Raw genomic sequence first — 144,179 nt, 5'->3', positions numbered from 1 at the left:
TACATCTATTATCGAAATATGGTCCTTCGAGCGGAAAAAAGTTCTGTAAAAACCCTAATACCACGTTTAAGTAACAGCAATAATCCCTCCCGATGTGTACTTAATAGAATTATAGAAATGTGGTCCTTCGAACAAGGTGCCATAAATACCTAATTTTGGTTTGCATGTACTCTCGTATTTTGAAAATATGGTTCTTTGAGGACAAAATCCTTCAATAGTCCTTCGAGCAAATAAAAGGTGCCATAAATATTTCATTTATGTGCTCATCTAAATCATATCATTGAAATATGGTCCTTCGAGCACGATGAAACTTGCCAAAAAACCTTTTTGACATATTGAGCACCAACAATGACCTCTCTTGCTGTACTTTAATTCAAATTATTTAAATATTGTCCTTCGAGAAGACAAAAGTTGTCATAAATACTTCATTGAGGTCTACACCTACTAGTATTATTAAAATATGGTCCTTCGGGGTCAATAGATCTCCACAAATGACTCGTCTACAACGTTTGAATACCAGCAGTGATTCCTCTTGATGTGCCCTAACTGGAATTATTGAAATATGGTCCTTCGAGCAGATAAAAAGACACATAAATGATTCATTCAGGTCTGCGTATGCTCGTACTATTGAAATATGGTCCTTCGAGTGTAAAAACGTTTTGCAAATGGCCCATCTCTATGTTTGAGTACCAACAATGAACCCTATTTGTGTGCACTAACTCAAATTCTTGGAATATGGTCCTTCGAGCAGATAAAATGTGCCATAACTGCTTCATTTAGGTCTGCGTACTCTATTGAAATAGGGTCCTTCGAGTATAATATCGTTTTGCAAATGGGCCAACTACCACGATTGAATACCAACAATGATCGATATTGCGGTGCTCTCGCTCAAATGATTGAAAAATGGTCCTTCGAGCATACTAAAGGTGCGATAAATACATTACTTAGATCTGCATCTACTTGTGTCAGCAATGACCCTTCTTGTCATGTACTAAATCGAATTGTAGAAATATGGTCCTTCGACCGCCAATTGAAGTGTTGAAATGGTTCTTTTAATTACCAGTAAGTTGAGTTATTGAATTGTGGTATTTTTTACCACGTTTAAGTGGCAACAATGGGCCTCCTCTGTAGAAAACACGAATAATTCAAATATGGCCCTTCGAGCCCATAAAAGCTTTGCCAATGAGCGCCTAATAAAAAGGTGGAAATGGCCGTTCTAACTAACAGAAATTCGGGTTCTTAATATGTAGTATTTTTACCACGTACACGAATAACTGTAATATGGTCCCTTCAAGCCCAATTGAGCTTTCAAGCCCACGTTTAAGTGCCAGAAATGACCCCTGCCTGTTTTGCACTAACTTAACTAACTTATTATTAGAAAAGGGGAGGTGGCGTAGTGGATGAATGATACCAAGCAACGGTCTTGACCGGCTTTAACATAGCAAAGCCCAGGATTTATCTTGGTCCCTCTTTCATCTCAAGTGGACACTGATCTCCCCGTGGTGTCACCTGGGGAGCTACCTTTAACATCCGTTGAAGGAAGTGAGCTAACATGTGCCGCGCGTTCACCCATAAGAACGTTAAAAACTTGGGTTGGGCGTTGGGCTAGTAACTAACCCCGTCAAAACACCGCCTACTATGAAAAAACAAAGAAAAAGAAGAACAACAAACCCCTCTAAAGTTGACGAACCCCGCAAACGTTTTAAGGACCATGATCTGCGAATCTGCATCTGGAATGTCAGGACTCTCTACAGAGCAGGTGCAATTAGCGCACTGGCGGATGTACTTGACAAGTACAATGCTGATAATATCCCTGTAAGGCGAAGTGCGATGGAACCAGGCAGACGTAAAAATAACAAACGATTACGCACTGTATTATAGCTGCCATGAAACGAAAAATGAGCTAGGTGTTGGATTTATGGTAAATAGGAGGCTTAGAAATCTCATCTTCAGCTTCACTCCTGTTGATGAGAGAATTGCCACAATCCGAATAAAATCAAAGTTTTTTAATATCAGTCTCATCTGCGCTCATGCTCCGACCGAAGAGACAGATGAACAGACCAAGGATATATTCTACGAACGCCTAGAGAGAGCATATGACCGCTGCCCTGTCCATGACATTAACATTGTTCTAGGAGATTTTAATGCTAAAATTGGGAGAGAAAATATCTTTGATCGATCGGAAAGTTCAGCCTTCATGAGGTAACATCCGACAACGGAATGAGGCTGATCGACATGGTAGTGAGCAGTACCAGATTCCAACACCTCGACATACACAAGGCCACGTGGATATCCCCAGATAGGAAAACAAGAAACCAGATTGATCATGTCGTGATAGACGGAAGACACTCGTCCAGTGTGTTAGATGTCCGATCGATTCGAGGAGCGAACATCGATTCGGACCATTTCCTTGTAGCAGCAAAGGTACGCACTCGCCTTAATGTTGCGGCAAAAGTGCGACCTAACACAGGACGGAAGCTGGATGTCGAGAAGCTGCAAGCACAACAGATAGCACAAGCCTATTCCGCTCAACTGACTCACATGCTGGAAGACGGAACTGCTTGTCCCGATAATGTGGAAGCGCAGTGGCAAAGAATAGCCCACTCACTTCAAAATGCCGCAAAATCTGTGCTTGGGTACCAAAAACAACCACCTAAAAATCTATGGTACGATCAGGAGTGCCGTAAGGCTACTGAAGAAAAAACGCGGCATACAGAGCAACCCTGCATTCAGAAGCAACACGAAGCGCGAAAGAAAAATATCGGGAGAAGGGGAGAGAGGAGAAGCGTATTTTCAGAAGAAAAAGAAAGAGCAAGAACAACGTGAGCGTGAGAAACTCGAGATGTTCAGGAGTCAGAATGAAGTCCGCAAATTTTACCAGAGTGTAAAACACCAGACTGAAGGGTATGGTGCAGGCACATTCTCCTGCAAAGATCATGAAGGAAATCTGGTAACTCATACAGATAACGTACTGAGGATCTGGAAGGAGCATTTCATGAAGCTCTTAGTATCGAATATGGGCGGCGATGAAGATACACCAGAACCAATCGCAAACGAAGACGTTGAATGTCTTCCACCTAGCCAAAGCGAGGTCATGACAGCAATTAATCGGCTGAAAAACAATAAAGCAGAAGGAGCGAAATGCTGATAAGGAGTATGCATCAGTTAATTACCGAAATTTGGCAGGAAGAGAGCATACCCAACGATTGGAACCTCAGCCTCCTATGTCCCGTACACAAGAAAGGAGACAAGACGGTGTGTACAAACTACGGAGGCATAAGTATGCTCCCAATCGCATACATTAAAACCCATGGTCAATAACAGAATCGGGTCATACCAATGCGGTTTTAGATCTGGTAAATCGACAGTTAACCAAATCTTCACACTGCGCCAAATACTGGAGAAGACCCACGAAAGACAGATCGACACATACCACATGTTCGTCGACTATAAGGCCTCCTTCGACAGCCCAATTAGATCAAAGGTGTTTCAAGCCATGTCTGTGTTTGGTATCCCTGCAAAACTTATACGATTATGCAGGATGTCATTGGCTAATACAAGATCAGCTGTTAAAGTAGGAAAGAACCTCTCTGAACCTTTTGAAACGAAACGAGGTTTCAGGCAAGGTGACAGCCTATCGTGTGACCTATTTAACATTCTATTGGAAAAGGTAATACGAGAATCGAATGTATATACCGATAGAGATAAAAATAGCACTATATACAATAAGGATATAATGTTACTGGCATGCGCAGACGATATTGATATAATAGGTCGATCAACTCGATCCGTAACAGCCACCTTTGCGAAAATTGAAAAAGAGTCTGCCAAAGTCGGTCTGGCAGTCAACGGCGATAAGACAAAGTTTATGGTATCAACACGCAAGACGTCCAGTAGACTCGGACCAACTGTTGATATTCAGAACTACAATTTTGAGGTAGTAAATGACTTTATTTACCTCGGCACCGGAATAAATAAAATTAACAACATCAGTTTTGAAATCAAAAGAAGAATAATATTGGCCAACAGATGCTACTTTGGTCTAAGTAAACAGTTTAAAAGTAAAACCACATCTCGTCAAACAAAACTTACGCTCTACCAGACACTGATACTACCCGTACTTATGTATGGATCTGAAGCATGGGTACTTGCGAAAGCAGATGAGGCAGAACTTGGTGTGTTTGAGAGAAAAATTCTTCGAAAGATTTATGGACCAATATGCGTTGACGGTAAATAACGACGTCGTATGAACCACGAGCTATACCAGCCGACCGACATCGATATAGTAAAACGTATCAAACTACAACGATTGCGTTGGCTTGGCCATGTCAGCAGGATGGATAAAGATACCACTCGACGGTATACGCCCCAAGGGAAGGCCAAAACTCCGATGGAAAGACAAAGTTGAAGAAGATATCACAGAACATGGCATCCAAAATTGGAGAAGTAAAGTAAAAGATCGGTGCGTTTGGAAATCTATTCTTAGTTCGGCTTATGGAACAAGACGATCTGTTTAATACAAAAGCCATCTAAAAAAATTATTGGAAAATAGTCCTTCGAGCGCCAAATACTGTCCGAGAAATGACTCGCCAAATTTGGCAGTAGCTCGAATTGTTGAAATATGGCCTTTCTACCACGATGGAGTCCTAGGCAATGGCCTCGAAATGCGGTACTTTATCCACACGGAACATAAAATTCCATATAAAAAGCCAGATATTGACCTCCTTCGAACACAAATAAAGTGCCGGAAAAGGTTTTTTAATGAGTAGTAGCTTCAATTATTCAAATGAGGACTTTTTTCCACATTTCAACGACATAAATGTCAATTTTTGCTCTGCCACAAATCGAAACATTGTAATATGGTCCTTCGAGGGAATGTTAAGCGTCATAATAAGTGCTGGAAATCGTCCTTCTAGGAGAACAGTGACTGACATTTTTTAATTGGTCCCTTATTGCTGTCCAGTAGCTCATATTTTTGAAATATGGTCCATCGAGCAAACATATAGTGTAGGAAAAGGTTTTTCCTTAATGAGTAGTACTTCAATTATTTAAATGAGGACATTTTTGTCCATTCTTGCTTTGCAACAAATTTAAATATTGTAATATGACCCTTCGATCGAATATTAAGTTCCCTAATGGTCCTTCGACCATATACAAAGTGCTGGCAATGGTACTTGTAGATGAACAATGGCTGAAATTGTGTGTGTTCGTTTACTCAAAATTTGTACGAATTTTTACTGGATGTTGTTCGTTTACTCTACAGTACAATGCAAAAGGCCTTAGTCGATTACAAGAAGTTACTGGACTTTTACAAATTTGTACAAATTGTTGAGTAAAGGAACATACCTATTATATCAGTTAGTCTGTTATTGCAGTGCGGTAGCAGATATGTTTGCAATATGGTCCTTCGAGCACAAATAAAGTACCATAAAGGGTATTTCTACAGGAGCGGTAGCTTCAATTATTTAATAGACGGCGTTTTATCACATTTCAATGGCAAGAAAGTCCTTTCGTCCTGTGCAACAAATCGAAATATTGTGATATTGTCCTTCGAGAGAATATTAAGTGACATAATGGTCCTTCGAGCGTATATGAAGTGCTGGAAAGGTTCCTTCTGTGGCTAAAATAACTCAATAAGTCCCTTATTGTTGTGGAGTAGCATTTATGTTTGAAATATGGTCCTTCGAGCAAAAGTAAAGGGCTGGAAAGGGGCTTTCTAAATAAACAATAGCTTCAATTATTTTAATGTGGACTTTTTACCACGTTTTAATGGCAAGAATGTTTATTCGTGCTGTGTAACAAATCAAAATATTTTAATATGGTCCTTCGAGAGTGTATTAAGACCTGCGAGCGAATACAAAAGTGCAGAAAGTGAGCAGTATATTCAATTATTTGATTGATTAATTTTCTGCCAGGATTGAGTGCCAGGATAGAGTGCCAGGAATGACCCCTCCTATCTGATTTTCGATGACTTTTCTAACGACTTATTGAAATATGGTCCTTCGGGCAAAAAAAAAAATAACAGGAAATTAGACTTCTGAATGGGCAACCGCATTTAATTACCGATATATGGGCTTTTTCGCTACGAATCAGTGCAAGGAAATACCCCTCATGCTGTACAAACAGAAATATTGTAATAAGGTCCTTCAACTACTATTATTAGGACCCATAGTGGTTCTTTTAGGGTATAAAAAGTTCTGGAAATGGTCCTTCTAGGTGAACAGACACAGACAATTTGCAAAATAATTCCCTCTTGCTGTGCAGTAGTTCTGAAATATGGTCCTTCGAGCACAAATAAAGCGACAGAAAGAGTCTTTCTAAATGAACAATAGCTTCAATTGTTTAAATGAGGACTTTTTACCAAAGTTTCAATGGCGAGAATGTCTATTCGTGCTGCACAGCATATTGAAAAATTGTATTACGGTCCTTCGAGAGAATACTAAGAGTCATAATGGTGCTTCGAGCACATATAAAGTGCTGGAAATTTTCCTTCAAGGTGAGCAGTGGCTGAAATCATTGAATTAGTCTCTTATAACTGTGCAGTAGCACATATGTTTAAAATAGGGTCCTTCGAACACAAATAAAGTGCCAAAAAAGGTCCTTGGAGCGTATATAAAATACTGGAAATGGTTCTTCTAGCTGAATAGTGGATAAAATTATTGAAGTAGTCCCTTAATGCTGTGCAGTAGCATATACTATGTTTGAAATATGGTCCTTCGAGCACAAATTAAGTGACTGAAGAGGGACTTCAAATATTTAACGATGGCCCTAATGGTCCTTCTTCAAGCTTATATAAAGTGTAATATTCCTTCTAGGTAATTATTGAAGTAGTTCCTGTACCGTAGCAAATATGCCTGAAATATGGTCCTCATGGGAACAAGTTAAAAGGCCCGAAAAGGGGCTTTCCAAATGAGCAGTAGCTTGAAGGTTTTTTTGCCAAGATTGAGTACCAGGTATCGGGTGTTTTTTTAGTGGTATAGAACTTCGAATTGAAATAAAACACAAGAAAATCGTTTTAATGTCCATCATTTTGGCTTTATTGGAAGGATAATTTTATGCCATTAATGTTTAAATATGATTTCGGGCATGTTGCCGCCGCGGCTGGCTCGAATAAAGCCAATCTAGAGGTCAAATTTTCAACCACTTTTTCGAGCATATGCGGCCGTATGCCGGCAATAACGCCACGAATGTTGGCTTCCAATTCCCCTAACGTTTCTGGTTTGTTGGCGTAGACGAGCGACTTCACATATCCCCAAAGAAAATAATCCAATGGTGTCAAATCACACGATCTTGGTGGCCAATTGACAGGTCCATTCCGCGAATTATGCGCTCATCGAATGTTTCCTTTAATAAATCGATTGTGACGTGCGCTGTGTGGCATGTAGCGCCGTCTTGTTGGAACCACAACTCATCCACATTCATGCCATACAATTCGGGAACAAAATAGTCGGTTAGCATGGCTCTATACCGGTCTCCATTAACGGTAACTGCCTCTCCAGCATTATTTCGGAAGAAGTATGGCCCAATGACTCCACCAGCCAATAGAGCACACCAAACAGACAGTTTTTGTGGATGTAATGGTGTCTCAAGGGTCTAATGTGGATTCTCTTCACTCCAAATGCGACAATTTTGCTTGTTGACGTAGCCATTCAACCAAAAATAAGCCTCATCACTGAACAAAATTTTGGGATGAAAATCCGCATCGAGATCAATCTCATTTTCGGCCCATACACCAAAATCACGACGCATTGCATGGTCTCGCGGCTTTAATTCTTGCACAAGCTGGATCTTGTAAGGTCGCAAGGCAAGATCTTTGCGCAAAATCTTCCATAAAGTTGATGAACAAAGCACCAATTGCTGTGCACGGTGGCGAATCAATTCATTCAGGTCCTCTTCAACACTTTGCTCTACAGCGGCAATTGTTTCTTCGGTGCGCACTGTTCGACGTCTCTGCGGATGCGTATTATCACATAGAGTAAACGTAGTGCGAAAACGATCCATGGTTAACCGAATTAATTGCTCCGATGGACGATTATGTCGACCATAAAATGAACGGAGCTTGCGGTAAAAACTTCGCGTACTGAACCATTATTTTCGAAATAAATTTGCACGATTTGCAAGTGTTGTTCTTTTGTCAACCTGTTCATGATGAAATGGCAAACCAAACTGAACATAAATGACATTAGAGTTGCCAGATTTGACCAAAAAATGCCAGTTTTATCTCTATTCGAAAAACAAACCTGGAAAAAAAACGCACGTTAGTTCCTGTACCGTAGCACATATGCCTGAAATATGGTGCTTCGAGCACATGTTAAAGGGCCTGAAAAGGGTTTTTGCCAAATGAGCAGTAGCTTGAGAGGTTTTTTTTTTGTGCCAAGATTGAGTACCAGGAGTAAATCTTATATGCTTCGCAGTAACTTATCTGACAACTTATTGAAATATGGTCTTTCGGCCAAGAAATACATTGCAGGAAATTACACTTCTGAATGGGTACTACATAAAATTACTGAAATGTGGGTTTTTTTGTGGAAACAGCTGTTGTGATAGATGACGGATGTACTGTGAGAATGGAAAATATTTGTTTATGTCACTGCTGTAATCCCGGAATCGTAAACATTCAATTCAAATCTACAAGTGGAATGAATGACTGGCATAAGCAGGGAGACTCTACCTCGCCAATGTGTCACGTGAAATAAATCTTGTTTAATTGTAAAATTAATGATGCTGTTTTTGTTGTTGCACTTAATCACTTTCGCGCATACGGTCAGTAACATTTTATACAAAAGTTTTTATTGCAAATGGTTTTTGGCATGATGGTTTTTTTTTTTTTTTTTTTTTTTGTCAAATTTAAACACTCAAAAAAACATTTTGTATTTTATTATCAGTCGCACATTATAATACGTATGTAAAAAATACTGCAACAACTGTGATTGGATCAGCTGATACAAAAAAAAAATCAAAGGATTTTGAAATTGTGTGAAAGGCAAATCCCAACAAATCACCCGAATTTAAAGCTGAATGAGTGAGACAAAGTGACGTTGAGATCTACAACAATGACAGTGTTTTGTTGGCAAGCTAATCACCAAACAGTTGGTGCTGCTGCTGCTATAAGCGGTGCAGAACACAGACAACAAGAACAACAATAAGTCGACGTACATACATTACTGGGAAAGGCATTTATAAAAATAAATAAAACAAATTCTTTCACTTTTCGTTTTGTTTTGTTGGCAACCACTGCTACTGCAATGATTTGATATTTGGTAATATGGCCAAAAATAAGAAGTGTATTGGCAAGAGGAAGAACAACAATAACAATTTGATACAACAAACAAACAGTATGAGTAACCACCATACAATTCTTAGGGGAGGTTTGTTGCGCTGCTTTCAATAAGCTAGGAGAATAACATTGAAAATATTGTACTTCTTTTTTTTGTTTGCATAGTATAATTTTAGGCGCAGCAAATAAATCACTTTTACTTAAAAAAGAGGCCAAAGGCCATGGTAGTATGAACTTTGTTTGCTTTCTTTTATAGGTTTCAATTTCCTTTTCAAAAGCGTGGCAAATAATTCAATTGTATTACACAATGGCCAAAATGAAGAGAAAGGGAGCCCGTGAGTGGTTGAGGGCTTAAATGGAAATTTGCCACGCTAAATAGAAATATGGCAATATTTTGTAAATCACCACAACAATTTGTACATACATATTTATATAAGTTTGTTGTTAGTAATGTCAGCAAAGTTTATAGTATATTATTATTGTTGTTTTTATTTGTGGTGGGTGGGTGATATCTTATGCAGGTGTTAAAATTGGCAATTGATTTTTCTTTTTGCAATACAATGTCAAAAATCTCAAACGGGAGGTGTGTGACAAATGCTCATCATTATCAGATTGTTGGTCATTTAATTAATTCATTTCACTATGCGCCCCCACTCGATTTATTGAAATGTGGTCCTTCGAGCGTACACAAAAAAACCGGAAATGGGCCCTCTAAATGTGCAGTGGCTTAAATTATTTAAATTTAGGCTTTTTACCACAAGAAAGTCCATTCTTGATGTGCAACAAATCGAAATATTTTAATATGGTCCTTCGAGATCATATAAAGTCTCGTAATGGTCCGTCGAGAGTTTATTAAGTCCCATAATGGCCCTTTAAGCACAAATAAAGTGCTGGAAATAGGTTTTCCTGGTGATCAGTGCCTGAAATTATTAAATTAGTTCCTTATTGATGTGTCAATGCATATATATTTGAAATATGGTCCTTCGAGCCCAAATAAAATGCCAGAAAGTGACTTTCGAAATTACCAGTAACTTCAATTATTTAAAGGAGGGCTTTTTGCCACGATTGAGTGCCATTTTAACGGCAAGAATGTCCATACTTGATATGTAACAAATCGAAATATTTTAATATGGTCCTTCGAGATCATATAAAGTCTCGTAATGGTCCGTCGAGAGTTTATTAAGTCCCATAATGGCCCTTTAAGCACAAATAAAGTGCTGGAAATGGGTTTTCCTGGTGATCAGTGGCTGAAATTATTAAATTAGTTCATTATTGATATGTCAATGCATATATGTTTAAAATATGGTCCTTCGTGCCCAAATAAAATGCCAGAAAGTGACTTTCGAAATTACCAGTAACTTCACTTATTTAAAGTAGGGCTTTTTGTCACAATTGAATGCCATTTTAATGGCAAGAATGTCCATACTTGATATGCAACAAATCGATATATTGTAATATGGTCCTTGGAGAGAATATAAAGTCTCGTAATGGTCCTTCGAGAGTTTATTAAGTCTCATAATGGCCCTTTAAGCACAAATAAAGTGCTGGAAATAGGTTTTCCCGATTATCAGTGACTGAAATTATTAAATTAATTCCTTATTGATGTGTCAATGCATATATATTTGAAATATGGTCCTTCGAGCCCAAATAAAATGCCAGAAAGTGACTTTCGAAATTAGCAGTAACTTCAATTATTTAAAGGAGGGCTTTTTGTCACGATTGAGTGCCATTTGAATGGCAAGAATGTCCATACTTGATATGCAACAAATCGATATATGGTAATATGGTCCTTGGAGAGAATATAAAGTCGCATAATGGTCCTTCGAGAGTTTATAAATGGTTATTTAAGCACAAATGAAGTGCTAAAAATTGTTTTTCCCCGATGAAAAGTGGCTAAAATTATTAAATTAGTCCTTTATTGCTGTGCTACTGCACGTATGTTTGAAAAATGGTCCTTCGAGCACAAAAAATGTGCCAGAAAACGACTTCAATTATTTAAGTGAGGGCTTTTTTGTCACGATTAAGTGCCGGGAATGGCCCCTATTTAATTTGTGGTAGCTTATTTAGTAGTCACTCGCGCAAAATTTGCAATTAATAAAATTTAGTTTTTGGGTGAGAGCGGAGAGGAAAGATTAGAGAGGTGCTCTTTCCTATCCGCTCTCTCCATAATACTAAATTTTCTTTACTGCAAATTTTACGCGTATGACTACTGAATTATCTAACAACTTATTAAGAGGGTCCTTCGACCACCAAATAAAGTGGCTGAAATCTGAAAGGCCATCCCATTTAATTACTTAAATGTGGGCTTTTCAAGCACTTTTCGACATCGAAACACTGCAATATGGAGGTTCAAGATTATATTAAGACCTATAATGGTCCTTCGAGCGTATAGCCTTCTGAATGGCTTTTGCCACAAGGAAGTGCCAGGAAATATCCTGGACAAATAGGCTGGACAAATCGAAATATGGTAATAAGGTCTTTAACTAATATTATTAACAGCCATAATGGTTCTTTTAGGGTATAAAAAATTGTGGGAATGGTCCTTCTGGGTGAACAGACACTGAAACTTTGAAAATAATTCCTTCTTACTGTTCAGTAGTTTATATATCTGAAATATGGTCCTTCGAGCACAAATAAATAGAGTTGTGTCGTTCATGAACGAACCGGTTCCAAGAAACGATTCCGTGAAAAGAACGAACGGATCCGTATCCAGCACATTCGTTTATGTCGTTCATTTAGATCGCTGATGGCCAAGACATTGCTGCTTACACACAAAATCTACTTACACAAGCTGCGTTAGCGTAAGCATCACACATTTGCACACAAAACAATAAATGATTCAATTAGCTCATATCGTTCAGTAAATCATAGCGTTCATCTCATTCTTTTAGCTTTTTCGTTCATATTCAAAACCAACTCCATTGTTATGCACACAAACAAACTCACACACGCTGCGTTAGCGCAAGCATCACAAATTATCACACACAACACAATCAATGGTTCAGTTAGCCGATATAATTCAATAGGTCATATCGTTCAGTAGCTCATATCGTTGAACTCGTTATTTTAGCTTCTCTGGTTGTTTTTGCTTCTTTCGTTCATATTCAAAATCACCACCACGTTCAGAAAACCACCACAATTTTTTGCACACAAACAAACTGACACAAGCTGCGTTAACGCAAGCATCACAAACTGACACACACAAAACAATCAATGTAGAAAAGAGGAAACATGAACTATTTTTAAAAGAGAATGATGGACTAAAATGTGAATGAAAAAGAGCCAACGATCGAAGTGAAAGACCCGGATCTTTTTGGTGAACGGAATGAAAAAGATCGATCCGCTCAATGAACGAGATTGCCCAACACTACAAATAAAGTGCCAAAAAGGGTCTTTCTAAATGAGCAGAAGCTTTATTATTTAAATGAGGGTCATAGTGGACCTTGGAGCGTATATAAAATGCTGGAAATGGTTCTTCTAGGTTAATAGTGGATAAAATTATTGAAGTAGCCCCTTAATGCTATGCAGCAGCTCATAATATGTTTGAAATATGGTCAACCGAGGGCAAATTAAGTGACTGAAAGGGCCATTCTAAATAGACAGTGGCTTCAAATATTTGATGAGGGCCCTAATGCTTCTTCAAGCATATATAATGTGCTGGAAATGGCCTTCTCGGTGAACAGTGGCTGCAATTATTGAATTAGTTCATGTACCGTAGGACATATGCCGAAATATGGTCCTTCGAGCGCAATTAAGTGACCCGAAAGGGTCTTTCCAAATGAGCAGTAGCTTGTGGTCTCTTTTGCCAAGATTGAGTACCAGGAATAACTTTTATCTGATTCGCGATAACTTATCTGACAACTGATTGGCAAAAATACACTGCAGGAAATTAATGGGCACTACATTAAATTACTGAAATGTGGGCTTTTTGAAGAGACAACTGCTGTGATAGATGGCGGATGTATTCCGAGAACGCAAAACAGTTGTTAATATTACTGCTATAATCCCGCGTAAACATTCAACTTGAATCCCCATAATGTCTAAAAGTGGATTTTGGACACTTAAATGTGATCGAAGGACCATATTTCGAGCCATGATACATATTGAAGGACCATTTTTGCGATGTTATAGGCATACGTACGAAGGACGAAAGCAAAAAATCATTTCAGATACACAAATTTGATCGCAAATCTATATTCAATAAAGGCAAGTGTCGGTATACCTTAAAGAACCATTTTTGACACCCTTTCTATCACTTTCAGCTATCTCGAAGGACCATCTCTGGCATTTTATATGCGTTCGAAATAACGATTTCAATAATTCAAAGTACTCAAACTTATTGTGGACCCAAACCGCCATTTGAATAATCTAACCCACTACAATTACACTTTGTTGTGGACCTCGAAGGACCATATTTCAAAATATCAACACTTGCATTTGGTCTCGCGACTATAACTCGAGCCAGGATATATCTAACCTAACAATACCGCACCAATTTTTCAATTATTTCAGGCACTGCATAAATAAAAAGAGAACTTTTGGCACATTTAAGCATCTCGAAGGACCATTTCAATTCGTAAAGCCACTTTAGCCTTAAATGTACTCTTCCCATGGATCATTTCAGACACTTTTCAATAATTTGAGACAATGCAGGAATTACTGGCATTTAATGAGCTCTCGAACGACCATTTGGATAATTTTTATCGACTATAAGTCAAAAGTTATTATTTATAGTAGTATAGGAACCATTTCTGGAACAATTTTGCTATGATTCGCGACAATACACGACCAATTGAAGTCATTGAGTTTCAAAAATTAGCTTCTCTAGCACTTTGTGAACTCGAAGGACCATATTTCAATAAATCGAGTTACTGCCAAGCATGTGATTACTTCAGACACTAAAAATGTGGTCGCAAGATTATATTTCAATAACTCGAACCACGGCAAGTATTAAAATACCATTTCTGGCACTTCGAAGGACCAAATTTCAATAATTCTAGACACGCAGATATAGAAGAATCCTTCCAAACAATAATTTGGGCAATTTAAGCCATTGTGCGCCTAAAATTAACATTTCGACGTCACATAAAGACCTTGAAGGACGACATTTACATTTATAGGAACAATTTCTGGGTCAATTTTTCAATAATTCGAAAACTGCACACCTAAAAATAATTTTCTGTGATCTCGAGGGACCAGTTCAACACTTAAAGAACCTTTTCATCTGAAATTGGCATTTCTTACTCTTTATGCCTGTTCGAAGGACCATATGATAATGATAGGAGTAGTCAAAGGGAACAATTTTGGGCCTATTTTTTAATAATTCGTGAACTGCACAGCTAAACCTGACACTTTTTGTGATCTTGAGGGACCAGTTCAACACCTAAAAGCCCCTTTACATCTAAAATTGTCATTCCTTGCAATTTATGTGTACTCGAAGGACCATATATAAATAACTGGGAGTTGATAAGAACAATTTCTGGGCCAAATTTTCAATAATTTTAGACATTGCACACTTAAAAACGACTTTTTCTGCAACAATTTGTGATATCGTGTTACCATTTCAACACTTAAAGGCACCCTCTTCAAGTAAAATTGCCAATCCTTACACCTTATGCGGGCTCGAAGGACCATATATTAATAATTCGAGTTTATAAGAACAATTTCTGGATCAATTTTTCAATAATATCAGAACTGCACACCAAAAAAACTTTGTTTCTGACACATTCTGTTACCTCGATGGAGCAGTTTAGCACTTAAAGCAACTTTACATCTTTAGTTACACATTATGCTTGCTCGAAGGACCATACAATAATAATAGGAGTCAATAACAACAATTTTGGGCCAATATTTTTAATAATTCGAGGACTGTAAACTAGGAATTATTATTTCTTACACTTTTTCAGTGATCTCGAGGGACTGGTTGAACACCTAAAGCCCCTCTACGTCTAAAATTGTCAATCCTTGCAATTTATGTGTCCTCGAAGGACCATATATTAATAATTGGAATTAATAAGGACAATTTCCGGTCCAATTTGTCAAAAATTCGAGAACTGCACACCTAAACATGATTTATTCTAGCACATTCTGTGACCTCGAAGGAACAGTTCAGCACTTAAAGCTACTTTACATCTAAAAAATACCATTCCTTAACTTTATGCGGGCTCGAAGGACCCTATGTTAATAATTGGAATTGATAAGAACAATTTCCGGCCCAAATTTTCAATAATTCAAGGCACTGCCAAACTAAAAATGATTATTTATGGCACTTTCTGTGACTTCGAAGGACCAGATCAGAACTACTTACAGCAACTCTACATCTAAAAATAACGGTTGTTTTTTTTTTACAGGTTTGTTTTTCGAATAGAGATAAAACTGGCATTTTGTGGTTAAATCTGGCAACTCTAATGTCATTTATGTTCAGTTTGGTTTGCCATTTCATCATGAACAGGTTGACAAAAGAACAACGCTTGCAAATCGTGCAAATTTATTTCGAAAATAATGGTTCAGTTCGCGAAGTTTACCGCAAGCTCCGTCCATTTTATGGTCGACATAATCGTCCATCGGAGCAATTAATTCGGTTAACCATGGATCGTTTTCGCACTACGTTTACTCTATATGATAATACGCATCCGCAGAGACGTCGAACAGTGCGCACCGAAGAAACAATTGCCGCTGTAGAGCAAAGTGTTGAAGAGGACCCGAATGAATCGATTTGCCACCGTGCACAGCAATTGGAGCTTTGTCCATCAACTTTATGGAAGGTTTTGCGCAAAAATCTTGGCTTGCGACCTTACAAGATTCAGCTTGTGCAAGAATTAAAGCCGCGAGACCATGCAATGCGTCGTGATTTTGGTGTATGGGCCGAAAATGAGATGCTGATTTTCATCGCAAAATTTTGTTCAGTGATGAGGCTCATTTTTGGTTGAATGGCTACGTCAGCAAGCAAAATTGCCGCATTTGGAGTGAAGAGAATCCACATAAGACCCTTGAGACACCATTACATCCACAAAAACTGACTGTTTGGTGTGATCTATGGGCTGGTGGAGTCATTGGGCCATACTTCTTCCGAAATAATGCTGGAGAGGCAGTTACTGTTAATGGAGACCGGTGTAGAGCCATGATAACCGACTATTTTGTTCCTGAATTGGATGGCATGAATGTGGATGAGTTGTGGTTCCAACAAGACGACGCTACATGCCACACAGCGCACGTCACAATCGATTTATTGAAGGAAACATTCGATGAGCGCATAATTTCGCGGAATGGACCTGTCAATTGGCCACCAAGATCGTGTGATTTGACACCATTGGATTATTTTCTTTGGGGATATGTGAAGTCGCTCGTCTACGCCAACAAACCAGAAACGTTAGGGTAATTGGAAGCCAACATTCGTGGCGTTATTGCCAACATACGGCCTCATATGCTCGAAAAAGTGGTTGAAAATTGAAGCTCTAGAATTGGCTTTATTCGAGCCAGCCGCGGCGGCCACATGCCCGAAATCATATTTAAACATTAATGGCATAAAATTATCCTTCCAATAAAGCCAAAAGGATGGGCATTAAAACGATTTTCTTGTGTTTTATTTCAATTCGAAGTTCTATACCACTAAAAAAAAACACCCGATACCATTCCATACACTTTATGCGTGCTCTTATCTTAACCCATTGTACATCTAAATAAACCACTTTTTGACATCTTGTGTCAGAAGAAGATCTCATTAGACTCAAAGCAAGGTTTGCCAAAATATTTCAAACCCCCTCAAATAAATAAAGAACTCCTCGTTTTCAAAGCCATATATTTTTTATATAAAAATAGGCCAAAACATTCCATGCGAAGTGGCCCTTAAAGTTTAGAGGAAACATTTGTGAAACACACAACAGAAAATATTACAGGAAACAATAAAAAAGAAGAAACTATTGCAAAAAAACATGAACAAGCAAACCTATACCAAAAAGTGGAGGAATGTTCAGTACACAGGTACTGAAAAAGCAGGGTAGCCCCTGGGGGGCAAAAACTACGGATATTTTTTTTAGATATATGACAATGACACAATTTTCGTATTGAAAATTTTCGCACGACAAAAATGAAGTAGTTAATACAGCAACAACAACAAAAGAAAGGTTGAAGAAGGAGAAGAAGAAGCAGAGCAAGACGATGTCAGTCAGGTCTATGAGTGGCCAAAAGAGAGAAAATAAACTCCTGGCTAGATAGTGAGATTGAGAGCAAAAGTCCAATAAGATTCTTATTATAAGAATTATAAAAAGCGAGAGATGGATGGTAGAGAGAGACCGTTCAAAACAACTGTCAGTGCTGCTTGGGCTCATCACCAAATTCGTATTGCGCCTGCGCTTTACAAAAGAAAAGCCCAAGTCATAGAAAATTGAATTTTCTAATTAACAAATGCAGTATATGTGTGAAAAAAATTTATTATAGATTTTTTTTTTTTTGAATAAGGAAGTACCTTTTTATGCATGGAATTTTCTCTTTAAATATTTTGTAACACTCGCCACAATTTAAGGGACTTTTGATGAAATCAATGCACCTTTCATCCGTTGTCAAGCACTTGCTAAGTATTCTTTTTCACCACACACAAGAACTCCACTTGAAAAGTTTTATATAAAAACTTTTCTTCTTTTGAATTTTTTTTTGCAATACTAAAACACAATTGCTTTGAAGCTTTTCTTTTTTGGCCAAAAACTTAAATTGTAGAAAATTGATTTTTTTTTAAATAATTTTTGCTACACTTTTCAATTATTTTCTTTTACATTTTTAACGATTTTCTAATTTTTCTTTCGGCTTCAAACAAAAAAAACAGGAATTTTTGTATGTTATACCAGCAGTTTTTAGGAAAACCAAGACAGCTACTAAAGTGAAATTATGTGGAAAACCATTTCGATAAAGGAGAAAACGAACCGCACGCACACACACCCATGTGTAAAGCAACTCGAAAGGCATATAGAGCAGCAGTGGCAGCAGAGACACTCCTGCTGCTGATGATGGCTCTCGCCAAATGTCACCAACAAAAACCGTAGTGTGGACAACCTTTATTGTTTTCCAAACATTAGGCGATTTTTCAAAGATTTTTTTAACGAAAACTAGAGGTTTTAGGGTAAAAATCGAGATCTTTAAAGTTTAATTTTTCTGAAATTCTATATATAAATCCTCGGACCATATTGCAATGATTCGAGGCAATGTTGAAGTCACTGTATGCAAAAAATTAGCTTTACTTGTACTTTGTGACCTCGAAAGTACGATTCCTGACACTCTATATAAATATACTTGAACAATATTGCAACCATTCGAGGCAATGCACTGCTAATAAAAGTTTTTCAATGCCGAAAATAAGCTCTAGTGTCACTTTGTGACCTCGAAGGACCATATTTCATTGACATTGTACTGTAGAATCTCGATTTCTAGCACTTTTTATAAAATTCCTGGGATCATATTGCAATTATTCGAGCAGTGCACGCCGAATTGAAGTCATTGCATGCCAAAAATTAGCTTTACTCGCAATTTGTTAGCTCGAAGGACCATATTTTAATGACTGTACACTGTAGAAGTACAATTTTTTAATAATTCGAGGACTGCATACCTAAAAATGATTATCTCTGACACTTTTGTGATCTGGAGGGACCAGTTCAACGCTTAAAACCATTCTGCATTTAAATTTGTCATTCCTGGACCCATTTTTCAATAATGGGAGGACTACACACATTAAAAGTGATTATTTCTGAAACTTTCTGTGATCTCGAAGGACCAGTTCAACACCTTAAACAACTCTACATCTAAAGGGATCATTCCTTCCTTACACTTTATGCTTGCCCGAAGGACCATATATTAAATACTGGAGTTGTGAGAACAATTTGCGGGTCAATTTTTCAATAATTCAAGGCAATGAACACCTAAAATTGTTTTATTCTGGCGCGTTCTGTGACCTCGAAGGACCAGTTCAACACCTAAAGCCCCTCTACATCTGAAATTGTCATTCCTTGCAATTTATGAGTGCTCGAAGGACCAAATTTTTCAATAATTCAATAACTGACACATTCTGAGACCTCGAAGGACTACACACGTTAAATGGATATTTTCTGACACTTTCGGTGATCTCGAGAGTTCAGTTCAACACCTAAAGTCCCTCAACATCTAAAATTGCCTTTAGTTACACATTATGCTGTGATCTCGAGGGACTAGTTGAACACTTAAAGCCACTCTACACAATAATTCAAGACACTGCAACCCTAAAAAATATTTATTCTGGCTCGTTCTGTGACCTCGAAGGACCAGTTCAACACCTATAGCCCCTCTACTTCTAAATGTGGCCATGCACGCCGAATTGAAGTCATTGCATGCCAAAAATTAGCTTTACTCGCAATTTGTTAGCTCGAAGGACCATATTTTAATGACTGTACACTGTAGAAGTACGAATTCTGGCATTCCATATGTAAATGCTCAGACCCTATTGCAATGATACAAGGCAGTGCACGCCAAATTGAAGTCATTAAACGGCAAAAATTGTCTATCACCTCGAAAGACCATATTTCAATGACTGCAGAAGTACGAATTCCGGCACTCTATACATATATAAATCCTCGGAAAATATTGCACTGATACGAGACAATGCACGCCTAATTGAAGAAATTACATGCCAAAAATTAGCTTTATTTGCACTTTGTGACCTCGAAGGACCATATTTCATGGACTGAAAACTGTAGAAATACGTTTTCTGGCACTATATATAAAGCCCCAGGCCATATCGTAATGATTCGAGGCAATGCACGCCTAATTGAAGTATTTGCATGCCAAAAATAGCTCTACTGGCATTTTGTGACCTCGAAGGACCATATTTCAAAGACTGTACACTGTAGAAGTACGATGTCTGGCCCTCTATATAAATCCTCAGACCCTATTGCAATTATTCGAGGCAATGCACGCCTAATTAAAGTCTTTGCATGCCAAAAATAAATAGTTCGAGAACTGCACGTCTTAAAATGATTATTTCTGATACATTCTGCATCTAAAATTGTCATAATTTGAGTTAATAACAACTATTTCTGAACCAATTTTGCAATAATTCGAGGACTCCACTCCTTAAATGATTATTTCGGACACTTGCTGTGATCTCGAGGACTAGTTCATCACTTTAAGCCGCTCTACATCTAAAATTATCAGTTCTTACACTATACGCGTGCTCAAAGGACCACATGTTAATAATAGGAGTTAATAGGAACAATTTTTGGAGCAATTTTTTTAAAAAATTAATATTTAATTAATTTCTGTGGCCTCGAAGGATCAGTTGAACACAACATGATTATTTTTGACACTTTCTTTTACCTTGAAGTACCAGTTCAACACATAAAGCCACTGTACACACTAAAATTAAATTTCTTACACTTTATGCGGGCTCGAAGGACCATAAATTAATAATTGGAGTTAAAAAATTGAATTTTCGGCACAATTTTTCAATAATTCGAGGACTGTACACCTAAAAATTATTTATTTTTTTTGACACTTTCTGTGATCTCGAGGGACCATTTCTATGCTTTTTGACACTTTTTGTGATCTCGAGGGACCATTTCTACGCTTAAAGCCACCCTGTCTCTAAAATTGTCCTTCTTGAACACAACATGATTATTTTTGACACTTTCTTTTACCTTGAAGGACCAGTTTAACACATAAAGCCACTGTACACACTAAAATTAAATTTCTTACACTTTATGCGGGCTCGAGGAGGACTACACACCCTTCTTCTGATACTTTCTGTGTCCTAGAAGGACCAGTTCAATGCTAAATGCCCCTCTACATTTAAAATTGCCATTCCTTGCACTTTATGCGTGCTCGACCCACTATATATAATTAACTGGAGATAATAAAAACAATTTCTGGACCACATTTGGAATAATTTGGGGTATTGCAGACCTAAAAACAAAATTTTCTGGCACATTTTGTGATCTCGTGGGGCCAGTTCAACGTTTAAAGGCCCTCTACATCTAAAACTGTCAGTCCCTACATTCTAATTCGAATTTATAAAAACAATTTCTGGAGCAATTTTTCAATAATGTCAGGACTGCACACCTAACAAAGATTATTTCTGACACTTTCTGTGACAGCGAGATACCAATTCATCACTTAACGTCCCTCTACATCTAAAATGCCCATTCCTTACACTTTATGCGGACTCGAACGGCCATATATTAACAATTGGAGTTAACAAAAAACATTTCTAGGCGAATTTTTCAGTAATTCGGGACATTATTTGGACACTTCCTACGACCTCGAAGGAACAATTCAATACTTAAAGCCTCCCCACATCTAAAATTACCATTCCTTACACTTTAGACCTGCTCGAAGGACCATATATTAATAACAGGAAGTAATAAGAACAATTTCTAGACCAAGTTTTCAATAAGTCGATGACTGCACACCTAAAAATGATTATTTTCGACATGCAATGCAGCTCTATGTCTAAAATTACCATTCTTTACACTTTTTGTTGGACCATATTATAGTGATTGGAGTAAATAAAAACAATTTCTGGGCCAATTGTTAATAATTCGAAGACTCCACACCTGACACTTTCTGCGATCTCGAGCAATCAGTTCAACACTTTAAGCCTCTCTACATCAAAAATTGTAATTCGTGGCAAATTTTTTAATAGCTCTAGGACTGTACACCTTTAAATAATTATTTCTGATACTTTCTGTGATATAGAAGGTCCAGTTCAGCGCTTAGAGCCCCTCTATATCTAAAATTGCCATTCCTTACACTTTATGCTGGCTCGAAGGACCAGCTATTAACAATTTGAATTATTAACGTCAATTTCTGTGGCATTTCTTTAATAATTCGAGGACTGTACAACTTAAAATGATAATTTCTGGCATTTACAGTGTCATCGAAGGACCAGTCAACATTTGAAGAAGTCGGGTCAGGTGAATATTGTTCAGCCACAGTACGTACATCTAAGAGAAGCACTTTCCGTCTAATTTATCAATAATTCGAGACACTGATCTTTCTTTGATCTCGTAGGACCATTTCAAAAATCAAAAACCACTGCAGGCCTAAAATTGCCCCTGCTAAGAGTCAATATTTTTATAACTAGACTTAATACACCCTTTTAACGAAGGAAGAGACAATATTTTAATAATTGTAGTTAATATACATCAAGATGTACACTCAAATATCACACATTTTACATAAAGGAGTTTAAAGGAATAAATATATACAACTAGAAGGACTATTTTTTGAATTTTTTATACGACCGAAGAAGAAAGAATACAACAAAATGACTAGAACAGCAATTCCTGGCAACTTTTCTGTAAACAGGTAGACAGCGTAAATGATGTATCCAAAATAAAAAAGTTTCTATCGAAAACCCATACACAAACCGAGATCATGGTGAATGATATGGGAAATAAGATGGAAAAAATCGAGGACACGCTGGGGCTTTTGATGAATACACATTTCCCGCAGAACACTGCGACGCACGCAGGGGTGCCGGTAATGAGGGAATGTGTTACAGAGGAAGCACCAACAATTGATGCAGCGATGGTAAAGGATGCCATCAAGAGCTTCAAACCCTTCAAAGCAGCGGGGCCGGATGAGATATTTCCGGCCTTACTCCAGAAATAGATGGACTTCATTGCGCCCAAACTATCTGGAATTTTTAACGCATGCTTTAAACTTGCGTATACCCCTAAAGCCTGGCAGGAGGCGAGGGTAGTATTTATCCCCAAACCTGGGAAGGCAAGTTACGCAATTCCTAAGTCTTATCGTCCGATAAGCCTAACATCCTTCCTGCTTAAAACCATGGAACGAATAGTCGACACCATGATTAAGAGCAAGATTCCAAACGATATGCTAAAATACAAACAACATGCATACGTTAAAGGTAGATCAGTGGAAACCGCATTACATGAGGTTGTACACCACATCGAGAGAACCTTCGACCGGAAGATGTATACACTAGCGGTATGCATTGATATCGAGGGTGCTTTCAACAACGTCAGCACCGAAACCCTTATCCAATCCTTAGATAAGTTTCAGGTGAATCGGGCCCTTAGGGACTGGATAAGCCACATGCTAAGGAATAGATGGATAAGCTGTGGGCTACTTGACGTAAAAAGGGGGGGATTTTATCCCCACTCCTATGGGTCACTACCATAAATAGCCTATTAAGGACTTTAACCGATGAGGGATTTGACCCAGTCTGTTATGCAGACGACGTTATAATACTTCTGAGGGGTAAGAATCCAAACTTGCTATGCAGAAGAGCTGAATCAGCCCTAAAAGTAGCGTACAATTGGGCTAGACCAAGAGGTCTTAATGTAAACCCGGAAAAAACGGAAATATGTCTGTTTACTAGGAAAACAAAACTGGGACACTTTGAAGAACCAGTTTTCCTAAACAAGACGATCAATATTTCCAATAAAGTCAAATATCTGGGAGTAATTCTGGATAGGAAACTTAAATGGAAAGACCATATTCAGGAAAGAGCCAATAAAGCTCATAGATGTTGGTCAACCTGTAGAAGGGCTATAGGCGCCAAGTGGGGTCTTAATCCTAAGATGACACACTGGCTATACAAAAGCGTAGTTAGACCTATTCTAACATACGCTTCAGTAGTCTGGTGGACAGCTATGGATAAAAAGTGTAATATTAAAATACTACAGAAAGTCAAACGAATGTGCTGTCTAAGTGTAAGCAGCGCAATGAGGACAACATCAACGAGGGCATTAGAAACTATTCTATATATACACCCAATAGAAATCCAGATAAGGTATGAAGCGGCTGTCGTAGCTATTCGACTTAAAGCGATGGACGAGTGGATCAGTAAGGACCACGTAACATACCATCAAAACATTCTACAGGTAACAACGGGAGAGTCAATGGATAACATTGTATCGGACCGTATACCTGAAACATTTGTAGCTGCCTCATGCGAGGCATTAATTCCAGACAGAGACTCGTGGATCGGCGGAAATCTAGCACAAATGCCGACTGGAAACTGTTGTTATACAGACGGCTCCATGCTAGGTGGGAGAACGGGACTGGGTCTCTTTATTGAAGAACCAGAGACCGAAATATCTCTTCGTTTGCCGGATCACAATACGGTCCATCAAGCGGAGATCCGAGCGATCACAGAGTGTCTGAACTGGCTTAATGCCAACACGAGGCCAACTACAGTAAACGTCCTTACGGACAGTAAAACTGCAATCAAAGCAATAACATCCAAGACAGTAAAATCACAAACAGTCCTGGATTGTATAAATTCGATCAACAGCTATACTCAGCATGGTACGGTGCGTATAATATGGGTACCGGGAAATGCGGGGAATAGAGTTAATGAGATAGCAAATTCTCTGGCAAAAAAGGGAAGGGAATTAGCAACCGTAAACTTGGCGAACGCAAAGCCACTAAACGCGTCTCGGCTAGAGTTAAAAAATTGGGCATAAAATGCCCACTTATCCCTATGGAATAGAGAGGAATTAGGGAAAACCACAAAAATCCTATGGGGAGACCCAAATGAGGAAAAAACTAAAAACCTATTACTGCTAGGTAAAGCAGAGTTGAGTAGACTTACAGGTGTTCTTACAGGTCACCTGGGTTTACAAGCTCATCTGCAAAAAATTAAATGTGCAGATAACAGCGTATGCAGGGCATGCGGAGAGGATGATGAAACATTGGAGCATTTTCTCTGCCAATGCCCCGCTTTCGCAAACATAAGATCCCAGTTTTTAGGGAACGACACAATACCAGATCTTAATCAGGTAATTGAACACGACCTAAAACAATTACGGGATTTTGTTAAGGGAACAGAGTTCCTTAATTAATTTATAGAAGAGTTCCCTTCTTCAAAAAACTTAGACTAGAGCGCACAACAGGCCTACTTCATGGCTTATGTGTACGTCCACCAGGACATACCTAACCTAACCATATACGACCGACTATTTTTCAATAATTTCGAGCGCTGCACGCCTAGTAGATAATTCAAGTGTAAACGAAGGTGGGGTTGAGGGATAATTTCACTGCAGGCCTAGATTGATTCATTGTAACTCTTTTTATAGGCTCAAAGAATCACATTTCAAAAATTCAAGTTGTAGAGCGTAAAGAAGGTTTATTTCCGACAATCAATTGTGAATGCGAGACTATATTGCCATAACTACACCAAGTATCCAATAACAACAATAACATTTCAAATTAGCAAGAATTTTGTGTGTCCTATATAAAGGGCGTTGGGCATATTTGGGTTAAAGACACTGCACACATAATCTTAACCTTTCTTACACTTTATGCCGGCTCCAAGGACCATATATTTATAATCAGAGTTACTGCACAGCAATAAATATTATTTCCAACGACAACATGTTATCGCACGAAACCCGTTAAAATAATTCAAGCCCTATCCCTAACTAGAATGAACATTTCTGACACTTAGTACATGTTCGAAGGATCATTATTTAATAAATTTAATAGCTAGTCGTTTAAAGGAACTATTTTTGGCGTCTGCTATGTATATCAAGGACCATATCACACTTTATGTGACTTCGAAGGACCATATTTCACTGATTCTGGTTACTGAACAGCAAGAAGGATAATTTCCTACCATTTCGGGGTCAATTTTTAATAATTCGATGCATTTCACACTTAAGAAGTATCATTTCTAAACATTTTTCTGGCCTCGAAAAACCATTTCAACAAATTTAAGCCACTATACACCTTTTCTAGCTCTTTTTGATCCTCAAATGTGAGCTCAAGACCAGATTCGTAATAACTGAAGCCATTGTATAGCTAGAAGAACAATTTCTGATACTTTTTATGCGTCCAAAGGTCCAATTTTGAATAATACGATTTGTACACACCTAAATAAACTTATTATTTGCTCGAAGGACCATATTTCACGTTATGTGACCTGTCATGCGTTCGAAGGACCCTATTTTACATTATGTGACCTCGAAGAACAATATTTAAAAAAACTTGTTTAGAAGTATGTACATATATGAATGTCGACGTAACGAATGTCCTAAGGCTTAGACTTTGAAAACTTATTCGGGGCTATTCTGTGAATGAAAATTCCCCGAGAGTTTTCTCACTTTCCCCTTTATATTTAAATGGTATAGAGAGACACAAAATATCAGAAACTTCAAGTAACCCTCCTACAAACTACGTTTCAATATCCATTTTTGACTGAGTACTCAAATTAACAATTTTTACGATTTTCTTAAAGAAATTGGCGTTTTTACAATCTATTGTTAGCAACACTGCATACAACTGACATCTGTAGATGAGAGAGCAATAAAAAATACCCATACTTGAAGTACTCTTGTGATTATGAACTCTCTTCCTTAATCACTCTCTCTCCCTCTCTCTCTCACTTGTCAATTTCTCTCATTGGTCTCCCCATGTCCGTTGTTGTTGTAGTTACTGCTAATGGGCATTTCTGCATACAAAAGTGTATGTGTGTGTGCTGTGTGTGTGACTCTTGTGGTTGGTATTGGGGGGTTTTGTTGAAGTAACCTTAAAATGGGTTGCCTGAATAGCTGCCTGCTTGGCAGCTAGAATCCATCCTGCTACGTGCTTGTGTTGTACCGTGTGTCCTTTCTGACAACCTTATGTGTTTTTGCTATTTTAAAATGTTATACTCTGGAGGTATTCGTTTGCGTCTCACCATTTCATTTTGTTTTTTTGCTTTTTGTGGCCCACAAAGTTTGTTGCATATATTGTGGCGTTGTTATGCGGTGTTTCCCGTAACTTCAAATACTCTCCAACAATCACCACACAACAACCAACCAGAAGAAGACAACAAACGTACACAGTAGTGGTGTTTTACACACATCCATTACATATTGATGACGTAATTGACGTCATTGTTAAGGAGACTAAACGTCGTCATAATGACCTCCATTATAAAGTATTTGATGAGGAAGAGAGTACACCTAACAACAACATTATAGTGGAGTAATATTCCGAAATTATTTTTGGGAAAAAAATGCATTTCAAAGGCAGCAAAAATTGAAAAATATAATGGGGTTTGACGGTATTTAAAGGGATAAGGATAGAGTAGAGTAGGGAATAACAGACCACCGGCTTCATAACCTCGGACCGCCTTACTTTACGGAACCATTGAAAATCTGATTGACAAAGGTTTAGAAAATGTACCGGGATCTGCCCAGCCCACATCCCTTAGGTCCTCGGATGGCTGAGAAAATTTATGGGGACATCATCGCAGCTGCACCCGCTCGCTACAAACCTGCTGGTCGAAGGAGTGCTTCTAAAGACCCTTTCTATAAGAGAAGGTGCTTCTTAAGACCCTTTCTATAAGAAAGGGTGCTTCCTAGGAACCTTTCTAAGAGAAAGGGTGTTTCCTAAGGCCCTTTCTAGGAAAAAGGGTGCTTCCTAAGAACCTTTCTAAGAGATAGGGTGCTTCCTAAGACCCAAATGATGCTTTCTAAGACCGTTTCTAAGAGAAAGGGTGCTTCATAAGACCCTTTCTTCGGGAAAGGGTGCTTCCTAAGACCCCTTTTAAGAGAAAAGCTGATTCCTAAGACCCTTCTAAGAGAGGGGGTGCTTCCTAAGACCCTTTCTGAGAGAAAGGGTGTTTCCTAAGGCCCTTTCTAGGAAAAAGGGTTCCTAAGAACCTTTCTAAGAGATAGGGTGCTTCCTAAGACCCAAATGATGCTTTCTAAGACCGTTTCTAAGAGAAATGTGCTATCTAAGACCCTTTCTAAGAGAAAGGGTGCTTTCTAAGACCCAAATGATGCTTTCTAAGACCCTTTCTAAGATAAATTGTGCTATCTAAGACCCTTTCTAAGAGAAAGGGTGCTTCCTAAGACCCAAATAATGCTTTCTAAGAGAAACGGTGCTTTCTAAGACCCTTTCTAAGAGAAATGGTGCTATCTAAGACCCTTTCTAAGAGAAAGGGTGCTTCCTAAGACCCTTTCTAAGAGAAAGGGTGCTTCCTAAGACCCTTTCTAAGAGGAAGGGTGCTTCCTAAGACCCTTTCTAAGAGAAAGGGTGTTTCCTAAGACCCTTTCTAAGAGAAAGGGTGTTTCCTAAGACTAGGGCTGAGCAAAATGGAGAGAGAGAGAAATTTAAGAGAGAATAAATATTTAATTTTTCTTGGTGTTTCATTACTTATTTCAAAATTTTTTAAACATTAATGTTGTCTAAAATCGTCCACAATGCAAGTTATTAAAAAATATAAATAAAAAATTGCATAAACTTTTAATTGTTAATGGTTCACAAAAAACTAAGAGTACGTTTTCACAATTTGGCTGTGTGCTAGCACACAGGCGAGCTCACCCCTGCCTAAGACCCTTTCTAAGAGAAAGGGTGTTTCCTACGACCCTTTCTAAGAGAAAGGGTGTTTCCTAAGACCCTTTCTAAGAGAAAGGGTGATTCCTAAGACCCTTTCTAAGAGAAAGGGTGATTCCTAAGACACTTTCTAAGAGAAAGGGTGATTCCTAAGACACTTTCTAAGAGAAAGGGTGATTCCTAAGACCCTTTCTAAGAGAAAGGGTGATTCCTAAGACCCTTTCTAAGAGAAAGGGTGCTTCATAAGATCCAAATAGTGCTTTCTAAGACCCTTTCTATGAGAAATGGTGCTTTCTAAGACCCTTTCTAAGAGAAAGGGTGATTCCTAAGACACTTTCTAAGAGAAAGGGTGATTCCTAAGACACTTTCTAAGAGAAAGGGTGATTCCTAAGACACTTTCTAAGAGAAAGGGTGATTCCTAAGACCCTTTCTAAGAGAAAGGGTGATTCCTAAGACCCTTTCTAAGAGAAAGGGTGCTTCATAAGATCCAAATAGTGCTTTCTAAGACCCTTTCTATGAGAAATGGTGCTTTCTAAGACCCTTTCTAAGAGAAAGGGTGCTTCATAAGATCCAAATGGTGCTATCTAAGACCCTTTCTAAGAGAAAGGGTGCTATCTAAGACCCTTTCTAAGAGAAAGGGTGCTTCCTAAGACCCTTTATGTCTGTGAAAATAAATTCGTAAACAACTCCAGCGTCTCTGCCCATTTTGATTTAGACGCTTACCAACACTGAAAATCTTTTTACGGTAAAAAACACGAATTTAAGTATAAAATCACATTAAATTATAATAAAAATTAAACAAATTTAATGCAAAAATGCTTAATTAATAATATTACATAAAATATGCCAACATTTTATTAATATTTAAGCAGATATTTGAGTGTGAATTATTATTCCGCCTCAAGTATCCCACGTGCCATATAGCAACATACACCATACGATAGGTAATAAAAATACCTATTCGACAGTACCCGATATATATCCCAAAACGTTTTGGTTCCCGAGATATCGGCCAATTATATATATCTGCCGAAGGGCCCATATAGTAAATTGCCTGTTTCTCAGGAACGGTTCCGCGTGCCATATATCGACATATACCATACGATAGGTAATCAAAATACCTATTCGACAGTACCCGATATATATCCCTAAACGTTTTGGGACCCGAGATATCGGCTATTTTATATATACCGAAAGGCCCGTTTGGTAAATGGCCTATTTCTCCCGAACGGTTCCGCGTGCCATATAGCGACATATACCATACGATAGGTAATCGAAATACCTATCCGACAGTGCCCGATATATATCCCAAAACGTTTTGGAACCCGATATATCGGCCATTTTATATATATGCCGAAGGGCCCCATATAGTAAATGGCGTGTTTCTCAGGAACGGCTCCACGTGCCATATAGCCATATATACCATATCATAGGCAATCAAAATACCTATTCGACAGTACCCGATATATATCCCAAAACGTTTTCGGACCCGAGATATCGGCTATTTTATATATATGCCGAAGGGCCCCATATAGTAAATGGCGTGTTTCTCAGGAACGGTTCCACGTGCCATATAGCCATATATACCATACGATAGGTAATCAAAATACCTATCCGACAGTGCCCGATATATATCCAAAAACGTTTTGGAACCCGATATATCGGCCATTTTATATATATGACGAAGGGCCCCATATAGTAAATGACGTGTGTCTCAGGAACGGCTCCACGTGCCATATAGCCATATATACCATATCATAGGTAATCAAAATACCTATTCGACAGTACCCGATATATATCCCAAAACATTTTCGGACCCAATATATCGGCTATTTTATATATATGCCGAAGGGCCCCATATAGTAAATGGCGTGTTTCTCAGGAACGGTTCCACGTGCCATATAGCCATATATACCATATCATAGGTAATCAAAATACATATCCGACAGTGCCCGATATATATCCAAAAACGTTTTGGAACCCGATATATCGGCCATTTTATATATATGACGAAGGGCCCCATATAGAAAATGACGTGTGTCTCAGGAACGGCTCCACGTGCCATATAGCCATATATACCATATCATAGGTAATCAAAATACCTATTCGACAGTACCCGATATATATCCCAAAACATTTTCGGACCCAATATATCGGCTATTTTATATATATGCCGAAGGGCCCCATATAGTAAATGGCGTGTTTCTCAGGAACGGCTCCACGTGCCATATAGCCATATATACCATATCATAGGTAATCAAAATACCTATCCGACAGTGCCCGATATATATCCAAAAACGTTTTGGGACCCGAGATATCGGCTATTTTATATATACCGAAAGGCCCGTTTGGTAAATGGCCTATTTCTCCCGAACGGTTCCGCGTGCCATATAGCGACATATACCATACGATAGGTAATCAAAATACCTATCCGACAGTGCCCGATATATATCCGTTTTGTAACCCGAGATATCGGCTATTTTATAAAATCCCTTTGATATATGCCAAAGGGACCATATAGTAAATGACCCCCTTCATGAGTCATGAGTCGTCTATTTCAGCATAATAACATGCCTTAGTCCACTACAATATTATATGAAAGAAATAATATCTATATACATATAAAATTCTTCGAGTCTGCCATGATAATCGAAATTAAACTCCTCCGAAACGGCTGGACCGAATTCGATGAAATTTTGTATGTGGAGTTTTTAGGTCTGAGAATAGGTTTTTAGCTATTTTTTATACTGATCAGTGGAGTGACAGGGTACCTCCCCACAATTTTTTTATGAAAACGTGAAATCATCAAAATTACTTGCAATACTATGGTAAGTGAAATATCGCGGTCAGCCTAATTTTTCAAAAATGTATAATTATATGTTATATCCTTAATTTTAGTAAGCGTGACTACAAAAGCGCAATAAAGACTGGCTTCAATAAGTTAGATATCGCGATCAACTTTACAATTTGGAATATAATAAAATCCCGAAAATTTAAAATGGCACTTCCAAAACAATCGATTAGGAAATCAGGTCAGTTCTTCAAAATGTCTAAATAGCAGCTTTCAATGCAAATTCTCATAGAATAACACGAAGTAGTGATCAAGGGTGACCTCCCCCATAACGGTTCTTACAAAAACGCGAAATTTTAGAGATTATTAGACGTATTGGTATAAACGACATTGGTAATTGCGGTCTATATCATTAGTTAGTGTTTTGGTAGCAGAAAACCGCGATCGCGTCCTATTTTTAAAAATTTTACAATGTCACAAAAGATTTCTAAACTTAGAAGGGAGATTAAATACCAAACATTGTCATACTGTGGATATAACCTTGAAAATACCGAAAATCGGAATGTACCGTTCTTTGGAAGCTATATATAATACCTTGAGCTGTGCCAAATATTCCATGCGGGAAGATTTTCTAAGCACAAAGAAAAATAAATACCAAAATGTAGCCATTTCCTCAGTATAATGAAACTAAAGTCTCCAAAATATATATAATCGGGAGGTAATGTTCTACGGTAGTTATATTCAAACCAATAAATTCTCTGTAGGAATATGTTATGCCTCCAAGAGAGACTTGATATTATTATAGTCATTTCGGTTGATTAATTGAGATAAAACCCTTGAAATTGCCGAAAACCGGGAGGTACCCTGGATCTGTAACGACCATTCTATGCGAACATATCCCTAAATTTAAGCACTAAACACCAAATTTAAGCAACTTCGGATGTGTGTGAAGATAAATTGGATTTCAGATTGGAAAATTTAATTTTAGAAAAGACATGAACCAACATCAGCGTACTGTACAGAACACTTCTAGGGCCAAATTTAAATTTAATGACAAAATTTAATTTAAGAATGAAACTATTAATATATTTATAATATTTAAACAATATTTAACTGAATTAAAGGAAACTGTAAATATTTATTTAGCCTACAATTTTATTATATTAATGAGGTTTGTTTAAAGGTTTAAATAATTATATAGGTGTCAAAAAAATTGGAAAAAATTTATTTTATATACCCCCTACGAAGGCGGCTAAAGGGTAATTACTTTGGGCCCCCCTAAATAATGCGGAGGGGTTCGTCACGGAATATTTTTTCTGGATAGGGCATCGAATGTCCATCAAGCCCATGTCTTTCAATAAATTCTAAATATATTGAGATTTTGGAAAAAAAAAATAATATATTCCCACTACGAAAGCTGCTAAAGTGTAATTAATTTTGATGTTACAGAAATTTCTTTGTTAAGTGACTTTGTTCTCTGTGATTGGGTTCAAATCCCCGCGGAGGTGAAAGTTTTTTGTTCCTTTAAAAGTCATAAACATTTTTTTCACAAAAAATAACAATTTGCAAGAGTTGATAGTATTACTTACAGAGCACTGCTACAAAATAAGAGTGAGAAATTATTATTTACAGCATAATGTTATTTTTACATTAAATAAATAAATGAACAAAAAAAAATATAATTAACTTTTTCGTCGTCTTGGCACCGCCGCTTGTACGGGGACTTGAACCTGAACAGAGAACGATTATTATTTGGGTGGAAATTCATTTTTTTGTCACCTGAACAAATTCGTAATAAAGAATTATTATTTGTTTATTAACCCAGATAAAGCCACTGGTCGTTTAAACGCCACGAAAAATGGTTGCAAAAACTGACGTAAAACTCTGGGTTTTTCGAATATTTTTGTGGGGTTTTTTGCATATTTTGCTATAGTATTGTCTGTTATCTGTCCTTTCAAGCTTATAAAGCTTCATTTAACCTATGCATTTCCATGCAATTGGCCTAAAACCCAAGCTATTCAAAAAAATCGACTTTTTTGTAATTTTCGACTTTTGATGAAAAATTTAGATAAGCGATAAAAATTTAATCATAAATGTTAGAATCATATAAAGTCAGGGATTTGTTAGGAATATAGTAAGAGTATTTTCTCAATCAAAACCCAAGGGATTGGTATATAAGGATACACCTATATTACCCTCCAAAGTTTTTGGCACTTTTAAAAGAAAGCCCGATTACAGGAAAACTATACGTTTTAGAGAAAAAAGTTATTTATTAAAAAATGCTTAAAATGTCTCAAAAATAGAATTTCCATAAAAAGTTTTAAGTTTTCTCGCAAAAAAAATTCTCGGCGCTAAGTGGGTTAAAAATTACTTCAATGACAGACACTTAGCATCGAAAACTTTTTGCAAGAAAACATAACATTTTGTATGAAAATTATATTTTTGAGCATTTTTTATAAAATAACTTTTTTGTATTAAAAACGTATAATTTTCGTGCAATTGCCCCTTTTAAAAGTGCTGAAAACTTTGAAGGATTATATTCATATGTAGGTGTGTTCTTACATGTCAAACCCTTGGTTTTTGATTGAGAAAATTCTCTTACTACATTCAGGAATTTTGTGTATAAATGTAACATTTATGATAAAATACATATTTATCGCATATTTAATTTTTTTATCAAATATAGAAAATTACAAAAATCGATTTTTGAATTGCTTGCGTTTTGGGCCGATTGCGTGAAAATACATAGGCCGAATGAAACTTTGTAAACATGGACTGACAAATTACAGACAATACTATAACAAAATGCAAAAATTTGCGAAAATATCCGAGTTTTACGTTTATATTTGGAGCCATTTGGCATTATGTGGGTTAAAAACCGATTTTCGTAATTTTGGATGAAAAATTTAAATATGTGATACAAATTTAATCATTTATGTTACATCTACATACATATGTACATATATAAATTCAGGAATTTAGCACATTGAAAACATTTATACACATACATATTGTTTAGGTGATAGCTCAGAAAGGCCGCAGAGAATAGTTGTTGTTTGTGGATTTGAGAAATGGTGATACAAACCCGAGTGTTACCGATAAATATAAGAGGAGAAAATAAGACAAAGGTTTTTAGTTTTTGTAATAATAACAATGGTGTGTAGGTGATTTATTTAGGCGAAAAGTACTGATGACTTTACCTGGTGTGGGGTGAGACGCGTTACAATTCGCGAGTAAACCGAGAAGTACTTCCGTACTGGTGAAGAGATGACTTATAAGTGTTTTGTGTGTAAAAACCGAGAGTGAATCAAGGCTGAGGCAATCACTGCTTATTGGAAAGTTCTCACTACGATCCGAACTGAGCGAATACAGTTCCAGGGAGAAATTGCAGAGAAATTCCACTACCAAGAGAGTACTCTCTACGATCCGCGCTGAGCGAACATAGTCTCTGAGAAGATTTGTAGGGCAATGATTGGAAATATCACCCTACCGTCCGCCGTAAGCGAACATAGTTTCTCAGAGGGTTTGTAGAGAACACTTAAGGAAGGGAGGCCTCTCTGCGATCCGAACTAGACGAACAAAGGCTCCCTGGAAATTTGTAGTGAAAATACCAATAGAGCGTTTCTAACTTAAACATTAGCCGCCAGCCTTGAAACACATAGGGGTGTTTCAACATAAAATGGGTGAACTTAAAGTAACTTACAACTAGGAATCCAAGCATGGCAGAACTACCAGGTAGTGGTATCACACCAGCTGATCGAATATGAAAAGTCAAATCCCTTTATAAAAAAATTATTTTTGTTGTAATTTCCCCAACAACATAAAGAAAGTTTTGACATAACATATTCAAAATTTTACGATGCCACTACCTTGGTAATTGTGCCATGAATCCAAGTATGTAAATTCAGTTAGGTGAGCTTTTCCGACTTCAAATGTTCGATTTTTTTAATTCTGGACTGTAATAAAGCGATAGCCGTTACGTAGCTAATAAAAATGTCGAAGTTGAAAATAAATCTTATGCTAACGAGGAGAAACCGATAGAAAATGCATCCTGGTGAGAATAATAAAGTATTCACGGTTTTTGGTTGTCTGGTGGTGCAGTCGTTTGAACGTAATTAATTCGAATGATGGGGAGAAGAGGACATTGGGCCAGTTAGGATCCAACCAAATACAGTATTTTGTGCAAGAAGAGAACCGAGTATATTTTGGTGAGTTCCGTCTTTTAATATTTTTGGATATAAGCCAGCTCCGATCAATAGATCTACAGGTCTACTATCAAAGAAGTGTGGATCAGCTAACTGAATGTTTGGCAAACGATGTGTTATATCGGGATCCATTGAGACAGATGGAAGGTCATCCGATATCCGAGGGAGAACAAATGCTTCTGTTTGAAGTACTAAAGAAGAATTGATTTTTGAACCGATTTTCAGAGAACAACTCTTCTGAGTATTAGCTGATACCATTCCCGTGACTCCTGAAATACGAGCTAGAGCAGAGCAGGTGGGCAAATTTAACCTTTTCCTTATGGTGTCTGAGATAAAAGAACCCTCTGATGCTGGATCGATCAGAGCCCGAACTGTATATTCTTTATCATTATGGATTAGATTCACTATAGCAGTTCCCAGAAGAACATTACGATTCTGCAATGTATGGAAAACTTGCTGATTTGCTATAGTTGGGTTGGCGCCGGTGGATGTAGAAGCAATATTGTCATTGTGGTGAAGTACAGAATGGCGAGAAGAATAAGGTGTAGAATTTGATGAAGGAGTGGAGGGAGGTGAATTAGTAGAACGGTGGAGGAGGGTGTGATGTCTTCCACGACACATATTGCAATTATGGGCGCTAGTACAAGTTTTAATTGTATGACCCCGTGAAAGACAATTCCAACAACTGCCTTGTTTCTTCACCGTAGAAGATTTTTGGTCAAAAGGCAATTTTTTAAACTTTGGACAATATCGCAAAGAATGAATTTCCGTAGGACATAGAAGGCAAGTTAACTTGGAAGATGAATTTAATTTTCTAGAGACCGATTTAATGGTGATAGGTGATTTAAATTCTTTCGAAGAAGACGCAAAAAATAAGTCATCATCAAAACTCCGCCGTGATTTGAACCCAAGACCAAATGGCTGCAACGACAGACTCTTAACCAATTCAGCTACGCAAGCTCGTTACCGACCATGAATTAAATGTATACTATTGGCACTGCACTGGCATTCTTTTTATTACGTTTAGGGGTAGGTAGTATACACATGCACATAGTCTTAATAGTATTTTTTAATGCCAAATTTTTCGCGCGCTTTTATAAAAGCTTATATAATGCTTATAAGCATAATGTTTGGGTAGAGAGAAGGAGAAAAGATAATAAAAACACAAAAGCTAAAAATAGCTATGGAAACTTTTAAGTATAGAAAAAGGCAAATAAGAGAATTCTGGAGCAAACAGACATCACAGATCGTAACACAAAATATCTTTTAAAGGGGGGTACCACTACAGATCACTTTTGAATGACAGTCAACCCTTTTCAGTAAATAAAAACTATTGTTTAGCTAAAAAAATTGAAATGCAAGATGTAAAATATTATTTTGAGATTAAGAAAGTAATTACATATTCAGCTATGAATATGCAATAAAAGTTTAATCGTACATGTTAGAATCGTATAAAACCAGGGATTTATTAGGAATATAGTAAGAGTATTTTCTTAATCAAATACCAAGGAATTGGCATATAAGGATACACCTATATTACCCTTCAAAGTTTTTGACATTTTGCAGAAAAACTATACGTTTTAGAGAAAAAAATTATTTCATAAAAAATACTTAAAAAGTCTCAAAAAAAGTGGGTTAACTCACTTAACGCCGAGATTTTTTTTCGAGAAAACTTAAAACTTTATATGAAAATGATAATTTCGTGACTTTCTAAGCATTTTATATAAAACAGCATTTTTCTCTAGAACGCATAGTTTTCTTGGAATCTGGCGTTCTTTAAAAATGCGGACAAGTTTGGAGGATTTTATATGTTAGGCAAGAAATGTATTGCAAAAACCAAAATTGTAGAAAATTTCATATTAATTGTTCGTTTATGGCAACAGATCCAGGGTACCTCCCGGTTTTCGGCAATTTCAAGGGTTTTATCTCAATTAATCAACCGAAATGACTATAATAATATCAAGTCTCTCTTGGAGGCATAACATATTCCTACAGAGAATTTATTGGTTTGAATATAACTACCGTAGAACATTACCTCCCGATTATATATATTTTGGAGACTTTAGTTTCATTATACTGAGGAAATGGCTACATTTTGGTATTTATTTTTCTTTGTGCTTAGAAAATCTTCCCGCATGGAATATTTGGCACAGCTCAAGGTATTATATATAGCTTCCAAAGAACGGTACATTCCGATTTTCGGTATTTTCAAGGTTATATCCACAGTATGACAATGTTTGGTATTTAATCTCCCTTCTAAGTTTAGAAATCTTTTGTGACATTGTAAAATTTTTAAAAATAGGACGCGATCGCGGTTTTCTGCTACCAAAACACTAACTAATGATATAGACCGCAATTACCAATGTCGTTTATACCAATACGTCTAATAATCTCTAAAATTTCGCGTTTTTGTAAGAACCGTTATGGGGGAGGTCACCCTTGATCACTACTTCGTGTTATTCTATGAGAATTTGCATTGAAAGCTGCTATTTAGACATTTTGAAGAACTGACCTGATTTCCTAATCGATTGTTTTGGAATTTTGGTCAAGTGCCATTTTAAATTTTCGGGATTTTATTATATTCCAAATTGTAAAGTTGATCGCGATATCTAACTTATTGAAGCCAGTCTTTATTGCGCTTTTGTAGTCAAGCTTACTAAAATTAATGATACAACATATAATTATACATTTTTGAAAAATTAGGCTGACCGCGATATTTCACTTACCATAGTATTGCAAGTAATTTTGATGATTTCACGTTTCATATAATATTGTAATATTGCAGTGGACTAAGGCATGTTATTATGCTGAAATAGACGACTCATGACTCATGAAGGGGGTCATTTACTATATGGTCCCTTTGGCATATATCAAAGGGATTTTATAAAATAGCCGATATCTCGGGTTACAAAACGGATATATATCGGGCACTGTCGGATAGGTATTTTGATTACCTATCGTATGGTATATGTCGCTATATGGCACGCGGAACCGTTCGGGAGAAATAGGCCATTTACCAAACGGGCCTTTCGGTATATATAAAATAGCCGATATCTCGGGTCCCAAAACGTTTTTGGATATATATCGGGCACTGTCGGATAGGTATTTTGATTACCTATGATATGGTATATATGGCTATATGGCACGTGGAGCCGTTCCTGAGAAACACGCCATTTACTATATGGGGCCCTTCGGCATATATATAAAATAGCCGATATATTGGGTCCGAAAATGTTTTGGGATATATATCGGGTACTGTCGAATAGGTATTTTGATTACCTATGATATGGTATATATGGCTATATGGCACGTGGAGCCGTTCCTGAGACACACGTCATTTACTATATGGGGCCCTTCGTCATATATATAAAATGGCCGATATATCGGGTTCCAAAACGTTTTTGGATATATATCGGGCACTGTCGGATATGTATTTTGATTACCTATGATATGGTATATATGGCTATATGGCACGTGGAACCGTTCCTGAGAAACACGCCATTTACTATATGGGGCCCTTCGGCATATATATAAAATAGCCGATATATTGGGTCCGAAAATGTTTTGGGATATATATCGGGTACTGTCGAATAGGTATTTTGATTACCTATGATATGGTATATATGGCTATATGGCACGTGGAGCCGTTCCTGAGACACACGTCATTTACTATATGGGGCCCTTCGTCATATATATAAAATGGCCGATATATCGGGTTCCAAAACGTTTTTGGATATATATCGGGCACTGTCGGATAGGTATTTTGATTACCTATCGTATGGTATATATGGCTATATGGCACGTGGAACCGTTCCAGAGAAACACGCCATTTACTATATGGGGCCCTTCGGCATATATATAAAATAGCCGATATCTCGGGTCCGAAAACGTTTTGGGATATATATCGGGTACTGTCGAATAGGTATTTTGATTGCCTATGATATGGTATATATGGCTATATGGCACGTGGAGCCGTTCCTGAGAAACACGCCATTTACTATATGGGGCCCTTCGGCATATATATAAAATGGCCGATATATCGGGTTCCAAAACGTTTTGGGATATATATCGGGCACTGTCGGATAGGTATTTCGATTACCTATCGTATGGTATATGTCGCTATATGGCACGCGGAACCGTTCGGGAGAAATAGGCCATTTACCAAACGGGCCTTTCGGTATATATAAAATAGCCGATATCTCGGGTCCCAAAACGTTTAGGGATATATATCGGGTACTGTCGAATAGGTATTTTGATTACCTATCGTATGGTATATGTCGATATATGGCACGCGGAACCGTTCCTGAGAAACAGGCAATTTACTATATGGGCCCTTCGACAGATATATATAATTGGCCGATATCTCGGGAACCAAAACGTTTTGGGATATATATCGGGTACTGTCGAATAGGTATTTTTATTACCTATCGTATGGTGTATGTTGCTATATGGCACGTGGGATACTTGAGGCGGAATAATAATTCACACTCAAATATCTGCTTAAATATTAATAAAATGTTGGCATATTTTATGTAATATTATTAATTAAGCATTTTTGCATTAAATTTGTTTAATTTTTATTATAATTTAATGTGATTTTATACTTAAATTCGTGTTTTTTTACCGTAAAAAGATTTTTAGTGTTGGTAAGCGTCTAAATCAAAATGGGCAGAGACGCTGGAGTTGTTTACGAATTTATTTTCACAGACATAGACCCTTTCTAAGAGAAATGGTGCTTCCTAAGACCCATTCTAAGAGAAATTGTGCTTTCTAAGACCCTTGCTAGGAGAAATGGTGCTTTCTAAGATCCATTCTAAGAGAAATTATGCTTTCTAAAACCCTTTCTAAGAGAAAGGGTGCTTCCTAAGACCCTTTCTAAGAGAAAGGGTGCTTCCTAAGACCCTTTCTAAGAGGAAGGGTGCTTCCTAAGACCCTTTCTAAGAGAAAGGGTGCTTCCTAAGACCCTTTCTAAGAGGAAGGGTGCTTCCTAAGACCCTTTCTCAGAGAAAGGGTGCTTCCTAAGACCCTTTCTAAGAGAAAGGGTGCTTCCTAAGACCGAAATGGTGCTTTGTGAGACCCTTTCTAAGAGAATGTGTGCTTCTTAAGACCCTTTCTAAGAGAAAGCGAGCTTCCTAAGAACCTTTCTAAGAGAAATTGTGCTTTCTAAGATCCTTTCTAAGAGAAATGGTGCTTTCTACGACCCTTTCTAAGAGAAACGGGTGCTTCTTAAGACCCTTTCTAAGAGAAAGGGTATTTCTTAAGACCATTTCTATAAGAAAGAGTGCTTCTTCAGACCCCTTCTATATGAAAGGGTGCTTCTTAAGACCCTTTCTATAAGAAAGTGTGCTTCCTAAGACACTTTCTAGGAGAAAGGTTGCTTCCTAAGGCCCTTTCTAAGAGAAAAGGTGCTTCATAAGACCCTTTCTAAGGGAAAGGGTACTTCTTAAGGCCCTTTCTAAAAGAAAGGTGCTTCCTAAGACCATTTCTAAGAGAAAGGGTTCTTCCTAAGACCCTTTTTAAGAGAAAGGGTACTTCCTAAGACCCTTTTTAAGAGAAAGGGTGCTTCCTAAGAACCCTTCTAGGAGAAAGGGCGCTTCCTAGGACCCTTTCTATTAGAAAGGGTGTTTCGTAAGATCCTTTCTATTAGAAAGGGTGTTTCGTAAGACCCTTTCTATTAGAAAGGGTGCTTCCTAAGACTCTTTTTAAGAGAAAGACCCTTTTAAGAAAAGACCCTTTTTAAGAAAAATTGTGCTTTCTAAGACCCTTTCTATTAAAAAGGGTACTTTCTAAGGTCCTTGTTATAAGAAAGGGTGCTTCTTTACACCCTTTCTATAAGAAAGGATGTTTCTTAAGGCCCATTCTATAAGAAAGACCCTTTGTATATGAAAGGGTGCTTCTGAAGACCCTTTGTATAAGAAAGGGTTCTTCTTAAGGCCCTGTCTATAAGAAAGTGTGCCTCTTAAGACCCTTTGTATATGAAAGGGTGCTTCTTAAAACATGTTTTAAAATAATAAAGAAAATTATTCATCCTAAAAGTATGTAATCTACAATCTTATAATTGTCGCCCAAAATTGTGCTACAAAAATATAATTTTTCATGAATAGGTAGCTAGGTTTAAAATAAAAAGGCATGGTTTAACAATATTTCATCAAAAGCCTATTTTTTAACAAACAATTTAGTAAAGCCTTAAAGTATACATAAAAAATAAATCTGATAATTCCTCCTTAAAGACTTGCACTCATAAAAATTAACAAAAACAACGAACTTCAGTCATAAATATTTAACGAGCCTTATAATGGAAGATGGATGGATGGTTGGTTGTATGGATGGATGCATGACCTGTTTAACAAAATCAAAAAAAAAAAAATAAATAAAGAAAAACAAAGCACCAGAAAAGATTCATGAAACACGAGTTCAAATGAAAATGATTCACATTTTGGATAAGCACAACTCATCATCATCACCATCAAAGGAAATGTAAGAAATGTGTGTGTATGAAAGAGGAAGAAAAACATCAAAAAAATATACATTAAAATCTTGTCAAGACTCAAAGCAATCATGGCTGCCTGCACAACTTACATGAAGAAACACAGCCGCTCCAGAAAGTATGCTTCAAAGTAAAAGTAGTTTCTTTTTGAAACGAAAAGTGTGTACAACTGTTTTTCGCTGGCTGAATGAAGTAGGAAATGGAAAAACATGCGAATTATAAGGCGTAGTAACACTGTCAAAGAATATGTATATCGAATGTAAAGAATGATTATCCACCAGGCAGCTTATGGAGAGAAAAATTGGAAAATTTGGAAGAATACATTTTCAAAATGATCCAAGTTCGTGCTATAAACATGGTTTTTAATCGCATATGTTTAGATATTTCTGAGTGAGACATTAGAGAAAGTTGCCAAATTATTCCCCTGACATATCCAATCAACAAGTATGCTCGAATAAAATCCTCAATTATTTATATGTATGTTTATGTATGTATATTATAATCAGAATCACAAGAACTTACGGCCTAGACGTGATGAACTTTTGCGTGGAATATACCCGTTGGAATAGACCGATACAGTTCATCTTCGATGCTTTGGACCATTAACCCACTAAGTATAGACGTACTCACTAAGAAATGTGTATCATTGTAACCAGGGCTACAAGAACTACCTTCTCTAAAAATTTAAAAACCATCCTCGAACAGAGCTTATACTACACGTAATCCAAAATCTGAACCCTTGTGGTAAATCGATGTAGTCCATCTGCGAATTTGATTGAAGTTTGAAGGAAATATTGGTAAATTGGCATTGCAGATCTTGTAAATCTTTTCAATATTGTAGATCTACAACATAGAGTTGTACAATCTAGTTCATTTGAAAGATCTAGTTCAGTTTTTTTAACTGAACTAGTTCAGTAATCTAGTTCATAGTTCAATCATTCTCATCAGAATGATGAAAACACATACATACACCGAATAGGAACAAACATTAGAATAGTATAATTAAACTATAAAAATATTACATTTAGATATTTTTATTCCCTTAATAAAGAAAGATTTAGTTTGCATTGAGTTTAGAAAAAAACGTCCTTTGGAAAAAATTGTAATCAGAATTTCATTTAAGTGGCTGGCAAAAATGTCTTTTGCTGTGTGTGTAGAAATTATCACCGCGAAAAAAGCTTTGTGTATGTACGTTTCTATTTATTTTTCCTTTTTTCTATCCAAAACAAGGCACATTGAAGGTAATGGATTCGATATATTGGGATATGTTATGTCAAAAATGTTCTTTATGTAGAAATTACTTCTATTACAGTGGTGGTTGACACTTCACATAGATCCAAAACATAAACAAAACTCATTACATTACGAAGGCACCAATTATTAGCACATAAGACGGCGTCACTTTATTCATATTTGAATTACATGCTGAACTAGATTGTGAATCGTTCGTTCGTTGATCGTTCTTCGTGGATCTTTCGGTCGGCGCTCAGTGAGCTATTGAACTATATCTACTGATCTAGTTCATATGCTCTTTTCAATGAATCGTTCAATTGAACTAGTTCATGAACTATACAACTCTACTACAACAGTTTACAATACCACAAGATCTATTTATTATTTCATCATGCAATACCACAACAACAAAATACATGAACGTTTAATTTACCACAGGGTTGTATTTACTCGACCTAAAAGTCTTGTCATCATTGCACTGTACTTTACACGCCCTTGTAGAACAGCTGATTGTTTTGCCGCCACTTTGTTGTGATTTTTATTTTATGTCCGAGTTTTATTTTATGGCAGAAAAAAAGAAAACAAATTTATATGAAAAAAAGTGTATTAAACTGAAACTAAAAGATAGACTGACGACGATGTTAACATGTTTTGATTTGTTTACAATATTCACAAAAAAGACGTTCAGTTCATTCACACTTCATTGTAAAAAACTCTAGTACAAGAGTTTTAAATCTACCATGAGAGAATTCCGCTATTGAAATGTGCAAAGTTTGGATCACTGTCGGTGTGTGTCCACCCCAGCAGTCATTTTACTGGTCATCGTAGGATTTTAAGAGCTTTCGGCCAATTACGTCATGAAACATGGACTTGCCAAAAATTGTTAATAAACTTTTGTTACGGTTGCGGTACCGAAAGGAATAAACCAGTACAGACTATCTTGGATTTTTGGTAAACATATTAAATGTGTTCGTTTACTCAACAATTTGTACAAACTTGTACTAGTCCAGTAACTTCTTGTGGAGTAAACGAACGACTTCCAGTAACAATTCGCACACATTTTGAGTAAACGAACAGACATATTGAATTGTAAGAAGTTTGGTTGTTGTTGTAGAAACACAGCTATGTTCGTTCGTATATATTTTTCAGTTATCAGGTTCTGGTTTCCTCTATCCAATCCCAAAAATTCTGAAACTTGCACTGGTTGCGTCCATAAAGAATCAGAAGACAGATGAGAGAGGTTAGCTGGGCCGCTAAACAAATGCAGCATGTCGTGTGGTCCCAATCCAAATGTCAGGCATGTGTTAGGTATCGTTGCATTTATTCGTGCCCAATACGAAATGAGGCGGTTGCATCGTCCGGATCTTAACTGGGCTAGAACCACTCGTGTTTTCCTTGGCCGCTGGCGTTCTTCTGCTACGATGGACGGCATTCACCCTGTATCTCTGTATTGCCTGCGCGACTGTATATGTGTGAAGCGAAGCCTGTTTATGGGATAGTTGGACTAGAGGTTCTCACTTATACCTTTGGACCTTTCTAGTTGTTGTTGTTGTAGCAGCATTTAAACCTACCTCGGATAGCATTATATGCCATATCCACACATATCAGTCGAGGAGTGAAACAGAACAGGCCGTGTGACCGAACAGTGATGGTGGCCATTGACCCATTCCAAGACCCTTTCTAGGAGAATGTGTGGTTCCTAAAGTCCTTTTTAAGAGATAGGTTTCTCCCTAAGACCCTCTTTAAGAGAAAGGGTGCTTCCTAAAAGGGAACTGGGAAACTGCTTTTCATCGTGGAGAGGAGTAGTGCCTCAAGGATCTTCGCTATTGGCGATAGGAGGGAAATCAGCTTGTACGATTCGACTCTGCTGGCATCCTTGTCTGTCTGTAGTAGCGGGAATAACCTGTAAACTATCCAGGCTTCTGGTAGAACATGGGTGGCTAACAGTAAAATGAGGACACTTGTCAAATACTCAACTCCGGCTTCATCCGTTTGCTTAAGCATTACCATTGAGGCCTATTTTACGGCGTAGCACAATCCAATCACTCTCGCTCAGTTTAAAGTTACAGCCGTTCTTATCATCGTTCTTTCCCGTATTCCACTGCGATTTAACTGTTGCCCATCATTTAGTTAATCCTGTACCAATGTTTTGCATTGCCTAAGGAGGTCTAGCCACTTTTTCCGCCTATGCTCGCCCTGTTGATTTCAAGAGTAAGTTCCCAACTCTTTGGTTTGGTCTTCAGGGTTCCTACGACGAAGCTCATTACGCTCATTTGCAAGCCACGTAGCCTCTACTGGGAATACTGTTTTAATTTCGGGTAATCGCTAGGAGATGTTCTGGGGCAGCAAACAGCTACAAAACTCCTGTGGCAATAGTTATGGAGGCGGCTAAGACCAAAACAGCCTCGGAGTTGCATCCACCATTCCCTACATCCATTACACATCTCACTGATGTTGACATGTGGTGGTTGCGAATCTGGCAAAAGTAACAAATCCATGGCCCGAGATTCTTCCTGATTCCGACACGGAGACCAAAAGAGATCGAAGCAGGCATTTCGGGGTATATTGCCGTTTAAATGATAAAAAATATACAAACCCATCTCTTCTGATGTTTGGGTGGCAGAAACATCGTTTCGAGACATATACCTGCTGGTCGAATACCCGAAGTGAGACCAAATTTCCCAGCAGAGGCTGCGCGATTAGTAAATGGCCGTAATGAGCTTCGTCGTGCCAAACCTAGTGACCGCAGACTTAGGGAGCTGACACTGGGAACTTAACAGGTTGGTCGGCGAGCATAAGCGGAACAAATAGTTAAATCATCTGAAGAGTTGCAACATTTGCGAACTCTGGAAAGAATGAAGATAGGACTTCAGTCACATTTGGCGACGTTACACGCTCACTGATCCGAAAAGGTGGGCTAGTTATTTCAATCGATAGTTTGTCGAGCATCTCGGTACACGGTGCGCCTTAACTAATTTTAAATAGAAGGTGCTTACACCTGGGAAGTTTTTGCAGATTCTGAAAGTACAATGCGCATAGATGAGAAATATCAAGAAACAAAAAAATCGCCAGAGGGATTTTCAAATAAATCGCGATTTAAGTTCACATTTTTAGGGGTTCTTTAGGCTTTCACAATTTTGCTTGGAAACCACGAGTCCTATGTAAATGGACCTAAAGAAAATGTTGTAGCTGTGAAAATTCTCCACAAGATTGACCTTTATGATATTTTCGTAGGTTTTACCGTTTTTGAGATACAGAAGTTCAAATTGAGACAATGTACTGACTGTATCGCCTCCTTACAAAACAATATCAAGCTCAGTGCGCCTTAACTAACTTTTGATGAAAACCGCTTACACATGGGAAGATTTCGCGGATTCTGAAACAGCAATGTTCATAGATAAGAAAAATAAAAAAAAAAAAAAAACAGAAAAAAATCGCCGGAGGGATTTTTAAATAAATCGCGATCAAAATTCACAATTTTAGGGGTTTTTAGGTTTTCACGATTTTGCTTGGAAACCGCAAGTCGTATCGAAATGAGTCTAAAGAAAATGTTGTAGCTGTGAAAATTCTCTACAAGACTGACATTTAGGTTTTTTTTTAGGTTTTACCATTTTTGAGATATAGAGGTTCAGTTCAAATTTTTAGGTTTTTATCTTAAGTCTTCAAGATTTTGCTTGGAAACCGAAAGTCATATCAAAATGGGACTAAAGAAAATGTTGAAGCTGTGAAAATTCTCTACAAGACTGGATGATTTATTTTCCTAGGTTGTACCATTTTCAAGATATATAAGTTTAATTTATGAAATTGCAGTTATGACATTGTTTTATAAGGAGGCCACACAGTGCATTGTCTCAATTTGAACATCTATATCTCAAAACCGGTAAAAGCTACGAAAATATCATAGAGGTCAATCTTACGGAGAATTTTCACAGCTACAACATTTTCTTTAAGCCCATTTACATAGGACACGCTGTTTCCAAGCAAAATCGTGAAAATATAAAGAACCCCTTAAAATGTCAACTTAAATCGCGATTTATTTAAAAATCCCTCCGGCGATTTTTTTGGTTTCTTGACATTTCTCATCTATGAGCATTGCAGTTTCAGAATCTGCAAAAACTTCCCTGGTGTAAGCACCTTCCATTTATATTTGGTTAAGGCACACCGTGGGTACTGGCATGGCGAAAAGAAAAGTATTACGTCGCATTAAATCTCTTCCTGTCGAGGATAAACCACCACAATTTTGCAATGATGGATGATGTTGCGAATGTCATCAGAAACGATAAATCATGCAAAGCGTTGGGCCCCCATGGAATCTACATTACCATGGAATGCTGAAACAGCTGGATGCGCCAGGAGTGGCGTGAGTATCTTATTAAAGTTCTCAACCTGTCGCAGGATTCGAAAACCGTCATGATTCATATCTCGGAAGTATAGACCTCCTCCTTCCTACTTTACTCACTATAACATCATATGTCCTCCTCATGTCCAACATTCAGCCATTCATATCCCCCAAATCTTAGATTGGTGCTAAAATAAATGTTTGTGTGCCTACTTTTAGCTGATTTTGTCCTATTGATTACCATTATGGCCTTTGAAGTTCTAAGAAAAGAAAAACCATGTCAATAATAAAGAAATTTTAGAAATTCTTTCATGCAAAGCCCCCTCCTCTCAGCACCTTCCCCCTTGTTGAGCACTCTTCAGAATATCGGATTTTCCATTGACACAGTGTAGAAAAAAAAAAAATAACCGAAACGAACCCTTAGTTACAAAATTCATAATAACCCAATGAAACCAATAGTAAAAGAACTAAATGATAGTTTTAGCGCATGCTCCTACAAAACACATGGAAAAGAGGAGGAATGGCAAGAAAAAACGAATGGCAATAAAATTTTGAAGCACTTTGTTGAGGTCTAGGGAGAAATTTAAAGAACATTTGTGTAAAATGTAACACTTTAATAGAAGAAACACAATCTCAAATACATGGTGGGGACACAAATTGCAAATAATGTATGGGAATGATACGTAGCTATTACAATCTATGGTTTCCCATACAATAGCTGGTAGTTTCAATATTATTAAATAACAATAATCCACTAATGAGAACAATCATAATGGTGCTGAATATGGTACTGATGATGATAATGACAGGTTACTGAGTGACAAGAAAATTACAAAATTACAAAACACTTGTCAAGCGCGTTTGATTTGAGTTGACTAACATCTGTTATTATGTATTTTCCAATTTCTGTCTTGGTAATCTTTTTCCTTAGAATCTACCAGACGACATTTCCAAATACACTTGAGCTATTTCAATGTCTAATAGGTTTTTTTTGGCCATAGGTGATGTGGTGTCCATAGACCAGCAAAACCAAAACCTAGCAATTTTGCTACGTCATGTAGACAATTTTTTTTTTCTTCTCTTACTATTCTTTCCATTTTATAGTGTTGTGTGGTGGTGTGTCCCACAAACAGTTTGTCAGACGATACAATAAAGGTGAATTGACAAAGAGAACAAAGTTTCAAAAAAAAAAAAAAAAATAAGTTAAACAACAACAAACACAAAACCCATTAGAAATTCTAATTTAATAGGGTTTGTTGCTGAGTGTTGTTTTTTATTTTTTGTAGTGTTTGCCTATTGTTTGATGGCGATAATGACGACGGTGCAGGCTTGCTACCTCGTCAACACCAAATTCCGACTGAACACCATCACCATTGCAATATGCAAATGTTATTAAATAACAGAAAACTTTTTATTAAAAAAGGGCAAAACGGAAATGCAATACAAAGTTGAAATAGTACATGTGTTTGTATTTGTTTCGTTTTTCTGTGTTGGGAGCAGCATATCCCGGACCGTCTGCTCCGATTTCTTTTAGTCCCTGCCGGGATGGAGGAAAACCCAGGACCAATATATTTGTGCTCAGTTTGTCACATCCGCATCTTTACCCATATACAACCTTCGGTGAGATGCAATACATGTCAAGATTGGGTGCATCTAAGGGATTGCTCTGGACTTGTCCACGTGAGGGATTACGACAGGGACTATGTTGCTGCATGCTGCGTGAATGAAGTCCCCAGTGAGTCGTCATCGGATTACGAAACTCCCTCGTCGTCTGATTATGAGACTCCCCCGCAGTCCCCTCGACAACAACCGCACATGCAGCCTTTAACAACAGCCGTTGTTGTCCCATTCCCAGAAATGCATCCTTTTTGCAATTTAATTGCAATGGACTCCGAGGTAAGATCGAGGAAATAGTAAATTTAATAGTCGCTGCGGTGCAAGAAACCAAGCTCAACAACAACTGTAGCATACAACGTTGCGATGGTTACAACGTGCTAAGGAAGGATCGCACCAGAAGTGAAGGTGGGGGATTAGCTTTCCTATTGCAACAGTCTGTCCAATACAGATCTATCTCGCTTGAGCCTGTCTCTAATGACCCGTACATGGAATGTATGGGGGTAGCAGTCAGGTGTGGAAATGCCGAGATAGAGTATACATCCCGCCGAGAAATAGCTGTATCTCAGATTACGTGCTTAACATTAGCCCGCTTTTGGAAGGTCATAATCGTCTGGTCCGGGGGAACTTTAATGCGCATCATGAGATGTGGCATTCGGCCCTCGGAAACGACCAGAGAGGTACAGCGCTGGCTGAGCAGATTGACAGTTCTACGTTTTGCACGGTCAATGAGGACGACCCTACCAGAATTAGAGGAGAGTGTCACAGTTCGCCTGACATAAACATCGTGTCACCTGGTCTGACAAATGACGTTACCTGGCAACCTGTCATTTCCTTTGGATCAGACCATCTCCCCATAATTGTCTCCATTAGCAGACCACCCGATTTCATCACCTCTGAACGCCGCACGTTCGTCAATCATAAAAAAGCTGATTGGCCGAGTTTCAGAGAGTTCACCAATCACCGCTTCAGAGAATTGCCCAATCCTTCTAATGTTCGGGTAGAGGAAAGGACGTTCCGGGACATCATCACTGCTGCAGCCGCTCGCCATATCCCTGCTGGTCGAATACCCGAAGTAAGACAAAATTTCCCAGCAGAGGCGACGGGATTAGCAAATGAGCGTGATGGGCTTCGTCGTATCAACCCCAATGACACCAGAGTCAGGGAGCTGACACTGGAAGTTAACAGGCTGGTCGGCGAACGTAAGCGGAACAAGTGGTTAAATCATCTGAAGAATTGCGACATTGGAGCCGGTATAGGTGAATTGTGGGCAACGGTTAAGTCACTCTCGAACCCTGGAAGAAGGGAAGATAGGACCTCAGTCACGTTTGGCGACGTTACGTTGACTGACCCAAAGAGGTGCGCAAGTTATTTCAATCGACAGTTTATCGAGCACCCCGAGAATGACAGGGCAAAGAGGAGAGTATTACTTCACATCAGATATCTTCCTGCCGAGGATGAAGCACCACAGTTTACAATGGATGATGTTGCCAATGCCATCAGGAACCTTAAATCAGCTGGATGAGCCGGGAGTGGGGTATCTCACTAAATTTCTCAACTTGTCGCTATCCACACTCATTGTTCCCGAAGTCTGGAAAATGGTCAGAGTGGTCCCGCTACGAAAGCCAGGCAAGGATGCCAGCAAAAGTGACCTCAGTCACGTTTGGCGACGTTACGTTGACTGACCCAAAGAGGTGCGCAAGTTATTTCAATCGACAGTTTATCGAGCACCCCGAGAATGACAGGGCAAAGAGGAGAGTATTACTTCACATCAGATATCTTCCTGCCGAGGATGAAGCACCACAGTTTACAATGGATGATGTTGCCAATGCCATCAGGAACCTTAAATCAGCTGGATGAGCCGGGAGTGGGGTATCTCACTAAATTTCTCAACTTGTCGCTATCCACACTCATTGTTCCCGAAGTCTGGAAAATGGTCAGAGTGGTCCCGCTACGAAAGCCAGGCAAGGATGCCAGCAAAAGTGAATCGTACAGGCCGATTGCGCTTTTGTCGCCCGTAGCAAAGACCCTTGAGGCCTTAGTGCTTCCCAGAGTCAAAAATAGCTATCCAGTTGCCGATCATCAGCATGGATTCCGTAAGCAGCAGAGCACGTCAGAAGCGCTGCACGCCATTACCACATATATCTGTAAAGGACTCAACCAGAGACGGCCGTGCGATACAACAATGATGGTGGCGCTTGACTTATCAAAAGCCTTTGATACAGTCAGGCACTCCACGCTGTTCGAGGACATTGAGCAGACAACCCTCCGGCCAAGCTTGAAACGTTGGATAGTCAACTATATGTGTGGATGCCAGTCGTACGTGGAATTCAGGAATAAGAAGTCCAAACCCCGTAGAGTGAAACAGGCAGTTCCCCAAGGTGGGGTGATATCTCCGGAACTGTTTAACCTCTACCTCTCCTGTATTCCACCCCCTCCAGACGGCATTAAGATCGTGACGTATGCGGATGATTGCACTATCCTGGCGTCGGGTACCTATCCTGATGACATCTGTGAGAGACTGAACAACTATTTAACCGATCTTACCACCTTTTTCCATTCGAGGAATATGCAGATTTCCCCCACAAAATCTACAGCCACTCTGTTCACCACATGGACAGCGCAGTTTGGACGTGAGTTGAATGTCGTGGTCGACGGTAGCAGAGTTCCGACCACAAACTGCCCTAAAATGTTAGGGGTCACATTCGACACTACATTCACGTCGTGCGCACACGCCACAGCTATCTGAGACAGGTTGAAAAGTAGGAACAAGGTCCTCAAGTCCCTGGCCGGCAGCACTTGGGGTGCAGATAAAGAAACCTTGTTGGCCACGTATAACGCGATAGTTCGGTCTGTGGTAAGCTATGCGGCTCCAGTCTGGTCCCCGAGATTGTGTGATTCGAACTGGAAAAAGATTCAAACTTGCCAGAATGCCGCCCTGAGAACAGCGACAGGGTGCCTCCTCAAATCTTCAGTGGACCATCTACATGAGGAGGCAAAAATTCTTCCTGTAAAGCAACAAAATGAGATGCTTTCGTTGCAGTACCTGCTTGGATGTTATCGTGTGAGCCATCCCAATCACCATCTTGTGGGTAGGCCCGGCCCATTAAGGGAGATCAGGAAGGATATCCATGCTCTAGAGGGAGAGGTCCGACGATACAGGAGAGAACCCCTAGATCAACAAGCATATCAAGCAGGAATGAATAGCATTCACACGGACGCAGTTGCCAAGGCCTTAAGCAATTGTGTGAATAAAGTACTCTGAGTACATCCTCCATCTATCGCAGCTCAGGAGCGTCAGCTGCCACGACAAACCAGAGTAGTTTTGGCTCAACTACGCTCGGGATATTGCAGTCGCCTAAATTCGTATTGGGCGGAAATCGATCACGCCGTGCAAGACATATGCCCAGTATGCGGCATGGGCCCTCACGACACACAACACCTTTTTAACTGCCCCGCTAAACCTACCCATCTAACTCCAGTGGATCTGTGGCATCCCATCGAAGCAGCCATTTTTTCTGGGACTGGAGATAGACCCAGAGCCAGATTGAACAGAGGAACGAACATATAAACATAATAAAAAAACTGTTACAACAACAACAACTACAGGTACATGCCGGACTTAGGAGCACTTACCCTATTATTACACTGAGCACGAAAATGTATAATTTTCTTGGGGGACGGACCCGTTTATTGCACCCAAAAGTCCGGGTTAGACCCGACTCTACTGAACCGATTGCTACAAAATCATATCATTGGAAAGCTTATTGAAATATCTATCCAAAAAAGTGGTCATGTGATATGATTTTCAAGTGTTCAGGTGATACCTATAGTCCAAAAACTGATTTTTGGGCCCGGGGTTTTCCATAAAACCCTCAAAAAGTTGAAAATGGGCCCATTATGGGGGCTCATTTAGTGTAAGTCGCACTTTAACCGGTCCAAACTAGTCCTATATGTTGTAACATATTCTCTGGATCTAGAGATATGACCCTTAGAATCTTGACAACCCGGTTTTTCTAAGTGGCTATTTAGAGAAAAAAATATAAATTAAAAGAACATTTTGTTCCCGTTCCCGAGATTTGCAACTGACCAATTGTTGGATTGGATTTCCATAAGCTTTCCAATGATACGTTTTATAGCAATCGGTTCAGTAGAGCCGGGTCTAATCCGGGTTTTATACCCGAACTTTCGGGTCAACTAACGGTCCAATAACCGGGTCCGTCCCCCAAGAAAATTATACGATCCCATGATCAGAGCAACAATATCTACCTCTGGAAAAATTTGTCAAGGAAATTGGAGGGTTTTACTAGAGTTAATCCCCATTTGGGTTTTTTTTTCATTTCAACCCAAAAATAGTTTGCCATTGTTCGCTGAACTCTTTCCAAAAAAAAACCTTACACGATAGTTTGGTTGACATCCTCCATTCCATAGGTATACCAAGGAAATAATTACCACGAGTTTGTAATACGATATTCCATTAAATTCGATTATTTGTCCAAGACACGCAAATATAATTGGTTGTTGTTGTTTTTCATTTCTTGGAAATTAGAAATTTCCCTGGATGTATGGATGGATGATGTCAAAGCAATGAAATTAATTGCAAGTTTTTCTAGCGACACAAAATGATGTGTAATTAGTTACATTGGCAGTGCTTCAGATAGAGAATGGCTAGGCTATAAGGTCGGCATGGCAACACAGTTAGTCATAATTCCAATTTAAGATAAGGTTAAGCTAGTTATGGAGATGCCGACAATAGTCTTCTGTATTGGGATTCTCTAACGCATGTTTTGGTTTCGACAAAAATCGTTAAAATTAAAATGCTTATAATTTCGGCAGTTAACGATATTATTCGTTAAGTTAGCGACCAATAAAAAGTAGTCGCAAAGTTCTACCGATAGCAACAGTGATGTCAACTTTTATTTGAACTTTTCATTCATAATTTTGCGTTTTAATTTGACCGATTTTTGTCGGTAACCAAAAAATGCCCTAGAGAATCCCACTACTGGTGCCCAAATACAAAGCTTATATACAATTTGCACATAGCATTTAAGGGTTTTTCTCACTATTGCAGTGTGCAAAATTTTCAAAATCCAGTTGCAGATGATTCTCTTTGATCGTATTGAAAATTTTTTTGCAGCTAGATCTTAAATGTTGAATAGATTCAATAACACATATTCACAGCTGACCTTATTCCTACGCCAACATGATTTTAGATTTATTTCCTTTAGACTACAAATTCGGTACTCGAATTCTTTAAGCCTTTACCTAATTAACTGCGTGTTGCGTGTGCGTTCAAAAAAACAAAAACAAAATACATGTATTTGTTTTTGTTGTCAATTTGAAATACATGTATTTTGTTTTTGTATTTTTGAACGCACACGCAACACGCAGTTAATTAGGTAAAGGCTTCAGGTATTTAGTTTTTTTTTATCAAGACTAGCTTTATTTGCCTTAAAGTTTTCCTTTCGTCTCCTTCTTGTTCGCCCTCTTCTGTCTTTATTTGTTAATTCTGAAATATATTCATGCAATTAATTTTAAATTTTAAAGAAAACAATAAAATACCTACTTAGGCTTTTGCTTCAAGTAGTCTATCTCCTCATTTCTTCTATTATGTTCTCTATAGGTGGTCCTTCGGATTTCACTTTAAATAAATTGATTTCTAAGGATACAACAGTGCAGCCAATTTTTTATCAATTCCAAGCAAGCCTTAAACTGTATCACTTTCCAAAATTAATCACTTTGCTACTGCTTTAACTGCTTTTTCACATTTTTTTCTATTTGGGAATCTTAGAAAATGTCCATTATATCCTAATTAGCTTTACCAACTGAAATAAGAAGAAGCATATTTCTATCCAAGAATTATTGCCACAAATGAAAGACAACGCCTTTTTTATGTCCAAAGTTTTTTTAGAAGTAGTTTAACACAACTACATATTATCAAATAAAGAATAAAATTTTGTGGTTTGAAACCACAACATGGTTATATGATTTCATGTCACAAAACATCATGTCTAATTTTAATATCACTCATTTACTTCTTATCCTTTTTTCAAGGCGTCTTGATACGTACACCTTGCGGTAATGGACAAATACAGTACCATTACGTTATGTATGCCTGTGTCGTCCCTGTATCGTGTGCACTCATATTAGAATAGTTATAACAGTTTTATAACAACTCTGTTCTATTTGGCAGAATTGGCAACCATAAACATTTTGTGTTTCGTTTTTGTTGTTATGGAAAGAACGAAAATTCAAATTGGGCAGCTAATATTCATATTCATTGTTTCTTTTTAGGTGAATATCTTAAATTAATTATCTTTAGCTCTACTAACAAAAAAACTAAAACGCAATAGTTTTTTTGACAAAGCAAAAGATAATTGGGAAAACGACGTAGCACTCTCTCCCTCTCGCGGTGCGCTAGCCAACAACAATTGAAGTACGCAGTGTTGGCACCACAAGAAAAAAAGACGACATTTCCAAAGACACTCAGATACATCACCTTCCTTCACCTGTGTGCAATGACAGATCAACTTATATATTTTATTAAATCTTATTGCATTAAAATTCATTCATAATTAAACTTTAAAATTGATTTCTTATTTGTCATTTGTAGTTATTTCTTCCTGGTTGCTAAATCGTTGCATTTTGCTTTATTCCCTTCTTTCTTATTTTTCAATATATATTTTTGGTGACAAACACTTGCTAAATTTGCTTGTTCTCACTCACACTTCTCTCATACACACAGAAATCTCAGGCACTCAGTCGTCACTCACTCACATCCATCGCCGTTTGTATTTGTACGCGGCGCTAGGCAAAGTCTACATGTTCAGGGTTGTATTTTTGTGTCATACTGGCTCTCAACTCTCATTTCGCTAGTTATGACACTTCACTGTGCAATCACTTGCCATCTCGTTTTTTCTTTGAACTTTTAAAAGGGCTGAAATATTTCGTCACATTTAGTGGTGCCACTTTTCCAACTACTCTTTTTAATCTTTTTTGGAGGAAGAAAGGTTTGTCCACCACTTAACATGAGAAAAAATCTACCATCTCTTGTCCACAAGTCGTCTACTTGCCTGTGTATGTAAAATGGTTTTTTCAAGGATATGTAGGCAAGAAAATTCTTATACATTCTATCATCTGTAATGTTTAAAAGCTTTGCTTTCAATTTGCACAAATTTATACTTAGCCATTCATTCGTTTCGTTTTTCGTTTCTATACAAAATATTTTTCTTTCAGTTGCCAACCAAAATAATATCATATTTCTTTCTTTTTTCCTTAACAATTTATATCATTTTTCCATTTTCTTCTCATCTCACACTTAAACATTTTTTCTTCTGTGCTATAGGCTTTCACATTCACATATACACCACGAAAAGAACCCCGTTTTATTCTTTCATTCCAATTTTGCAAAAAAAAACATATGAAGTTTAATTGGTTAATTATTATTTTCATGTTAGGGGTGTTGCACACAACCAATTTTATTACTTTTTAGGATTTTTCGATTTTTACACAGGCTTTAAACTCCGCAATTTGCTACTTTGCTTGCTTCACGATTTCATATTTTTTCACTGAATAAATGTCGCTGCTTCTTCTTCCTACTTGGTTTTTTTATATTCTTTCTTTTTTGCTTTTTTACTCTCTATCGATTTTCTTTTCCTTCCTTCAACTCTTTCACGCACACACACTGACTCAAATGCAGCACAGCACTCTATATAGCCCCAAAGCCGAAGAAAAAATTGAGACAAAACTCGAGTTTTTATGTTTAAATTGCAAAGATTTGTTTAAAAAATTACCGTTTCCTCGATCGTGTATTATTAACGCTTTTTCTATTAACTTTTGAGTTTCCTTTCTCTGTTCAGATAACTTGTATTTTTTCGTACGGTTCGACTTATTTCTGACTGTAATTTCCTCAATTTGTTCAGAAAACAATGCCAAATGTTTCCAGAGTTAACGGCGTTCAAATTGTGACTGCTATTATATTGAGCGAGCGGCTATGTATTTATACCGGTTACTTAATTTAATGTAAATAAATGTTATAATGGCTTGTTTTTTGTTTATTACTCTCATTTAATATCATTTAATTATAAATATAGTTTATTTTATGGGTCCAGTAAAATATATTTATAATTGATGGATTCATGAAATATACAATGGCGTTGAGGACGCCGTCATCGTAAGCGGGCTTTGTGTCAAGTTTTCTTATGTTCCCCTTTGTCCGAATATTTGTTCAAGGGAATAATAGAAGGTAGAGGTGTTAAAATCTAGTTCATTCGAACAACTTAGTTCACTATATAGTTCAGTGGACCCCGGTCATTTGTATGAAAGAACTGCGAATGAGTAATTTTCATTCATATTTTCATGAAATAACTCATTCGCAAACGAACTATGGTACTGAACTAGTTCACTAGATTTAACAACTCTAACCCTGCGTTTACACATGACAGGACAGTTGAGTTCATGTATTGATTGTCAAAACTCCAAAACTTGTCTGTGTGACGTAGGCGTCCAGACAATTGCAAAAAGAGTTGTAAAATTATGACTGAAAATCATCGATTTCTTTTTGTTTTCCGTTCACATATTTTGTTTTTGTTCATATTCTTTTATTTTCAACACATTTCAATTCTCGTGTCACTTCTTTTTTACAAAAATGTCAAAAATTTGTTAACCCTACTGTCTCTGAAAAAATGATGGACAGCTGGAAGACAAAAGACAAATGTATGTATGTGTTAGTAAATCAGAGTTGTATTTGGAGACAAACTGTCTGGTGTAAACGCCTAGTTATGAGAACTACCGAAATACGTCGAGCGCATGGCAGAACTACCAGGTAGTGGTATCACACCAGCTGATCGAATATGAAAAGTCAAATCCCTTTATAAAAAAACTATTTTTGTTGTAATTTCCCCAACAACATAAAGAAAGTTTTGACATAACATATTCAAAATTTTACGATGCCACTACCTGGGTAATTGTGCCATGGTCGAGCGTGAACTTTTTGTAAGTTGAAAAAGTTTAACTTTGACTGAACGTTATTGTTTGTATGTGTGTGTGTGTTTTGTATTTTAAAAACAAAAGCCCAACAAAACGTGAAACACAATTCATTGCAAAGGAAAATAATTAGTTTTACGAATGAAAACATTAAAGTAAGTTTCGGTGGCGGATTTTGTGTTTTAAATGTGATTTGGGACTCAACGTATTTGGGTAATACGGACGCTCAGAGAGCGTTGTTTTGGTTGGTTGGTGAAATATGTGTGTACGTCCCGTCGTTATTTAGACAGGGCTGATCCCAATGGGCGTATCAGTGACTGTCATTGGTTGCTAGTTGAGGGTCGTCTTCGGGACATCCTCATCTCGGACGTGGTTGAACAGGCAAATGTGCGGCTGGGCCAGTCTTCTCTTTACAAGGGAGCCAAGGTAATTAGCTGTGAAAACAAGGAATCGGTAGATTTCCTTGTTAAAATAGATAATGACATTGGCTCTCTCTGGGAAGGTGGCAATCTGGAGGTTGTACCTTTGTCTGAGATACCATGTGGGATGATAACCTCAATATGGGTCCCTCCTCCTTCAATGGAGCTAGGACGAATACTGAAGTTGGTTGAGAAGCAGAACGTCGGTCTTCAGACGGGAAATTAGAGGATTCTCGGTTTCTTTAAGAAGAACGACGGACTTGTCATAAAATTCGCCACTGACAAGTCCGGAGAGGACTTTTTAAGGAGTCGAGGAGGTGCTGAACTTTAGATTAGAACGAGTATGTTTCCGAATCCACCAAAGCACCAGTAGGTAGGAAGCGGCAAATGCTTAGCTTTGTGCAGATAAACCTGCATCATTGCAAAGCTTAAAGAATTTGTAATAGGGGTAACACCCCCACGTTTCAAAATAGATTAAGGGGGGAAGTCATTGACATAACCCTTAAGGCCTGCGTACATAAGCTGCTTTGCCTGAGTGCCTTGCTTTGCTGCTTCAATAAAAAAATAAAAGAACAAAGAAGGCCGACCCAATTTCCAAACTGATGGCAACCCAGTTCGAAATTTCGTCTTTATTCTATTATTTTTATTACGTCAGAAATGAAGCAGGTAAGCAAGGCAATCAGGCAAAGCAGCTTATGTACGCAGGCCTTTACAAACATGGACGACTCCGATGTAGAGAATTGGAAAGTATCAGAAAAGTGCTCCTTTTCGGATCACAGGATGATACTATTTCAAATCTCTATACTTGGGGTAACAATCACCTATCCGGGGAAGAAATCCCAACCGGTGTGGTGGACCAAACAATTAGCCAAGCTGCGTAAAGCAGCAAGGCAATCCTACAATAAAGCCAGTAAGACGAAACTCAGTACGGATTGGGATGCCTACAAGGTCAATATCAATAAGTACAAGAGTGAAATTAAGAAAGCTAAGCGAAATTCTTGGGTTAGTTTCAGTGAGTCGATAGAAGGAGTTAGTGAAGCTCAGGTTCCGTAAGATACTATCTAAGGACCCAAAATCTATAGGTAGTATCAAACGATGGTTCCTGGACTAACTCCTTCTCCTAACTCAATTTCCCGGTTGTGCTGACTTCGACGGAGCCTTGCCAACAGCAAGTCACATTCGAGTCCGAACTGTCGAAGATGAACAGCTGATTGACAGAAAAACTAATCACACAAGAATTCGTTAGACGATCAACAGTTTCCAGCCTTATAAATCACCGGGACCGGATGGTATAATACCGGCAATGCTACAGAATGTGGCTGAGCCGGCGCTATCAATCCTGGTAGAAATGTCCAAGGCTTGTTTATTGTTATCGTACATACCTGGTCTGTGGAAGGAGGTTCAATAACGTGAAGCTTGAATCAATCCACAATGCTCTCAGCAACACAGGCATTTCCTCCATCCTTGTGGAATGGATTGTTAAGATGCTGAAGTGCAGAATCATCAACTCATGCATTGGAGAGAGTTCCGTGAGGAAATCTGTTAACAGAGGCACTCCGCAGGGAGGAGTTCTCTCACCCCTGCTATGGCTTCTGGTAATAAATGAAATACTTGTGTGCTTCGACCGGCTGAAGATCAAGGTGGTTGCTTATGCTGATGATGTGGTTGTGCTGATAATTGTCAAATTCCTGCCAACCCTGTCTGAGCTCATGCAAAGAGCCTTAGTACAACTTGCAAACTGGGCCCAGAACAACGGTCTGGGAGTAAACCCGGAAAAAACAGAGCTTGTACTATTCACTAAGAAACGCAAAATTCGCACGGAAGCTAAATACCTCGGCACTATTCTGGACCATCGCTTGTCATGGAAAAGAAATGTAGAGGAGCAAACGAAGAAAGGACTCATGGCACTCTATTCCTGTAAGAACTCCATTGGAAAAAGCTGAGGATTGAGACCACAGATCATACACTGGCTGTATGTAACCGTGGTCCTGCCCATACTTATCTATGGTGGACTGGTCTGGTGGCAAGCTCTTGGGAACAAAGCGTTACTTTCCAAATTACAAAGTGCACAAAAAACCACGTCACTGCTGATTACCGGATCGATTAAAAGCACTCCTTAAGCTGCTTTAGAAGCCATCCTGGATCTCCAACCTCTGGATATTCTAATCCAGTTTCAGGCGGCGAGAACTGCTTTTAGACTCCGGCAGTCAGGGTGTTGGCGTGGTTCACACTTTGGGCACACGAATGTCCTAAAACTAATTGATAGTCGACTTGAGTTAGGTGACAATGGTTGCGTAAGCGATTATATGCCTACCTCATTCAAGTTTGACTCCTTAAGGAAGATAACATCCCAAGCGGAGGCGCATGGGCTGAGTGCATATCTCCTCTGGACGGTCTGGAAATTTACACAGACGGGTCCAAGATGGAAGAAGGTACTGGCGTCTACTGCGAGAATCCACTAATTAAAAACTCATATAAGCTTGACGATAATTGTAGTGTTTTTCAGGCGGAGATTCTTGCTATCAGGAAAGGGCTTGAAGGCAGTCTTACAGGACCGGTGAATATATGTCGATAGTCAAGCGGCCCTAAAGGCTCTCCAGTCACGGACCATAAATTCAATAGCTATTCTTGATTGTAGGAGATATCTGCAGGATATACACGATATCGTAAAGCTATGTTGGGTTCCGGGTCACAGCAACATCATGGGAAACGAGGTAGCAGATGAACTGGCTCGAGGTGGCTCTAGGTCTATCGACTTATCAGTTGATGAAACCGTCCGGCCACCGATGTGCCACTACATCGGCAAACTTCGGGAGATCTTCAACGAGAAAGAACATCAAAGATGGCTATTGGAACCTGGTTGTAGGGTATCCAAGGCAATCTTCTCGTCGAAGAACGTTCTTCTCGTCAAAGAAGGGCTTCCCTCCTCTCACTTGATAAGTTATGGATGAAAATCACTGCAGAGTGAAGTCCCTAACTTCGAAATGGGACGACAGTGGCATTGACTACTGCAGACTATGTGAAGATGCGGAGAAGATAGAGACTGACTTTGTAGGTGCCCCATGTTGCAAACAAGGAGATACCGTACACTAGACAGATATGAGATAGACACTCCGACCTTCCTGTCTAACATAGATCCCATAGTCCTACTCAACTTTGCCAGACATCTAGTATGGTTTGGCAAAGGTCCTTAACAACCCTTAATAATCAGACTCTTTTTACCCTTCCAGATAATTCCTTTGGCGTCAATCTCTACATCTCCTACACTCACCATCATCTCTATCCTATCATCCTCATCTCATCAAGCTGCATCAACACTCTATCATCTCCTTCATCTTTAATCGTCTCAACAACACACCTCCATCATGTTTAAATCATCACCTCCATCATCTTTAAATAGCTTACACAGGATGAACACAATGGACCAACAGTCTCCGAGTGAAGCAGTCACCTATTCTAAGTCCCGGTCCACACTAGCGTGAATTTCATCAAAAATTTTCATGAAATTAGGAGTTCTTAACTCAAATTCCACACTACATCAATTTTATGATTTTACTCTACTATGGAATAGAGGGCTGCGCATCCTTAAGTCCCTGTTTATACAGGGAAAGTTGATGGGAAAGAAAATTGAGTTTATGGGCGAGGGAGAAGAGAGGAATAAGAGGGGGTACACACACCTCTGTACTAGCAAATTCGTTTTTCTTCGTATACAACCTGAAGTTGGCTGCAGATTTGTTTTTGCATTTTCTTTCATTTTATTTTCTCTGTCGAGAAACAAACAACAGCGGAGACTATTAAAAAAACATTTGGAGGAAAAACTATTTTTTAAGCAAAAACAATTCGAAATAAGTGGAAATGTCAAAATTAAAATGCAATTCAAGGGTTCCTTTCATAATTAATTGTTTATCACACACGTCCTTTTTTACTTTTGATTACAAGTTTGTCTTGGCTTTGTTTTTGAACGGCGCAATGAGAAAATGAGTGTGAAGAAGGATAAGAAAAATTATAAAATTGACACAAATATGATTTCCGTGTCTAAACAACAAGGAAATTTTAAAAGAAATTGAGAAGAAAAATTTTCTTTCCAATTTGAATGTCTAAACACGGTCTAAACTTAACCTAACATAAGTGGTAAAACTTGAAGATTCTTGCACGTTAAGGAACAGAGCTATTGAGAATTCCATAATATTTTTCGATCTACAGATCCATCTGGCCGTTTATTTTTCGATCTACAGATCCATCGTCTGTTTTTTTTCAAAGATGTCAATATTATAAGATAGGAAAAGTCAATTGTGAAAAATTAACTGTAGGTGGAGTTAACCTCTGTTGCTACGACATCATAGCAACATTCTGTTAAACGAAAACTGTTATTCATTGGAATATTGACAAGAAAAACATTAAAACTCAAGTTTGACGGCATTCGCTTTTGATTTTTTCATTGAATGAACAATAAAAAAAGAAAAGAAATAAATTTCAGCCACAAAACACGACGTTAATGTTTTCTGCCGCGAGAAATGGGAATCAAAAACGATTGGCATTGCTGTTATCAATTCCAGTGAGTTGTGTAGCCATCCAAAGACATAAAATATAACAAGATGGGACATTTCCATTACTACTATACATAGGCAGATGGCGCCGGAGGTCTAACATAATGTTATGTTCCAATATGGTGACATAAAATTATGTTATACTTGTTTTGTTGCCGCCGTGTTCTGTTAGTTGTCTGTTATACACAAACACCATCTATGGTTTAATAGTAAAATTGAACTGCATTATGTACTATGTCCAATCTTTACAGTTCTATGTCTTTGAGCCATCTGAAACCAAAATGTGGAACTATTATCATATGTTTTTGGAAAATGCATTTGTTCGAGTCTTTATTGCTATACGTCTTTGTTTTTTTTCGAATGTGAATAAACGAATAAAGCATCGACAACGTCCATACAAAAACATGACAAATTATTATTTGTTGTAATCAGCATAAAACTACGAGATAACGCCAGTCTATACTACAGACGGCGGACAGACACGCACGTGTAATCTCTATTTTTATTTCGAGATACATCATCATTCAGTGTCCAACCATTGCCAAGTATGGAGGAGAACCAACATTATTTCGAGGGCGTAGAGAAATTGGTAGAAGTTTGGTTCGCGGATCCACCCTTGAATGCAGATGATGCTGATCTAAGGAAAATAACCAAGGAGACCTGGGATGGTCTTTTGCGTGCAGTTAAATGTGAAATTATTAGCTTCACTAAGAACGACGAAGTGGATGCCTATGTCCTTAGTGAGTCCAGTATGTTTGTTTCAAAGAGAAGATGGATCTTGAAGACTTGTGGAACCACAACACCGCTGAACTGTTTGAAACCAATGATGAAATTGGCCGCCGAAATGGGTTTCGTTGAAATAACTGACTTCTTTTACTCGAGAAAGAATTTTGCCAGACCGGAATTGCAACTCTTGCCCCATAGATTGTTTTGTGAAGAGGTGAAATTCTTGGATACCATATTCGATGGAGGCCATACCTATTGCTTGGGGCAAATCAACAAAGATTGTTGGTATCTCTATACCCTAAGTCATCCAGAAAGGGAGAGGGATGATCGGCCTCTTATTGAAATACCAAAAATTGAAATGAAGGGTCTGTCGGAACCGGATCAAACTATTGAAATCCTTATGGAAAAACTCGATCCTCGTATTATGAAAATATTTACCAAAGAAATGTGTACAGATGGTAAGGATGCCACTGTAAAGAGTAAAATTAATGAAATTCTTCCCGATATGATTATCGATGATTTCCTCTTTGAGCCATGCGGTTACTCAATGAATGGCATTAACAATCGTGGCGAGTATATGACCATACACATAACTCCCGAACAGGAATTCTCATATGTAAGCTTTGAAAGTAATGTCTCCATGAATAATTACACCGAATTAATAAATCGTGTCATACAAACCTTTTTGCCATCGAAATTCATTATAACCATATTTGCCAATAAGTCTTCCGAGGCTTATGCCACTATACGTGATTTGGAGGATAACAATTATGGAGTCCAGTGGCAGAGGTGTGAAATGCAATGCTGTAATTTCCCTTCCTATAATCTGTTGTTTGCCACTTATTCGGCCTGTCGAAATGTTGGTGGCGAAGATGGTGATGGCGATGATGATGCGGGAGGAAATAAATGTTAACGGTTTTATTGTTAATTGCAAATGACATAAAAAAGATGCTACAGCCGATAGTTGTAGTAACTAACCTTCTTCTAATGTATGTGTAATTTTATTTTGTTTTTATTTTTAAGTTAATTTTAATGAAAGAAAAAAAAATCAAATTATAATTTTAATTAAACAAAAAGTAAAAAAACTATGCAGAATAAATGTGACAAAATTAAAGTCAAACTTTAGCGCAAAAACACCGAGCTATTTTTTAAATTTCATTGGGTTTCTGGAATATGCTAATAACCCAGACTTAGAAATATTAAAACAAACTCAATGGGGGTCATTAAAGGTTATCTTCTGTTACTCTTTAGTTGAGCAATTTTTTGTAAGTTTATCAATATTCTGCTTTATTCAACTCATGAGTGGCATTGAAAATTGTAGAAATAACAAGGAGCTTGAAGACAATAAGAAAAAAAAACGTGAGTAGATTATTTTCAAGGGCCATCAGGCCAAGACTAGGCAAGTTACAGTCTTAGAAATATACTGTGTAACTAGTGGTCTTTGCACCTCCTTTTCTGAAATAAAGGGTGCCTTTTAGACCCTTTTTGAAAGAAGAGTTAAATCTGTAGACCCTTTCCGAAAAAAAGGGTGCTTCTATAGGCCCTCTCTGAAAGAAAGGCTGCTGCTATAGACTTTTTCTGAAATTTGGCGTTTCTATAGACCCTTTATTAAGGATAGGGTGCTTCTGTAAACCCTTTCTGAAACAAAGAATCCTTCTATAGACCATTTCTGAAAGAAAGGGTGCTTTTATAGACCCTTTCATAAGGATAGGGTGATTCTGTAGACTCAATCTTAAAGAAAGGGTCCTTCTATAGACCCTTTCTGAAAGAGAGGGTGCTTTATAGAATCTTTCATAAGGATAGGGTGCTTCTGTAGACCCTTTCTGAAAGAAAGAATGCTTCTATAGACCTTTTCTGAAAGAAAGGGTGCTTTATAGAATCTTTCATAAGGATAGGGTGCTTCTGTAGACCCTTTCTGAAAGAAAGAATGCTTCTATAGACCTTTTCTGAAAGAAAGGGTGATTTAATAGAACCTTTGTGAAAGAAAGGTTGCTTCTATAGACCCTCTCTGAAAGAAAGTGTGCTTCTATAGACCCTTTATGAAAGAAAGGCTGCTGCTATAGACCTTTTCTGAAAGTTGGTGTTTCTATATACCCTTTCTGAAAGAAAGGCTGCTGCTATAGACCTTTTCTGAAAGTTGATGTTTCTGTATACCCTTTATTAAGGATAGTGTGCTTCTGTAAACCCTTTCTGAAAGAAAGAATGCTTCTATAGACCATTTCTAAAGGAAAGGGTGCTTTTGTAGACCCTTTCATAAGGATAGGGTGCTTCTGTAGACTTAATCTTAAAGAAAGGGTGCTTCTGTAGACTTAATCTTAAAGAAAGGGTGCTTCTATAGACCCTTTCTGAAAGAGAGTATATTTTATAGACCCTTTCGTAAGGATTGGGTGCTTCTGTAGACCCTTCCTGAAAGAAAGGTTCATTCTATAGATCCTCACTGAAAGAAAGGGTGCTTCTATAGACCCTCTCTGAAAGAAAGTTTGCTTCTATAGACCCTTTCTGAAAGAAAGGCTGCTGCTATAGACCTTTTCTGAAAGTTGATGTTTCTGTATACCCTTTATTAATGATAGTGTGCTTCTGTAAACCCTTTCTGAAAGAAAGAATGCTTCTATAGACCATTTCTAAAGGAAAGGGTGCTTTTGTAGACCCTTTCATAAGGATAGGGTGCTTCTGTAGACTCAATCTTAAAGAAAGGGTGCTTCTATAGACCCTTTCTGAAAGAGAGGGTATTTTATAGACCCTTTCGTAAGGATTGGGTGCTTCTGTAGACCCTTCCTGAAAGAAAGGTTCATTCTATAGATCCTCACTGAAAGAAAGGGTGCTTCTATAGACCCTTTGTGAAAGAAAGGTTGCTTCTCTAGACTCAATCTTAAAGAAAGGGTACTTCTATAAACCCTTTCTGAAAGAGAGGGTATTTTATAGACCCTTTCGTAAGGATTGGGTGCTTCTGTAGATCCTTCCTGAAAGAAAGGTTCATTCTATAGATCCTCACTGAAAGAAAGGGTGCTTCTATAGACCCTTTGTGAAAGAAAGTTTGCTTCTATAGACCCTCTATGAAAAAAGGGTGATTCTATAGACACTTTCTGAAAGAAAGGGTGATTCTATAGACACTTTCTGAAAAAAGGGTGCTTCTATAGACACTTTCTGAAAAAGGTGTTTCTATAGACCCTTTCTGAAAGAAGGGGTGCTTCTACAGACCATTTCTTAAAGAAAGTGTGACTCTATAGACAATTTCTGAAAGAATGATTCCATAGACACTACCTGATTGAAAGGGCGATTCCATAGACACTACCTGAAAGAAAGGGCGATTCCATAGACACTACCTGAAAGAAAGGGCGATTCCATAGACACCTTCTGAAAAAGACTCTCTTTGAAAGAAAGGGTGCTTCTAAAGACCCCTTTTGGGAAAAGTGTGCTTCTATAGCGCCTTTCTGAAAAAGCGTACTTCTATATACACTTTCTGAAAGAGAGGTTGATTATATGTACCCTCTCTGAAAGAAAGCGTGGTTCTATAGACCCTTTTTTAGGGAAGTGCGCTTCCATAGCGCCTTTCTGAAAGAAAGGGGTGCTTCTATAGATCCTTTCTAAAAGAAAGGTTGCTTCAGCAGAACCTTTCTGGAAGAAAGGTTGATTCTATAAACCCTTTCTAAAAGAAAGGGTACTTCTATAGACCCTTTTCGATAAAAGTGTGCTTCTATAGCATCCTTCTGAAAGAACGTGTGCGTCTAAGGACCCTTTCTGAAAAAAGATGCTTCCATAGAACCTTTGTTAAAGAAAGAATGCTTCCGTAGGTCCTTTCTGAAAGGTAAGGTGCTTCCAAAGACCCTTTCTGAAAGGAAGGGTTGACTCTATAAACCCTTTCTAAAAGAAAGGGTGCTTCTATAGACCCTTTTTGAGAAAAGTGTGCTTCTATATTGCCTTCCTCAATTATAGGGTGCTTCTATAGATTATTTCTTAAAGAAAGTGTGCTTCTATACACCCTTTCTGAAAGAAAGAATGCTTCTGTAGACCCTTTCTGAAATATAGGGTGCTTCTATAGACACTTTCTTTAAACTAGGGTGCATCTAAAGACACTTTCTCTTAACTAGGGTGAAATAAAGGGTGCTTCTATAGACACCTTCTGAAGGATATGGTACTTCTACAATAATACATTTATTAATTATTAAAAATATATTTTTATTTATTTATAAACAATATACATACATACATACATATTTTACGTCTTTGATTACTTCAGTTATTGCTCTGTTCCAGAACCTGCAAAAAGCTACTATTTTTACTACGATAACAATTTCTCCTTTAAGCATGGCATAGACTATCAAATTTGATTGCCAAGCCGATGAACCCCTTACGTACGTGTGTGCTTGATAAGTGTGTAGCAAAGCATTCAATCAGCCTTCAATCTGCAATCGAAATCTTCATATTTTCCTCTAAAAATTAATTAACTTAAATTTTTTTTATTTCTTCACGAGCACAATGTTCTTTTTTACCAGAATTGCTTTTTGACAATTTGAAAATAAACCATATTCATCAGATTGACTGGGTTTCATTTTGAAAATCAAAACTATTTTGATTTTCCTCAATCCATAAAATTCACACACACATTCTCATATTTTGAAAAATTTACACATACTACCATGGTATAAGTAAAGAGGTAGATTTAAATGGAAAAATCTATAGAACCCTTGTTTTCCCTGAATTCCTAAAACATCAAAATTAGTAAACAAAAAAGCAACAAGTGGGTTTGTTTATAATACCTTATTTTGAGCATTTTATAAAAAACGCGAAAAATGAATGAAGTGTCAAGGTTTCTCCACATAATCGAATTGTGGATATTATGAAATGATTGTTTCAATGCAAAGCTGAAGAATTTCTTCCATACAAATATTCTAAAAACAATTTTAAAAATCATTGAATTCGATTGTTTTTAAAATTGTTTGGCATATTTTTCAAACAATACACACACATACACAGATTGTGTACTTTGTTTTGACATTTTAGGAATACTCGAATGAAAAAAAAATTAAATTGACTGAAAGCTTTAGCTAACCTTTCTTATTAAACCATGCATACTACTACAAATGTTGACATCAAAATTTGATAGTGTATGGGGCGCTTAATGTTATCGAAAAAATAGTAAAGGGGAGTACACACTATCAATCAAAAACGACAGCCAACGTACTTTTAGGACATTTTTCCTGCAAATAACAACTTTTATTTAGCGAAAAACTTTTTAAATACAATATATACGGTATTATTTAGAGATTACAAAAGAAATTTTTCAGTTAGGCTTTTATATTTACGAAATAGACCTCGATGACTGTCAGTTTTGCTTGCCAATGTGTACTATACTTAAAAATTAGTAGATTCTTGCAGTTCTGGAAAAAGACCAAATATATTTATTTCACTTTACTCTCAGCGCCATCTATGATATTTTTTCGTGAGTCATGACTGGGTGTGTTTAGTTTGCATAACTTGATAACTGTCATACCATACCACATGAATACCAAATACCCACTACAAGTTAATGTCAAAAATGACACTACGATTTTGGGTTCTTTTACTTCGTAACGTCGTTCGTTGAACATGGCACCAACTGTGAGTGTCTTTTAATTTTATAAAATTTTAGTATTTTTAGTGAAATTTTAAAAATAATTTATAAAGAAAATAGAATTTGAAACCCTTATGGATAATATATAACGAAAATTTCGGAGAAATCTCCAAAGATTGCTATGAAATCCATGGATTAAAATAGTGAATTTGTGCCGAATGTGTGACTAATGAAAATGTTTACTTTTCGCTTCTTCTTCATAGGCTAAGACCAACAAGGGCGACAAATCCGCCGCTACTGCCAAGAAGGCCGAGCCAGCAAAGACTGCTGCTGCTCCCGCCAAGGGTAAAGTTGAAAAGCCAAAAGCTGAAGCTAAACCTGCTGCTGCTGCCAAAAATGTAGCCGCCAAGGAAGTCAAGGCTGCCGCTAAGGACGTTAAGGCTCCTGCCCCCGCCAAGAAAGACACCAAGGCTGCCGCCCCCGCTAAGAAGGAAGCTAAGGCCGCTGCTCCCGCCAAGGAAGCACCCAAGAAAGATGTCAAGGCTGCCGCCAAACCCGCTGCTGCTGCCGCTCCTGCCAAGAAGGCTGAACCCGCCAAGACCGACAAGCCTGTCGCTGAGAAACCCCACAAGGCTGTTGTTGCCAAGCCAGCTGCCGCTAAACCCAAGAAGTCTGTAACAGCTGCTGCTGCCGCCGCCACTGGCAAGGTTGGCAAGAAGGCCGTTTTGCGTGGCAAGGGCCTCAAGAAGAAGAAGGTCTCTTTGCGTTATGCTATTGACTGCACCAACATCGCCGAAGATAACATTTTGGATGTTGTTGACTTCGTAAGTAAATTCAAACCAAGTCTGCTATGCCTAAAAACGCTAAACAACAACAACAATAGGCAAATGTTGCAATCAACATCACCGTCATCATCATTGATTGCCTTACAATGTAATGTGTCGAGGCCTTTACGGCCCATATCTACTTTGCTTTCCCCAATTGACCTTGAAGGTAAGGTCTACCCTCTCCGGTTCTTAACGAACAGATGAAGTTTTTGAATGTTTGGCCATTGATTTGACCTGGCATTGAATATTGTTACTCTATGAAGAGGGGCTCTGGATGTAGCACAACGGGGTAGCCCTTGACTGCCAGAACAGGGTCTGGCCAGGGGTGCAACCGTCTGTGAACTATGTCAAGTCGTGCTATGTGTACCGCCAAGTGGTGGGCCCTGGGTTGGGTACACTTGCACCCGCAAGTGCCTAAGCCAAGACACATAGTGCGCCCTGCCAAAACGTGTTTCCAAGTTGGGCGTTGCAGGATTCCCATTCAAGCAAAGTTCTTTCTGTCTTCATGAACAAACCTACTTCACAAGCACAATTGCTGTGCAGAGATCTAAGTTTTCCAACCAGAGATGTCGTAGAATAAGACAAGGCAACACAGGTAAACATTTTTTTTTTAAATATTATGTCATTTTTTTCTGGTCTAAGTTTAAAAATCGTTTTCTTTCTGCATACATTTTAAAAATTCGCCTCTGTTTTGGAATCATTTTCCATAGGCCACGACCTGATTTGTTTTCAGAGAGTGATTACCCTCGCTCTGAGGACAGTGTACTCTGTGGCAGAGTAAAAACTTGAAACTCTTTCAATATTTGGTTTTTAAATTATTGCCCAGATTTAATAGCTTAACAATGGAAGAGATAATCTCGAATCAATTCATCCAAATCTTTTATCACAGAGGCGAGTTTTGAATTTGTATATTTTTGTTTGTTAGACGAGATCATTTTTTATTCTTTTACAATTTTTCATTTTCCTCCTAATTTAGGAAAAGTACATCAAGGCCCGCCTCAAGGTTAACGACAAAGTCAACAACTTGGGCAACAATGTCACCTTTGAACGTGTCAAGATGAAGTTGTATGTCAACTCTGATGTCCACTTCTCCAAGGCCTACTTGAAGTATTTGACCAAGAAATACTTGAAGAAGAACAGTTTGCGTGATTGGATCCGTGTCGTTGCCAATGATAAGGACTCTTATGAACTCCGTTACTTCAGAATCAACTCCAATGATGATGAAGATGAAGACGCCGAGTAAGAAGTTAATTTTTTTACACAATAATGAGAAGATGGAAACTTTTTGATAAAGTTTTTAATAAAAAGATGGTGGTTAACTTTATTTTTAAAAGTTAATAGATGTTTGTTTTTCTTTTAGAGGGTTGTGTTTTGGGGGGGGGGGGGGGTGTTTGGGAAATGAAAGGCCCTTGGTGGGCACCCTTTCTCTGAGAAAGAATAATAAAGAGCAAAGGGTCAATAGAAGCACCCTTTTTTAGAAGGGGTTTATAGAAGCACCCTTTTTTAGAAAGGGTCTATAGAAGCACCTAGTCTTTCAGAAAAGGTCTGTAGAAGCACCTAGTCTTTCAGAAAGATTTTATAGAAGCACTCTTTCACAAAGGGTCCACAGAAGCACCCTTTCTTTCACAAAGGGTAAATAGAAGCGCCCTTTCTTTCACAAAGGGTGTATAGAAGCTCCGTTTCTTTCACAAACGGTTTTTGAGAAGCACCCTTTAATTCAGAAAGGGCACATAGAAGCACCATTTCAAAATGGGTCCATAGAAGCACCCATTCAGCATAAAAGCACCCTTTCATGATGGATGCATAAGAGCACCCTTTCATGATGGATGCATAAGAGCACCCTTTCATGATGGATGCATAAGAGCACCCTTTCATGATGGATGCATAAGAGCACCCTTTCAGAAAGGATGCATAAGAGCACCCTTTCAGAAAGGAAGCATAAAAGCACCCTTTCAGAAAGGATGCATAAAAGCACCCTTTAACGTGAAAATGGGTTTATAGGTAAGAGGTGTAAAGGGGGGGGGGGGGGGGGTGAACTCTGTACACAAGGTTCTGTAATCTGAAATTATTCTTGTGTTTAAATTCGTAACTCTCAAACCAATGCAAAGCAATGAAAATATCAAATTTTTTAATATAATTTCATATACAGTATCGGACAGAACATTTGCAACTGACACATACAATTTAGTTTTAGCGCTATAATATTTGTAAAAACCAGCATTATTCTGCATTATTCATTCTCTTTTTGAGCATTATTCATACTCTGAGCAAAACATCCAATAGGAGGATTTATTTGTATATGGGAAATCTGGTAGATTTTGGCTGGATTTATCAAATAAAACCTGATAATGGGCTAAATCCGGCTAATGAAGTCATATCTAAATGGGCTATTATTTTTGTATGGGAAATCTAATGTGCTAAATCCGGCTAATTAAGTCATATCTAAATGGGATATTCCTCTTCTTCTTCCCTAGTAGACTTAGTCCGGGACTGGATTCTTGTTCTATGAAAATCTGAAATGAAAAATATTTTCTTTATAATTTTTTTCATTTGACATTTATTTCCTTTATAAAAGTTTTCATTTCACATTCACCGGTTTACACCATTGTTGTCATTAGTGGTCGCCGTTGCGTCATCATTCCTATCATTAGGTGTGTCTTTTTACGTGATAATTTGTAATAATTATTACGAAATGTTACTAAATGCTGTCTTTTTACACAAAAGTTCAGTAAAAGAGAGCGAAGTGAGAGAACGAGTTTGACAGTTGTTTGCTGAGAAATTGCTAAAAGTTGCTGAAAGAATTTTTCCCAGCAACATTTAGCAAGTTCGATCAGCTGTTTTTTAATTATCTGCAAATGGTCAGCTGCTCAATGTTTATCTTATTTTTGTGGAAAAATACTATAAATATTACAAATCAGCTATATTTATTGATTATTTTATTAATATATTAATTATTTTTTATTTATTTCGCTTAAAATTGAAGAACTTTTTCATTGCTTTGGAGTTAGTTTTTCTTTCATGCATTGGCGCCAATGTTTTTGTTTCGGTCATCAACTGTTATCTTGCTAAAGGGTTGTTTACACCATCTATCAATGTCGTATGAGATGCCAAATTTTCTACCTGCGAATGCTGTACACATAGTGTAACCACTATGGAAATTTTCATCTATCAAAATGATTTGGCAACTCATATGTAAATTTTTCATTTAGGGAGCGCTCTATTTGATACGGCATTCTCGTATGTAAACATAAATTTATCAGCTGTTTTCTGACATTCTCAAACAAAAAATGAAAAACAAAATCTTTTAAAAAAGAAAACGGAAAGGTATGTATATTTAAATATTTAGTAAAGTAAATAAATGGCGTTTATAATGTTATTTTCAGATCGATTGGTCGAAAGAAGCAGTCTTTGAAATTATTGTTTGGTGGCAAAAATATGAATGCCTCTATAACTCCAAACACCAATTCTACCAATTCAGTTTTCTTCAACCAAAATTAAAATTTGCGCAAAATTGCAACTCAACATAAAATGTAAATAATGACAAAAACAGCTGTTTTTATATTTTAGGTTATGTCATACAAAAATAACACTTGCAGGTATGAACGCACAAATTGAAAGTTGTATGGATGACGTCAATTTTGACAAACATAGAGAATGTCGAATGGGTGAAAGAAATGGCAGCTCATATGACATTGATAGATGGTGTAAACAGCCCTTAAAGTTTACTAAATGCTGTCTTTTTACTTTTTTCTCTATTTTCGCATCAAAGAGTAAAATCTCTCTTGCTCTCTGAAAACAAGTTACTGAATAATTATTACTGAAAAAGTAAAAAGACACAACTATTATTTATTGCATAAGTCCCAATTTACATTAGGCGAGTTTACTTGCGGCAATTGTCAGTTTGTAGGTGAGAGAGGGTGCTGAGAGGCAAAGGGTTACCATATGCCTCACCTCTCTCTCCTACAAAATGACAATTGCCGCAAGTAAACTCGCCTAATGTAAATTGGGACTAACCTAACCTAGGGCTCAATTCCATTTCTATGAAAATGTGAAATGAACAATTTTATAAATGAAATAAAAAAAAAATAAATAAATGTCAAATGAAAAAAATTATAAAGAACATATTTATCATTTCAAATTTTCATAGAACAAGAATCCAGCCCCTATATTTGTTTATGATACTATACCGGTGATAAAATCATAAAATAAAATGTTTAACTCAAAGATTTGATAGTCATAGTTGGAGGCACGCTTCTCTACGTCTTTATTACCACAAACCCCTTTTATCATTTTATGCCAATCCAAAATTGGTCTATATACTTATTTTATTAGTGTGTTTATCAAACAGACCTAATATAGACACTTTTTTTCAGTGCTTTGAAATAAATAAAAATCAGCTGTTAGTAGACTTATTTGATTAGTGTTGTGGAGAGTGTAAATATATCCTTCGGAATGCTGAAATTTTTAAGGCAAAGTCGGACATTTCTAAACGCCAAGGTGAGATATGCTTCTTTTTTAAATTCCTCTTCCACTCCTTCAATAAATTTTACCCCTCTCCTCTAGGAACCATGTTGCCTTGTTTTGGGTAATGAATCTTGTGATTTGGATTCAGCGGTATCGGCAGTTACTCTAGCATATTTCTATCACAAAAGTAAAACAGCACCCAAAAATACCAAAAATGTTTGCAACTTTTTGCCCATTTTGAATATTCCCCGAAGAGATTATCCCCTCAAAACCGAAGTGACTTATCTCTTTAAGCAATACTCCATAACCGATGATTTACTCACATTCAGAGATGAATTGAGTGATGAGTTTTTGCAATCCAACAATTTGGTGCTTGTTGATCATCATGTAAGTCCTTTGTGGAAGAATACTGTGGCCATTTATGATCATCGACCCAAAGATGACGCGGCAAATGTGGCAGAAAACTGCGATATAAACATACAAATTGTGGGTTCTTGTGCAACTCTTATGGCGGAGATGTTCTTGCAACAGAATCTACTCGGCGAAGAAGAACAAATTGCCTTGGAAATGTTACGCAGCACCATTGTTTTAGATACTGTCAACTTCTCGAAAGAAGCAGCAAGGGCAACACCAAAAGATGTGGAGATTTGTAAGAAACTGGAAGATATTCTACAATCCAAAGAAGTTCCCTTAAATACGAGACTGGAATTATTTAATAATTTGGTACAAGCTAGATCGGATGTAAGTGCCTTGACTGCAGGCCAACTTTTGAGAAAAGATCTTAAAATACTAACAAGTACTAAGGAGGGAAGGAGTCTTAAAATAGCCTTACCCGGATTTCCATTACCAGTTCAAAAATGTATTGCAAAACCAAATGCCCATGAGGAGCTGTTGGAATTTGCAAAACACAATGAATGTCAAGTTATACTGCTTATGGGCATGTTTGTTAATCCGGAGGATAATAGTGTTCATCGAGATTTGGGTGTGATTAATATTGGAAATGAAAAACTTTTCACAGCCATAAAGGAGAAACTGGATGAATCGGAGGATCCTAAATTATCACTACATTTGTATGAGGATTGCAAATTCATGAATGGTATATTTTATAAGCAAGGTAACATAAAAGCAACGCGGAAGCATATTTTACCAATTGTAAAAAATGTTTTAGATAATTTTGAGAATTAAATAAGAAAATCGAATTTAAACTTGTGGAATTCTTTGTGAAATAATTATGTTTCTGAAAGAAAGCGAGATTTTATAGACTCTTTCTTAAAGAAGAGGTGCTTCTATAGACCCTTTCTGAAAAAACAGTGATTCTATAGAACCTTTCTAAAAGACAGGGTGTTTCTATAGACACATTCTCAAAGAAGGTAGCGTCTATAGACCCCATATGAAAGAAAGGGTGCTTCTATAGACCATTTCTGAAAGAAAAGGTGCCTCTAAAGACACTTTCTGAAAGAAAGGGTGCCTCTAAAGACACTTTCTGAAAGAAAGGGTGCTTCTGTAGACTCTTTCATAGGTACTTCTATAGACCTTTAATTAAAGGCCTCTGTAGACCCTTTTATGAAAGAAAAGGTGTTTCTGTAGACCATTTCTAAAAGAAAGGGTGCTTCTATAGACCATTTCTGAAAGAAAGGGTGCTTCTATAGACCCCTTCTGAAAGAAAGGTTGCTTCTATAGACCCTTTATGAAAGAAAGGGTCCTTCTATAGACCTTTTATGACAGAAAGGGTGCTTCTATAGAACTTTTATGAAAGAAAGGGTGCTGCTGTAGACCATTTCTAAAACAAAGTGTGCCTCTATAGATCCTTTCTGAAAGAAACGGTGTTTCTATGGACTGTTTTTGAAAGAAAGGGTGCTTCTATAGACCTTTTATGAAAGAAAGGGTGCTTCTATAGACCTTTTATGAAAGAAAGGGTGCTTCTATAGACCTTTTATGAAAGAAAGGGTGCTTCTATAGACATTTTATGAAAGAAAGGGTACTTCTATAGACCTTTTCTGGAAAAAGGGTGGTTTAATAGACCATTTCTGAAAGAAAGGTTGCTTTTATAGATTTTTGGTACTCTTCCTCAAAGAAAGGGTGCCTTTTTGGTAACCTTCCTCAAGGAAAGTGTGCTCTTTGGTACCCTTCCTCAAAGTAAGCGTGCTCTTTGGTACACTTCCTCAAAGAAAGCGTGCACTTTGGTACCCTTCCTCAAAGAAAGGGTGCTCCTTAGTATCCATTTTCAATGAAAGTGTGCCCCTTATTAAATTTTTTCAAAGAACTTAGTACCCATTTTCATAGAAATTGTGCTCCTTGGTATACGTTTTCAACGAAATTGTGGTCCTTTGTATTTTTTTTTTTCAAAGTAAGGGACCTGTTTAGTATTATCCTATTATCCTTATGATTAATAAAAACTATACTTTTTTTATTAGTACTTCTTTTAATTATTAAAATATTTAGCTTCATATTTCATTTAGGTATGTATATATTACAGTTATATAATTTTTACAATAAAAATTAAAAAAATCTATAGAAATTAATTTTCTATAATCATAAATTAAAACAGCACATTACCTACAATTGAGGTTCTGCTCCTGCCATATCTTCACTCTCACCCATTTCATCGTCGGCACACTCCAATGTTAAATCTTCCAACATTTCAGCTAGCGTAATACGTGGTACATTATCTTTAAAACCCAATGTATCGCCATCATCGACAGGCATTTGTTTCTTGGAATCACGATAGATATTCACTTGTTTACGATAGTCTGGATCCTCCTCCAAATCTTCCAAAAATTCGTGATAATCTGGTTTGCTACGTTCATCTGTTGCCTCTTCAGCCAAATGGCGTAGCTTCCATAGACGTTGATTGCTGCGTGTATTACGATCCGTGTAGCATTTTTTAACCAAAACTATATCGGGTATTTGTTCAGCATTTAGCTTATCATATTCAGCATCATTGATATTGGCCTCTCCCAAATTATAACCCATAACGGAGTCGCCAACTTTTAGCAAATGACCCAAATGGCTTTTCGTATGTATGGGATTGTCGTTGATACCCAATTCAGAGGCCCGCACCACCCAGATATCACACAAAACATGACGGAAAGACAGCTGTCCTTGTCCTGGATAATATTTACGATCTTTATCCAATATAATTTCCACATCCATAACTATATACTCCACCAATTGTTTGGGGTTACAAATGGCTTCAAACGGCGAACGGAAGTATGCTTGGCCAGAAACTTCAGCAATTTGTGCCGTCATCGGATCGATTAAGTGTATGCCACTTGTGACTTTGTTGATCAAACAAATTGGTGACAAATTACCCAGCTGTTGGCGTAACTTTTTGCTAAGACACACAGCACTGTCTTTGGACAAGGGTACAATTTCCACAGACCATGTATATTTATAGTTGAAATTGTTACTGTGTATATCATGTGAAATTAGACGTTTGGAGGAGGTCACCTTGACGGGTACCATTGTTTGCAGGAAATCAACCATTTTGCGGGCATGATTTTCACTGGCATAATAGAAATCCAAACCACCATGCATAGGCTTTATACCCAAGGTATTTTCATGGGCCTTGTGTTTCAGAATCAACTGTTCCAAATAGAAGAAAGTTTTCTTGTTTTCAGCCCTTTGGCGTACCTGCACCATGCAACGCCAAAAATCTTTAGCTTCAGTACGATGACAGTCATCGCACATTTGATTTTGTACAGTAAATTCCACAATGAAGACTTGCTGCAACACAGTTCCGCCGGATACCTCTCCATGAACCGTTAATTTAACCTTAATACGCTTGGAATGAGCCTCGGTCCACACAAAGCCGGCATCTACAAGCTTCACTTCCTTAAGACCCTTCAATTTCTTCAAACACAATGCCAACAATTCCCTGGATTCCAAGGCAGCCTGTATCCATTCGCCAGGAGGCTGCAAATACCGCTCACAATTACGGCAAAAGTGAAGTACAGCCTGTTTGGGTATTCCTTCGGTGATGTCGACATGATTGCGAAGGCAAGTGACGCACATATTAGACGGATTCGGTTGAATAGCTACACCACATTCACAACATAACACCATGGAAGTTGGTGCACTGTTGACGGTGGTGCCGGCAGCATTAGCTCCAGCAGTAAAATCAACGTATTCCATAATTTACACTAATTAATTGGTACTTTTTCGTAAATTATTTACTTCATCAATTAAATCCAATGAAACTCGAAAGATCAACGGGAATGAAAACAAAACACGTGTAAAAATGTAAATAAATGATTTGACAGCTCAATAAGCTCATGGGCGGTTTTATGACGCCGTTAATATAATAACTTAAATATGAGTGCAACTTATATGCAGACGAAAATTGTTTGACTAATGTCAAGTTTACACTTACGCTCCAAAATCCACTGGATTTCACGAAATCCTGAAATACACCCCGGTGTTTATACTTATTTTTTTTGTTGATTTCAAACATATCACAATTATCAAGGTAGATTCATATGTATGTGCAGCTGATCGAACATGAATTTTCAAAACAAGCTGTTGTAAATTGAATTAGTCATCAAAAAATACGACAATATAGAACTTTAAAGCTTTATTTCGAAAATTATCAATATATCGTATTAATTGTGTATTATACTAACAAATGAAAAAATAAAAAATGATTTTATCGTTGAGACACCATAATAATAAATTTTTTGGATAAAAGTTGTGTTCAGAACCTGCAAAATATTACTACTTGCTGTAGTTTTCCCGTTTAGTGCTACTAATGCGTTCCTGTACTCCGAAATTTATGCTATGTTTACAATTACGAAATCCACTCGATTTCATCTGTCAAATCCATAGGTTAAACGTCAAATGAAATCCAATGGATTTCAGATGAGATTTCATTTGACGTTTGAGCTATGGAATTGACAGATGAAATCGAGTGGATTTCGTAAATGTAAACTTAGCATTAGCAAGACTTGCACTTATCTTTAAACGAAAATGGCGCTGAATAACAAACACCATCTGCTCCTGTTACGCAAATTTGGCATAGTAGAAAGCAGCAGCATGTTTATTAGCTCCAGAATATGATAGCTGAGTATTTTTTAAGAAATTTGTATGGGAAAGCAATTTTTGACAATTCGCTCCTCCTGCTACGCAAATTTGGCATAGTAGAAAGCAGCAGCATGTTTATTAGCTCCAGAATATGATAGCTGAGTATTTTTTAAGAAATTTGTATGGGAAAGCAATTTTTGACAATTCGCTCTTTTTTCTAACATTACCGTTAAAAAAGTACTGGAACACAATGGAAAATATCATTGTAACAAAGTAACTTAATATTTTTTACATTGTTTACACATTTTTATAATAACATTTTTTGTTACAGCAATTGACCATCTACCTTGTTTATTGTGATACGTGAAAAGTGTTGCAACTTTTGGTACTTTTTTAAGCAAAGACAGGGTTGTATATCATGAGTACTGTGATTTCGATGTTGATTTCGCTGAAATTACGAAATGATTTCATTTTTGTATGCGAAATCATGATAAATTTTGCTTGATTCCACTCGAAATCACGAAACGCTTTCGAAATCACGAAACGACGTTGAATGTAATGCTAAGTTTACATTTACGAAATCCACTCGATTTCATCTGTCAATTCCATAGCTCAAACGTCAAATGAAATCTCATCTGAAATCCATTGGATTTCATTTGACGTTTAACCTATGAATTTGACAGTTGAAATCGAGTGGATTTCGTAAATGTAAACATAGCATAATGCTTGGTTTACATTTACGAAATCCACTCGATTTCAACTGTCAATGTCATTGATTAAACGTCAAATAAAATCAACTGGATTTCAGAAGAGTTTTCATTTGACGTATACGCGAAGGAATTGACAGTTGAAATCGAGTGGATTTCGTAAATGTAAACCAAGCATAAACCAAACATAAATGTCAGTAGATGTGTTTATTTGTCTTCATGGTAGAACAAGAAAAGGTAACAGCAATACTCAGCTGACTGAACGGGGCTGTAATGTTAAGGGGTGTTTACACTATCTATCAATGTCATATGAGCTGTCACTTCTTTTATCCATTCGACAACCTTTATGTTTGTCAAAGTCCATACCACTTTTAGTTTTTGCGTTCACACTAGCATACATTTTCATATGACCACAAAATATGAATCACGCAAAAAACACAATTTATATTGTTAAAAACTTTAATCGGACTCACATTTTCATTTTCTTTGCCTATTTCCTTCATTTTTTGGTAAAATTGTTTTCTTCTAACAATTAATTTCTCCACTGCATACGAAAATACATGGCCGAATAGAGCGCTCCCTAAATGAAAAATGTACATATGAGCTGCCACATCATTTTGATAGATGCAAATTTTCATAGTGGTCACACTATGTGTACAACATTCACAGGTAGCAAATTTGACATCTCATATGACATTTATAGATAGTGTAAAAACCCCTTTAAGCTGAAAACAGATACAACGTTTGATTAAAGTTTTGCGTTGGGCGTCGAGAAAGAAACAACAACAACAGGGCGACGACGACACCAAAGTCCAGCGTTTATCTGTTTATCGGCATATATTTCAAATGAATTTGAATTTTTCGGCATCATGCCCAACAGTGTAAAAACGGCCAAAACGACACAAAACTTTAAGCTGAAAACAGATACAACGTTTGATTAAAGTTTTGCGTTGGGCATCGAGAAAAAAAACAACAACAACAGGGCGACGACGATACCAAAGTCCAGCGTTTATCTGTTTGCCGGCATATATTTCAAATGAATTTGAATTTTTCGGCATCATGCCCAACAGTGTAAAAACGGCCAAAACGACACAAAACTTTACCCAAACGTTGTATCTGTTTACAGCTTTACCCAAACGTTGTATGTGTTTCCAGCTTAAAGCTGAAAACAGATACAACGTTTGATTAAAGTTTTGCGTTGGGCGTCGAGAAAAAAAACAACAACAACAGGGCGACGACGATACCAAAGTCCAGCGTTTATCTGTTTGCCGGCATATATTTCAAATGAATTTGAATTTTTCGGCATCATGCCCAACAGTGTAAAAACGGCCAAAACGACACAAAACTTTACCCAAACGTTGTATCTGTTTACAGCTTTACCCAAACGTTGTATGTGTTTCCAGCTTAAAGCTGAAAACAGATACAACGTTTGATTAAAGTTTTGCGTTGGGCGTCGAGAAAAAAACAACAACAACAGGGCGGCGACGATACCAAAGTCCAGCGTTTATCTGTTTGCCGGCATATATTTCAAATGAATTTGAATTTTTCGGCATCATGCCCAACGGCCAAAACGACACAAAACTTTACCCAAACGTTGTATCTGTTTACAGCTTTATGGGGTTTCTACACGGTATGTTTTTTACATATTCATGCATAGCAACTGTCACTTTTTTCGCCTATATGTAATTCCTTCTGCACGGCAAAATTTTGTTTTTCATTCGTTTTCTGTTGTTTTCTTTATTTATATCGCTTACAAACAAAACAGCAGTTTACCTTTGGTTGTACAGACGAGAATAGAGCGCGTTCTATTCGAAAAATATACATATGCATGCACATAACACTTTGATGCATTGAAATTTCTGTATGGTTCACACCATGTGTACAAAATTCAGATTTGTAAAAAGTGACAGTTGGTATGCAAAAAACATACCGTGTAGAAACCCCATAAGCAATTTAAAAACAAAGCCAAATCTCGTCAAACAAAAATAACACTATACAAAACGCTGATACTACCCGTGCTAATGTATGGCTCCGAAGCATGGGTACTTGCGCAAGCAGATAAGGCAGTACTTGGTGTGTTTGAGAGAAAAATTCTTTGATAGATCTACGGTTGATAGTTGAAATCGAAGTGCACAAAGATTGTAACTAGTAAGCAAAATGGCAGTTACTAAAAATGTAGCGAATAGTTAATTAGTACAATGCATAGATACTTTGATAGAAAGAAGAAAGAGGAATTATAACATAGAAACAGTGTTGCCATGTGTATGAAATGTAATAATGAAATACACTACACAAACATAAGCAAAACTTGAAGTTTGTCACCACAATCAATTTTGAAAGGAAGCGGCATACATGTAGGGTTTATTTTCTATGCTTTTTTCGAACCAGGCCCACTATTCTGAAACTTTTCAACAACTTCACTCATTGTTTATTTTACAGCAATTTCGTTTGTTTGTTCTGTAGTTGTTACAAAAACAAAAGAAATTTTAACTACTTTTCAATCGATAAAAGTTAGAGAATAGGTCTACAGCTATGGAATTCTGTAACTCATTTTTTGAGTTACCGACAAAAAACGGTAAAATTAAAACGCAAAATTATGAGTGAAAAGTATCAATAAAAATTGACAACACCGTTGCTATCGGTAAAACTTAGCGACGACTTTAGTTGGTTGGACTTTGTTTGGTTGTTAACTTATCGAAGAATTTCGTTAATTACCTAAATTATAAGCATTTTAATTTTACCGATTTTTGTCGATAACTCCAAAAACTTGTTACAGAATTCCACTAGTGTTCTACCTTCCTTATTGTAACATGAACAAAACTATTTCGTATAACGAAAAGGACGAAAGGAATTGATTAAACATTGAGAAAATTGAAATTCAGATTTATAAAAATACAATTTCATTCATAATTTTAAAACTGTTTTTGCAGTTGTCGGGAAGCCTACGTCACACAAGCAAGTTTTGGGTTTTTGACAATCAACTCAACTGTCCTGTCATGTGTAAACGCAGGTTTAGGATCAGTATCACGAAATCGTTGTATTTGGGAACTCGATCTATAGATTCCTAATGTAACAATGAAACCACTCTAGTGTGACCTTCGGCTTTGGGTATTTTTCCGTTCCCGTACTTTTTGAAAAAATTTAAATGGGAAAGAAATTTGTGACAGAAGGTACTCACAAATTTAAAAATATTGTTTTTTCGAGTATCAAAATTTAATATACATACATACATATGTATTTAATTTCCAAAAAGAAGACTAACTTAATATGCGACAGCTTAAATAAAACCTCCAGGCACCCAAACAAGGAAACGCAATCGGTGGATCAACAACCATCAGCAACCTAGGTATCGATGTTGTAAAGTTGGAAGTACAGACCTACCTCTGCCGCAATGTAAGTACCACTCTTTTTTCATAAATAAGAAAGCTTATGTCTTTCAGCAAAAGTACCCCACATCTGAATAAGAACAAATTGCCGCTGTAACAAAGTATTTTATAGATCCTTTCATTCCATTCGCAAAAAAATATGTACGATCTATAAAATTATTTATATATATTTAGTAATGAGGAAATACAAAGAAAAATTGTACTGATGAAAACAATATTGCACAGATAAAAACATATATAAATTCATAAACTTAAGTCAAAAAGGACTAAAATAAAATTATATATGACATCTATATGTATCCATATAACTACTATTTGGTAACAATCACCTTATGATGTCATCTCTGATCTTCAATTTCTTTGTTCGTTTCCGTCGTTTCCATGTTGACACTTCCGTTTAACATTTCGGACAAAACTTCAGCTTCTTTTCTATCTTCCTCAAAATCCTCCTTCTTATCTCCATAAATATTTACTGTTTTACGTAACTCTGCATCTTCTTCCAGATCCTCAATAAAGTCAAGTTTATCTTTGACTAGACTCTCATCAACAGCACCATAGGTCAAGTGTTTCAGTTTCCATGAACGCTTCTTGCTACCCGTTTGCCGATCATGACATTTTCTCACCAGAATAATGTCTGGTATTTGATCACTTTTTAACTTTTCAAACTCCTGTTCATTTATATTAGCCTCTGTCATACTATAGCCCATCACCGAATCGCCAACATTGAGTATATGTCCTAAATGAGATCTAGCGTGTGTTGTATTTTCATTTGTACCCAACTGGGAAGCACGTACCAACCAAACATCACAGAGTAAATGACGATCGGAAGACAGTTGTTGTCCCCCCTTGGCTGGTGTAGAGTTCTTGTTTGATTTTCCCCTTTGTTGGACTGGTTCAATATCCATGACGACATATTCAACTAGCTGCCGAGGATTGCATATGGCCTCGAATGGTGAACGAAAATAGTTGAGACCATTTAATTCGGAAATTTGTCCCGACACTGGATCAATCAAGTGCATACCGTGTGTGACACGATGTACTAAACACAATGGAGGTATATTTCCCAATAAATGCCGAAACTTTGGTGATAAACACACCAAGCTGTCTTTGGATAGAGGAGCTATTTCCACTGACCATGTATATTTATAATGATGGATGTTACTATTCTTATCGTGCGATATCAGACGCCTTGAGGCGGTCACCTTTACCGGTACCACACTTTCCAAAAAATTCACCAGTTTGCGGGCATGATTTTCAGAGGCAAAATAAAAATCTAGACCACCATGCATTGGTTTTATCCCCAGAGTATTTTCATGTGCCTTATGCTTAAGTATTAGCTGCTCCAAATATAAATAGGTCTTCTTATTCTCAGCATGCTGGCGAACTTGTACCACACACCGCCAATAGTCCTTGGCTTCAACACGATGACATTCATGACACATTTGATTTTGTATGGTATATTCCACAATGGCACCTTGTCTCAACGATGAATGGTCCACTTCATTACCTTCCACAACCAATTTAACTTTGATACGTCTCGAATGTCTCTCTGTCCACACAAAACAGGCATCAATTAAATGCAGATCCTTCAGGCCTCTTATCTTTTTCAGGCATAAGCCCAGCAATTCCCGAGACTCCCATCGTGCATTAATCCATTCGCCAGGTGGCTGCAAATATCTCTCGCAGTTCTTACAATATTGCAGTTCCACTTGTTTTGATATATTGGCCGTAATGTCGAGATGATCACGCAAACAACTCAAACACATATTGTGAGAATTAGATTCAATGATTACTCCACATTCACAACAGAGAATTGTGTTACGTTTTATCTGCACTGTTGTCGTCTGTCCGCTTGCATCTTTATTCGGGGACCCCTTTGCATTAAAGTCAACGTACTCCATTCTCGCCTTTTCTCAAGCACCAAAGATACACTCTTCGCTGTGTTGTAGATAAAATGAGTGAGTTGGAAAGTGATTAATGTTAAAAATTGTTTGGTAATTTCACAAAATTGGTCAATTGACAGTTGGGTTAGTTGTGTTCCGGAACGTCTTTTGTGAGTTTACTTTGGTGAATTGGAGTTCAATGAAAAATACGAATAAAAAGATAAAAGCGAAAGTTGTTAAAATTGAGTATCCAAAACAAAAACGATGGTTGGCAATGAGGCATGGGAAAAATCAGCTGATGATGCGTTTACAACTATGGGAACAAATTATTTTTTTTTTTTTCAAATTGTAAATTTTTTCTATGTAGTCGGCCTTTGGCCGGGCATTTAAGACTTTCTCCTATGGACAGGTGCAAATCTCGGGCACGGAAACGAAATTTTCTTTTCAAATCCCTTTGTACAAAAATTATTTTTGTCTTATGCCAGACTATGAACATTTTCATGTACGTGAAAATGAGTTTATAGGCAAGAGGTGTGAAGGGGGTGAAATTCTTTGTGTTTAAATTCGTAACTCTCAAACCAATGCAAAGCAATGAAAAATATCAAAATTTTCATATGATTTGGAAGAAAATGGCAAAACGTTTTCAATGAAAATGTTCATAGTCTAGCATAAGGCATACCACTATAGAGCTGGCAAAAAATCTGTGAATCTATCGATAATATCGATTATTTTTTTATTTACTTGGCGTTTAAACCAGACAATTTGTCTTCAAATACAACTCGAATTGACTAACGCAGACATTTGTCGGCTGTCCAGCTGTCCATTATTTTTTCATAGTTATTTTATGACATTTGACATTTTTCGTAAAAAAGTGTGAGATTTTAGGTCTGTCTGGTTACGCTAAAACTTCTTTTAGTGAGAGTTTGCAAATTCTTGCTGGACAAATTTCTTCTAGCAAGCACTTGTAAACTATTCTTCTTCCTAAAAACAATCAGCTGTTTTTAATTGTTCGGTGATTTATGTTTGTGAAAATGAAAAACAATTTTACTGTGGAAATAGCAAGCCTAATAGTATTGTTTTTTTTTATACCCTCAGCCTTTAGGCTAAAGAGGGTATTTACACTTTGATACGGCCAAAAATGTGCCTCATCGAAATAATGGTTTTAGACCCCAAGTATGTTTGTACGATATCCGTTTCAGACAATTTTGAGTCGATCTAGCAATGTCCGTCCGTCTGTCTGTCTGGCTGGCTCTTGCGCACGATAACTCTCGAACGGATCAATCGATTCGGTTCAAATTTGGGGTATCGAAATATTTTGTCCAGATTTGATTTAAGTTCGAAGATGGGCCATATCGGTCCACTCCTTCAGGTACCTGCCCCACAAAAGTTAAAAAATTTTCGGAAAAATTGTCCGCACGATAACTCTTGAAGGGAGTAACCGAATTAGTCCATACTTTGCACATCGTGACATTTCTACCAGACATAGATGAGGTTCCAATATGGACCCTATTGGTTCACTCTTTCGGGTACCTCCCAGACAAAATTTTGCTTAAGTGCAGTTTAAGGTCTGCTCTCGAATCGCTTTGATTTTTGTTGCAGCCACTTGTATTCACTACCCCCATTACGACGATATATATTTTTTCAGGAGCAAGTCCATATATCCTCAGAAATCAGCACGAAAACTGCAAACAACCCATATAATACCATGTGTCGTAGTTGGAGTGCACGATAACTCTCGAACGGATCAACATATTTGGTTAAAATTTTGGGTCTTTCAATATTTTGTCCAAACTTAGTTTAAATTCGAAGATAGACCTTCCGGTACCCCCCCCCCACAAAGTTTCAAAATTGTTCGCCAAGATTGTGGGCATGATAACTCTAGGAGGGAATAACCGAATTGAGCCAAACTTTGCTATTGATAATATTACTTTCAGGCATAGATCGATTTCTAATATGGACTATATCGGTCCACTCATTTGAGTACCTCCCACACACAATTTGTAAAAAGTATAGTTTAACAACTCCTCTCTTCCTCTTATTAATTTGTGACGCAGCAGGTTGCACTTGCGGCCCCTGTTACGACGTTGTAATTTTTTTCGTGGGAAGTCCATACTTCGTAAGATAATGACCCAAAAAGGCCCAGAAAATCCTACCGGCACCATCTAAACTGGCTTATGTGTAAAATAACCCTTTAAGAGAGAAATCGATTTAGCTCAAACTTTGTAAATTGAAAAGTAAAGTTGTAATATATTTAAATTCAGAAAATTAAGTACAATATATTTAATTATATAGTCTGTAAGGAAAATATCCATAGACTAATAAAGAAAAAAATATTTCCTACAGATTAGTATTAGGTCCGAATATGTACTACATCGGATCACTCCTGCGGCCCTTTCCATCCTGGAAAATTTTCCCAACAGCTAAAAAACCTACAGAAGTATTGTGTTAACTTTTTTTCTTCGGGTACGTGGCTGAGGGTATATCTCTGTCGGCTCAGCTGACTGATACTTTCTTACTTGTTTTTTTCTGAGAACAAAGTTGCAAAGTTGAAAAATTTATTTTTTGAGCCATTTTCTTTTCTATTTTAAATAAAGTACAAAATTTTTGCTTCCTTTGGTTCCTTTATTGGCGGACAAACTGTTCTGTTTTGGCAAGCCAGCTGAATGCTTGCTGGTTTCTGCTGGGAAGGTGTCTGTTTACTTTTTACAATTTTCTTGCAAAACAGAATAAAAACTCCTAAAGCTGTAAACAGATACAACGTTTGGGTAAAGTTTTGTGTCGTTTTGGCCGTTTTTACACTGTTGGGCATGATGCCGAAAAATTCAAATTCATTTGAAATATATGCCGACAAACAGATAAACGCTGGACTTTGGCATCGTCGTCGCCCTGTTGTTGTTTTTTTTCTCGACACCCAACGCAAAACTTTAATCAAACGTTGTATCTGTTTTCAGCTTAACTCTCTGAGAAAGTTCTTGCTGGGAAAGTAACCAGATAATTAAAATGTGTTTAAAAGAAAAGAACAAGAACAGAAACAAAATATATGAATGGAAAACAAAAAGAAATTATGATTTTCATTCATAATTTTGCAACTGTTTTTGCGGTTTTCACAATCAATTCATGAAGTCCACTGTCCTTTCATGTGTAAATGCAGGGTTAGGCCATGTTTATATTAGCTTTGTTCCTTTACTTTTTTTAATGGTAAAAGAGAAAAGTGTCAAAATTGCTCTCTCATGAACATTTTTACCAGAAAAGTAAAGGAACGGAAAATGGTAGATCTGGCTGCAATGTCAAAACATAAATATAAAAAAATCAAATTTCGTCTTTTATTTTTAGTTTAGTTTTATCAGCTTTCGACTTTTTCTTCTGTTTTTCGTCCATTTTCTTCTTCATTGCGAAATAATCGTCAAACAGAAGTCGAAAAATTAGTTCCGCCATTTTTTACCTGCAGAAATTTTGCTGGTAGCCTGTGGTAGAAGAGGAAGCCATTTTCGCTCTCTCTCTCCGCTCTCACTCTCTTAAAAATTGCTTCCAGTTTTGCCACTTTTCGGGGTTAAGAAACGCTTTGCAGGTTAAAAATTGTAACAAATGGTAAAAATGGTAACCTCAGGTAAGTAAAGGAACACAGCTATTGTTATTATGTCAGAAATGAAGCAGGAAAGCAAGGCAACCATGCGAGGCAGCTTATGTACGCAGGCCTTAAGTACATAAGTGCCGATCCACACTAGCGTGAATTTCATTAAAAAGGTTGCATGAAATTAGGAGTTTCTAGATCGAGTTCCATAGTAGGGTAAAATCATGAAACTGCTGTAGTGGGGAATTCGACCTAAGAACGCCTAATTTTATGGAATTTTTTAATGAAATTCACGCTAGTGTGGACGGGGACTAACATGGTACAATAAAGCTCTGTTCCAGAACTAAAAAGTTTTTACAATTTTTACCACTTTTACACATTTTGCGTTCCCGTACACAAAATTTATATGAAAATCGTTTACGACTTTTACAACTTTTACGACTTTTACAACTTTATAAAGTACGGGAACAGGCCATAATACAGGTAGCATTATCATGCCAGCTGATGGTAACATAATTGGTCTGTTCCTTTACTTTTGAAAGTGGTATAACCGGCAAAAGTAGCAAAAGTTGTAATCTGCTTCCATATGAATTGTATGGTGTCTGAAGTAAAGGAACGCTTTTCGAGTAAAAAGTTGTAAAACTTGAAGATTCTTGCACGTAAAGGAACAGAGCTAATATGTCAATTGCATTGAATTGATGTCAAATTTTTACAACTAAAGCTGAAAACAGATACAACGTTTGATTAAAGTTTTGCGTTGGGCGTCGAGAAAAAAACAACAACAACAGGGCGACGACGACACCAAAGTCCAGCGTTTATCTGTTTGTCGGCATATATTTCAAATGAATTTGCATTTTTCGGCATCATGCCCAACAGTGTAAAAACGGCCAAAACGACACAAAACTTTACCCAAACGTTGTATCTGTTTACAGCTTTATGTTGCCAACAATTGCCGATGCGGCTACCTGTGTATTTGTACCATGCCTACTTGTCTTGCTTGCTTCTGATAAAAGAATATAAAAGAAAAGGGCAACCCAGTTCGAAATTTGCTCGGCCTTCTTTATTCTTTTATTTTTTTTTTGCATGTTCCCGTACTTAATAGAGTGTAAAGCTGAAAACAGATACAACGTTTGATTAAAGTTTTGCGTTGGGCGCCGAGAAAAAAACAACAACAACAGTGCGACGACGATACCAAATCCCAGCGTTTATCTGTTTGTCGGCATATATTTCAAATGAATTTGAATTTTTCGGTGTAAAAACGGCCAAAAGCGACACAAAACTTTACCCAAACGTTGTATGTGTTTCCAGGAACGTTTTCAGACGATAGGGTTTGACTGCTCAAAAACGCGTTGTCCGTTTTGGTTCTCATTCGCAAACTGTGCCAGTGTTGAAACAAAATGTGGAAGTAAGTGAACGAAAACGTAGATAAAGTACTTTTTTCGTTCATGAAATATTTTTTATTTATTTGGTATTATACAAACATTACTTCAAGAACATGTTATGATTTTTTAATTAATTTCTTTTATAGTTTTCGTAATTGAGATTATTTTAAATGTTTTGAAATAAAAAAATGTTCGAACAGAATTGTTTGTATAAAAGGGGACGAAAAAATCCGTCAAAGAAAATTGCCTAATGTAAATCTGATCATGGTATAAGTGGTAACTGTTTCCTCACATATTTTTATAAAATTAAGAATGTGTGCGTGCGAAATGTGTAAGAATAAACATGTAAACAAATAATCATTTTTGTGTTAAATGTTGTAAGAAGTGACAATACACACATAAACCTTTTTGGTACATTTATGTAAAACCGTACTTCTTTTTGTTCAAAAAGTACGCTTGTATAAAATGACTTCAAAAACGCAACACTAGATGTGAAAATTACGAATGAGAGTCAAAACGGAAACCACGTTTTTGAGCAGTCAAACCCTATCGTCTGAAAACACACCAGCTTAAGTTTTCGCCATTAACACTTAATAGAGTGTAACTACGGCTTTTCATCTCCATTCTACGATGTGTCAACCTATAGATCCATCTGCCTACCCCCATTTTCCCGATCTATAGATCCATCTGTCTACCACCTTAATTTTCCGATCTATAGATCCATCGTGTGAAAAAATACAATGCAGCTGAAAAAAACGATTTATGATCCATAAACTCTGACATAAAAATAGCAAAATGTGGATTTGATTAAAATTAAAATTCTACACAAAGTGGCAGTGGAAATTATTAAAATTGACTAACCTAACGAAAAAAACAACTCTTCTATAGCAAGGATATGTGTTGAGAAAAAAAGGAAATGTGAGGAGGAAAATAAAAAAGAGAAAAAATTCAAAATTCCATACTGAAAAGTGAATAAAATTGTGAAAATCTTGAATAAAAATCGAGGATTCCTTAAAAATAACTACAAATACAACAACTTCTAATCAAATTATGTATTAATAAAAAAATACTAACGAAAAATAAAAAGGAAAAAAATTGCCGTCTTTAATGTGGTGTAATGTGGTGTTTTCAGTGGAGCAAAAGCAAAACGAAAAAAAATGTAAGCCACTTCTAATGTGAAAGAATTAATAATGACGTGTTTTCGGTGGTTGTTAGAGTGTGACAGCATTATTTTCTGTGTGTTGACCAATATAAAAAAGAAGAAATGAGTGTGTTTTATTAATAAAAATAAATATTTGATTAATATCTATCGATAAAAATAGATGAAGTATAAATTTCGATTTGGAACCTCCTATTATCGTTGTGTATCTGTTGTTTTTTGCATTGTGCAAGCAAGTTATTAAAATTAATAGTATGTATTGTTGTATGTTTACAATATATTGTGTGATTTTTGTAAAAAGAAGAAAAATAGAAGAAACACATTTTTCTTTACTTCATCCCCAAAAAAATTTGTGTGCCTTCTGTAATATGATATGATAGTCAGCGGTGGCAGGAAGGCAGGCAGTTGGCATGAATTGAAGTTGTTTTGTTAGTTGATATAATGAAGAAATTGAAAGAAAAAATAGTAATTGGGACAGACATGTAGCAACAGGGTCGCCTAAAATTCAGTGATTTTTTTATCAATGCGCTCAGTGAAGTGTGAACATCTGCGATTAGTTCAATTAAAATACAATTTAATAAAAAAACAATTTATACATTTTTGTTCAGAGATTATTATTTTGTTAAAATGGTTATTGCAATGGAAAGAAGTATTTTTTGTTATTATTAGTAAAATATCAAGAACATATTTACTACCTTTATTTTCCACTAAAAACAACAACAATTTCACATTTTATTAGGTATTGTATCATCTCATGACGTTGTTGTACAACCCTGCAAATATTTGCACAAACAAACAATGCTGCCCACTAAATGAGTGAAAAAATCGCAATTATTATTTGTCAATTAGTTTTGATTTACTCTACACCTTGAAACTTTCAGATGCAAATATTTCGTCTTTTAAATATGTCTCGAGAGGTTTCAATGAAGTTATTTCATGAAATTTGGCGTTTTTAGATCGAGTTCCATACAAAGTAACGTTATGAAATAGCTGTAGTGGGGAACTCGATCTGAAATAAAATCGCTATAGTATGGACAGGGACTATACGAATATGAGCAAAGAGGAGACGATTTATCGTACAAGCAATCGTGAAAATGTTTCCCGAGATATGATTCCATGTTTCCTGAGATATGAGTCTTGATTTTCAAAAATGCCCTACTTCAACACCATTATGTTGCTTAAGGGCCACCCTAGGATCGGGCTGAAATGATAAATGTGGTTTTCCAGGGAGAAGTTCCATACTTTCCGATATACGAGTCTTGAATTTTTCCGAATAGTTTCACTTTATCGCCATTATTACGTTGTAGGGCACCCCTCGGAACGGTCTTGAAATTTTGCATGGGCTGATCTTTGCAGATGACAATGATCGTCCGATCTGAAATTGAGACGAGCATCAATAATACATGTCGTATATTGGGCGAATACTTTTTTAGAATAGTCCTTAAAGCGAAGAGACATAAAGAATCTCTGTGAGCATATTAGGTAACCTCAAGTTTACTAAATTTAAAAGGTGGTATGGAAGGTCGATGTATTTCCTAGGCAATTTTATTGGAGGGAATCATATTCCACAAAAAAAAAAAAAAAAATGGTCAGCATTAACCTGAAGTGAAGCTATGTGCATTTTCAAAGAGAAAAATTAGCCCTTTCAATTTGGGACTCTGGATTCATACAAGTATTTAACATTGATATTATCTACATGTACTTTGAATAGAAAAGTGCTGTGTTATTTCCTGGGCTGGAGGGCTCTTATAGACTTATAAAAAACTGTTCTCTCCGAACTGTCGCACTCAGATTGCTTTTAAACAGCTGGCTAAGGTAGAAAACAAATTTTTGGTATAAATTAATTTTAATATTAGAGTTTTGTCATCATTGCAGGGAAATTCGTTCTTTCTTTAACTATTCCATGGCATTCAGAGAATATGGGTTGTTATGTTCTGTTGAAGGATATGATGCAAAGGGCTTTCAGTCAATGAAAATGACGGGTCGTCGGGAAAGGACATTTATCAGATCGACCAAAAGCCAAAATTCTCAAGAATGTGCGTAAAATATATAGAGGTACCATTTGATCTTTCAGTCATTAGTTGCTATATAATTCTCCCAATTTTTGTTTGTCTATAACTCAAAAAACGAGATATGTACATAATTGGACTTTCGTTTTTTATTGCTTTCAAGGTACATTAAAAGAGATAGAAGTGACAATCAGGGGGCCAATTCTGTAACTTTTTAACAACTTTAGTCATTGTTTATTTTACAATTTCATTTGTTTGTTTTGTTTTTGTTACAATAACAAAAAAAAAATTTTAAACAATATCGATAGTTGTTAAATGTTACACAATAGGCCTACAGTTGTATTTTTCCTTCTTGGTAAATAAGATTTTTAAAATATGCTAGGATCAACGCAAACAATTTAAAACTCCGAAATTGTCTACCTACACTCCACGTCAGTAGAATAGAACACCTAAATTTCTGTTAATGTTAGCTTATTTATCCCGAAGCGAATGAATCTAAGTTTACAATCTTGTTGGGATCTATAGTCGATAATGTTCCATATCAAACACAGAAAAAATTATGTTTCTAGCTATTTGCGAAATGATTTCCTAATCATTTTTCCGATAGAACTATGAAAAATAGGTATTTATTTTTGGTCATCAGGATAGAACAGTCATTTTATTTTCGCGAATTTTTGATATATTAACGCCGAATTTTCTTTCTGTCGATAAAGCAAGGTTTTCTAATCATTTTTCACTAACGAAAACCTATAAATAATTCCGCGAACACCGAAATAACAGCGTAAAAGTGTTTAACTTGACAGATAATTGAAAAATCTCGGAATATCAATAGGAGCCGCGCAGTTATGTCATATTTCTTCACAATAAAATAGAATATGACACAGAAAACAATCGAGTGGGGGGATACAATCGAGTGCTTCGGATGCTGATAACATTGAACATTTTCAAAATAATAATGAAAAACGCCAAAATATCTTATAGAAACCTTGATGTTTTGTTCAATAAAATGATTTTCCGGGGAGCGGGACGTACACAAATATTTCAACAACCTACCAAAACAACGCTCTCTGAGCGTCCGTATTACCCAAATATGTTGAGCCCCAAATCACATTTAAAACACAAAATCCGCGACCGAAACTTAGTTAAATGTTTTCATTCGTAAAACAAATAATTTTCCTTTGCAATGAATTGTATTTCATGTTTAGTTGGGCTTTTGTTTTTAAAATACAAAACACACACACATACAAACAATAACGTTCTGTCAATGTTAAACTTTTTCAACTTACAAAAAGTATACGCTCGACGTATTTCGGTAGTTCTCATAAGAATACATGTGTTCTTACTGAATACTTTCTTTAACATTTTATGTAATACAGTTTTTGTAACATTTTGTTGTAATACATGCAACTACCTTCTCTAAATATACCTTGAGATGATCATGTCAAAACACACTTGGGATTCAGTTTTTTTTGTTCAAGGATAACAAATATACAATACATATCAAAATAAGGAGCAAAATTCAACTAAGGCGTCTCAAAAGCGCCAATTTTTAACATTGCGTGGAAAAAATAACGCTCGAATCCTTTAAACTCCCGAAAAGTTGGCATCACTGCGAAATGGACACAATACATTTGTCTCACTCTAACTAGTGGAGACAAATCTTTAGAGTTGTAAAAAATGTTAGTAGAGTAGAAATGGCAATTTTTTGACATCCCATCCGAATTACTGAATTACTCGAAGTGAAGAAAAATGGAATAAAAAAGTAAAACATTTGTGTTCTTCATGTGCAAAATATTGACAAAATCGAATAAACGGGAATTGGAATATGTATCGAATCACTTCATTCATTAATTTATGCAGCAGTTGTACATTGAAAATGTGTTCGTGTATTTCCAGTTGCCAGCCAAAGTGAAAATGACAAAATGAAAACGAGAAAATGAAAAAGGCATTGAAGCTATGTAATAAATGAATAAATGTGTATAGACAAAACCCACAAAAAAACGGAAAAAGAAAAGACGTCTGTGTGGAGGAACAATACTGTTCGAGGAAAAAAAAACTAAAAAAATGTTTATAAAACATTGCTAAAACGTTAATTGTGAAAAGAAAACAAAATTAAGAAATTAAAATAAAGATAACTAAGTTGCAATTTTGTTCGTCGGCCAGGCACAAAGCTAAATGTGACTTTACAAGGAATTACTTTTTTTGTCCAAGACAGAGAAGAAGAAGAATTTAAAGGCAAGCAAATTGTATGTGTGTGTGTGGCTGAGCAGCAGAACAACAAAACCAATTCAGTCAAATCGTGTTGAAGGCAGTAGAATACGTTTTTTCTGCAGCGTCTGTTATGAAAACGTAATTTTTGCAAAACTCCTCTAGTTGCCGGTGTGAAAAAGAAGTAATTTTCTTGTCTGTTGGAGTTGTTGTTGCTGGTAGCTGCTGCTTAACTAACCAATCGTTTGGATTGTCTGTCTGATTTGGGTCGTGTTTTGTGTATGTTTTATTGAAATTAATAAGAAATCATATTTAATGGCATTTGTTGTTGTAATACCACACGAAAAGACTGCTGCTGTCGCGTCAACGCTGCCACCCGCTGCTGTTGACCGTTGTCGTCATTATTTTGTCGTTGCAGCGTTTGTATCCTGTTCACAAAGATGAACAATGAAAGTATTAAGTCGACCACATCTAATGCATTATTGTCGTCTACAACCACCACCGCCACCAGCATCGTCGTATCATCGTCATCATCAACATCTTTGCAACCGGCATTACCACTCTCATCCACATTGTTGTCAACAACAAATTCTTCATACACTTCGTCGTCATCGTCCAATTTTGACGCAACTGTTAACGCCATCACTGCTGCAGTCAATGCCAGTAGCCACCTACCAGCTACCACGCCCCCAAACGCTGCTGTAGTTGTTGCTGTTGCCGTTTCCTCGTTAGCAGCAGCTATTATACCAGATACTCCCATTGTTTCTATTGCCGGTTCGACATTAAGTGAAATAACCACAACAACAACCTCGACTAGAACCACACCTACACCGGTGCCCACCAGCAAGGAATCATCATCAGCTTCTACGGCAAATACACATAATAAAAACGCTAAAAATAGTAATCAGAATAACAAGGACATTTATAAAAAATCGGACGACTCATTGTCGCAACCACAACAACAACAACAGTTATCTGCAGCAACAACTTCAAGTGCCACCGTTAAGGGGTCAAATCCAATGTCGGTTGCCAATGCATCAGCTGTTTCAGGCGCTGTAACTAACGCCGCCACAACATCATCATTGGCAGCGACCAGTAATGCTGCTGGTGCTTCTGCAACAGCTGATAAAGACAGTTCCATACAGAAAGCCACCAATAATACAGCAATAGGATCTTCATCAGGTGTCGAAATAACAGCAACAGCAGCCAAAGAGGAAACTACTAAAGCCGTCTCCGCTGCAGCAGCTGAAGTTGCTTCGTCAACGCCATCATCATCATCAACTTCTCAGGCAGTTTGTAATGCAAACTCTGTTAGCAAAACCGATGATAACAACACCAGCACGACCAACACAAATGAAACAAAAACAAAGGTAAGTTGAATCAAAAAATATTATTTAACCCAGTTTATACAATTTCAAAATGCATTTATAGAAAAGTTTTGATTTCAAAAATGATATTTACTCATACATTGTGGTATATCAGACACGAAGTAGACGACGTAGTATTGTGTTGTGTTGCAAATAAGTCAAGAAACATGTTTGTGGTGGCTTAGTTTTTTTCTTCTAACCTTGCGTGTATTAAGTCGACTACTCTGTCTGTTGTGTATTCCACCAATCCATGCTGTTTCTGAGTTTCATTACAACTATAAAAGGTCATCACACCAAAATAGTAATTGCAATGTCAAAATAAAGTTTCGCTATTTGTTTTTTTTTATCATTTTCTACGAATACTGATTTTTTTATCGACACATGGCGTGGCAAGCATATTCTTTGGGTGATACAGACAGATATTGTGAAGCTAAAATATTAACTCCATAGTAAAAGTTGTTATACTTGAAAAATTTGACTTGGAAAACATAGGAGCACTTTGTTTTAAATTTTTTGTAATTACAAAATAGAAAGCCTCCTAAATCTTTTGAATTTGCTACACGTAATGACGTCATACACGTTCAAATTTTAACAAGAATGAACCGCTCATTATTGATAACAGGAATATAAATAGCCTTCATCAAAATCAAATTGTTATTTTTATCTTCTTAGTCTATGGTAACTGCCGTTTGTGACGTGTTGAATCAGAACTGCCAGAGGGGCTGCCCTGACAGTGCTGATTCAACATGTCTCGTTGACATTGAGGATATCTTAGACCCTTGGTTTGCTGTGGTTAGGAAAGTGATATCTCAGGTCCTCGACTGACAGTAACCAAACCTCCAAATGGTCTTATATCGGCACCTGTCAGTAAAAGCTTAAAAGTCGAATGCCACAGAGACATTGAACCATAAAGAACATTTCATTTTCACTTAATCGATTTCTTCGAACTTGATCTAAGTTTGAAAGAAACATTACGATGTAGAAAGTTTGGTCTAAGGTCATAATTGGTGGTCGCAGAAATTGGGCACCTACAGAATTATATCGCTGAGAACATTTTCATAACTTCAAGTATTTTTGGACGCAACCACTTTTCGATAATTTGGAGTTGATTAAGTAATAGCCCGTTTCCACGGTACGTCGTTCGTTCTCTATTCGTTGTTCGACCCATAACTACGAATAAATTACTTATTTCCCCACACAAAATTCTATGAACGAACGACGATTTTTCTACGTTGTTCGATTAGAAATACTCTCTGAACGACGAATAAGTATGTCCCATCCCTAACAAAGGAGAGAATTTATCGAAAAAATTAATTACGACATGTCTAAATTCAAAATTGAAAAATTTGTTGAAAACACAAAAATTTTTAGAAAAAAGGAAAAAGATGAATGAAAATTAATGAACTAAACATTTTATATAGATGCAGAAGGAAGATGGTTGTGTTTCCTTCTTAATTCCACACACATTTCTTGTCCATAAGTTAAAAATCGCGTAAAAAATCAGAAACAAAAAGGAAACAAATAACTGAAAGTCTGTATACCCAAATATTGTCTTGACATGTCTCTCTCTCTTTAATTTTGAAAATAGAAACATATAAAAATATATTGAAAATACAAAATTATTCTGAATTTATGGAAAAAAATGAATGAAATGTGTATAGTTAAATATAGAAGATACATTTGAAGGAAAGTATATTGCTTTTCCTGTTCATTTAATGTATATTTTATGTGTGTTTCGGTTCAAATTTTCGTGAAAACAAGGAAACAAAAATGAAGGAAATTTTGTTTATGTTTCTGTTAATTACGAATGGTGTCGTGGAAACGAGTTAATTCGTTTACGTCGTTCGACAGGCGAACAACGTAATTGAAACGCTCGTGTGAACATGACATAAGCCATGTCCGTTCGTCTCTCTGGCTGGTTGGTTGGTGCCCACGATATTCTGGCTATTTTTTCCAAACATAATTAAAGTTCCAGAGGCCATATCGGTCCACTTCTTCAGGTACCTCCCCACAACAGCTAAAAAATTTTCGCTAATATGGTGCGCAGGATAACTCTCAAAGGCAGGAACTGAATTTGCGTATGGTAGATCAGGTTTGTACCTCCCCCCAAAATTTGAAAAAGTACACTTTAACCGATAGTCTTAGGGCGTTCTGAATTTTTTTTTTGCAACAATTTTTTTGCGCAATTTTTTCGAAAGCAAGTCCATACTTCCTGTGAAAATGGCCTAAAAGCTCAAAAAAGTCTGCTGTCACCATCTATTCTATGCTATGTAGTACGTAAGATAACCCTCGGGTTTTCACTACGATTTGGTCAAAATGTTGTACATCGTATTAGTTCTTAAAGACTCGGATTATGCCATTTCCCATACAAAAGTTCACCGGAGATGACTTTCCCAATACAAAAGTTCACCGGAGATGACTTTGCCAATACAAAAGTTCACCGGAGATGACTTTTCCAATACAAAAGTTCACCGGAGATGACTTTGCCAATACAAAAGTTCACCGGAGATGACTTTTCCCATACAAAAGTTCACCGGAGATGACTTTCCCAATACAAAAGTTCACCGGAGATGACTTTCCCAATACAAAAGTTCACCGGGCATGACTTTCCCAATACAAAAGTTCACCGGAGATGGCTTTTCCCATACAAAAGTTCACCGGAAATGACTTTGCCAATACAAAAGTTCACCGGAGATGACTTTTCCAATACAAAATTTCACCGGAGATGACTTTTCCCATACAAAAGTTCACCGGAGATGACTTTGTATGGGAAACTTTGAAAAGAATGCATTTTATAAGGACTCGTCTGGTATACTTTTTTATTTAATTTTTGGCAAAATGTTGTGTATGGGCCTGAGAAATTGGCCCAAGAACTCAAAAAACCCTTATAGACGTTAGAAGTATTGTGTTTACTTCTAGGTCCGAGGCTAAGCGTATATGTCTGTCGGCACAACTGACTGATACTTTCTTACTTGTTATTTTATTGATTATGCTCTGCTTCCAACTCCAAATTCAGAAATTACGGTTTGGCTGACCGTTAAACAGGTGCAGCGTATTATGGGGACCGTGGGGATTACCTATCTATCCATTAGATGGTGATTTTGATAGTTTTGCCTGTATCACCCAATCAGGTAATGCATGAAAAACATCCCTTTTTAGCGTCTTCAGGGCTGCATTCTGGCAAGTTTATAAGTTCTTCCATTGGGTATCACTTACCTTAGGAAACCACACTGCCTCACCGTACTTACCACAGACAGACCTATCGCGTTGTATGTCATGATATGTGCTTACTACCAAAGTTGAGACGATCATGGGACCTATGTTAGAAATTAAGGCAAGGGTATCCTCGTATCTATTTAGTATTCGGTGTCTTCTTGTTTGCAACAATGCGCACCTACAAAGTAAATGTTCGTTCGACAGTCTATCTCTTCTGTATCTTCAGATAGCCTACAGTAGTCAAAGCCGTTGTCATTCCATTTTGAAGTTAAAGATCTAAAGGCCTGGTTACATATGCTGTTTCGCCTGGTTGCCTTGCTTTCCTGCTTCATTTCTGACATAATAAAAATAAAAGAATAAAGAAGTCCGAGAAAATTTCACACTGGGTTGCCCTTTTCTTTTTTATTCTTTTATCAGAAGTAAGCAAGGTAAGCAGGCAAGGCTGCTTATGTACTTAGCTCTTCACTTTGTAGTAGCAGAACATTGGTGGCCGGACAGATTCAATGTTAGACTTAGACCCACCTCGAGCTAGTTCATCTGATAATTCGTTTCCCATTATATTACTATGACCTGAAACCCAGCAAACTTTAACGATTTTGCGTATATCATACAGAGCTTCGCTGAAATCAAGGATAGCTCGAAAATTTATGGTCCAGAACTTGAGAGCCTTAAGGACCGCTTGATTAATGACATACATATGTACATAGTCAACGGTCCTCTAAGGTTGCTTTCAAGTCCTTTCACCAATTCTGATGCTTTCCACATAGCAAGAATCTCTGCCTGAAAGGAGCTGGAGTTATCATAAAGCTTATATGATTTAATGGTGTCCAGCAGTAAACGCCGGCATCAGTACCTTCCTCCATTTTAGACCAATCTGTGTATATTGCCAGACCGCCCAGAGAAGAATTACCTTTAGCCCATGTGTCTCCACTAGGAAAGATAACGGATAAAGAGCCATACCAGAAGGAGGTGAGCATATAGTCAGTCGCTAACGCAACTCCTTTCATTTAATTGAAGTTTGGTATACATTTATTTTAAGACTTTTGCATGTCCAAACAATGACGTTCGCCAATATCCTGGCTCTCAGAGCCTAAAACCGTCCTGGCAGTTTGAAAGCTGCCTGTGGAGTGCTTTTGATCGCTGCGGTTATCAGAATTGACGCAGCCCTTTGCATACTTGATAGTCTGTACAGTAATGCATTGTATTCCCAAGATGGTCTGGTTACATACAGCCAATGCATGGCTATTCCCAATAGAGTTCTTGCAGGAGTAGAGTGTAGAACAGTGGTCCATGATTGTACCGTACCAAAACAACTCCAACCAAAACGGGAGGCTGCGAATCAAGAATTTTTGCGAATAATACAAGATCCAAAACCATTTTCTTGAGCCCAGCTTGCCATTTGTACCAGAATACCTTGCATCAGACAGGGTTTTTATACCCTCAGCCTTTAGGCTAAAGAGGGTATTTACACTTTGATACGGCCAAAAATGTGCCTCATCGAAATAATGGTTTTAGACCCCAAGTATGTTTGTACGATATCCGTTTCAGACAATTTTGAGTAGATCTAGCAATGTCCGTCCGTCTGTCTGCGTGGCTGGTACGCACGATAACTCTCGAACGGATCAATAGATTCGGTTCAAATTTTGGGTATCGAAATATTTTGTCCAGATTTGATTTAAGTTCGAAGATGGGCAATATCGGTCCACTCCTTCAGATACCTCCCCCACAAAAGTTCGAAAATGTTCGGAAAAATTGTCCGCACGATAACTCTTGAAGGGAGTAACCGATTTGGTCCATACTTTGTATATCGTAAACATTCTACAAGAGGAAGATGAGGTTCCAATATGACCTCATTCGGTCCACTCCTTCGAGTACCTCCCACACAAAATTTCGGAAAAGTTCAGTTTAGGGCCATCTCTCGAATCACTATGATTTTTGTTTTAGCAACTTGTATTCATTGTCCTCCATACGACGGTACAAGTTTCATTAGGGGCAAGTCCATACTGAAACTGAGAAAATAGCCTGAGAGTTGTAAAAAAACCCCTATGACACCGTGTGAGGTGGTTGGAACGCAAAATAACTGTAGAACGGATCTGCCGATTCGGTCCAAAACTTGCCCTTAGTAATATTTTTTCCACACATAGTCTAAGTTTGAAGATAAGCCATATCGGTCCACTCCTTCATGTACCTCCCCCACAAAAGTTCAAGAATGTTTGCAAAATTTGTTCATACAGTAACTTTTAAAGGGAGTGGCCGAATTGGTCTATACTTTATACATCCTAATATATCTACTAGATATAGATCAGGTTCAAATATGGAATATATTTGTTCAATCCATCCTGTACCTCCCACACAAAATTTCGGATAAGTTCACTTTAGGACCTGCTATCGAATCACTTTGATTTTTGTTGAAGCAACTTGCATTCTCTGCCTCAATTACGATGGTAAACGTTTTTTCAGGGGCAAGTCCATACTTCTTGCGTAAACATCCCGAAGTGTGTAAAAACCACATATGGCACCATATGTAGTGGCTGAAGATCCACTTCTATAATGGTCAATGTAGATCCATTCCTTTTAGTATCTCCTCCGTAAAACTTTTGATCCCTAATCCTAATGAACATTTTTGTCGGTTCAAATTAACAAAATTTATAAAAACCCCTAAATACATACATACGTTTTTTGGGAAAAAATTGTTTCAATATATACAGGCTGAGGGTATATCTCTGTCGGCAAAGCCGACTGATGCTTTTTTACTTGTTTTTTTTTTTTAATTTGTCACTTATCGGCACTACCAACATCATCAGAATAGGCCAACACTTAGTCTTCAGTCGGTCGAAACACATAAGAATTTCATGTATCGTGCCAATACAACTCCATCCAAAACTGGAGGCTGGGAATCAAGAATTTTTGCGAATAATGCAAGATCAAAGATCATTATGTTGAGCCCAGCTTGCCAGTTGTACCAGAATACCTTGCATCAGACAGGGTTTTTTTTTAAATTTGTCACTTATCAGCACTACCACTTCATCAACATAGGCCAAGACTTAGTCTTCTGTTGGTTGAAACACATAAGAATTTAATTTATCAATAGAAGCCGAAGTTGAGATGAAGAATCCCCCACCGATGTGTGCCTCTGTCAACAGTTTTCCTCACTGCACTCTCTCCTATGCGCGAGTTAATAATTCTACCTTTCAGCATCTCATCAATCCATTCCACAAGGATAGAGAAAATTCTTGTGTTGCTTCAATTCAAGCTTCACATTATTGAGGCCGCCTCTATATCGAGAAAGGCCGCCATGGTAAAGTTTGAATTCCTCGCATTCTTCTCAACCTGCCCAACCACCTTATGTAGGGCGTTTTCCACTCATTTGACCTCGATGTATGCGTGCGGAGGTCTACTGATCTTTTTGGAATCTAATTGTGCCCTAATTTCCATATCCAGTAACCTTTCCATCGTCTTTAATAGAAATGAAAAAAGATTAATTGGATTATAATCTTTGGGTAATGTGTGACCCAAGGACCTTAGGGTGGTTTTAAAAAATCGAGTGTTTAGTTTTGTTAGATTGAAGCAACTTTAAATGGAAGGTACTTACACCCGGGAAGTTTTTGCGGATTCTGAAACTTCAATGTTGATAGATGAAAAAAAATCAAAAAACGAAAATAATCGCCGTAGCGCTTTTTAAATAAATCGCCACTAAAGTTGACATTTTTAGGGGTTTATTAGGTTTTCACGATTTTGCTGGGAAACCACAAGTCCCATCGAAATGGGACTAAAGAAAATGTTGTAGCTATGAAATTTCACTACAATATTGATAATTTCGTAGGTTTTACCGTTATTGAGATATATAGATAGAAGTTCAAATTGGGACAATGCATTGACTGCACCGCTACCTTATAAAACAATGTCATGTCATAACTAAGTGTAAACCGCTTACATCTTACAAGTTTTTGTGGATTTTGAAACAGCAATGTTCATAGGGGAGAAAAATCCAAAAACAAGAAAAAATAGGTGGAGGTATTTTTAAATAAAACGCGGTCAAAATTCACATTTTTAGGTTTATTTTAGGTTTTCACGATTTGCTTGAAAACGGTAAGTCTTATCGAAATGGGACTTGAGATAATCTTTGAGCTGTGAAAATTCCCTACAAGACTGGCTTTCGTAATTTTTTCCTAGGTTGTACCATTTTCGAGATATATAAGTTTAAGTTGGGAAATTGCAGTGTCATGACGTTGTTTTATAAGGAGTCGATAGATACAGTCAATGCATTGTCCCAATTTGAACTTCTATATCTCAATAACGGTAAATCCTACGAAATTATCATAAAAGTCAGTCATGTAGAGAATTGTCATAGCTACAAAATTTTCTTTAGTCCCATTTCGATAGGACTTGCGGTTTCCAAGAAATATCGTGAAAACCTAAAAAAACTCATAAAAATGTCAAGCGCTGCGGCGATTTTTTTTGTTTTTTTTTTTTCGATTTTTGTCATCTATGAACATTGTAGTTTCAGAATCCGCAAAAACTTTTCATTTAAAGTTGATTCAAGAGCACCGTGAAGTGTTTGTGTTCCAAATGACACCATTGTGCTATGGAACTGTTACTAATAATAATGCAAACACTGAAAAAAATGAGAGTTTTGAAAATTTATTGAAAATATCCATTTATCCAGTGTTTTTCCAACAATAACGGCCCGGTGCAAGGTTCAGAATTCTGTAACATCATCATTGATAGGTGGCTGTATTTGCAAACTAATGCTATTTTGTAAAATATATTCAATTTTTAATCAATTTCCAACCAAAAATTGTGGATTTTAGTATAAAATCGCAACAAAATGAGGAGAAAAGGGAAAAGAGAGCAAGAAATTTTGGCTTAAATGTCGTTTAGGGGCACCTCTCGGATCGGGCTGAAATTTTTACAGTAGACATCCCCGGCCGAACGCCGGCTACTTAAGAACACTTTCAATTTAAAAGAGAGTTTTGATCGCGTAGCCCACTTTTGACCCTGTCCATAGGAGAAGGTCTTAAATCCCCGGCATAGATTTTAAAAATAATGGTGATAAAAGTAAAAAAGTCAAGACCCATATCTCGGGAAGTATGGACTTCCCTCCGGAAAATTTTATATCGTTGTATTCAGGATGCTAAGGGCTATCTACTGTAAAAATTTCAGCCCGATCCGAGAGGTGCCCCTAAACAACCTAAAGGTGTGAAAGTACGAAATTTCCGAAATGTGAAGACCCATATCTCGGGAAGTATGGACTTCCCCCCGGAAAATTTTATATCGATGTATTCAGGATGCCAAGGGCTATCTACTTAATTTCCGAAATGTCAAAACCCATATCTCGGGATGTATGGACTTCCCCCGGAAAATTTTATATCGTTGTATTCAGGATGCCAAGGGCTATCTACTGTAAAAATTTCAGCCCGATCCGAGAGGTGCCCCTAAACAATCTAAAGGTGTAAAGTACGAAATTTCCGAAATGTCAAGACCAATATCTCGGGAAGTATGGACTTCCCCACGGAAAATTATGTATCGTTGCATTCAGGATGCCAAGGGCTATCTACTGTAAAAATTTCAGCCCGATCCGAGAGGTGCCCCTAAACAACCTAAAGGTGTGAAAGTACGAAATTTCCGAAATGTGAAGACCCATATCTCGGGAAGTATGGACTTCCCCCCGGAAAATTTTATATCGATGTATTCAGGATGCCAAGGGCTATCTACTTAATTTCCGAAATGTCAAAACCCATATCTCGGGATGTATGGACTTCCCCCGGAAAATTTTATATCGTTGTATTCAGGATGCCAAGGGCTATCTACTGTAAAAATTTCAGCCCGATCCGAGAGGTGCCCCTAAACAATCTAAAGGTGTAAAGGACGAAATTTCCGAAATGTCAAGACCAATATCTCGGGAAGTATGGACTTCCCCACGGAAAATTATGTATCGTTGCATTCAGGATGCCAAGGGCTATCTACTGATCTACCGATCCGAGAGGTGCCCCTAAACGACACTTGTTCCGAAATTTTTATTTGTTATTGGGCTAATTAACTTACAAGAAAATGTAACGAAAACTCTCAAAATATGTCCAATTAGGAAGGTACGCGCGAATGGGGTCTGTACCATTGCATGGACAGTCCAAAACAGATTTGTTATAAAGTGATTGTTATGCCATTATAATGCTTATCCAAAGTTTTATGATGATGTATGTGCACTTGAAATATTTTTGGCAGCTGGTTACCATACATCTGGGATCACACAATGCTGTGTCTACCTCTGTTCTAATTTTTGGCAAGTTATTTTATGTGTGTTGACCTGAAGATACACGTGTGTCATGCATTAGGCTCTCTACGAAGTACATACCTACATATTCAAGCCCAAAATTGATCAACTTCAGAACAAACGTACCATAATTGTAGATATATGTTTGTTCCAGCACTTCCATTTCAGTGTTGTTTCCATAATTTCCATCAAATTTTGTTTTAAACGTTTTTATTTTTTCATGGAAATGCTAAAAATACCGGAATCTAAGATAAACGCACGAATGGAGGTCTACTCGTAAGAAATTATTGTTATAATTAAGAAAATGCTCCTCTTTCTCTCGTCGTGTCTCATTTGGGTGCACTAATGTTTTTGTTAGTTCGCTGGTAGTAGAAATGACTTCATTTTTCCTTTCATCCTTTGGTGTTTGGTTTATTTTTGTTGCAACTATTCGTCAGCTTTACCTTTTCGATTTTTTTCTACATGAATTATATATAATTAAGAAAAAAAAAAAAAAAACAAATACAATAATTCTCTCACTCATACTGTTATGTGGATGATGATGATGACGATAAAATGGCAAATGAACGATAAAAAAGACAAAAACAACTGGAGAATTGGAGAAATTCTATTTGTAATTTAAACAAAAAATACACCACACACAACACAGCAAAGCAAAACCGCATATGAATACCGTTAGGTAGAGAGGCTAGCTTTTGCCTGCCGTGCCTTGTCAGCCTGGCAGGGAGAAGTTACTCATTAGTTGGAATGTTGCATTTGACGAATACAACTCATTTTTAAATTATTAAATTTTCAAAATACCTTCAAATAATAATTCACCTCGGAAAATAAACATTGTTTAAGTTCAAGGAAACAACAATAACAAAAAACCACCAAGGATAAATGAATAATCATCGTAGTTGTGTTTGGCCCCAAAAAAAGTTTTAATTTTTGAAAATAATCTAATTATATACGCGAACAGACCACAAATTCCGTTTTTATTTGGAAAAACGAAATTATAAAATTGTTATTGGCGTTGAAGAATTGCTTTGCCCGCCGCCTTACCATTCTCTTCGTCTAAACATTAACGGCCGTTCCCAAAAGAAGCAAACGATTAATTTAAATTGTTAAAATTACTCAGGATTTTGTTCAAATTATTTTAAAAAGTTAATTAACTTTTCATATCATTTATACAATTTTTTTTGTGGTAAGTTTTGTGAAGTGTTGAATTCAATACCACATGCATACCGCCGTATTATGTACCTACACAAATACACGTACACAGTGTTAATATGTATGTAAATTAATATTAATGGCTCTTAGTACAGTGTTTTCAAAAGTTGAAAGGAATTAACTAAAATATATGATTTGTTCTTGGTGATGTACCAAATGATGACGTTACGGATATACATCTAAAGATTTCGTTTGACCAGAGTTTTATAGTGAAATTCATCATAGTGAAATTTCCTCCATTGACACCCTCCGAAGTAAAAAATTGCAAGATACTTTGACATTCAGTTACAAAAACAACGAAGTTAATCAAAACCATGGCAAAATTACCAAGGTAGATGCATCGGTGAAACAAAAACCTCTTACTTTACCCTTAAGGGAAGTACACACTAACAGTCAAAACTGACAGTCAACGTACTTTAAGGACAATTTTCCGGCAAATAACAACTTTTATTTAGCAAGAATCGTTTGAAATACAATATTTACGATATTATTTAGAGATTATAAAAGAAATTTTTCAATTAGGCTTTGATATTCACGAAATAGACCTCGATGACTGTCAGTTTTGCTTGTCAATGTGTACTATACTTTAAAATGTCAAAATATAGTTTTGTATGAGAATTCAATTAATTGAATTGTAAATTTACAACAACTTATTTTGACAGTGCAAGTTCGATCAGCTCGGTTCGTTCATCTAAGTATCGGAAATATGCGCTCAGCCTTGAAAGCGAACAAATGAAAACCCCTCAGTCGATATTTAGTACAAAAAAATAATTCTTCAACTTCTGAAATTTAGAAGATTTGTGAAAATTGTGTCAATTAATTTGAATTTTAAGGATTTTTTTTACGTTCCCAGTGTTTTTCCGAGGCATAAATTGATTATACCACAGGTAGATCTTCTCGTCCTGATTACAAAACAAGTAAAAAAGTATCAGTCGGCTTTGCCGACAGAGATATACCCTCAGCATGTGCAAATTGAAATACTTTTTTCACAAAAAAAAACTTATGTATTTAGGGGGTTTCAACATTTTGGTCGTACGAACCGACAAAAATGTTGATTAGGATTAAAGTTCAAAAATTTTGCGGAAGAGGTACTTAAAGGAATGGACCGACATAGACCATGGGGGTGACATAGGGGGTTTTTACACCCTTCGGGCTGTTTTCTCAAGAAGTATGGACTTGCCCCTGAAACAACTTTTACCATCGTAATTGAGGCAGCGAATGTACGTTGCTTCAACAAAAATCAAAGTGATTCTATAGCAGGTCTTAAAGTGAACTTATCCAAAATTTTGTGTGGGAGGTACGGGATGGAGTGGACAAATATAGTCCATATTCGAACCTGATCTATATCTGGTAGATATTATGAGAATGTGTAAAGTATGGACCAAATCGGTCACTCCCATCAAGAGTTATAGTGCGCACAATTTTTCCGAATGTTTTTGAACTTTTGTGGGGTAGGTACCTGAAGGAGTGCACCGATATGGCTTATCTACGAACTTAAACTAAGTTTGGAAACAATATTACGAAGGTCAAATTTTAGCCGGAATCGGCATTTCCGTTCGAGAATTATATTGCGCTTCCACCCATAAACATGGTGTCATAGGGTTTGTTTTTAAACTTTCAGGCTATATTTTCAGAAAGTATGGACTTGCCCCTGAGGAAACTTGTACCATCGTATAGGGGACAGTGAATACAATATGTTACAACAAAAACCAAGGCGATTCGAGAGCAGGCCCTAAACTGAATTTTTCCAAAATTTTGTGGGAGGTACTCGAAGTAGTTTACCGATTGAGTCCATATTGGAACCTCATCTAAGTCTGGTAGAAATTTCATAATGTGCAAAGTATGGACCAAATCGGTTACTCCCTTCAAGAGGTATCGTGCGCACAAGTTTTGCGATAATTTTTGAACATTTGTGGGGGAGGTACCTGAAGGAGTGGACCGATATAATCCATCTTTGAACTTCAACTAAGTTTGCACAAAATATTACGAAAGCCAAATTTTGGACCGAATCGGCCGATCCGTTCGAGAGTTATCTTGCGCTCCAACCACTACACACGGTGTTTTTGAAACTTTCAGGCTATTTTCTCCGGAAGTATGGACTTGCCCCTAATGAAACTTACAGCGTCGTATAGAAAACAGCGAATACAACTTGCATAAACAAAAATGAAAGCGATTCGAAACCAGGTCCTAATCTGAACTTTTCCGAAATTTTGTGTGGGAGGTACCCGAAGGAGTGGACCGATTGAGTCCATATTGGAACCTCATCTAAATTTGGTAGAAATTACACTATGTGCAAAGTATGGACCAAATCGGTTATTCCCTACAAGACTTATCGTGCGCACAAATTTTGCGACAATTTTTGAACATTTGTGGGGGAGGTACCTGAAGGAGTGGACCTAAATGGCCCATCTTTGAACTTAAGTCGAATCTGGACAAAATATTTCGATACCCAAAATTTGAACCGAATCGATTGATCCGTTCGAGAGTTATCGTGCGCACCAGCCAGACAGACAGATGGAGAGACAGACGGACGGACATTGCTAGATCTACTCAAAATTGTCTGAAACGGATATCGTACAAATATACTTGGGGTCTAAAAACCATTATTTCGATGAGGCAAATTTTTGGTCGTATCAAAGTGTAAATACCCTCTTTAGCCTAAAGGCTGAGGGTATAACTATATAGTTTTTCGGGGGAAAGGCCATACTTCGCGAGATATGGGATTAGGAAGTTCCGAAAATTCCCTTGTTTACTTGGAAAAAATTTACAATTTATAAGAAAATTTTGTTCCCGAGCCCGAGATTTGAATCTGCCTATAGCATAAAGTTTTAAACCGCTACTTGTTAAAAATTTAATTTAGAATTTAAAGAAAATTTTGTTCCCGTGCCTGAAATTTGCACCTGTCCATAGGAAAAAGTCTTAAATCCTCGGGCGAAGGCCGGCTATTTAAGCATATATTGCATTGTATATGATAGTGTATTCCATAAGCTCTACAATGTCACCCATATATATTTATTTATTTACTCTTGGTCATATTGTGACGAAGTTATAAACGAGGGAATTTCCGGACGAGAAGATCTACCGATTTTTCCGCCAGCTGGTAAAATAATCAATTTGTTCCCTTAAATGTACCTTGAAAAGATAATTCCTCACTGTTCTGTTAAAAACTAGGCATAAACCGAATACTCTCCCAATTGGCGGAAAAAAATACCACATGTAGATCCTCCCGAATGCAAAAATATAAAGTTCGTTGGGGCAAAGTCCATACTTCCCGAGATATGGGCCTCTGAAGTTTCGAAAATTCCCTTGTGTAAAGACCTGCCACTTGGAAAAACTGCAACTTAAAACAATATTTTGTACCCGTGCGCGAGATTTGCACCTGTCCATAGTAGAAAGTCTTAAATCCACGGCAGAGGGCAGGATACTTTTATACAATTTAACAAAAAATCCGATAACGTCGGCTGCAGGTTATTCAATTTGTTCCAAAAACTAAAGTTTTGTTGGTGTCAATAGAAATTTTCGGATCATTCAGGGTCCCTCTAATTAAATTACTTATTTAGGTGACTCTGCTTTCGCACAGAATATTTGTCTCATAAGCCAAATTAAGAATAGATTTCAACCTTCTACGATATTTTGCTATATCTTTCTTTAAATCGATGCCTTGGCTTATCATCTTTTCGTTTACCGCCTTATGGCTCATGTGTATATACGCCTTTTTAGCAAGGGCATCATCGTTCATTCTTATGACATGACCAAGCCAACGCTATCCATGTAGTAAGGATAAATAAACGAAGTCAAATTCTACTTCTTGATCTGCTAACAGGGGTTAAACGAAGTCAGATTCTACTTCTTGATCTGCTAACAGGGGTTCACTTTCTCGGTTGTGCGGATTTTGATGGTGTCCTCCTCCCGAACTGTAGAGGATGAACAGTTGATAGATTAACTAGCCTCTCAAGCCTTCTCTCGTCTCTTTTCTGCTGATTCTTGTGTGTTTCGACCGGCTGTTTCCAACGAAGATGAAACTTGTACTATTTATTTATTTACATCGAGAAGCTGACGAAGAAAGAACTTATTGCACTCCACACCTGTAAGAACTCTATCGGGAAACTCTATGGGGACTAAGATACAAGTCATACACTGACTGTATGTAACGGCGGTACGCATATTAACCTATGGCAAGCACTTGGGAATAAAGCGTTACTGTCCAAACTATCCAGTGTGCAACGGACTGCTTCCGTTTCTGGTTCCGACAGTCAGGATTGTGGCGAACTTCACACTTTTTACATGCGAAAGTCTTGAAATTAATCAAAAGTTAGCTTGATTTAAATGACAGGTGTTGCGTAAACGATTATATGCCCATCTCCTTCAGATTTGATCCTTTATCCGTTTCTCTAGTAGGGGAACATGGGCTGAAGGTAATTCTCCTCTGGTTGGTCTGGCATTATACACAGACGGGTCCGGTATGCAAGGTTAATGATAGCTGCGGCGTCGTTCAGGTAGATTTCCTGGTTATCAGGAAATCAGCATACCGACCGGTGACTAAATATGTCGATAGTCAACCGGTTCTCAAAGCTCTTGAGTCCCGGACCATAAATTCAAGAGCTATCCTCGAATGCATGATAGCTCTGCACAATATACGCAATATCGTTAAACTTTGTTAGGTTCCGGGTCATAGTAATATAATGGGAAACGAATTAGCCGATTAACTAGCTCGAGATGGCTCTAAGTTTATCGACCTACCAGCTGATTAAACTGTCCGGTCAACAATGTGCTTCTATAGCATCGAACTTCGTGAGATATTCATCGATAAAGCACATCGAAAACAGCTCTCGGAATCTGAACATCCAAAGCAATCGGGCCTGTGGTCTCTTCGTCATAGAACGTCATATAATGCAATTTATAACGAGGCACTTTGCGTTTTTGGAGTTGAGGCAAATGTGCAATCAAGTGAAACCTTACCGAAGGATTGGATACTTTCTTTGCCTTTTTTGGCTTCTTGTTATTCTTTTTTGAAGGGTGTGACCATGGTGTGCAAGATAGAATGTGATACAATAATACCAACTGATGTCTTCATTTGCTGTCAAAACATATTATTAATCAACAAGTAAGAACGGCGTTAAGTTCGGCCGGGCCGAACTTATTATACCCTCCACCACAACTTGTATTGAAGTAAAATGGAATAACTAGTTTTTTCGTATATGAAGAAGACTTAATACTAAATTTCAGCAATTTCGGTAAAACAATGAGAGGCACCATTCTATTGGGGCTATTTCAAAACGTCGATCTATACCGACAAATTTCTGACTGAAAGTTTTTAGGCTCAAAGAAGACAAAATACCAAACTTCCTATATTTCGGTAAGGGCTATATGAAGGCGTGGACCTATACCGACAAATTTAAAGGGGAAGTTTGAGTACCCCAACGAAGTCTAAATAACAAATTTCAGCCATTTCGGTGGAATATTGAGGCCACAACGTTCAAAATACCGAAAATCGGGAGGTACCATTCTATGGGGGCTATATGAAGGCATGAACCGATACCGACAAAGTTCTGGGGGAACGTTTTATACCACCAACGTAGACTAAGTACCAAATTTCAGCCATTTCGGTGTGATAATGAAGCTAAAACCTTCAAAATACCGAAAATCGGGAGGTACCGTTCTATGGGGGCTATATGAAGGTGTGGGCCGATACCGACAAAATGGGGGAAAGTTTTATACCCCTAAAGAAGACTACGTACCAAATTTCAGCCATTTTGGTAGTATAATGAAGCTAAACCGTTCAAAATACCGAAAATCGGGAGGTACCGTTATATGGGGGCTATATGAAGGTGTGGACCTATACCGACAAAATTCTGGAGGAAAGTTTTGTACCACCTAAAGAAGACTACGTACCAAATTTCAGCCATTTTGGTAGGATATAATATATAATTGTTCCACAAACATCCCAGGCGGGACAGGGGAGACTTCTCTCATATCAGTGAGTGCACCCCGATTCATATTAGCTCACTGATATGGGACCTACTGTTTATCGCCGAGTCCGAACGGCGTGTCTAAGACACCACTTGTAGAGAAGTTGTACAAGGCTGAAATACTCAGAAAATGTCGCCAACATTACTGAGGGGTATTTTGCCACCGTTGAAAAGTGTTTGATGTTGACTGGCCGGGGAATCGAACCCACGACCTTTAGCGTGCAAGGCGGGTGTGCATACCATTGCACCACGTGTGACGACGTGTTTTCACTTTGAAGCTGGGGTAGATTCAGTGGGGGCCAGGGTCGTCACAAGAATTTATTTTTGTTTAAAGACCATAAAGAGAGAGAAACACATTCGTTAATTTTTTTCATAAAACGTTATAAACACACTTTATTTCTTCTAACACGGAAACACTACACATAGTTAACACAATATGGTTATCTTGACATTCAATATTCTGGTACATATGTTGTCGGGTGAATGCATTGGAGGAGGCGTTACCACGAGATGATGGGCGTAGCGGTTTTGATGTACACAAGGCGGTGGGCAACAATTTTGTCACAGCAGCGGCTCAATAAATGTTGATGACAGTGCATTTGACAGCGACGTTAGCACAGCCACGGTCCAATAAATGAGGTTGACGACAGCGAGATTGGTAGAAGATAGGGTGCTTGGCAGCGATGTTAGCGTATCAGCGGTCTAATGGGAACAAACGTTGATGACAGCGAGACTGGCAGCGACGTGAGCACAGAAGTGCCCGAGTATAGCGGAGACAGTCAAGGTTTTGTTTTTCAACACCACTTGACTCAGACGACCCCACAACAATTATACTAATGGCGACTCGATGCCCTGTCGAATAGCCAAGGTTTTGTTTTGCAACACCACTTGACTCTGACGACAGCACAACCCAGAGACCACTAACTCCGAGAGTATACTGCAACTACTTCCACTGATAGTCGAGGTTTTGTTTTCACACCACTCGACTACGTAGAACTAATATCTACCTTATTTTCCACAGAGTCAAGGTTTTGTTTTGCAACACCACTTGACTACATAGAAAATACTATCTACTCCAGTTTCCACAGAGTCAAGGTTTTGTTTTGCAACACCACTTGACTACATAGAAAATACTATCTACTCTATTTTCCACAGAGTCAAGGTTTTGTTTTGCAACACCACTTGACTACGCAGAAACTACCATCTACTCTACTCCCACAAAAGCCAAGGTTTTGTTTTCACACCACTTGACTCAACAACCGCCAACAGACGACTGTCCCGATTGTCTCCACAGCATCTCCTTTTATACCTTCTGGTGGATGGCCGTCGATCGATTACATTTTCATCGGCGTACTAGTTTGGTTGTTTGGCGCCAGGCATTGCCATCACTGAATATCAGTTTCATGACTGGCCACTAGGGGACATTCTGACCGTTACGTTGAAACAAATAAATGTAATCAAAAACGAGTAATCACGACTTTTGAGCGTTACATAGCCCCTCTTCTTCTCCCTCTGATTTTTTTCTTATTTCCCGGGATAGCTTGCTCTAGACTGTTTTGGTTAAACGGTAGGAAGCCTAGTGGAAACTTATACTTTTAGATTTGACTCTATCATTCCTGTTATCCTTCGCCTTTGGCGAACTCGATTGAAGATTTGAGGCCTCAGCAGAGGATCGAAAAGAGGCTCTCACAGCGCCATCCATGGATATCTGAAGTTGCTATACGTCTGCGATATATTTGAACTTTTCTTTTTGTTTTATTCGATATATGGTTTCAGCCCACTCAAATGTGCTACTCGTATCTCATTGTTATTGCCCCTGACTTCCACGATTACCGGTGCCTTGTATTCTTGTACTACATATGGGCCTCCATACTTGGGAGCCAGCTTTGCAGCAAAGCTATCTATGGCTTTGGATTGCGGGTGTAGTCTTAGTAACACTTTCTCCCCAACTTTTGGTTTCCACATTCGTCGTCGTAAATTGTAATGCCTCTTTTGATTTTGGGTCGCTTTACATAGGTTACGCCTGACAATAGTGAATATCTCCTTCAATTCCGCCGCTCGGTCCTCCGGAAGGATCACCCGTGCGCCTGTTCCGGTCGTGACCTGATCATACAGGGCCTGGGGCAATCTGGGTTCACGACCCTGAGTCAGGTATGCCGGTGAATATCCAGTAGATTCGGATACGCTTGTGTTTATGGCCAACATTATTTCTGGGAGAGCATCATCCCATTTATTATGTTTCTGCCTCGAAACTTGAGCAATCATCGTTTTGACAGTCCTGTTTGCCCTTTCCGTTGGATTCTCCTGAGGCGTATAAGGGGCCGTGAGTTGATGCCGGATTCCCATATCACGGAGAAATTTCTCAAACTGTTTACTCGTGAATTGTGCCCCATTGTCGGTAATCAGCATCTTCGGCACTCCATATCGCGCGATTATCCTTTCTCTGCAACCCTTTATTAATCCTTCTGTTGTGGCTTTGCGCAGGGGGATTAATTCCGTCCATTTTGAGAACCGATCTACTATGACGAGGAGCATCGTGTTTCCATGCGTAGATCGAGGCAGCGGTCCGACAAAATCGGCACAGATTGTAGCCCACGGTTCTTCTGGAGTTCTGGTTAACATTTCTCCTGCTGGTTGCTGTTGGTTAGTTTTAAACTTTTGGCATGAGTCACATTTCCTCACATATCTCTTAATATCCTGGAACATACCTGGCCAGAAGTATCGGTTGGCAATTTTGTGACTTGTCTTTCGGATTCCTAAGTGGCCGCCTGCTAGGCTGTCATGGTTTTCTATTAAGACCTGCTGTCTATATGATGTGGGCACGCAAAGTTTCCAGGGTGTACAATCATCCTCGTTTATCTGTTTAGACAAATGCCGATACACCTGGTCTTCAATAACGGCATAATCCGGGTACTTCTTGGGATTCTTCTGGATAGCTTTCCGTAATTTTCGAATCCAAGGACAAGTACAATTATGTTCCTGAATAGTGGCCAACTCCAGTCTCTCAACGGGTTGTCGCGACAATGCATCTGCTACTACGTTTTGTTTTCCTCTTCGATATTTTATGTCGAAAGTATATTGCTGCAATTCCAGGGCCCACCGGGCGAGTCTGCCTGAAGGATTTTCGATCGAATTCAACCATTTCAAAGCAAGATGATCGGTTATGACAACAAACTTATATCCTTCCACATACGGCCTCATTTGGCGAATGCCCCAAATAATAGCCAGACATTCTTTTTCCGTAGCTGAGTAATTTTTTTCTGCACCATTTAAATGTCTACTGGCATACGCTATCACGCGTTCCTCATTGTTCAGTACTTGAGTGAGTACAGCCCCCAGTCCATAATCGCTGGCATCTGTTTGAAGAGTAAATGTCTTGTTGAAGTCTGGACACGCAAGCACGGGTGCTTCTGTTAGCTTCGTTTTTAGTGTAACAAATGCCTCTTGCTGCTCTGCTCCCCACTTCCAATGCTTTCCTTTCTTCAAGAGATTGGTTAATGGCTGCGAGACGGTTGCGAATTGGGGAACAAATCTGCGGTACCATGATGCTACTCCTAGGAATCTGCGTACTTCCTTGACTGACGTTGGGGCTTTCATTTCGGCGATAGCTGCTACTTTTTCTGGATCTGTTTTAATGCCATCACTACTCACCACATGTCCTAGGTACTTGGTTTCGTTTCGGAAAAACTCGCATTTGTCTGCATTGATTTTCAAGTTAGCCGCCCGTAACCGCCTAAATACTTCCCGTAAATTGGCCAGATGCTCCTGGAAGGTTCTCCCGGTGACGATAATGTCATCCAAATATGCGAAAGCGTGCGGTTCCATTTCCGGACCTATCACACTATCGAGTGCTCGCTGGAAAGTTGCCGGTGCTGAATGTAAACCGAATGGCATCACTTTCCATTGGTATAGTCCTTTTCCAGCTACTGCAAATGCCGTATATTTTCTGCTCTCACTTGCCATAGGGATCTGCCAGTACCCATCCTTCAAGTCTAAACTGCTCACAAACTGTGCGTTTCTTAGCCGATTTAAAATAGTATCCACCCTTGGCAATGGATACGCATCCGGTTCCGATCGTTTGTTCAATTGTCGGAAATCCATGCAGGTGCGCCAGTCCCCATTTTTCTTTCGGACCAGTGTTATGGGGAAACTATATGGGCTTTTCGACGGCTCAACACACCCGCGTTCGATCAGTTTGTTAACTTCCGCATCGATTATGGCCTGCATAGCAGGATTCCTTGGTGCATATCTCAGTTTTATTGGCCGATCATCTGTCATGACAATTTTATGTTCCGCAATGTTGGATAGTCCTTGAATTTTCTGGAAATTCGGAAGTTCTTTTTCTAGAAACTCGTTAACCAGCTTTCGTTCGTTGTTCGTTAGCTTATCATTCACCACGTTGATATGCGGTGGCAGTCTTACTCTACATCCATTTATTTTGCTTACCTCATCTAGAAAACCGCTTTCTTCCATGGCAATAGTGCAATGTTCATTTTGTTGTGGTGACTTAAATAATTTTACGGTGAGTCCTGCACACTGAATGACTGTTGGAAATCGTTTCATAAATTCGAGACCCAGTAGTATGTCCTCTTTGAATTGGGGCATAATTAGGAATGGTACTGTGGCGCTTTGGTTTCCAAACGTTAGGCGCAGCTCGGTGGATTTTGTGATGTTTACCGTGGTGCCATCTGCCAGAACAACAATAGCTGTTCGTCTGTTGTAAATTGGTTTCTTCTTCAGGCCATCGACAAATTCCTTTTTGATGAAACAACTGGTGGCCCCAGTATCCACAGTAACGGTGACCAGTCGTCCTTCTAGTAACACTTTTGCCGTGAGTCGGTGTTCTTCACATTCAAAAGAAGTGCCATTTCCGCTCTGACTCTTGGGTGGGGAAGCCTGTTCTTGTAAGTCCTCGGCACTGTCGTTATCGTGAGTATTACCCTTTTGCCCTTCCGTCCGATAAAGGTGCTGTTTGGGATGATCGGTATTTCGTGCATGATTAGGCTGGTATCTCGATGCTTCGTACCGCCCAGGATTTGGGATACTTTCCAGATCATCTGCGAGTTTAACCAATTCTGCTAGCGACATGAAATCTTTTCGCCTGATATACCACTGGTACTCGGATTGTGAATTTCTGAAGATTCTTTCCAATTTTTCTTCTTCTGTCATTTCGGAGTGCTGCATGAGATTTTGGATGGCCAGGACATACTCTTTAAATGGCTCCCTAGGCCTTTGAACTCTTTTCCGAATTTCATCACCCAATTTCTCAAAATACCGTGGGGGAAGGAAGAAATTGAGAAAGTCTCTTTTAAAGTTACTCCAAGTTGTCCAATGGCTATTATTATTTCTGAGCCATATCAGGGCTTTGTCACGCAGTAATTCCGGCATGACAGTTATTAATTGATGTAAGTCAACGTTGTACATGAGGGCGAGGTCTTCTACCCGCTCCACAAACTCGAGAGGATCCTTACCCTTATCGAATTTAATATTCCATTTCTGTATTTGATCCAGAATTTGGTGTGACGGTTGAACTTTAGTGGGTTTTGTCTTGGATTTATTATTGACTGGAGGATTGCTTTCTGTTCTTCCTGGCTGAGTTTGATTAGAGCTTTGTTGACATCCTCCGTTATTGGGGATGTTTGAGGCGGTTGATGCTGGGTCGTTGGTGGTTTCAATTTTTATCGGTGATTTCAGCCTCAAGCCTTCTTGTGGGACTGTCAACTTGGCTGGGGATTTTGCATTTGATGTTGCGGGAGCATTCAAATTGTCATGCTTAGTCTGTAGCTCCAATAATCGAGATAGTTCTCCTTCTTCGTGGTCTAGACTTAAGAACATCGACCACCGTTTGCGGAGTTCGTCAATTTTTCCGGATGCATCCAGTTTAAATTCCGTTAAATATACGATTAGATCTTCTTGTTTTAAGCTATTTCCCCAGGACACTCGCAGCATTTTGGTCGTTTTATCACTTTTTAGTTTGGTTTGATATTGTAAAATAATGTCTTTGGATATATGTATATATTTCTTTTTTTTTTTAGACTGTGACACTTTTTTTTAGTTGTTTAGCAATCACTTATTCTGATATTCGTATAATTCTCTCTTTTTTTCTAACCGTTTATCATAGTATTTATTTCACACGATTGTCTTCTTTTTTAATTTCTTCCCGCGTTCTCTCTCTTTTAAAGTCCCTGCTCGGGCGCCATTGTGACGACGTGTTTTCACTTTGAAGCTGGGGTAGATTCAGTGGGGGCCAGGGTCGTCACAAGAATTTATTTTTGTTTAAAGACCATAAAGAGAGAGAAACACATTCGTTAATTTTTTTCATAAAACGTTATAAACACACTTTATTTCTTCTAACACGGAAACACTACACATAGTTAACACAATATGGTTATCTTGACATTCAATATTCTGGTACATATGTTGTCGGGTGAATGCATTGGAGGAGGCGTTACCACGAGATGATGGGCGTAGCGGTTTTGATGTACACAAGGCGGTGGGCAACAATTTTGTCACAGCAGCGGCTCAATAAATGTTGATGACAGTGCATTTGACAGCGACGTTAGCACAGCCACGGTCCAATAAATGAGGTTGACGACAGCGAGATTGGTAGAAGATAGGGTGCTTGGCAGCGATGTTAGCGTATCAGCGGTCTAATGGGAACAAACGTTGATGACAGCGAGACTGGCAGCGACGTGAGCACAGAAGTGCCCGAGTATAGCGGAGACAGTCAAGGTTTTGTTTTTCAACACCACTTGACTCAGACGACCCCACAACAATTATACTAATGGCGACTCGATGCCCTGTCGAATAGCCAAGGTTTTGTTTTGCAACACCACTTGACTCTGACGACAGCACAACCCAGAGACCAATAACTCCGAGAGTATACTGCAACTACTTCCACTGATAGTCGAGGTTTTGTTTTCACACCACTCGACTACGTAGAACTAATATCTACCTTATTTTCCACAGAGTCAAGGTTTTGTTTTGCAACACCACTTGACTACATAGAAAATACTATCTACTCCAGTTTCCACAGAGTCAAGGTTTTGTTTTGCAACACCACTTGACTACATAGAAAATACTATCTACTCTATTTTCCACAGAGTCAAGGTTTTGTTTTGCAACACCACTTGACTACGCAGAAACTACCATCTACTCTACTCCCACAAAAGCCAAGGTTTTGTTTTCACACCACTTGACTCAACAACCGCCAACAGACGACTGTCCCGATTGTCTCCACAGCATCTCCTTTTATACCTTCTGGTGGATGGCCGTCGATCGATTACATTTTCATCGGCGTACTAGTTTGGTTGTTTGGCGCCAGGCATTGCCATCACTGAATATCAGTTTCATGACTGGCCACTAGGGGACATTCTGACCGTTACGTTGAAACAAATAAATGTAATCAAAAACGAGTAATCACGACTTTTGAGCGTTACACACGGTGGCACCCGGTGGTAGGATAATGAAGCTAAAACCTTCAAAATACCGAAAATCGGGAGGTACCGTTATATACCGACAAAATTCTGTGGGAAAGTTTTGTACCCCTAAAGAACACTAGGTACCAAATTTCAGCCATTTTGGTAGGATAATGAAGGTAAAACCTTAAAAATACCGAAAATCGGGAGGTACCGTTCTATGGGGGCTATATGAAGGTGTGGACCGATACCGACAAAATTCTGGGGGAAAGTTTTATACCCCTAAAGAAGACTACGTACCAAATTTCAGCCATTTTGGTAGGATAATGAAGCTAAAACCTTAAAAATACCGAAAATCGGGAGGTACCGTTCTATGGGGGCTATATGAAGGTGTGGACCTATACCGACAAAATTCTGGAGGAAAGTTTTGTACCACCTAAAGAAGACTACGTACCAAATTTCAGCCATTTTGGTAGGATATAATATATAATTGTTCCACAAACATCCCAGGCGGGGCAGGGGAGACTTCTCTCATATCAGTGAGTGCACCCCGATTCATATTAGCTCACTGATATGGGACCTACTGTTTATCGCCGAGTCCGAACGGCGTGTCTAAGACACCACTTGTAGAGAAGTTGTACAAGGCTGAAATACTCAGAAAATGTCGCCAACATTACTGAGGGGTATTTTGCCACCGTTGAAAAGTGTTTGATGTTGACTGGCCGGGGAATCGAACCCACGACCTTTAGCGTGCAAGGCGGGTGTGCATACCATTGCACCACGGTGGCACCCGGTGGTAGGATAATGAAGCTAAAACCTTCAAAATACCGAAAATCGGGAGGTACCGTTATATGGGGGCTATATGAAGGTGAGGACCGATACCGACAAAATTCTGTGGGAAAGTTTTGTACCCCTAAAGAACACTAGGTACCAAATTTCAGCCATTTTGGTAGGATAATGAAGGTAAAACCTTAAAAATACCGAAAATCGGGAGGTACCGTTCTATGGGGGCTATATGAAGGTGTGGACCGATACCGACAAAATTCTGGGGGAAAGTTTTATACCCCTAAAGAAGACTACGTACCAAATTTCAGCCATTTTGGTAGGATAATGAAGCTAAAACCTTAAAAATACCGAAAATCGGGAGGTACCGTTCTATGGGGGCTATATCAAAACGTGGACCGATATATCCCATTTTCAATACCAACCATCCTGCAAGTAATAAAAACTTCTGTACCAAATTTTGACTCTCTATCTTTAAAATTGCGAGCTGTATCTTGATTTCAACAGACAGACGGACGGACGGACGGACAGACTGACATGGTCAAATCGACATAGAATTTTATGCTGATCAATAATATACTTTATAGGGTCTCCGACGAATATTTCGATGTGTTACAAACGGAATGACAAATTTAATTATACCCTCCATATGGTGGAGGGTATAAAAATAAATAATAAATATTTCTCTTCTATATATAATATTTGTGTACATCTTTATTTAAGCTTGAAGCTAAAACCTTAAAAATACCGAAAATCGGGAGGTACCGTTCTATGGGGGCTATATGAAGGTGTGGACCTATACCGACAAAATTCTGGAGGAAAGTTTTGTACCACCTAAAGAAGACTACGTACCAAATTTCAGCCATTTTGGTAGGATATAATATATAATTGTTCCACAAACATCCCAGGCGGGACAGGGGAGACTTCTCTCATATCAGTGAGTGCACCCCGATTCATATTAGCTCACTGATATGGGACCTACTGTTTATCGCCGAGTCCGAACGGCGTGTCTAAGACACCACTTGTAGAGAAGTTGTACAAGGCTGAAATACTCAGAAAATGTCGCCAACATTACTGAGGGGTATTTTGCCACCGTTGAAAAGTGTTTGATGTTGACTGGCCGGGGAATCGAACCCACGACCTTTAGCGTGCAAGGCGGGTGTGCATACCATTGCACCACGGTGGCACCCGGTGGTAGGATAATGAAGCTAAAACCTTCAAAATACCGAAAATCGGGAGGTACCGTTATATGGGGGCTATATGAAGGTGAGGACCGATACCGACAAAATTCTGTGGGAAAGTTTTGTACCCCTAAAGAACACTAGGTACCAAATTTCAGCCATTTTGGTAGGATAATGAAGGTAAAACCTTAAAAATACCGAAAATCGGGAGGTACCGTTCTATGGGGGCTATATGAAGGTGTGGACCGATACCGACAAAATTCTGGGGGAAAGTTTTATACCCCTAAAGAAGACTACGTACCAAATTTCAGCCATTTTGGTAGGATAATGAAGCTAAAACCTTAAAAATACCGAAAATCGGGAGGTACCGTTCTATGGGGGCTATATCAAAACGTGGACCGATATATCCCATTTTCAATACCAACCATCCTGCAAGTAATAAAAACTTCTGTACCAAATTTTGACTCTCTATCTTTAAAATTGCGAGCTGTATCTTGATTTCAACAGACAGACGGACGGACGGACGGACAGACTGACATGGTCAAATCGACATAGAATTTTATGCTGATCAATAATATACTTTATAGGGTCTCCGACGAATATTTCGATGTGTTACAAACGGAATGACAAATTTAATTATACCCTCCATATGGTGGAGGGTATAAAAATAAATAATAAATATTTCTCTTCTATATATAATATTTGTGTACATCTTTATTTAAGCTTCGCCAAGAATATTTTACCTTTTTATTTTGACGCAAAAAATTTTGACCGTAAATGAAGACTACGGACTGAATGAGAGACTTCTCTCATATCAAGCAACACGATTCATATCAGCTAAATGATATGGGACCTATAGTTTATCGCCGAGTCCAAACGGCGTGTCTTAAGACACCACTTGTAGAGAAGTTTTACATGGCTGAAATACACAGAAAATGTCGTCGACATTACTGAGGGGCATTTTGCCACCGTTGAAAATTGTTTGATGTTGCTTGGCCGGGGAATCGAACCACCGACCTTCTGCGTGCAAGGCGGGCGTGCATACCATTGCACCACGGTGGCACCCCAATGAGTGTATATACTTGATAATTAGGCATTGTGAGGTTGATGCACGTGTAGAAGTTTGATGTTTTAGTTGAAAAATTTTACTGGCGTGTGGTCGGTTAACATCCCGGTGTTAAGTGATCTCTTTTAGGGGGAGATCACTAACTATATCGCTGTTCCCTCTTTTGTTCGTGACATCTCCCCTCCTTTTTTAATCGGACAATATAAAACATATCATAACTCCTACTTTTTCCCGCAAATAAGTTTATGAATCAAATTCATTTTTTTTCTCTTCTTCTTTTTAGGATTTTTTATCAGAATCATGGGAGGAAAGCCGTCTAAAAGATTGGGACGATAGTAAACTCAAAGAATTATTAGATGAAGCCTATTCCTATAAAAACCCAAGAGACAAAGAAAACAAAAGTAAAACATTCTTGGTAAGTAGAGATGAACTCCGTTGTTTAAATTCAAAAAGGCTTGCATAATATTTTGATCCCTTTCTCTCTTCGTTTCCCATTTCCCAGCAATTACTTGAAAAAGCAGAAAATGAAGATCAATCCTATCCATTTCGTGCAATAACAACACGTGGATCCCGCAACTTGTCCAGTTCAATCACGTCCAACAGTTACCATCATTATCAAAATTCACATTATCATTCGCATAGCAATAATCACAATCGTTCACACCATCATCATCATCATCTGAAGCAGGGTGGATCCTTGCAAGATCTCTTCGAAATTGGCCTACACGAATCACAATTGGATTGTGATCAAGTATTTGGCGGCAGCATTGGTGGAGGTAATCAAAGAACACGAAGACAGAATCACAACTCCCGGCAAAAGAAATACTCCTCATCGGTGTCATCAAGGCAACGCGAAGGTGGCAGTTTACCAAGTAATGTTAATGTAACACATCAGTTAGGTGGCAGCGTTGGTGGTGCTGGCGGAGTGATTGGACATGAATTAGCAGCATTTATGCAACAGGAGAGTTCTTCTACGGCAGCCGCAGCCTCAACGACGGGTAAATCTAGTAAAAAAGATAAGAAACATAACGCTGCTAAAGTTGCAACAACAGCAGAAACCAAGGAAGCAGTTACTACAAGTAATACAATAGCTGCCTCAAGTGTTGGCTCCAGCAGCGGTGCGGAAACTCCATCTGTTACAGCAGTTGTATCGCCAACAAGTTTGGATAGTGAAAATTCTACAACAACTCTTGATACAGCAACATCCACATCGGCTTCCACATTTACAACAAGTGGAGGTGATTTTATAATTGACATGGGTGAGCCTATGATGGATATACAACAACAACAGAAAATCTTACAAAGTAAAGGACCAGATTCTACTAAACAGGTAAGTTTTAGAATGAGATATTTTCAAAATGTTTGAAATTTATTTATTTTGTTTTGTTATTTTTTTTAACACGTGTAGGGTCAGTCGTTTTATGAACGTTTGAATAGCGTCGAAAAGCGTATACCAACCGTTAATTTAATTGGATCTACAAAGGGCACATATTTTGCTCCCACATCTTCACATTGTTATGTCGATGAGACTGTACGTTTTAATACCCTTGAACGTAATGGTGGCAACAATGTCAACAACAACAACAATAATACTCCAAATACATCAACAATCGATGCCAAATTTTTACCATTGGATGACAATTATAAATCATGCAAATCGGTATTAGGTGGTGTTGGTGGTGCTGATGTTACTGCAACTGCCGGTAGTGGTGGAGATAAAGCCTCTGAACTGCTCGGCAAAACTAAAACAAATTCGGTAAGTTTTCAGGGATTGGGTTTTGGGATTTTCAATCGGTAGAGATTGAAGACCCTAGATAATAGCAACAAGAACATTAAAAAAACGTTTTCTGGTAGCTGAAGAGAGGTGTAGAGCAGAATTTGAAAGAATGAGGAGAGGTTAGCGACTTTATGCTCACTTATGAAGTAATAGAAATAATATTGGAAATATAACTGGAGAAGCGAGGAAAAATAAAGTGAAGCTTTGGATCTCATAGACGCCTTCAAGCTGCTGTCTAGTGCTACTAAGCACGGGAGGGCGACATGACAGTTGCTCAATCCATCTCCATTTTAACCCCACAGAGCCTGCAATAGTCATTTGATTCCATTCGACTCATTAGTTCTAGATCTAACGCGACTGAAGGCAGTTTTAACTCCTACCACCATTGGTTTCTCTATCTTGGTAGGCTAGGTTAGCCATTCAAACCCTTGGAAAAAAGAAGCAGCATTTTTGGCTCGGTTTGACAGAAGGTTGTCAGTGAATGGATCGTGTGTTCACCCATTATCCGCAGTCTCCCGGCGCCATGAGCATAGAACAGCGACATAATATGTGCTCGATTGTCTCTGTTTCTTCTGCATCTTTACATAATCAACAGTAGTCAGCAGTATCATCTCTTACCCACTTGCAGGACATTGATCTTATTCTAGAGTGGCCCGTGATTATTCCCGCCGTTAGTTTCAGATCAGATTTCTTCATGGGGAGCTGAGATGTACAGGGTTATTTTGAACGTAAATTTTCCATACGTTTTTTCACTCTCTCCCTTAAGAAAAACTCGCGGGGAATTTTCTTCAGAATAAGGCAGATGGTTTTTCGCTTGGTGAGGATTGGCTACATTTCGTTGGAAACCTTACATCCTTGTTCCAAATATTCTTGAAATGGAACAGAATTGGTTTCATTGTGTTCTCATCTTCAATATCGGAAAGGTAACGATTGATTTGCAGTCAAAAACCGGCACAGACTTTAAGGGCCGCTTGATTAGATAGCCAGCCATCAGGTTACCCATCAGTTCTTGGGGTTTTTTGATTGTGAGTTTTCGGCTTGGAAGACACTACAATTTTCGTTCAACCTGTACGCGAGCCGTAAGTTGAGGATATCGCTGTGGACGGCTGCTCCTGTTCCCGTGTGGTATGTGTACCTTAATATCTATCTTGCTAAGAGAGTGTTGGTATGAAGTCCTTGTTGTTGTTGTAACAGTGTTTTTGTTATGTTTATTTGTTCGTTCCTCTGTTCAATCTGGCTCTGGGTCTATCTTCGGTTCCAGAAAAATGGCTGCTTCGATGGGATGTAGCCACAGATCCACTGTAGTTAGATGGGTAGGTTTGGCGGGGCAGTTAAAAAGGTGTTGTGTGTCGTGCGGGCCCATGCCGCATACTGGGCATATGTCTTGCACGGCGCGATCGATTTCCGCCCAATACGAATTTAGGCGACTGCAATATCCCGAGCGTAGTTGAGCCAATACTACTCTGGTTTGTCGTGGCAGCTGACGCTCCTCAGCTGCGATAGATGGAGGATGTACTCCGAGTAGTGTTGGGCAATCTCGTTCATTGAGCGGATCGATCTTTTTCATTCCGTTCACCAAAAAGATCCGGATCGGTTACTTCGTTCGTTGGCTCTTTTTCGTTCAACAATACATTTGACTGTATTATTTTATTTTGAAGTCATTCGTTCTCTGCTGCATATGACTCCGTCGATCTTTTCACCGAATCGTTCTTTTGAAAATGTTCGTTCACGAATGACACAACTGTTGTGTTACTTGCTTGTTTGTGTGCTAATGGGGGTGGTTTTGTTTCTGAACGTAGTGGTGGTGGTTTTGATATGAAAGAACCAGATGAACGAATGATGCAAAAGAAAGATATGACCGATATGTGCTACTGAATGAGGTGAGTTACTGAGCGAGGGTAGCTCTCTGAATCATTGTTTGTTTTGTGTGGAAATTTGAGCTGCTTGCTCTAACACAGCGTTTGTTTAGAGTTTGACTGCAAAACCAATGCTGTTAATTTTGTAAGCAGCAATGAACGATATAAAAGAATGAGCTGGATACAAATACGTTCGTTCTTTTCACGGAATCGTTCCTTTGAGCCGGTTCGTTCATGAACGACACAACTCTAACTCCGAGTACTTTATTCACACTATAATTGCTTAAGGCCTTGGCAACTGCGTCCGTGTGAATGCTATTCAATCCTGCTTGATATGCTTGTTGATCTAGGGGTTCTCTCCTGTATCGTTGGACCTCTCCCTCTAGAGCATGGATATCCTTCCTGATCTCCCTGAATGGGCCGGGCCTTCCCACAAGATGGTTATTGGGATGGCTCACACGATAACATCCAAGCAGGTACTGCAACGAAAGCATCTCATTGTGTTGCTTTACAGGAAGAATTTTTGCCTCCTAATGTAGATGGTCCACTGAAGATTTGAGGAGGCACCCTGTCGCTGTTCTCAGGGCGGCATTCTGGCATGTGTACATGTTCGTATGAAGCCCTTCGACAAGGCTGCTTACGGATTTTTTCAGCAGCTACACCAATGAGAGCAAACGCGTCACGTTGTTCGCCTTTCATTACTGACCACAATCCTATACACCAGTGTATATTTTACCTATGAAGTTTCTAAAGGGACAGGAAGATTGAAGTCATAAATATTCCTTTTCGAAGTGAAAAGGACAAAGTATGTTTTTAACTTATTCATGCCTAGGCCATTTCAAAGAGATCACATTGAAAGACACTCAGATTAACTAAGACGGTATTGTAGATGGACTGTAGCTTAACATTGTCGAAGGGGGTCGTCGATATCTAGAATGCCGCTAGTGTAAAACTTCAGTCGGATAATTCTTCTTGTTGCGGCCAACTATATTCTCCTAATATAAGCATGTTGTCATTTGCTACCGAAATTCTTGGGAAACCCATAACCATTTTATTTTTAGCTTGTTACAAATAAAGCTAATCTGTACTCTCTTTCTCCTTACAGATCTATACTAAAATATCTTCACCTGCCTCTGGTCCATCCGTTATGGGAGGACCAACAAATAATATTACTAACTTAAGCCAACGTCATCTGGACGAGAATGGTAATGCCCTTAGTGAACTCTATGCCAACACTAGTGCATTAGCGGGTGCTGGCGTAACCGGCAATACAATGCAAATAAATTGCGTGTCTCCCACAGCAACAGCCACAGCTGGTAGTGCCGGCATTTTATTAACTTCATGTGGTAATAATGTATCGACATCGGCCACTGTTACAATTCCACCACATCCCACGTCAACAACCGTCTCCACATCAGCCACGATAACAACATACGCCTCTGGGCCTTCGCAGGCGAAGGCAAAGGCTAAAAAGAAGTCACAGCAAGAAAGGAATACCAAAACTGTAGACGTAGAATCTGTGGCTGGTTATAGAGGCAAAGATCCCGTCGAAGAGTTGGTGAGATACATAGAAAGTAGTGGTGAAGGAGGAGGAGGTAATACAAAGTCTGGTGATAAAAAGAAAGAACGTAAAAAGGACAAGGATAAGCATCAAAAACTTAAGAAAAGTAATTCTCTGGAAGAATTGCGAAGTGGTGCTAAAATGGAGGTACATGAACTGAAGCGTACGGCAGCAACCACTGAAAGTAATAATGCGGTTGTAATGCGTCAAAAAGGTGGTGCCTCCAGCAAACAAAACAAAAACAACTCTTCCTCCACAGCGGATATCAATAAAAACCTTGAAACTAAAACAAATAATGCTGCTGCTGCTGCACGCAAAAGTGATCGCCGATCATGGGGCAATGAGGATCTTAAATATTTGGAGGATCAACAAAATGCCAATAACAACAACAATGCAATGACAAACGAAGAAAAATCTATAACGACAACAACAACTAATAATAGCAACAACAATAGTGGCAACCAGCCTTCATCCACAGCGTCCACAGCAGTGAATTCAACGAAAACTGAAAGAAAGAAACTCCTGACAAAAGAGGAAAAGGAAACTAAAGATAAAACTGCTGAACGCAATGAAAAGAACCTAAACAACAATAATAATGTAACAGTAAACAACGTGAGCGGGGGAGGAGGATCATCATTGGCCTCTGGTGAAAAGTCTGACAAACCAGAAAGACGTAAACGTTATGATACACCACCCAATGCTGTTACCATTATAGATATTGTACCCATGGAATCTTCTTGTCCTGAAACTGCCGAATTCCATGTGGTAACGAAAAAGAAAAAACCCAAAAAACCAAAGGTTACGGAGGAGACAACAACGGTTACATTTAATAGGACGCACAATTTTACCATTTCACAAAAGTCATCCTCCTCTTCCCAGGCAACAGCAACATTTAATAGTCAGCAACGCTATAACAACAACAAGTATTATCAACATGAGGGCGGTAATACAACAACAAGTGGTAATTATCATAACAACAATAATAATAACAATTCAGCACAACAACAGCAACAACATCAGCCCCAACAAAATAGTGAATCATTCAATAATAATAACAACAACAACAATGATAAATCTAGACGTAAATCAACTTCATCCGTGCCACCATCAGAGAAATCTGATTCAAGTGATCTCGACTCGGTTCATTCATTGCCAATTGAATCGACTCAAAAAACTAAAAATGTTGCAGGTGCAGCGACAACAACAACAACAACAACGGCAAAGGAAAATGCTACCCAAAACAAATCCAAAGGCAAAAACGCCGCCAGCAGTGGTGGTAACACCTTAAATAAAAATGTGCCCATTTCTTATGCCGATATAGCCCGTACCAATAAGGAAATTGCTGATGCTGCTGCCGCCGCCGCCGCCGCCGCTGCTGCTGCTGCCGTCAACTCTTCCTCTACTGCAGCCCAGTCCAATAATATTGGGGAAACATCGAATGTAGAAACAAGAGTTAACGAAAATCACAACCACAATCCATCAACGGCTGAAGAAGAAAAACAGCAGCCTCCTAAATCAACCAAATCCAAAAAATCCCAAGCAAAACAAGATTTTCCGGAATTAACACCAACCATAACCTATTCCCAAAGTTTGGCTGCCACACAAAATCAAATGGCGCCAGCAGCCACAACCACTGCTGCCTGTGGAAACAGTGAAGTTTCCCATGAAACCCATAACTCAAAGTCAACCCCACCTGAACATCAACATCATCATCCCCACCCACAAAATCCCCAAATATTACAAAAATCAAAGAGCATGGAAAATGATGCAACTCCCACAGGTAACTCTACAGCATCGGCAGTCTCTTATGTGGCCTCTTTGAATAGTAACAATTTAGATCAGCAATATCCTGCCTTAGAGAAAACTGTTAAACGTCACAGTTCGGCAAATGTGGCCATGAACTATTCATCGCAATTGATTGCCGGCCATCAACAACAACAGCAGATTATTGCTGCGCCAGCTTTTAATTTTGCAGCTGCGGCTAAACAGCAAGTTTTGGCAAATAGTATTGAAAATAGCAATGTGAATAACAGTAACCATAAAAATGTAGCCTTAACTACCTCAACTAACAACAACAACCACACGCAAACAACAATAGTCATTGCTCAAAGCAGTACCAACAATAATGTGAACACAACAAGCTCTACTAACACCACCAACACCCCATCAAACACAAATAGGAAATCCAAAGAAAAATCACCACCCATTACAAATCATACAGACACTAACACCGCCACCATCACCAACAACACAAACAATAACCTGAATATGAAAAAATCCAAAAAGGATCGTCAACAACATAATCAAACCATTGAGGCTTCTTCCAAACAACAACATCAGCAGCCACAATTCAGTACAACGACGACGACGACGACGTCTAGTAGCAGCAATGCTTCTACAACTTCCAAGAAATTGACCAGAAACCAATTGAAATCTTCAAATTCATTACCCTTAACCGCGACTGGATCATCGTCCTCAACGACGACGTCACACACAACTCCCCGTCCCGCTGTTATAATCTTAAATGATGATAGAAATTCAAGTGGTTGTTCTGCAGAAAATCAATTTACCTTTGGTGACTTTAATGAAGATGAATTGAAACTATTCGAAGATGATGTTGTTCCAGCTGTTGACAGTAAAAATACCACCACGGATAGTAGTAGTGGTGATCAGCAACAAAATATTTACGAAAATCATGATCCAAGTGATCTAGCAACAGCACCCTGCAACACAACAGTAACCCTCAAATCATCACCCTCAACAGCGTCCTATTTTAATGATTCCGGAGCCTCGTGTGAAAATGATTTGGTTAACAACTCAACACCAGATATGCTATTGAATTCAAGTGTGGAAGCCTCATCCCCCAATACTTCATTTGTTGGCAAAAACAATAGCAGCAGCAGCAATAACGCCAATAGTCATCATGGTGGTAGTGGTAGCCACATGGCAATTACCGGCAAAAACAATCAATCAAGTGATAGTGGCATTTATACAGATAAAACCAAGACAACATCCTCCTCGGAATCATCAGCATCCTCCAATAACAACATTAGTAGTAGTAGCAACAGCAGCAGCAGTAGTAGTGGTGGCGGTGTTGTCATCATGTCTCGTTCTTCTTCACTTAATAATGCCACGACATCAACAAAAACATCATCTAACAAAGATGTTGATAACAAATTGAATACGTTCCTTTCAAATACCAAATGTACAAGTGTTCATACATCGTTGGATAATTTGGATCCACCGCCACAACAATTAGAGACTTGTAATGATATTGAAACTGCTATAATAGCAGCAGCAAGAGAAGCTGCAAAGCAACAGCAGCAGCAGCAACAAAAATCACAATCGCAACAAACCGCAAACCAAACACAATATAAAAATGCAAATTCTTCAAATTCAAGTTCCTTTTCGTCGTCATCATCATCAGCAGCATCATATAACAATAGAAACTACAATAATAGTAATGATCATCATAGCAACAGCAGCAGCAATACTTATCATCATCCCTATCAGCAACATCATCATGATGCTGATGAAGATGATTATGTTAATACACCACGTAGTCGTAGTCCTAGTCGTCCTAGACGCCATCATCTACCCATACAATTTATACCACCAACAATGGCATCAGCGTTTACCACACAACAGCATAATGATACAATTATTGATTTCATTGGATCAGGTAAGGTCACATTTTTAGTATACTTTACCATATTTATTTATTTTGAGGTTATGTTACATGTTACAAGTCTTGACATAGAATGTGGAGGATGTTTAAGAAGTGTAGTTTAAGGACTGTTCGAGGATCGTTTTGAAATTTTCACCGAAAGTAGTCCTTACGTTCCCGATTTCAACGATATATTTTTTCGTAAGCAATTCCAAACTTCGGCCATTGACTATTGGTATAGAAAAAGTTCGTTCCATAAGCTGTTTTTTTACAAATTTTCGCTGAATTGACTTTTTCTATAGAAAGAGTTCGCTGAATTGAATTTTTCTATAGGAAAAGTTCGCTGAATTGAATTTTTCTGTAGGAAAAGTTCGCTGAATTGAATTTTTCTATAGAAAAAGTTCACTGAATTGACTTTTTCCATAGAAAATGTTGCTGAATAGACTATTTTTATAAAAAAAAAGTTCGCTGAACTGACTTTTTCTGTAGAAAAAGTTCGGTGGATTGACTTTTTCTGTAGAAAAAGTTTGCTGAATAGACTTTTTCTGTAGAAAAAAATTTGCTGAATAGAATATATAGAAAAAAAGTTTACCTAATTGATTTTTTTATTGAAAATTTGCTGAACTGATTTTTTGTATTGAAAAAGTTAAAAGAATATACATATTTTCCACAGAAAAAGTTCGCTGAACTGACTTTTGTTATAGAATAATTTCGTTGAAATGTCTTTTTTATAGAATAGTTTGATTGATTGACTTTTCGTTGAAATGTCTTTTTTATAGAATAGTTTGATTGACTTTTCCTATAGAAAAAGTTCGCTGAATTGACTGTTTCTATAAAAAAAAAGTTCTCTAAATTGTTGTTTTTTTTCTTTTTCTAACTTTTGGCTAATAGACTTTTCCTATAGAAAAAGTTCGCTGAATTCACTTTCTATAGATAAAATTCACTGAATTGACTTTTTCCATAGAAAAAGTTTGCTGAATTGACTTTTTCTATAGAAAAAGTTCGCTGAATTGACTTTTTCTGTAGAAAAAGTTCGCTGAATTGATTTTTGCTATAGAAAAAGTTCGCTGAATTGAAATTTTCTATAGAATATAGAATAGACTTTTTCTATATACTGAATTAACTTTTTCTATATATAAAAGTTTACCGAATTGATTTTTTATAGAAAATTTGCTGAATTGATTTTTTGTTAAGTTAAAAGAACTGAAATTTTCCATAGAAAAAGTTCGCTGAATTGACTTTTCCTATAGAATAATTTCGTTGAAATGTCTTTTTTATAGAATAGTTTGATTGATTGACTATTCCTACAGAAAAAGTTCGCTGAATTGACTTTTTCTATAGAAAAAGTTCGCTAAATTGATTTTTTTCATAGAAAAAGTTCGCTGAATTGAATTTTTCTATAGAAAAATTCTATTCAGTTCACTGAATTGACCTTTTTTTTGAGAAAAAGTTCACTGAATTGACTTTTTCTATAGAAAAGTTCACAGAATTGACTTTTTCTATAGAAAAAGTTCGGTGAATTGAATTTTTCTATAGAAAGAGTTAGCAGAATTGAATTTTTCTATAGAAAATGTTCACTGAATTGAATTTTTCTATAGAAAATGTCCACTGAATTGACTTTTTCTATAGAAAAAGTTCACCGAATTGACTTTTTCTATAGAAAAAGTTCACTGAATTGACTTTTTCTATAGAAAAAGTTGGCTGAATTGACTTTTTCTGTAGAAAAAGATGGCTGAATTGACTTTATAGAAAAAGTTCGCTCAATTGACCTTTTCTATAGAAAAAGTTCGCTCAATTGACCTTTTCTATAGAAAAAGTTCTCTGAATTGACTTTTTTATAGAAAAAGTTCGCTGAATTGACTTTTTCTATGGAAAAACATCGCTGAATTGACTTTTTCTATAGAAAAAGTTCGCTGAATTGACTTTTTCTATAGAAAAAGTTCGCTGAATTGACTTTTTCTATAGAAAAAGTTCGCTGAATTGACTTTTTCTATAGAAAAAGTTCTCTGAATTGACTTTTTCTTTAGAAAAAGTTGGCTGAATTGACTTTTTCTGTAGAAAAAGATGGCTGAATTGACTTTTTCTATAGAAAAAGTTCTCTGAATTGACTTTTTCTATAGAAAAAGTTCACTGAATTGACTTTTTCTATTGAAAAAATTCACTGAATTGACTTTTTCTATAGAAAAAGTTCGCTGAATTGATTTTTTCTATAGAAAAAGTTGGCTGAATTGTTTTTTTTTTTCTATAGAAAAAGTTGGCTGAATTGACTTTTTCTGTAGAAAAAGATGGCTGAATTGACTTTTTCTATAGAAAAAGTTCTCTGAATTGACTTTTTCTATAGAAAAAGTTCGCTGAATTGACTTTTTCTATAGAAAAAGTTCGCTGAATTGACTTTTTTCTATAGAAAAATTCGTTAAATTTACCTTTTCTCTCGAAAAAGTTCGCTGAATTTACTTTCTCTATAGAAAAAGTTCGCTGGATTTACTTTTTGTATAGAAAAAGTTCGCTGAATTTACTTTTTCTATAGAAAAAGTTCGCTGAATTGATTTTTTCTATAGAAAAAGTTGGCTGAATTGACTTTTTCTGTTGGAAAAGGTGGCTGAATTGACTTTATAGAAAAAGTTCGCTCAATTGACCTTCTCTATAGAAAAAGTTCGCTCAATTGACCTTTTCTATAGAAAAAGTTCTCTGAATTGACTTTTTCTATATAAAAAGTTCGCAGAATTGAATTTTTCTATAGAAAAAGTTCGCAGAATTGAATTTTTCTATAGAAAATGTTCACTGAATTGAATTTTTCTATAGAAAAAGTTCGCAGAATTGACTTTTTCTTTAGAAAAAGTTGGCTGAATTGACTTTTTCTGTAGAAAAAGATGGCTGAATTGACTTTTTCTGTAGAAAAAGATGGCTGAATTGAATTTTTCTATAGAAAAAGTTCTCTTAATTGACTTTTTCTATAGAAAAACTTCACTGAATTGACTTTTTCTATAGAAAAAGTTCGCTGAATTGATTTTTTCTATAGAAAAAGTTGGCTGAATTGTTTTTTTTATATAGAAAAAGTTGGCTGAATTGACTTTTTCTGTAGAAAAAGTTCACTGAATTGACTTTTTCTATAGAAAAATTCGCTGAATTAACTTTTTTCTATAGAAAAATTCGTTAAATTGACCTTTTCTCTCGAAAAAGTTCGCTGAATTTACTTTCTCTATAAAAAAAGTTCGCTGAATTTACTTTTTCTATAGAAAAAGTTTGCTGAATATACTTTTTCTATAGAAAAAGTTCGCTGAATTGATTTTTTCTATAGAAAAAGTTGGCTGAATTGACTTTTTCTGTAGAAAAAGATGGCTGAATTGACTTTATAGAAAAAGTTCGCTCAATTGACCTTTTCTATAGAAAAAGTTCGCTCAGTTGACCTTTTCTATAGAAAAAGTTCTCTGAATTGACTTTTTCTATAGAAAAAGTTCGCAGAATTGAATTTTTCTATAGAAAAAGTTCGCAGAATTGAATTTTTCTATAGAAAAAGTTCGCAGAATTGAATTTTTCTATAGAAAATGTTCACTGAATTGAATTTTTCTATAGAAAAAGTTCGCAGAATTGACTTTTTCTATAGAAAAAGTTCACTGAATTGACTTCTGCAAAAAAAAAAAATCGCTGAATTGACTTTTTCTATAGAAAAAGTTCGCTGATTTGACTTTTTTCTATGGAAAAAATTCGTTAAATTGACTTTTTCTATAGAAAAAATCGATTGTTGTAGCAGCATTTAAACCTGCATAGAAGCATAGAAGCTAGCCTGGCTAATACAGGACATTATATATATCATTAAATTGTTTGTACATACTCTAGACATAACCGTTAGAAGCCAAATATAGAAAAAGTTGGCTGAATTGTTTTTTTTATATAGAAAAAGTTGGCTGAATTGACTTTTTCTGTAGAAAAAGTTCACTGAATTGACTTTTTCTATAGAAAAATTCGCTGAATTAACTTTTTTCTATAGAAAAATTCGTTAAATTGACCTTTTCTCTCGAAAAAGTTCGCTGAATTTACTTTCTCTATAAAAAAAGTTCGCTGAATTTACTTTTTCTATAGAAAAAGTTTGCTGAATATACTTTTTCTATAGAAAAAGTTCGCTGAATTGATTTTTTCTATAGAAAAAGTTGGCTGAATTGACTTTTTCTGTAGAAAAAGATGGCTGAATTGACTTTATAGAAAAAGTTCGCTCAATTGACCTTTTCTATAGAAAAAGTTCGCTCAGTTGACCTTTTCTATAGAAAAAGTTCTCTGAATTGACTTTTTCTATAGAAAAAGTTCGCAGAATTGAATTTTTCTATAGAAAAAGTTCGCAGAATTGAATTTTTCTATAGAAAAAGTTCGCAGAATTGAATTTTTCTATAGAAAATGTTCACTGAATTGAATTTTTCTATAGAAAAAGTTCGCAGAATTGACTTTTTCTATAGAAAAAGTTCACTGAATTGACTTCTGCAAAAAAAAAATCGCTGAATTGACTTTTTCTATAGAAAAAGTTCGCTGATTTGACTTTTTTCTATGGAAAAAATTCGTTAAATTGACTTTTTCTATAGAAAAAATCGATTGTTGTAGCAGCATTTAAACCTGCATAGAAGCATAGAAGCTAGCCTGGCTAATACAGGACATTATATATATCATTAAATTGTTTGTACATACTCTAGACATAACCGTTAGAAGCCAAATACATACGATCCGTTGAGCGCCGCGACATAACAGCCACATGAAAACTTCAACAACAAACTTGGCATCACTTACACATGTTTCATGTGGTTGTTGTCTTCAACGCGTCAACCAACGGACTGTATGTGCCGAGGCTTTGATTAATTTGTTGGAAAATATGTAACTTCAAAAGCTAGAGATTTCTAGCGAAATTTCCTACAAAGGCACACTAATTACGATCATGCCAAAATTACTTCAGGAACATCATTCTTTCGGTCGGAATCAATGACAAAACTACTGAAAGCAATAAGGAAACAATTATAACACCATTCTGATTACTAAAATGACATAAAAAGCCAACAATTTAGTAATTATTAATCGATCATTTTAAATGCTCAATTTTAAAATGTCCATTTTTTGTTTTCACGTAAAACTTGATTTCCTTGTAAATGGAATATTTTTGTATGCCATCTTAAAGATTGTTAAAAAATCTTAAATCGTTTCGATGTTATCAACTTTTACATTTTTTAGTTCAGGTTGCATCATTTTCAGTAACAACCACTGTAAATATTCTAAAATAATTAATTTCCTCATAATAATTAAAGTCCCCAACGACCCCACATTGATTTCTCTACATCTTTCGATGTAGTCATTTCACTTTATTTGTGTAACCGCTATTCCACATTGTCAAGGGCAGGGTCTTACTGCAGATAGTATTTGTGGTTCCCTGGAAAATGGTTCGAAAGAATTGTCGATTTTATTCGTCTTCACTGTTTTGATTGGATTTGTTTAGCTTTCGTCAAAACTGACTTATATTTTCCTACTTATTTTAACTTTATTAACAAAATATACTTTCTTTTTTCTTTCAGCTTGGGAAGAAATTGCTAATAGCAAAGTTACCAAAGTCTACGATGGACAATAAACAAAAAATACACAAGTATATTTCCCATCACTTATATGAAAGCGAAGTGGTGGTAAATGTCGTAAATTATTTGATTGTGATGTTTTAGATGGTCATTTGACTTTACAAATCATGGATATTGGCATGCCTAAGCATAGCTAAATGAAAACCATTTTCATACGAATTTTATATGAAATTAAGCCATCAACACACCAACCACCATACACACTGTGAGACCGACGACCACATGTCTTGTCTTGAAGAACAAGATCATCGTCGTCGTCATATTAAAATAGAGTAAAGCGCACGGGGCAGCATCAGCAGCAGAGCACAGGAACAAAAGAAAAATTAAAATAAATAAGTGGAACGAACATAAAGAAATACTAAACAAATATAAACAGAAAATAGCGTATGTATAATTTAAATTAATAATATTAGAATTAAACAAAAAAAAAATAAATTAAAAAACAAAACAACAGAATTAATAAAATTAAATTATAAAACTAAAGAAAAAATATATAAAATAATAATAATATAATAATATTACTAAAAAAAACTAAGAAAATTATAAAAGAAGATAATAAGAAGCTAAACAAACAACCCAGCAAAAGAATTAGTTATAAAATAATGTATTTATGTTTTTTTTTTGTTTTCTTTTCATTTTAGTGCTTTATTATTACCTTTTTATTTAATAAAAACCATTTAGTTTTCTTCTCTCTCTATTTTTTAATGTTATTAAAAACGAATTCACTGAATTAAATCAAAAAAACAAACAAAACAAAACAAAAAGTAAATCCCAATTTATAAAACAAAACAAAAAAAACACTTTGAGCCATCTTTTTTTACAAAATGTATATTTAAAAAATATGAACCCAGGAATTAGAATGTATTTTAAAACAAATAAATAAACCAACAAACAAATTATATAGGCGCTTTAATTCCTACGCTAGGCAGCAGTATTTTCTTCAAACGACAAAGAACAAAATATATACATATGTATGTATATAAATTGGTTGATATGTGTGTATTTGTCCAAATGTGGGGGTTTTGAACCCTAAGATAGTTGTTGTAAAGTTATTACTTTGATCAGTTATTACTTTGATCAGTCCATCGCTGTGCAGCATTTTTAAAACCCTTGAGGGCAAATAAATTCTAATTTTCATTTTTAAAGACTAAAATATCCCAATATAAATGATCCATTCAAAATTTTGATTTTTAAATCAAACCGAAACCTATCAACAATTTGTTTTATACTCTTGGGAAAAAGTTTTCAGCTGGACGTCTGAAGGAAACAAATGCTTATTTAGCATTTATGAAAAGTTCAACCACATTAGTTACGCTTTTCGAGAGTTGTCCTGCGAACCAGCCTTTTTAGTTGGCGATCGTATGGGTATTCAGAGCTTTCGGCCATTTGATCTTTAAGAAAACAATTTATACCTCTGTGAATGAGACCATAAATATAATCTGCATTTAATTGAACAAATTTAACTTTCTTGATGAAGGTTTTAAAAGGTGTTGGGTCACCGAAATTGTCTATCTTAGAACTATGTTTTGAAGAAATACTACGATACTCCAGATTTGCACAATATCTGCAGGCGCTAGGTAGATGATCGCATATGGATTAATAGTGCGAAACTGATTTGATTTAATATTATTTTTAACATAATTATCCTGCCATTATCTTCGAAAAAAACAATTTTTTTGAAGACGACCATAACCTCACTTTTTGGGGTTTACTCTGAACGTAAATTCCCCGTGAGTTTTTTTTTTCGCACTTTCTTCAATAAGTTTAAACGACTGAAAGACAAAAATCACGGGAATTTTTCGTTCAGAATAAGCCATTTTGACTAACTTAAAATACTCTCCTGCGGGTAACTTGAAGATAGACACTCGTCTCGATTTGATTGAGTGGTCTACTGTTATTTTTATTTATAATGTCGAGTACTTGAGAGTTATCTCTGGTATTGAAGACGACCGTAAGCGACAGAAGATATGTTATATTCTATCGTCTCCATCTCTTCTTCATCTTCGCAAAGTCTAAAGTAGTCAACACCGTCATCATTCCATTTGCTGGTAAAAGCTTAAATGTTACAGTGACCAATAATGACTCCTGTCTTTGCCCTAATTTCTGCTCAAAAATTATAAGTGAATTGTTGTTGTAGCAGCATAGGTTTGACGTTTTGTTGCCAGCCGCTGGCCGAAACTCTTGTTTTCAAGGCAATTGGGAAAAATGAACACTCTACCGCGGGATTCTATGAGTGAGTTTGTTCTGTTATTTCAAATGACTGTTGGTCAAATGACTTTTGACTCGTTGCACCATGTTCCGTTGTGATAATTCGTTGGTTGTTTAATCAAAGAATGTTTAATCTTTTTGAAAAAATTTGGCATACACATGGTTTCATGGAGTTTGGGGGTTGCTAGTCTTGTGGAGTGCGATCCATACCTAGCGTGATCAATCTGCCTTTTGGTTTCCCATAATATCTCAATGTCCTGGATTTCCAATGCAGTTCTGCACTCAAAGACGATCTCAGATTTGATGATATTCACAATTATAATCACCACTTCTCGTTCCCATAATGTTGCAATGGCCTGGTGCTCAGCGTAGTCGGGTAGCAATCGTTATTTTTTTCCACTTTTTTAAAATTGGTTATTTTGTATAGTTTTTTTAAAATTCGGGTTTTATTGAAAATAAATTTATTATTTTTTTACATACCACAAATCTGCCATTTCTGATTGTTTTTTATGTATTTTACTGGTTTCCTTCGCAAATGTCAGTTGGCATAACTAAATAAATGTAAATTGTCAGCGCAACACAAATGGAAGTACTGCACAAATTTGGCAATTACTGTGCAATGTGACGCATCATGTTGCATTTAGGAAGTCGCGACAATGTTTTTAAAAAGACATACTGCATTTATAAAGTCAGGACGATATCAGGTGACACATCATGTTGCATTTATGAAGTCAGCCCTAGCCTTTTACTGCACTCTTTCGTCTTGGATTAGTCTGTATAGAAAGTCAGACCGTTCAGAGGGGGGAGGGTTACTTTGGTTACAGTCATCTCTATTTGGGATAAGGTCCTCGATATCCTCAGATTTGGGGGGTTATCATGAACGGCAATTCCCCGTGAATTTTTTCACTTTCTCCCTTAAGTTGCAACGGCGGAAAAACAAAACTCACGGGGGAATTTTATTCATAATAACCCCCTTGATGTTAAAGGCATTTATGGCTTTAAGAACCGCATGATGACTATCCACAAAGATAGTCAGCGGTTCAAAGATCTCAACATGCAGGCTTTTTTTCAATTTTGCTGCCTTCTTGAACGCAAAGATTTCAGCTTGGAATACACTACAGTGGTTGTCTGAGTTTTTAAGACCTAGCCTTTCACATTAGAAGCCAGCATCACTGTCTTCTTCCATCATGAAACCGTTTGTATAGAAAACCCGATCATCCATAGGGAGGGTTACTTCGGTTCCAGTCATCTCTACTCTCTGTCTGGTAATATAGAGAGCCTAATTGTAAATATTAGCATCTGGGAGATTTTTCACTTTCACTATCTCGGCCTATTATACAGGGTAATCATGAATGTCAACTCACCGTGAGTTTTGTCTTTCTGCCGTTTCAATTTAAGGGGGAAGGTGAGAAAACTCACGGAGTTTATTCTCATGATTGGGTTGATAAATGCATAGGGAGCAGACAAAATAAAGGAAATATGTGGACTTATCAAAATTAAAATATTAAATAATTTTAAAATATTATTTTAAATAATTTAATTTTTTTTTCTATTTTGGGATCTCCCTGCAAATTTATATTTTGTCGAGATTGTAAAGGTGACAAAGTTCAGGGGCCTAATTACGACATTCGATTCGATCGAGTATTTGGTAGAGAATGAAAAAATCAAACTACGAAAACCTATTCGCGCCACCAACTGTACATTTAGTAAGGTATATTCATTAGAAATTTGTTAACACAATGTCAAAAAGTTTTACAAAAATAAATCATTTTCTAATTTTCTAGCACAACTTCATTCCGAAATTATTACCCGAACTATTATTCAACGATTTCAACAAATATTTACATTTTTTCATTCAGTAATAAATTTGTTTTTTTAGTTTTTGCTTTAAAATAAACACATATTTTACCATCTACCTTCTTAATGTTTTTTGAAGAACATGAGGTTTTTATAGTTCGAGTTTTTCATTCACGAGTAAATACTCGATCGAATTGAATGTCGTAGTTAGGCCCCAGCATTTTGTATTCAAAGCTGCTTGTGGTGTATTACTTCTAAAACCTCCAGTTATTAGAATCGAAGCTGGTCTTGACACCTGACAAGACATCCGTAGAATAGGAGGAGAGCTGCGTTATAAAGAAGTTCGACTGTAAATAAATAATCGATGGGATCATCTTGCAAATAATTCCTCTTCGTTCACCCTCAAAGTTTCTTTTCCATCGCAGTTGATAGTATTTATTTAGGTATTTAGCTTCGCAGGGGTCTGGTAACAAAAAATGGAAGGTGGGAGTATCTATCTCGTATCTCTCCAGTAGTTGGTGTCTTCTTATGTGCAACAAGGGGCATCTACACAAAGTATGTAGATGTTCGACAGTCTCTATCTCTTCTGTGTCTTCACAGAACGTAATTCTCCGTCACTTTTATCACTCTATACTTTAAGTTGAACAGCCCAATCATGAATGTAAACTCGCCGTGAGTTTTGCCTCTCTGCAGTTGCAACTTAAAGGAGAGAGTGAGAAAACTCACGGGGAATTGATCAGCCCGATCCTGAATGTAAACTCGCCGTGAGTTTTGTCTTTCTGCCGTTGCAACTTTAAGGAGAAAGTGAAAAAACTCACGGGGTTAATATTAGATCTGTCTGTTTACCCTAAAATTTGTAACAATTTGTACCAATTGTTGCTGGAAGTCGTCTGATTAAACAAAAAACCAGCAAAAGAGAGCAATTCGAGAGAGACATTTTGACAGTTCTTTCACTGAGAGTTTGCAAATTCTTGCTGGACAAATTTCTTCTAGCAAACATTTGCAACTCTTCTTCTTCCTGAAAACAATCAATTATCTGTTTTTAATTTTTTGTTGATTTATGTTTGTGAAAATGAAAAACAATTTTATTGTGGAATCAGCAAAGCCTTGTTTTAAAGAACAAATTT

At 37.5% G+C, this 144,179-nt stretch overlaps 5 protein-coding genes, 1 long non-coding RNA gene and 1 pseudogene across 13 annotated transcripts; 4 read left to right on the top strand and 3 right to left on the bottom strand.

Moving 5' to 3' along the window:
• Positions 1–54,677: 54,677 nt before the first annotated feature.
• Positions 54,678–56,733, bottom strand: LOC141399982 (uncharacterized). The gene is made up of 2 exons (XR_012412044.1): positions 54,824–56,733; positions 54,678–54,766 (listed from the first exon to the last, which is right to left on the bottom strand). It is a non-coding gene; the product is annotated as an uncharacterized lncRNA (long non-coding RNA).
• A 6,778-nt stretch (positions 56,734–63,511) lies between these two features.
• On the top strand, positions 63,512–65,068 carry SamDC (S-adenosylmethionine decarboxylase). The gene has a single exon (XM_073974190.1). It carries the CDS (start codon positions 63,756–63,758, stop codon positions 64,845–64,847), a length of 1,092 nt encoding a protein of 363 aa, XP_073830291.1. The 5' UTR covers positions 63,512–63,755; the 3' UTR covers positions 64,848–65,068.
• Positions 65,069–69,457: 4,389 nt separating this feature from the next.
• On the top strand, positions 69,458–71,650 carry RpL22 (Ribosomal protein L22). The gene is made up of 3 exons (XM_073973120.1): positions 69,458–69,532; positions 69,749–70,309; positions 71,289–71,650. The coding sequence occupies exons 1-3, from the start codon at positions 69,521–69,523 to the stop codon at positions 71,553–71,555; spliced, it is 840 nt and encodes a 279-aa protein (XP_073829221.1). The 5' UTR covers positions 69,458–69,520; the 3' UTR covers positions 71,556–71,650.
• Positions 71,651–74,674: 3,024 nt separating this feature from the next.
• Positions 74,675–75,990, top strand: pn (exopolyphosphatase prune). The gene is made up of 2 exons (XM_073979267.1): positions 74,675–74,809; positions 74,876–75,990. The coding sequence occupies exons 1-2, from the start codon at positions 74,765–74,767 to the stop codon at positions 75,959–75,961; spliced, it is 1,131 nt and encodes a 376-aa protein (XP_073835368.1). The 5' UTR covers positions 74,675–74,764; the 3' UTR covers positions 75,962–75,990.
• Positions 75,991–77,178: 1,188 nt separating this feature from the next.
• On the bottom strand, positions 77,179–79,057 carry LOC141399903 (60S ribosomal export protein NMD3-like). Its single transcript, XM_073979266.1, has one exon. It carries the CDS (start codon positions 78,908–78,910, stop codon positions 77,333–77,335), a length of 1,578 nt encoding a protein of 525 aa, XP_073835367.1. The 5' UTR covers positions 78,911–79,057; the 3' UTR covers positions 77,179–77,332.
• Positions 79,058–83,638: 4,581 nt separating this feature from the next.
• tyf (twenty-four) lies at positions 83,639–139,403 on the top strand. 8 transcript variants are annotated; one of them, XM_073979265.1, is made up of 8 exons: positions 83,639–83,672; positions 83,779–83,895; positions 95,789–97,470; positions 124,867–124,998; positions 125,086–125,913; positions 125,992–126,339; positions 129,322–133,459; positions 138,991–139,403. In XM_073979265.1, exons 3-8 carry the CDS (start codon positions 96,541–96,543, stop codon positions 139,041–139,043), a joined length of 6,429 nt encoding a protein of 2,142 aa, XP_073835366.1. In that variant the 5' UTR covers positions 83,639–83,672; positions 83,779–83,895; positions 95,789–96,540; the 3' UTR covers positions 139,044–139,403. The 8 variants fall into 8 exon arrangements, with proteins under 8 accessions (XP_073835366.1, XP_073835363.1, XP_073835358.1 ...); XM_073979262.1 differs by lacking the exons at positions 83,639–83,672; positions 83,779–83,895 and adding an exon at positions 91,404–92,135; XM_073979257.1 differs by lacking the exons at positions 83,639–83,672; positions 83,779–83,895 and adding an exon at positions 91,416–91,883.
• LOC141399904 (60S ribosomal export protein NMD3 pseudogene) lies at positions 84,031–85,985 on the bottom strand (annotated as a pseudogene).
• Positions 139,404–144,179: the final 4,776 nt, after the last annotated feature.

The sequence above is a fragment of the Musca autumnalis genome, unplaced genomic scaffold, assembly GCF_047663935.1.
Source record: "Musca autumnalis isolate F117 unplaced genomic scaffold, ASM4766393v1 scaffold_3, whole genome shotgun sequence".
In the NCBI taxonomy this organism is placed as follows: domain Eukaryota; kingdom Metazoa; phylum Arthropoda; class Insecta; order Diptera; family Muscidae; genus Musca; species Musca autumnalis.
The sequence above is the reverse complement of the archived record's forward strand: the minus strand, read 5'-3'. Positions and strand labels throughout refer to the sequence as shown.

Coding starts and splice junctions, on each gene's coding strand:
- pn (XM_073979267.1), top strand. CDS start 74,765: ATGCTGAAATTTTTAAGGCAAAGTCGGACATTTCTAAACGCCAAG. Junction 74,810..74,875: donor GGACATTTCTAAACGCCAAG/GTGAGATATGCT, acceptor CCTCTCCTCTAG/GAACCATGTTGCCTTGTTTT.
- LOC141399903 (XM_073979266.1), bottom strand. CDS start 78,910: ATGGAATACGTTGATTTTACTGCTGGAGCTAATGCTGCCGGCACCACC.
- tyf (XM_073979265.1), top strand. CDS start 96,541: ATGAACAATGAAAGTATTAAGTCGACCACATCTAATGCATTATTGTCG. Junction 124,999..125,085: donor ACAAAAGTAAAACATTCTTG/GTAAGTAGAGAT, acceptor CCCATTTCCCAG/CAATTACTTGAAAAAGCAGA. Junction 133,460..138,990: donor TATTGATTTCATTGGATCAG/GTAAGGTCACAT, acceptor TTTTTCTTTCAG/CTTGGGAAGAAATTGCTAAT.
- SamDC (XM_073974190.1), top strand. CDS start 63,756: ATGGAGGAGAACCAACATTATTTCGAGGGCGTAGAGAAATTGGTAGAA.
- RpL22 (XM_073973120.1), top strand. Junction 70,310..71,288: donor TTTTGGATGTTGTTGACTTC/GTAAGTAAATTC, acceptor CTCCTAATTTAG/GAAAAGTACATCAAGGCCCG.